The sequence below is a fragment of the Bubalus bubalis genome, chromosome 23 (assembly GCF_019923935.1).
Source record: "Bubalus bubalis isolate 160015118507 breed Murrah chromosome 23, NDDB_SH_1, whole genome shotgun sequence".
Lineage (NCBI taxonomy): Eukaryota > Metazoa > Chordata > Mammalia > Artiodactyla > Bovidae > Bubalus > Bubalus bubalis.
Window position 1 is genome coordinate 9791673 of NC_059179.1, and position 114105 is coordinate 9905777.

Genomic DNA, 114105 nt, shown 5'->3' on the forward strand with positions numbered 1-114105 from the left:
CTTTTTCATCTTTGGAAACCAAATGGAGGCCTTTGTCTTGTTCTTCCTAGGTTGCTCTCCATTTCTTTTTTCACTTGTGGCGCCTCCTTCCCCCAAGCTGACCAGGACCATGCACAAAACCAGGCTTAAATAAATATCAACACTGCAGATTTAGCAGGTAGCTATCCCAGGGACGGCGGAACCTGGTGGGCTGCCGTTTATGGGGTCGCACAGAGTAGGACATGACTGAAGCGACTTAGCAGCAGTAGCAGCAACTCCTGAAGGGCTATCTTAAAAGGATGTTGCATATAAATTCAAAGTTTCATGAAGCCTCAGAGATCTCTTAAAAGCAGTGTAAATATCCCTGGTTTAATTAGTAGTGCTGGAGTTAGGTAATGGTCTGTGGCGTCTAAGCAAGCTCTCTTGAGGTTTCTAGTCTTCAGGGGCTGTCTGCAACTATGATGTGCTCATGTATCACTTTCTTTCTCAAACACTGAGTAAATTCTCTTTAGACCTTCCCTAGCCACATATTCACAATTACTGCAATACACATGCAAACTGATCCGTCTCAAGATCTAAAAAACGACCAGTGCCTCAACCTGGGTATCCGCTTAAATTCTTTTGGACTCAAATTCTCCTTGAGTTTTGCTTCCCAGGGGAAAGAAAGAATTCCTAGATTGGTATTGATGCCCTCGTTCTCTCCAAGCAGACGGTGGACAACTCACTTTACAGGCCGATCAATGTTGGGGTAAATGCACTCTAGTTCTCTGCATTTCTGAACCAGCTCTTTCGCGGTTTAGGTCAACCAATCCAAACTGTAAGCAGACTTGACAAGTTTGTTCTGGGCTGAAGGCCATGGACTAGGTTCTCCGACCAGATAAGTCACTTGGCTGAGTCTACAGTAGGTGGGGCGCGCTCATCAGCTCGAAAGTATTGACTGAAAGCTTGTCGCAACGTCGTTGAATTCACGCAGCGGGCTGCTGCAGGAGATACCCTTTTGCCCCGCGAGTACAGCACCAGAAAAGTTACGCCCTAAGGGGCAGGGCGCTAGCGAGAAAGATGCGACAGACCCCTGAAATCTAGTCCCTTCTCCCACGGTTGGGAAGGCAGAGCTAGTGATTCCAGAGCTTGGAGTCTCAGGTTTCGGTCCTTTAGCTTGCTCTGTGGGTAGCGGGCAAAAGGTGCGACCAGCTTGGGAACCCTCGCTCCGAGATCTGTAAGAATCAGCGGCAGCAGCCAAGGTGAGGGAAGGCGGGGGCACGTGCTTGGATGTGGGTGCTTGTGTAACCAGCTCCTCCGGCGCCAGCCCGGACAGCGCTCCAGTAGGAAGCTCGTCTGAGCCTGTTCTTCCATCGAGACCCGGGAGGCTCTGTGGTCCCGCTGCCCGTACAAGGCGGGAGCACTCTGGGAAAAAGAAGCGAAGCATTTGCCTCTACAGCTATCATATGGGAGTGGGAATTTGGAAAGTTCCCCAACTAGAAGTACACGTGACCTCCTCCTGAAAGTAGTTCCGACTGTGGCCCGCGTATCCCTCCACCTCCTTTTGAACCCTGCTCGGCTCCGCCCACTCACAGGGGCTGCAGCTTCCTACAATCACGTACTTCGCCCTCCCGCGCTGCAACAGGGGTCTGCGGCGCGCACTCCCCAGCTAGGGCGAACGCAGAACCTGGCTCCGGGGCGATTCACCCAGCGAGGTTTTCACAGCGGTCCAAAAGGGGCAGGCCGAGGAACCTCTAAGGATCGAGCTTGAATTGGAAGCGGTGACCCCAGCTGGAAATCCGAGGGGAGAGATTCTCGGCTCTCCAGGGGGAATGCAGGGGCTGCAGGGTGCATTCCATCTTTGGGAATCCGCTTTCAGTCCACCTGGACAGTTGCCTTTGGGGATCTAGAAATTCAGGGGCGATGTGCTCACACTCAACGCGCTCTGCTAGGAGCTTTCATTTTTAGGGCAAATGAATCGAGTAGCCGGGGGAGCGGGAGGTGGGGCGGTGAAAGGGAGCCGGGTGAGGTGATACACACTGGAAACACAATAGGGGGTTGTTCTTTGTACTAAGACTGACACCTTGAGGACACGGGCGGGGATGGGTGGAGAGGTGGGATTTCTCGGCGAAGGCTCCTGCAGTCAAATACCCGCGAACGCTTATGATCCGACATCGCTACAAAAGCAGAGGAAGGCTGCAGGCCGTGCCGGGGAAGTCTGGGGATGGGGGGAGGGGTGTCCTCGCTGCACGGACCGTCCCTGCGTTTCCCTGAACATTGACCAGCGCGGTCACCTGGTCTTTTCCACCTGTGCGCAGGTAGTCTCACACTCAAGTCAGTGACATAGATGAACAAACCTGCTTCAATCTTCACCGCGCCCCTTCCCTCCCCCCGCTCCCCGCCCCCGCCTGCCCACCTTCGCAATAGTTTACCCTGCCTCCGGCTGGGCACCGGCCGTGGCTCAGCTCGTTCCCCCCACCCTGCGTTGCTGCAGAAGAAGCCGCGGCAAGTGCAGTTACAGGCGGGCGCCTTGCAACAAGCCCGATCTAGCACTGGGCAGTCATACTGGGCATGCTCAGTGCGCCTGCAGGTTGGGGACTCGGCGCTTGCACCCGGAGCTGCACCTTCTGCCGCCTCCCTATAGTCTCGGCCCTGCCCTTCCCTCCCCTCCCCTGGCGCGGTCGGGTACGCCTCCCTCCTCCCCTCGGGCTCCCGAGGCGCCCGGACTCCCGGCGCGGCGGCGGCGGAGGGGGCGGGCAGGCCGGCGGGCGGTGATGTGGCGGGACTCTTTGTGCACTGCGGCAGGATACGCGCTCGGGGGCCGGGACGCGGCTGCGCTCAGATCTCTCCTCTCGGAAGCTGCAGCCATGATGGAAGTTTGAGAGTTGAGCCGCTGCGAGGCGAGGCCGGGCTCAGGCGAGGGAGATGAGAGACGGCGGCGGCCGCAGCCCAGAGCCCCTCTCAGCGCCTGTGAGCAGCCGCGGGGGCAGCGCCCTCGGGGAGCCGGCCGGCCGGCGGCGGCGGCAGCGGCGGCGTTTCTCGCCCCCTCTTCGTCTTTTCTAACCGTGCAGCCTCTTTCTCGGCTTCTCCTGAAAGGGAAGGTGGAAGCCGTGGGCTCGGGCGGGAGCCGGCTGAGGCGCGGCGGCGGCACCTCCCGCTCCTGGAGCGGGGGGGAGAAGCGGCGGCGGCGGCGGCGGCCGCAGCTCCGGGGAGGGGGTCGGAGTCGCCTGTCACCATTTCCAGGGCTGGGAACGCCGGAGAGTTGGTCTCTCCCCTTCTACTGCCTCCAACACGGCGGCGGCGGCGGCGGCACATCCAGGGACCCGGGCCGGTTTTAAACCTCCCCTCCGCCGCCGCCGCACTCCCCCTGGCCCGGGCTCCGGAGGCCGCCGGAGGAGGCAGCCGTTCCGAGGATTATTCTTCTCCCCATTCCGCTGCCGCCGCTGCCAGACCCCTGGCTGCTGAGGAGAAGCAGGCCCAGTCGCTGCAACCATCCAGCAGCCGCCGCAGCAGCCATTACCCGGCTGCGGTCCAGAGCCAAGCGGCAGCAGAGCGAGGGGCATCAGCCACCGCCAAGTCCAGAGCCATTTCCATCCTGCAGAAGAAGCCCCGCCACCAGCAGCTTCTGCCATCTCTCTCCTCCTTTTTCTTCAGCCACAGGCTCCCAGACATGACAGCCATCATCAAAGAGATCGTTAGCAGAAACAAAAGGAGATATCAAGAGGATGGATTCGACTTAGACTTGACCTGTATCCATTTCTGTGGCCGCTGCTCCTCTTTGCCTTTCTGTCACTCTCTCTGATAACGTGGGAATAGACAGATGCGAAAAAATGTCCATAGTGTGGGTGACATTTAACCCCGGTCGGATTTCTAGATGTATATTTTGTGTCTCTTTTGAATGCATTCAGCCTAGGGTGTGTTCGGCTAGACGGAACTCTTGCCTGGTTGCAAGTGTCAAGGCACCGATGGGTCTCTTTCTAAGGGCTATTGTCCGGAGAATCCAGTACACTGTTAGTGGATTAGTGAGCTCGGTAATCCGGTCTACTAAATGAACAGAAAAGTAGATGCTTTGAGCTTGAGCATATTTCGATTAAATCTTGGCTTTAGGCCCTAGATCAAGGGTATAGATCAGATTAAAAGGAAAATTAGTGTTGCACGTACGGCTTATTGCATCAGAATCTTGCAGTGATTGTTTTTAGTTTCCTGGGTTGCATTGATAGATTCTTTTAAAATGTGAGTTGTGAACTGATTTGCATAACTTTAGAGAGAATCATTTTAGCATATATGGTGCTCATTTGAAGGCAAAAGTAGGTTTATGTGTTAAAACTAAGTTAATTACAACTTTGAACCGCGTTTAGAAGTTTTGCAGCTTGAAATCAATAGTACCATGATACTTTTCAAAGACGCTCTTACTAGATTTTGTTAAATTTGCTTTTTTTTTTGTCTCTTTGAGATGATGAAGGATAGGACATGAAATTTACAGTTCAGTAGCATTATAGATTCAGTGCTCTTCTGACACGTAATAGAATGGAGATTGAGTGGTTTTTGATCTCAGATGATAATGTTATGTAGGTTCACGGGTATTGTGTGTAGCAAATGGTGATTGCAGAGATTAAACTTCAGTTTCACTTGAAATTTAAGTATTGATTGTGATACTTGAATTGATACTCAACTTGATTTAGGTTTCAGGTCCTGTGACACCTTTGGGTATCCGTTAATTTTACTCTGACTTGTGTAGAACATCACATATAATTTACCAGCTGATAACCAGAAATGCTGGCAAGAGTGGATTACTCCATCTTTGGATTGTAGGTGTGTTCGCTTTTTTCATATGGTGTATTAAATTTACTGAGTCAGCTTGTTGAATAAGACAGAAACCCAAGAATTTCACTGGGGTACAGTTGGCTGTCTGAAAGTTAGGTTTTTGTATTTCAGAAGATAGTGGTTATTGAAAGGCATGAATCTTCGCAGTTTCAGGAATAATGAACAAATTTTGATCAAGGATGGGGGATAGAGCCCTCCTTTTTTGCAGAATGGGAAATATGTTAGGAATTGAGAGTCACTGGTAGGCCAGTGTATAATGCATGAAAAATAGGATTAAGTTATTGATCTAAGGTGACTGAAGCATTTTATTAAGGTTTCTATTAAGATAAAAAAATTTGGTGATGTGAATTGTAGCAGTGGACAATACTTAGTTAAAACTAAGCAGTTGTGTAGGTGTTAATAAGAGTATACTCAAAAAAAAAAATGGTTTCTTAGCAAGTATCATTAAACATTTTGCCTAATAGTAGACTGACACTGAAGTGCCTGTATCTCTAGCTAAAAACTGTGAGGAAGATCTTTTTGAAGAAAAATGTTACATACTTGAAGAGGTTTTATTCCTTTGGATTATGTATCTGCACATACATAGTATTTGCAGCTGATTTTGCCCAAGTTTTTGATACTAAGTGAAGGTAAAAGTTACTGAAGAAGTAGCTTTACCATGCACATAACTTTTCTGTTAAGTTTAAAAATACTATTTTAAAAGAATATTTGGACATTTTGGAGTTGCATTAATTGAAAAAGTACTAAAGCTGAACTTGACCTGTTTGCCCAGAAGATAATCATGAAAAATACTTAATTCGTTCTTCTCATTTGTAACCTATTTCAGAAGTAGTCTTTTGGTGTGACCTGACAGTCATCTAGATGTATAGGACCAAATTAATTAAATGTTGAACTTCTTAAAGTAAACCCCCATTCAAAAACTTTTCTAGAATGCTGTTTGTTAGGCAGATTGCTTTTAGTATTCAGAGTATGTTTGTGCTATTTTGGCATAAAAATGGTATTTTTGCTATTTTTGATTTAAAATTATCAGAGTTATAAGAATATCATTATTCTACCAGATTTTTATATGTGAGCAGTGCGGTGATTAGCCATTTCTACTTTGATTTCAGGGTGCGTGCTTCTGTGTGTGAAATTTATGTGACTTACAACTTTCTCTCAAACTGTCCTTTTAGTTATGGTATGCATAGAAAGCATTATCATATATTGCATCAAATGACTAATAACACTTAATTTCTAGAGTTGTGGTTTTATTGAGCCAAATATTGATATAAAAAAAAATCATGTTAGGAAAGGCAGTAAAGGGTTTGCCTTTCTGATAGTTGCACTTCCAATAATTTTGATACACCAAGGCGCTTTGGTTTGCTTGGTTTCACTTCAGTGTTTTGTGTTTATTGTGGTGGGGGAAAAATTAAAATGGCCATTGAAAGCTTTTTCTCTGACAAGTTGTAGTATCTATTTCAGCAGTTAGCCTTCTCAAAGTTAAATTCTTTAATGAAAGTAGTGATTGGAGTATTCTTATAAAAGTCAGTAATGAAGTGACTTCCTTAAAGGAAAATTGAGGACTATGGTTTTTTGTTTTTTTTTTGCAAAATTGAATTATTCTAAAAATAATTTGTTGGTGGGGGTTTATCCTTAATATTAGTCTGGAAAGTAGTACTGAACATGAGACTATAAAAAATTCATTGTTTTTAGATTTCATGGACACTTTAGGCTTCTATTGAATTTTAATTGTTTGATAAGTTTGCATCTTTTCAAATAATTAACGTTCATAGGGGAAGCTTTTTAATTCATAGAGAGTATAGTGACTGTTGAAGTTAGCTGTTATCTTTTAAGATGAGTGATTACTGAAATGACTGCATAGTGAAGATTTTTTTTTAGAAAAGATTCTACTCAAAAGTTTTTATTTTACACTTTTTATATCAGTTAAGTTGTATTTCTTTCCTGTGCAAAATGACTGGGCCACCTAATTGTTACAGGGTAATCTACAAACTTCATTTTCATAAAGCGTATTAAAGAATAAAGCACATCTGAGAAATTTACGGTTTATGTAATTCTTAATATAAGGAAAAAGGAATTTATTGCTGTTCATTGTAAAAGTTTTCACTGTAGTATAGTAGTCATCAGTGCAGATTTAACATTGCTTATTATACACTAAAGAAATAGTAAATATAAAATATGGTGAGACATAACCACGTTAATTTTAAATATAGTTTTAGAGAGATAGAGAAAGATGCATTTTTATGTATTACCTTTTAGAATTTTAACAACATTGAAGGTAACTGGTGATATTTTAATTCTTGTGTGGTACAGTATAGTATCTGCTTTATTCCATAAACCACGAAAAAAACAATACAGACCTCTTAACATCACAAAATACTTTTTGGAAGTCTGATTTTCAGATGTCCTCATTTTGAGATTTGCCCCATTTGCTATCTGTTCATGTGGTGATAGCTTAATACTTTGTAATAATTTTTAAGCCACTTAAGTAATCACTTCAGTGACTTTTAATGTAAGAGTATTTATTATGGGAAAATCAGTTCACAAAATTTCGACATTAAATCACTCTCAGACATTCTATTTTAAAATTTTTACCTCAACCTTTCTAGTGAGACAGCAGCGTAGGAAATGTTTTTATATTGTATGTGAAATTGCAGTTTGTAAAAAGAAATTTAGAAGTTTGCACGTTTATGACAGTTTTTCACTTAACTTGAAATGTTAGGCCTTGGCTGTACTATAAGAAGTTAGCTTTCAGAAAAATGTTATTAATGAAAGAAATTTATTTGGTATACTTTTTTTTTCTGTAGACACTCTTTGTTCCGAAGTTCTATTTGTATTTCATAGAACTGTCACTCTTTTCTCTCTTTTTCTGTTAGATAAACATGATTTTAAGTAAAGTCAATATTCTTTTGTGGTTCGATTTCTGTTAGGATTTATTCTAAGGATAGTGACTTAAGATGTATCAGACTGTGAGATTCGGGTCAGAAATTATTTCAGTAAATATTCAGTTTTACTTAAAATACTTTTCATTTGTCAGGAAAGGTGAAATTAGTATATTGGATTTGACTATTCACCTACTATTCCCTACGTTTTGGAATTTTTTCATTGGCTACAAAAAAGCTATTAGCAGTTTGGTACTTTTAAAATCATTTGCATTGGAATTAAAAAGACTGTTGGAAAAATACTGATTTAAAAAGAATAAACATAACTTAGGGGTGAATTAATTTCGTATGGAAAGTTTCAATTTAGTTCAGTATAGTTAAGCCAGATTCACTTCATTTGCAACAGTTTGCATTCAGAGATGAGTAGACATCTTCAGGATATTAGGTGTGTACTTATTGGTCCTTTTGGCAGATTTGGATACTATGGCAATACCTTCCAGCAGAAAATTATTCTTAGCCTGTATGTAGTGTGGGAAAAAACGCTATTTATGTATCATATTTTAAGTTGCTACACAGTTATTATAGTAGTCATCACTTCAGCTATGGACAGTGAATCTAACTTACTTTTATGTATGTAAATACAGAGTTAGGCAATCGTAGTAATATTTCTAAAAATTGAATTTCTCATTAAAGAAGAGTTCACCTGGTGGGTATGGTTTTATAGGTTTTAAATAAGGTTAAATCTGTTTTAAATTACATGAATACATTGAGTATGAGTTTTTTCCACACATTGTACATTGTTTCATTTTAGATGTTAAGGTGGCAGTGTAGGCTCTGGAACCAACACTGCCTATGTTGGAATCCTGACTCTGACACTTACTAGCTGGATGACTTTGTGTAGGTTGCTTAACTTTTCTCAATCTGTATTATCTGTGAAATGGGGATAATGGTACCCATCCATATAATGTTTATTTTGAAAAATAAATAAGATAAATAATGGCATAGCACTTGCCACCTTGTAAATATTTAAATGGGCACTGTTGCTTGTTAAAAATTATAATTCCAGGTTACCCATGTATGAGGAATTATTTGTCTTTTCATGTATGGGAGGAGCCGTGATTTTAACTGAATTTCCTCAGTTTTGGATATGTTGCCATATTAATTGGTTCATGCTATGAGTATTTTTTAAAATAGGGATATTCCTTTAGGAGCTCTGAGTATAAAATGTCTGTGATTTTGCTGTTTCATCACAAGTAATTTGATGCTCTGCTCCCTCATACTAAAGAAGCGTTAATCATACTAATCAAAGACTATTTGCTTTAAATACTAAGGTATGATGAAAACTTCCTCAATATGAAGTAGAAAAATAAAATTTTGTTATAACATTAAAAATTTGTTAAAATATTAAATTTTCTTTAGAGTTAAAGACAGGTCAACAAAAATATCATATATTTTATTCACAGAGTAATCTCTGTCTCAAAACATTTATTATATGATATAGCAGTTACATAGACTATCAGTAAAGGTACTGTAGCATTTCTTTTTAAGTTCAGATTTTTGGAGGAGTCATGCAGCTTTGAACGCCAAGTTACATTTATTACATTATCATTTGTACTTAAAATATTCTGGCAGTGCATTAATATGGGAGTTTTATTTAGGTTAAACCTTTGTAGTATTTCCCATTTTCACTTTTGATCCAGTTTTAAGCCCTAGAAATGGGAAGAAGAACTAAAAGATTTTTTCTTAATTTATTCTTACCAGGTATGGGGAAAGATGGAATAAGCTTGAGACCTGCCTGTTAGAGGCTATTTCTTGTGTATGGGGATCAGTCTTTTTTTTTTCCTTTCCCTGTTCTGGTCTCCTTGCTGTGTCACAGTGCCCTCAGTAGTGAAGCACTTGATTTCCAGGGAGGTTTTTGTTTTTTTCTTATTTGTTTTGTATTACAGAATGAATTGTGCTGTCTAATTATGTATGCAACTATCTGATTACATGATTTCTACATGTTTTGTTATATGTTGGATAAACTAGCTGTATTTTTGGTGCAAGTCTGGGTTGCAGAATTGAACTGTGCATTTTGACAACTTCTAGGAAAACTTCATTGTCTAAAATTCCCTCACTTTCTCTATTTTATATTACATGCACCTAAATTTTGTTTTATATCACTACCCCAAACTTATAATTGATTTAGTGTTATTAAAGCCCTTCAGAATAGCTTTCAATTTTATTTCTTTTGCTTTTTGTAGGTTTTTAGGCCGAATATAATAAGGTTCTCTCTTCTTTAGTATTTATTACTAATCAACTAAATTATTAAATCATTAATAATTTAATAACAAAATAAACTAAATATTAACTAGTGTTAATTGCATTCTGCTAATTTTATATATTTAGTATTTTTGATCTTTTAAGGAAGATGTAATTAAGGTGTTATGAAATGGGTTGTGATTTGAAGCAGGTAGTCCTTACAGCAAATATATATAGTTTTTTTCCTAAATTAAAAAAAAAAAAATTTCTTGGCTGTTCTGGGTCTTTGTTGCAGTGATTGGGCTTTCTCTAGTTGTGGTCCACGGGCTTCCCTTGTTGTGGAGCCAAGGCTGTAAAGCACATGGGCTTAGTAATTGTGGTGCGTGGATTCTCTCGTTGTGGCGCACATGGGCTCTCTCGTTGTGGCACGCAGGCTTAGTTGCCCTGTGGCTTGTATGACCTTAATTTCCTGGCCAGGAATTGAGCCTTTGTCTCCTGCATTGGAAGATGAATTCTTAAGCATTGGATCACCAGGGAAGTCCGGAATCAGATATATTCTTAAAGTGATTTATAAGTACAGCATACATGTTGAATTGCAAACAAGTCCTTTTTTTAAATATATAGTTTTTTGTTTTTTTTTTAAATTCTTTTGCTGTCATGAATTTAGTGAGATACTTCTGTTTGAGTATTCTATTTATTTGGAACTTACTGGAGATTAAATAAATAGAATGGAAATCTTTATTCTACTTTTAAAATGAAGTTTGGGGAATGTTACCAAGCTTGATATTTTTTAGGTGTTATTTATCAGAGTTAAAGGGAAATGGGTAGACTTTTTTTCTTTTATTATGTGAAAATAGTACTTTGGCAGGCTTAACTTAGCTTTGTTGTAAAATTTACTTAACATTTTCACTTATTTATGAAATATGAAAGATGAAGAAATGAGGATATAAGCCAGAAGGGATTTTTTTTTGAAAAATGAAATAGAATTAGCATATACCCTGTGTCTTATATTTGTTTACCATTTTTCATTAACAAAGCCTTTAATAATTGTGAATGCATTTGATTTTGCAAGAAAAAAGAAGCAGCCTGAAAGATGGCATAAGCATTACTTTCGTCATTTTTTTATACAGGAATTGTAGCTCCAAAAAAAAAATGAGTAACTTGTTAAAGGCTTCTAGAAGATTGAGTCCACAGAGGGTGCTGGGTTTTTAGGCACCTGGTGGTATTTTTCCCGTTATGTACATCAGTGGTTCTCAAACTTTAGATGGGCATGTAAAAACTTGCAAGACTTAAGTCATAGATTACTTGCCCCACCTCCAGAGTTTCAGATTCGTTAACAGCTGAGTTGGGGCCTGAGAATTTGTATTTCATTAAGTTCCCAGACGGTACTAATGATGGTAGTCTGGGGATCACACTTTGTGAACCACCGTATTACATTATCTCCTGTCAGTTCAGTTCAGTTCAGTTGCTCAGTCGTGTCCGACTCTGCGACCCCATGGACTGCAGCACGCCAGGCCTCCCTGTGCTCCCGGAGTTTACTCAAACTCATGTCCATTGAGGCGGTGATGCCATCCAATCATCTCATCCTCTGTTCCCTTCTCCTCCGCCTTCAGTCTTTCCCAGCATCAGAGGAATCTCCTGTCAAGCAAATCCTTAATATGTAATCTCCTTTAGTTTAATAGAATTTACACATACATATCATTTTATTTGTAAATACGAAATAGCTCAGATGGCAATTGTTATCCTAATTTTTGCAGACGAAGACAATGTGTTTTACAAAAGCATAGTGGAATGGAAGGAGTATAGATTTGGGAGTTAGCTAGATTTAAAGTCTAGCTGAAGTCCTTGCTTGGCTATTTATCGGTTATGTAATAAAAGACAAAATACTTAACCTTGGTGAACCTTTTCACATCTCTAACATGGTGGTAAAAACACTTGTGTGTACTTTTTTAGGTTTGTTGGAAGAATATATTTTCAGAATATTGGTTGCCAACTGGGGGTGATCCCCTCCTGCCTTGTCTGGGTATTTGGCAATGTCAGAGACAGTTTTGGTGGTCACAGCTTCGGGAGGAGGGGCAAAGGGCGGAAGCTATTGTCATCTGTCTCGGCATAGAGGCAAGGAATGCTGCTAAACATCCTACAATGCACAGAGCAGTCTCATCCACAACAAATAATTGTCTAGCTCAAATTGCCAACACTGCTGAGGTCGAGAAACTCTGATTTAGAGGTTTAAGTGTTTGGTATATATAAGTATGATATTTTATACAAGTCAGTACCTTTGCCCTTAGGTTGTAGTATTTAAGAAGGTCAAATTGCTAATAAATGATAGAGCTAGGCTTTTAACATCTGTATTTTTTGACTGCTGCTAGGCTAGTATTCTTTATAAGAACTTCTTCCACAAAAGTTCCCTGGTAACAAAAAAAGGTTTATTTGAAGAAGGCTCATGTGTTACTTGGCTGATTGTGAAAGTGTTGCTTTGAACTTCTGTCAGAAAAGGCTGAAGATATTTTCAAGTTAAGTATATTGCACTATATGAGGTATTCAGAAGGATGTTACATAAAACTTCTCTAACAGGATGGATATGCTTTATTAAAGCATTTTTTTTTTTTCATTTTTATATTGCCAGTAGTTTTAAAAGTAGTCAGTTACGTAATTAGGAGATACTTTACTTACAGGATACTTGTTTTGTGGTGTTTAATGCATTCTTTACTCTCACACTTTTTTAATTCTAAAGCTGCTTTTGTTATAATCAGATGTGGTGAAGTTAAATATGCTGATGTAAAATGGCAAATTTCTGACAAGTTATAAAAATGTCTTGTTTCTTTCCAGATGAAGAAAGTAGGGCCAGCTAAGGTTCTCTGATGCATGTGTTACATTCTTTCTGAGACCCTGAATTTGCTGTCAGCCCATTGAATAAGTGCTTTACTTATCTACATTTAAAAACTTGCATTAATGTGTGAAGTTTTTAGAAAAAATTGGGACAGGGTTTTAGTTTAGTCCGGAGACGAGAAGATGCCAAGGGAGTAGCTTAGTGGATTCTGAGTTTTGTTTTGTTTTTAGGACAAACATAATTACGAAAGTGTTCTAGAAATAGATTGTTTGCTATGATATTTTTCTGTTCGCTTGATAATACAATTTGCTTTGCTTCTCAACTTTGCACAGGCAGATGTCAAGGCCTGTTTTAAAAATCCTTATGAAATTTAAGTTTTGACTATTTTGATTCTTTATGATTATAGGAGCTAGTCAGGGATACTGATAAATATTTTAAAACCAGGGCTGCTAATCATGTGATAACTTCACATTTTAAGAAAAATAAATAGCACTTGTTGCTATAATTTAATTGAATAAATATGGTGTTTATTTCAGTATATGAATAAAAAACCCCATTTTCTTTACTTAAGAAAAGTTTATAAAAACTACTTAAAGAATTTTGAAAAAAGGACTCATTGTTCTACTTCTCTGGAACTTAATGTTTCCATGTTAGCTTTTAGTTTTAGTTGATATCAATCTATTTTAAAATATTATTAATCATAGTGAACTTAAAGGTGTGTGTGTTTGAACTTAAAGGTGTGTGTGTGTTTGAACTGAAAGGTGTGTGTGCGTTTTAACAATTTCCAAAGCACCTCATAATTTCGTTAATTATTTTAAATGGCAGAGTCATCAGAAATATTTGTTTCTCTGTAGTTACATGTTAAACATTTTTCTAATATTTGGCAAATTTTTTTTCCTGTTCTTTTCTGATTTTCCTTACTGTGAATTTAAGATGACCTGAATATTTGAAAAGGCTGTCATTATTTTGATTCACAAGATCATAACCTGTTACACAAAAGTAGCTGAAGTTTGATGTTTAGCAGCTTTTTTTCCCCTTACTATATGATAGTTATTGCATATTTAAAATTTAAGTATATTTTAATAATATTGAAGTGAGGCAAAATAGAATTTAGCTACTTTTGATCTGTCAAATTTTCTTTTGCTGTGTTAGGAGTAGTACTTCTGTTGTGTTGAAAGTGGATACAGAAGTCATTTGATTAAACTATCACGTCATTTTGTGTTAAAGTTATTATAACCCTGTTGCTTTCCTCTCTTTAATTAGAAAGGGTTTGACTTGTCGAGATGTTACTGTTCCTAGAGTGGCGGTCCCCAACCTTTTTGGCACCAGGGACTGATTTCCATGAAAGACAATTTTTGTATGCACCAGATAGGGGAGATGGTTTGGGGATGATTGAAGCACATTACATGTATTGTGCAGTTTATTTCTGTTATTTATTACATCAGTTCCACCTCAGATCATCAGGCATTGTATCCCTGAGCTTAGGGACCCCTGCCCTAGAGCATATTTTGAATGATAGCAATTTATATTTACTTGGTTGCCTTGGTTGTAGTAATTGGTGATAGTAATTGATGCAGGTTTGTTGTGTATTTGCATTAATAATATTAATTTTTGTAATAGTCTATATCAAATTTTATTTTTAAGTATCAGTTACGAAAACATGAAAATGAGTTTAACCTTATTAGGTAAATGATAATTCTCAGTGAATTTATTAATTCCTGTAGTTAGAACAAAAATATTGCAAAAGAAACAGACTCTTTTTTAAACAAAATTACTTGTTAGTGTAACATTTTCCAAATGAGATACAATTGTTTCAATTCCTTTTTTGGGGGTGTGTATAGTTGTTGTACAGTGTTGTGTTTCTGCTCTACAGCAAAGTGAATCAGCTACATATATCCGTATGTCCGTTTCCTTGGATTTCCTTCCTGTGTAGGTCACCATGGTGCACTGAGTAGAGTTCTCTGTGCTATGCTCTACAGTCAGTTCTCATTAGTTATCAATGTTATGCATAGTAGTGTATATATGCCAATCCCAGTGTCCCAATCCACCCCACCTCCACTTCCCCTTTGGTATTCTTATGTTTGTCCTCTTTCTCTACCTCTGTGTCTATTTTTGCTTTGCAAATAAGTTCATCTATACCATTTTTCTAAATTCCACATATATGCATTAATATTCTGACTTATTTCACTCTATGACAGTCTCTGGGTCCATTCACTTATCTGCAAATAGCACAATTTCATTCCTTTTTATGACTGAGTAATACTCCCTTTGGAGAAGGCAGTGGCACCCCACTCCAGTACTCTTGCCTGGAGAATCCCATGGATGGAGGAGCCTGGTAGGCTACAGTCCATGGGGTCGCTAAGAGTCGGACATGACTGAATGATTTCACTTTCACTTTTCACTTTCATGCATTGGAGAAGGAAATGGCAACCCACTCCAGTGTTCTTGCCTGGAGAATCCCAGGGATGGGGGAGCCTGTTGGGCTGCCGTCTATGGGGTTGCACGGAGTCAGACATGACTGACGCGACTTAGCAGCAACAGCAGCAATATTCCCTTGTTTATATGTATCATATCTTCTTTATCCATTCATCTGTTGATGGACATATAGGTTGCTTCCATGTCCTGGTTATTGTGAATAGTGCTGCAGTGAACGCTGGGGCATGTGTGTCTTTTTGAATTACTATTTTCTCAGGTTATATGCCCAGTAGTGGGATTGCTGTGTAATATGGTGGTTTTATTTTTAGTTTTTGAAGGAACTTCCATACTGTTCTCCATAGTGGCTATACCAATTTACACTCCCACCAACAGAGTAGGAGGATTCCCTTTTCTCCACACCCTCTCCAGCATTTATTGTTTGTAGAATTTTTGATCATGGCTGTTTGACCAGGTGATACCTCACTGTAGTTTTGATTTGCATTACCAGTGTTGAACATCTTTTCATGTGTTTATTGGCCATCTTTATGTCTTGGAGAAATTCCTGTTTAGGTCTTCTTCCATTTTTTCTATTGGGTTGTGTATCTTTTTGATACTGAGTTGGCATGAGCTGTTTGTATATTTTGGAGACTAATCTGTTGTCAGTTGCTTTGTTGCAAATATTTTCTCCCATTCTGAGGACTGTCCTTTCATCTTATTTATGATTTCCTGTGCTCTGCAAAAGCTTTTAAGTTTCATTAGGTCCCATTTGTTTATTTTTGTTTTTATTTTCATTACTCTAGGGGTTGGTCAAAAAAGATCTTGCTGTGATTTATGTTAAAGAGTGTTCTGCCTATGTTTTCCTTTAAGAGCTCTGTAGTGTCAGGCCTTACATTTTGATCTTTAATCCATTTTGAGTTTACTTTTGTGTATGATGTTTGAGAGTGTTCTAATTTCATTGTTTTGCATGTAGCCATCCAGTTTTCCCAGCATCACCTATTGAGACTGTCTTTTCTTAGTTGTATATTCTTGTCGTTTTTAGTCATAGATTAATTAACCATAGGTGTATGGGTTTATTTCTGGGCTTTCTGTCCTTTTCCATTAATCTGTATTTCTGTTTTTGTGCCAGTGCCATACTGTCTTGATTTCTGTAGCTTTGTGGTATAGTCTGAAGTTAGGGAGCCTGATTCCTCCAGCTGTTTTTCTTTCTCAAGATTGCTTTGTCTGTTCGGAGTCTTTTGTGTTTCCATACAAACTGTAAGATTTTCTATTCTAGTTCTGTGGAAAATGCCATTGGTAATTTGATAGGGATTGCATTGAATATGTAGATTGCTTTGAATTATATAGTCATCTTCACAATATTGATTCTTCCAGTCCAAGAACATGGTATATCTCTTCATGTGTTTGTGTTGTCTTTGATTTCTTCAATCAGTATCTTACAGTTTTCTAAGTACAGTCTTTTGCCTCTTTAGGATTGGATTTTATTTCTTATTTTGTTGCAGTGGTAAATGGAATTGTTTCCTTAATTTCTCTTTCTGATCTTTCATTGTTACTGTATAGGAATGCAAGAGATTTCTCTTTGTTTTGTATCCTGCAACTTCACTAAACTTATTGATTAGCTCTAATAGTTTTCTGATAGAATCTTTAGGATTTTGTAAGTATAGTATCATGTCATCTGTAAACAGTGACAGTTTTACTTCTTTTCCAATTTGAATTCCTTTAATTTCTTCTTCTCTGATCGCTGTGGCTTGTACTTCCAAGACTATGTTGAGTAATAGTGATGAGAGTGGGCACCTTTGTCTTGTTCTTGATCTTAGATGAAATGCTTTCAGTTTTTCACCATTGAAAATGTTTGCTGTGGGTTTGCATATGTGACCTTTAATATGTTAAGATAGGTTCCATCTATGCCCACTTTCTAGAGAGCCTTTTTTTTCTTTTTAAATCATAAATGGATGTTGAATTTTGTCAAAAGTTTTTTGGCATCAGTAGGATGACCATTTTTAAAAAATATATTAAAAAAAATTTTTGCTGTGATGGGTCTTCATTGCTGCACATAAGCTTACTCTAGTTGTAGCAAGTGGGGGCTGCTCTTCATTGCTGTGTGTGGGCTTCTCTTTGCAGTGCCTTCTCTGGTTGTGGAGCACAGGCTCTAGGTGTGTAGCCTTCAGAATTGCCGTGCGTGGGCTTAGTAATTGCAGCTCATGGAGCATGGGCTCAGTAGATGGGTGCACAGGCCTGGATGCTCCACGGCATATGGTATTAAACTGGTGTCCCTTGCATTGCAAGGTGGATTCTTAACCACTGGACTGCCAGCAACTGCCCCATGTGGTTTTTATTATTAATTTGTTAATGTGGAATGTCGCATTGATTGATTTGCATATATTGAAGAATCCTTGCATCCTTGAGATAAATTCCACTTGATCATGGTATATGATCCTTTTAAAGTGGATCTGAATTCAGTTTGCTAGTTTTGGGTTGGCCAGAGTGTTCAGATTATTCTGTATCCTTTTATGGAGAAACACAAAGGAACCTTTTGGCCAGTCCAATGTTGTGTTGAGGATTTTTGCATCTTATGTTCATCAGTGATGTTGGGCTGTAATTTTCTTTTCATTATCTTTGTCTGGTTTTAGTATCAGGGTGATGGTGGCCTCATAGAAAGAGTTCCAACAGTGTTTTTCCCTCTTCAGTTTTTTGGAAGAGTTTGAGAAGGATAGGTATTAGCTCTTCTCTAAATGTTTGATAGAATTTTTTGTGTAGCCATATGGTCCTGGACTTTGGCAGATTTTTAATCACAGTTTCAATTTCATTACTTCTGATTGGTCTGTTAATATTTTCTGTTTCTTCCTGGTTCTTGGAAAGTTGTGCGTTTCTAAGAATTTGTTCATTTCTTCCAGGTTGTTCATTTTATTGGCATATGGGCTTGAAGTAATCTCTTCACATCCATTGTATTTCTGCAGTGTCAGTTGTTACTTCTCCTTTTTCATTTCTAGCTTTATTGATTTGAGTCCTCGTCCTCTTTTTTTCTTTTAAATTTTTAAAAGTTGTTATTTTATATTGGAATGTAGCTAGTTAACAATATTGTGATAGTTTCAGGTGGCAGCAGAGGGACTCAATACATATATATGTATCCATTTCCCCCCAAACTCCCCTCCCCTTCAGGCTCCACATAACATTGAACAGAGTTCCCTGTGCTATAGAATATGTTCATGTTGATTATCCATTTTAAACATAGCGATGTGTACATGGTGATCTGAAACTCCCTAACTACTATCCCTTTTCCTTGCTTTCCCGCCCCACCTGAGCCATAAGTTTGTTCTCTTTAGTCTGTGAGGCAGATTCTGGTTTGTAAATAGGTTCATCTGTATCATTTCTTTTTAGACTCTGAATATAAGGGATGGCGTATGAGATTTCTCTTTCTCTGGCTTTCCTCAGTGTGACAGTTTCTCAGTAAGTTCATGTTGCTGCAAATGGCAGTATTTCATTCTTTTTAATGGCTGAGTAATATTCCATTGTGTATATGTGCCGCATCTTCTTTATCCAGTCCTGTGTTGAAGGACGTTTAGGTTCCTCCCATGTCTCGGCTACTGTAAACAGTGCTGCAGTGAACTTTGATGTGCATGTATCCTTTTTGATCCTGTTTTTCTCCAGATATGTGACCAGGAATGGGATTGAATGATCATATGCTGCTGCTGCTGTTAAGTCGCTTCAGTCGTGTCCGACTCTGTGCGACCCCATAGAAGGCAGCCCACCAGGCTACCCCGTCCCTGGGATTCTCCAGGCAAGAACACTGGAGTGGGTTGCCATTTCCTTCTCCAATGCATTAAAGTGAAAACTGAAAGTGAAGTTGCTCAGTCGTGTCTGACTCTGAGCAACTCCATGGACTGCAGCCTACCAGGCTCCTCCGTCCATGGGATTTTCCAGGCAAGAGTACTGGAGTGGGATGCCATTGCCTTATCATATGGTAACTCTAGTTTTTAAGGAACCTCCATACTGTTAGTGGTTATTAGGCTATTTGGGTTCCTTTTGGTGCTGAAAAGGTCACGCAGATTGTGATTATTATATAATGTCCAAGAAGTAAGGCTTGCCATCTGTTACACAAATATAGGAAAAAGTTAAGATAATCTAGTGATGTAAGTGGTTTTGAGACTTCTCCTTTTGGAATCATCTATTATAAATTTTTAAAAGAAATATCAAATTTTAAGCTTTTGCAAAAATAATGGTTATGCCAGTGTTGATACTTTTCTACTAAAATTTGAAGATAGTGGTTGGGAACTAAATATTATGTAATGAAAGTCTGACTTTTATCATTTATTTTCTTAAGGTTGTTTGGATATATAAGTGGAAAAATAATGTTTTAACTTGAGATATTATGTTAGACAAGATTTTGGTACTGTAGTTGTATAAGGTTTTTAAGCTTTAGGTTCCCTAAGAGTTGATTTATAGAAATTCATTATTCTAGAACTCAACCAGGAATTGGATAGAATAACTCTTCCTTAAAAATTTGCTTAAATATTTTTCAAGTGCTTTGCTTTCTTCTGTAGCTCAGTTCTTATCTGTATGCTAGTAAATGAGTCTCCTCTAAATCTTGGTGTTACATTTTCAACCACAGCAGTAGTTGTTAATTTCTTATCATCCCTAAGAATTTAGTCGTTGTTTCTTAGACGTCTTTAAAATTGCATATTGGGCTTAATAGGATCTGATTAATTTTAATCTACTTTATTGACATTGTTTTTTACTGAGAAGTTTGTTACCATGCCAAGTGTGATTAATATGATCAGATGTAATATTTAGATATAATTTGAATTTATGTTCTTAAATGCAGCTTTGTGTCTGGGGTTTCTAGTTTGTGTAAGAAATGTCTTGCCAATTTAAAATTAATGTCTGATTAAATTGTTTTACTAGTATCAGTTTATAGAGTTTGTTCATTCTTGAATTGTAGCCCATGAAAAGAATGATGCCCTTTTTGGGGGGGGGGGTGCTGGATAGATAGTACATACCTAAATTATAGCTCTTACATGGAGTGTGGTGCATATGTAGGTGAGAGTTTCTGTCTAAATACTCGAGGTTTACAAGTCTTCACCTGTGCTGTTTACTTTATAGTATTTAAAGGGTGTGAGGTATTGATAAGAGCTTATCCCCCTCTTCACTTCTCTCCTTTCCATCTAACTGTTGGTATATTTGTCTTTCTCTATGTTAAATGTTGTGTTTTTAAAAGTTTATTTACTGGATGCAAAAGTTACTAAGTTTTTTTTTTAATGTTTCAGCTTAATTATTTTCCAAGATTTTTTACTGTGTTCTCCTTTGGATATGAAGATTCCATAACTAATCATGGTCAGTAATTGTGTCTCTTCCCCTAGTTCCAATAATTGGGTTCATACTAAAATGGAACACGTCGTCTAGAGTTAAGAGTGATAACAGTTCAAAACCAGCTATGTAGACTCATTCTTATAGCTGTTGCTGCTGCTGCTAAGTCGCGTCAGTCGTGTCCGACTGTGTGCGACCCTGTAGACGGCAGCCCACCAGGCTCCCCTGTCCCTGGGATTCTCCAGGCAAGAATACTGGAGTGGGTTGCCATTTCCTTCTCCAGTGCGTGAAAGTGAAAAGTCAAAGTGAAGTTGCTCAGTCATGTCCAACTCTTAGCTAGCCCATGGACTGCAGCCTACCAGGCTCCTCCATCCATGGGATTCTCCAGGCAAGAGTACTGGAGTGGGGTGCCATTGCACCCGCTTATAGCTGTTAGTATATTCTAAAACTGTATCTTATTAAATCTTAAGATGAATTTTTTTTAGTATTTTAGCAAATATGTAATTTAAGATCTTTTGGATAATACACTTATTCAATCAATTTTAAATTGGTATGGTTAAAATACCATCAGTGGGAATATGAATCATATAGTATTAGAACAAGGCACTTATCATAAGATCAGTAACATGATTCTTAGCAGTAGAGGAATGAATGCCAATATATTTGCCTTCATATTTTAAAATCTACCTGAATTTCTAGTTCATATTGTTCTTACCCAGATTAAAATACTGCACTGAGGCAACACTATTTTTGCTGGTTGAGGGAAAAAGTAAGTACTTTCTAAATGATTTTCTGACTTAAGCTATGAAATAAAGAGATTAGATTTTATAATATTAAAGCCAAATATAAAATGAAGCAGTAAGTACATACTTGTTTGGAGCTTTTTTTCCTTTAATATGGATCAAATTAATGACTTTCTTTAAAAGGTAGATTGGATTGTTAGAAGTTAATTTAAAAATTTTGCAGTTTTGGCTGAATTAATAGGAGAAGGAAAATGCACTTGTTGAAGACACATTTGTATTAGGACTTTTTTTTTCTTAGCTTGTGTGGTAGTTTTGAATGTTAGAAAATTTGTTCATGATTATATCTGAAAGGTCAATTCAGTTACAACTCTTGGAATCTTTTTTTCTTCCAGAATGCAATTTGCTAATATTGAGTGAATTGGCACTGAATGTTACTAGGCTTTTGTTGTCGTACTACTGACAAATCCCTTGCCATCTTCTGTACCTTAACTCTTTGGATGTCTTGTTTTCTGTAAAAGTTAATGACCTTTTATCTTTTTGCATAGCTATAAAGTAGCCAAAACTAATGTTTTCGGTAGTTACTTCTATTAAATGATAAAAGAATGACTTTTATCATAGAATGATATTACAGAAGTAATGCATAAATCTTAACATTGAGTATGAATATTAGAGCATAAAAGACACCCTCTTATGTTCTTTAGTGAAATAATGGATTGAAGTAATTTCAATTTTTATAGTCTTTAATATGTTTTATTAAGATTTTGTGGTAGAAAATTAGTATTTGGATTAGTTCAAGAAAGTGTCTAATGCATGTTGTTGAACTGATAATCTTTTTGAACGTTATTTGTCATTAGTCAATCTTAGATGTTTTTTAGTAGGAGCAGCGCTGAAGGGAGGGGTATGTGTGCGTGCGTGCGTGCGTGCGTGCGTGTGTGTGTGTGTGTGTATTTTAACAGCAGCAGAGTTCTGAAACAGGAAATCAGTCTTATCGTATTCATCCAGAGACCTAGGAAGAAGGTAATTGTTCAGTGTACTCGTTAAAACCAGTTAGTTGAGCAACTTAAATTTTTAGAGGTTCACAGATGCAGGCTTGAACAGTTCTTAGATATATTATTTCATAATTAACAACTACTCTGGAGAAAAACTGATTCAGTTAGTTGAGGGTACTAATACGCTAAACACCTCAGCTCAATGCACTAATAAATTATGCTTTGGATTTTAAGAGTATTGCTCATACTATCAGTGACTTGATAAGATATTTTTCTGTGTTATTAGTTCATGGGGTTGCAAAGACTTGGACACGACTGAGCGACTAAGCATACACACATCAGTGACTTGATAACATATTTTTCTGTGGTTCTAATTTGCTTAAATTTAAATAGTTAAAAGTTCACAGTGCCTTGATTATTCCTTTAAAAAGATTTTTTTTTAAAAGCTCAGTGGAATCTTAATGTATCTGGCTTGAAATATGTTCAGAATTATTCTTAAATTTGAATGGTTTAATAGAAAAAAGTTACTTCTGTTTTATATCAACTGGAATTTGTCTTTCCCTGTTAATGTACATATGAACATAATTAGATCTTATGAATCAGTGTTTCCATACTGTTCTGTGATCTCTTTTATAAACGTTTTTTATGTCATTGGGTACTTATTTTAAAAGCTATAATATTTCATCAGGCTAAATATTGTGATTTGCTGAACAGCACTACTGTACGTATCTTTGCATAGTTTACCTTCCCCTTTGGTTTGTGTTTTTAGAGTGTAGTGTTAGAGCAGGATTGCCAGAGTGAAAAGGCACAGCGGCTTCACAGCTCTGTGTTACAGCTTGCGAATTTCTTGCCAAGTGAACCAATTTATAGGGTTGCTTCTAAGTGGAAGAATTACTAGCAGTTCTTAATATTACCTTTGAAGAATGTGACGTTTTTCATTTACAAAGTGAGATATAAATTTATGTAGACTTTTCTGTCAAGAAGAGTTGGTATAGTATAAAAACATCAAAGAAAGTTGAGAGGTTTAAATTGCTTGGAGAAATAGAAAACTTGAGTAGTTCCTCAGTTATTTGGCTTTCTGGTTTGGTAGTACTAGCAGAAAATTTAAAAGTGTTCAATGAAACTTAAAATTTATGCTAAAGTGAATTTAAGTGACTATATTGAAATTCCTTTTATAATTTGTTTATGAAGACACTGTATTGAGTTGCCTTGTAATGAGACATTTAAACTAAAAAAAACAGGATGTTTCTAACTTATGCAACTTCAAATAGTTACAGCCCCTTATTTACAACTGTAGACCCCTTTGCAGTTTTATAATTTAGAGATAATTCTGCATATCTCATTTGGTATTTGAAACAACCAGTGAAGAAATTGCAGCAAGTCTTATTTTATAGAAAAACAAAAGTATTTGAGGTTCAGAGATTCAGTAACTTAATTGAAGTCTAGGCTTTTAAGTTGCAAAGCTAAGGATAGAATTCTGGTATTCTATATTAAAAAACAGTATATACATTAAGTGCTTAGAACAGGGCCTTTCACCTAGAAAATATTTCCAGTGTTCCTGTTCATATCTCCTTTATTCTTAAAATTCCCATCTTTTTGAGCAATTCTTTCTCATTATTTCTGTAGTTCATGCTTTTGTACCTATGTGCCCTTTTCACTTTAGAAAATGAAATTTTAGGCTGCATTAATTTGGTTTGTAGAGGGATGATTATATGACATGTATTAGGGCAGATGTTCTTGTAATAAATAACACTTTATCAACTGGGAAATTCAAGCACCTTCTATTTCTGCTTTCCTCTCAATGTGAATCATCAGTTTAGAAACGAGATCCAAACATTTAACACACTTTTTAAGGAAAAAAAAATCTAGTAAGAAATATAAAATCTTTTATTAAATGAGAAAGTCATAGAAGTCTATGAGCATGGCTGGTATTTAAAGCATAATTGATTATAAAAGTTGATAATGTGGATATAACTGTGACGTATTTGGAAAGTATTTGTTAAATTTAAACCTGTTAAAATTTGTTGAAAGGAATGTAAAGCTGATGTAATAACTAATGAATCAGTGGCTGAATTTTTCTTCTCACCTGAGCTTTAAGTGCCTGTGAGTTGAAAGACTCCCAGATAGTCTAGAAAAGCTCCAGATATTCCTAGAAAATGAAATTAAATGGTGAAGTTCTGGTATTTGCTAATTTGTTTTTGATTGTTGTCTTCTCTTGTCAGTCTGACTTGATTCCTTTACTCCTGCTGCCAGTTTAGCTCAATGTTCCTTTTGTGATCTGGACAACTTCAGATTTGCTCTGGATACTTTTTGATACTCGCTAAATCTGTATGTCACTTTTATTTGACCTGTCCATGTTCCATATTCTAGCTTCATATTGCACACCTTTCAGTTAACTAGAATTCTAAAAATAACTTTTATGTGACTTATGGAAATAATTTTCCTAGAAATATAGCAGGAAAAATAAGTAGTTAGTGATTTGTAATTTAAGACTGCATTTCAGTTTGTAAGTTGTAAAGGGATAAGCATATCTATATATATACTATATGGAGTACTACAGAGAAACTTTTCAGAACTGCTCTACTGTTAGTAATTATGCTTCAAATAAGATTCAGCTTTTGTGTCAGGAACACATTGTTGTAAAATAAGGCTCAGGGGGCCTGTTTTTCCCTCCCTTACCATTTTAATAAAATATGCAATAGAATGGAAAGTAGTAAAACAAAGTATCTTAGGGAGCTATATTTGGTTGTTAGCCTCTGTTTGAAAATTCAAGGTAAATTTATCATATGAACCCCATTAATTTAGGCTCAAACTTCTGAGGTAAGGTAGGCTCATGAGATCTCAACCCACATTTTTTTTAAGCTTTTTATAATTTCTCATTTATTTCTTATTTATTTTCGGCAGTGCTGGGTCTCCATTGCCGTGGGAGCCTCTCGTGGCGGTGGCTTCTCTCATTGTGGAGCACGGTCTCCAGGGCGCGCAGGCTCAGTAGTGGCGGCACACGGGCTTAGTTGCTCTACAGCATGTGGGATCTTCCCGGACCGGGGATCGAACCTGTGTCTCCTGCATCGGCAAGTGGATTCTTTACCACTGAGCCACCAGGGAAGCCCCCACAAGTTTTTTTTTTTGAAAGACGTTTTGTTAATTGGAGGTAACCTGGAACATAGTTTTTTCAGTTATGCTTGGATGCTTAGAACAGCCAATAAAAAATTGTTTAGCTTTTATCATAGCCACATTGTAAGAATAATAGGTCAGTTATGGGTTGAATCAACTTCTGTGGACGTATTTTTAAAATTATTGTATTTTAAAACTTAATTATTATTAAGTTTTTCTCTTTAGGACAGTATTCTGTGATGTGAGAAGGATTGTGGGAGCACTTGACTCAAATATGATATACTGTGTATAATTATCAGAACTCATAAACCAGCCACTTATGATCTGTGTATTTAATTGTATTAAGTTATACCTCTATTAAAGCGAAACAAAACAAATTTAGCATGTTTGTTTGAGGGACGGGGAGTGGGACTGTATATATACTGATATATGCACTGATATACCAGTGTATATCAGATCGCCTGTAGCTATGGTGGCGTTCATCCTGGGCAAGAGAGGACCATGTATGCATTTCTTACCTGTCTCCACTGATGTGGGGAATAAAGGCTTTCTCCACCCCCTTCCTTTTTTGGAGTTACATTTTGCATATGTTCTTAAGTTAAATAAAAAAGCAGTATACTAAAGATTTTAAAGAGTTAAAGTTTCTGTTAGGCTTTGATGTTCTTTAGAAGGTTATTCAGCAAGTCAGTGTCATTGAAAAATGACTGAACAGTTACAGTGGGCTCTTAAGATCTAGTATTATACCATTTGTTCAATTGATAGACCAACATCATTATGTTCTAGGCATTGTTCATATGTTAAATCATTTAATCCTTAAAACAGCCCTATATGATGGGTACTTTTATTAGCCCCTTCTACTTATTATTCAAAATAATATCCAGTAAGTGTTATTCAAAGTAATATCCAGTTAAGTCTATTCTAATATTTCCTCCCTTGGGTATTCCTGTTTGGTTGAAATTATCTAAAAAAAGTATGTCATAAAAATTTTAATGGGAAGCAAAAATGTTGTATGTAAGAAACATTTTATTTTATACAGTTCTTGGCTTGAGAAATGTTTGCCTCAAAATTGAGTACTCATTAGTTGCTGACATCAGTTTTGGAAATACCAGTAGGTTTTTCTGTTGTCTTTTAGAAGTTTTTTAATGTTTGATTAGTAAATTACTTCCATTTGAAGTTACATACATAGAGGGTTTGAATTGTAACTTAACTACTGATGGCTTTGGGACCATTCTTTTTGATCCACAGTTTCATCATCTTTGGACTTTCCTTGTGGCTCAGCTGGTAAAGAATCCTGCAATGTGGTAGATCGGGGTTTGATTCCTGGGTTGGGAAGATCCCCTGGAGAAGGGAAAGTTCTGGCCTGGAGAATTCCATGGACTGTATAGTCCTTGGGCTTGCAACGAGTGAGACACGACTGAGTAACTTTACCTTTCATCATCTGTGAAGTGGTAATGTTACTTCAAAGGATTGTTAGGATTAAATGAGAATGTATTTGGCATACTGTCTGGGACATGGTCTCTGCTTTTCTAATTTATGATGGATGCCAGAGTATTGGGTAGAATTTCAAACTGTATGAATAAGGAAGGTATAAGTCTGAGGAAAATGAAACTTTAAGAAGGCTAGATTGCTCAATTCTGTTTAAAGGAAGAATTGGATTGTTGCTCAGTAAGACATTGCAGAACCACAGGTTGTTGCTGTGCTAGAAACTCCCGTGTTGATCCTGACCTTTGACTCCTTATCTGTCTGATTGACTTGAACTTCTGTCACAGCATCCTTAAACCTAGATCTAATCTTCGTCAGTCCTGCCACCTTCTGCATAAAGCTTTGTGTGTGAGCTGTACTGGACTGCTCGCTTCTTCTGAATATTTTATGTGTTGAGTTGGCCAAAAAGTTCTTTTGAGTTTTTCCATGGATGGTATGGAAAAACCTGAATGAACTTTTTGACCAACTCAGTATTTCCATGTATTTGTTCTACCCTCTGTTTAGAATGTTGTAATTGCTTTTGTTTCTTCTTTTTTCTGATGTATGACTTATTTCTTAAGGATTTCTAACATATTACCTATCTACTTTGTGATTTCTAACATATTACCTACTTTATTTCTACCTCTGCGGAATTAATCCTTCTTTCTCTTGCTCTTAAAACATCTTGATCTGTATATGTAGTGGGGCCTTTGGCGTAGTTGTGGGTTTATGTGTCTGTCTTCCTTGATAGAATAGGAACTCCTAGAGTGTGGTAGTCTTTGCTTACTTAGACTTATGTTCTCAGTGTCCTGTGCACAATGTTCAGTATGCGAATGTTCAGTGTGTGTTTGGATAATTGAGTAAAGGAGGGAGCCGATGAGTATCCCCATTCATGTGTAGTTACTGACAAGTATTTTTCTTAAGTTAACCAAGCCCTTTGCAACCTTATTTACTTTATTTGTTGATATTCATAGTACAAGGATAAATCTAAATTTATTCTTTGTTAAAATGACTGCATTTCAAGGGGCTTTATATTTCTGTGCTTTTTAAAAAATTTATTGATGTGCAGTTGGTTTACAGTGTTTCAGGAGTACAGCAGAGTAATTCAATTATGTGTGTGTGTGTGTGTATATTCTTTTTCAGGTTCTTTTCCATTATAGGATATTCAAGATGAATATGATTCCCTGTGCTGTACAGTAGGTCCTTGTTGATTTTGTATATAGTAGTGTGTATGTATAAACCCCAAATCCCTAACTTATCCCTTCCCTCACTTATATGCTTTCCTGTAAGGCTGGAAGCTTACTAGCATTCCCACTGAAATTAATGGTTAAGTCAGATAAGTTTGTTAGTAGTAATAAAATTTTTTTACATGAAAAATTTCTGTTGCATTGCTCAGAAAACCTTGGCATAATTTCAGTTGATATTTTTTGGTAAAATGTGTTTATAATTATTTAGTTAGAAATTCCAGATTTGTGTTAGTTGCCACTGCTTGGGGTTCCCTACTGCTGCCTCATTTTTTTTTTCCTGTTAGTTTCCATTTTCTTATGTTTGTATTCTATAAGACAGTTAAAAAGTAAAGATTATTCATATTCAGGAATTGTAGTGCTTCAGGCTTGATTTGAGTCTCTTGTCTCTTCTTTTTTTTTTTTTTGGTGAGTGGATACCTAAAGCATTTTGGTAATTAGGAATTACATTTTTTAGGTGGGGCTGCTTTCTTATGTGAGAATAATAGATGATGGCTAATATTTGTGATGTTAAAAATGATGATCCTAATGGAACCTTTTGAGGTTGAGGGTGAATTTATGTATTCTTAAAGTGACAAAAATTATTCCTGGCCTATATACTTTTATTATTTTTTTTTTTAAAGAAATTCAGCTTTTTAAAAAATTACATACAAAGCTGATTGTAAGTCATACAGGGCAAGACAATATTTTGTTAAGACAAATAACTTAGGAAATAGATTTGGAGATAATTATAAAACAATTTTTTAAACCTGTTATAGAAACAGTATAGGTGATCATATTAAAACAAGCAAAAATGAGAAAAAATATATATTCCTACTACCTAGATATTATTACTTTTAGTACTTTAGTTTGTAACCTTTCTGTCTACATATTTTAATTATACTGGTATGTGTATATGTTTTCTTTTATTAAAATAGTATCCCATTGTACCTTCTCTTTTGAAACCCTTTTTTTTTTTCCCCAGTCAGTAATGTCTACTTTTCCATTTCTGTAAATTTTCATCTAGCCAATACTTAGATCATATTTAAAATTTCTCTAGTTGGTTCAAAAATATCCTTAATGGCTGGTTGGTCTGAAGCAGTAACCGGAACAGGATTATACCAGTGAATTTGACTTTTAGAACCCTAAGTCTCTCTAAATCAAGGACAGCTACCCATTTCTCCCTTCTTCAGCTTTGAAATGATACTTGATTTTTTTTTAAAAGATAATTTGAAAGATACTGGGTCATGACCTACAGACGTTTTGAATTGTCCAGTTTATACACATAATGTCATTTAGCTTGTTCTAGCTCATATCTGTAAGTTAAAATTTATATGTAAGTGCTTCATGGATTCTCAGATTGAAGATAATTTGGCTCTCATAGATGATGCTGTGTCCTTCGTTTTGTATCACATCAAAAGTTATGTGATCTCTACTTAACTTGCTTGGTAATGCTGAGATTGGCCACTGAAATTGGGTGATGACAGTCTTTTCTGTGCATTAATCAATTATGTTTGTCTTCTTACATTAGAAGATATATTATGTGGTGTTTTCTTACATTAGAAGATGTATTGTATGGTATTACTTTGGCTCTGTTAGAAAGTTCAGTTCCTTATTATCCACTCACCTATTGATTTAGTACCATTTGTTGATCCTTGCCTAAGTCAGTAATTTTATTAGGGCTTTCAAAGTTTGATTTTTCTGATTCTAATTGATTTTTCTAAAATTTTTATTTTTATTAACTGGTGTTTTCTGTTGTGTTTGCTTTATGAAATGGAGCTATTGAGTTGCCCTGAAATAGAGTTCCTACAGGAAAAGTAGGATAAATCCTTTATCTTCCCCTTTACCAATTTCAGAGTAAAGAAAATAACTATTCCAGTAGATGCTTATCAAAGCTTAAAAGTGAAAATAATTTTTTGTTGTAACTTTTTCTGTATTGAGTATCTTTATAGACTCGGGGATTTATTTCCATTTTATTCAGGATTCTTTGATTTACTACCATTTACATTTTTTCTCTGATGCTCAGTTTGTCACAAATTTAGCCATGTTTCATGCTAGCTCCTGTGTTTGATATAGGCCACTAATGTATGTACGCTTTCCTTGCTTTCTGTCACAGAAAGACATTACCTGTATCTTCCCTGCCCCAGATCTGACATCAACTGTTTTTTCAAGGAGTTGATACCTTTGGCAACCCACTCCAGTACTCTTGCCTGGCAAATCCCATGGACGGAGGAGCCTGGTAGGCTGCAGTCCATCGGGTCGCTAGGAGTCAGACACGACTTAGCGACTTCGCTTTCACTTTTCACTTTTATGCACTGGAGAAGGAAATGGCAACCCACTCCAGTGTTCTTGCCTGGAGAATCCCAGGGACAGGGGAGCCTGGTGGGCTGCCGTCGATGGGGTAGCACAGAGTCGGACACGACTGAAGCGACTTAGCAGCAGCAGCAGCAGCAGTATAGTATGATATTAAGGATGAAATCAGGGTTCTGGAAGTGTTTACTACTGCTCAGGTGACATACTTTTAGGCTGTTTCTTTGGAAAGACCTAAACAATATAAATGTCTGCAAGGATGAGTTCATGTGAATATTTTCAGTTATTACTTGATTTCTTGATTTTATAATGTTATCTCTTTTCTCTTACAGTAATCACAAACCTTCAAGTCATTAACATAACTTCATTGATTTTTCCTATAATGTAAAGAAAAAGTTTGAAGATTTTAATACTGATGTCATTAGAAATTACTGGAAAAGTTTAAAATTTCTTTGTAGCTCTTTTTTCTTAGAAAACTTCCTGCCCAGAAGTACAGTAAAATTACAGTGTCTAGATAACCCTTGAAATAAATCCTTTCTCCTGGTTACCAATTTGATATTTAATCAGATTTGTTTCAGTGTGTGCTTGCCTCCTCCCCTCCTCTTCTCTATGAAGCAACCATTTTTATTAGTCTCTCAGTTATCTGTATGTGTGTTGGAGCATTCCAATTCAGGCAAATATACATGTAAAAAATTAGTTTATAAAGTATTTCTTTTATACAAAGGTAGCATACTATATAGTCTGTTATGCACATTTTTTTCCTTAAAATATTTTGTAGATCTGTCCAAGAAGTACTAATAATTATATAGAACATATAGTCAATAGGTAATCTTTTCTTAAATTACAATGTCAAAATGAAAGGTTTTAGTAATTTAAGTAGTTATTTTGGATTGAAAATAATACTGAAATAAGCTCACTAATGTTAATGCAGCAGAAATTAAAAAGATCTCTAAAAAGGCACTGGATTTGATGAATTTTGTATTATATTTGGAAGATAAAATGGGTCCAATAGGTGAGCATAGAGCTTTGGAGATAGTCTTGAGTGGTTTAGAGCAGTTAAGATTGGCTGGTTTGAAACATCTGTGTCAGAAAATCATGAGATTAGAGAGAATTGATGGAGCTCAAGAATGAGAGCCAGTCTGATGGACAAAATCCACAGATATGTGGATAATCTGTGCTGCTTTATAGTTTTATATAAATTTTTCTTGAGTATGGAAGTTTGTTTTATGCACCTGTTGTATATAAGTTAATAGAATGGGCACGCTAAGTTTTGATTACCTTGTTTGGATATGAGATTAAGTTTCTACCTCAGTTCAGTATTATCATCATAAATACCAAGGGTTAAGATAGATCATTGTGGTTTTCTCAACCTACTCACCATGTAGAATAGGAAATTGAAGTCTAAAAAGGGTGAGTTGTCCAATGTATGCATCTGATTAGAGCAATAACCTGGTCTTAAATCAATTTTCTAACTCTTAACTGTTTCTACTTTTCTCTGAAAAAGGAGAAATTATGCAGCTGTTTCTTATTTCGTTTTTATTTTGATTTTTGGATTTTGTCTGAATATTTTAGTATGTAAATATGCAAGTTACCTTTTACCTTAGATGCATTCTGAACATACTGGGTAGGATTTAATAATCACTGTCGTATGATTGTTTGTGTGTTAGTTGTTCAGTCATGTCAGACTCTTTGGGACCCCATGGACCGTAGCCCACCAGCCTCCTCCATCCATGGGATTTTCCAGGCCAGAATACTGGATGGGTTGCCATTGATATTTTTTGGGATCAGTGTATTTACCTGTATTTCTTAATTACACATGATGGCTTATAAATAAATACATTTGACAGCCTTATTATTAACATGGTTTGTAGTGGGGAAAGCTTTTTATAATCAGCTAATGTTTTAAAACATTTACATGTAGTTTGCATTGTATATTTCAGTAAGCTAATGTTTTAAAATGTGTACATGTGGTTTGCATTGTTGCATATTTCCTTAACTTAAGCACTCAGATATTTATCCAAACATTATTGCTATGGGGTTTCCTGCAGAAAGACTTGAAGGTGTATACAGGAACAATATAGATGATGTAGTAAGGTAAGAACTTTTTAATTTTCTGTTTCAAATATTGATGTATATTCATGTTGTATTTTCATTTAGGAAAATTTTTAAACCACAGAAAAAGATGTACTTTTTGATGTTGTTTATTTTTATTATGTTGATGATCTATAACTGCTTTGTTTATTTTGCTCCATGTACCTACTGGGCGTCAGTGGGATAAAACTCATTAGATAAGAACTGACCTTTTACATAATCAGGTATATGTGTTATGATTTCATGGACTCCATAAAATGCCCCTCACCAGTTTAATATCTGGGTTCCATTGCACTATGGTTTTTGTCTTTTATTTCACAATTGGGTATTAGCCTTAAAATCCTTGAGTGGATTTATTCATAAATTTATTTATGCTAAGGTATACATAAATGATGTAATTTTACATAGAACAGTTTATAATGGGGCATAAATGCACAAAGGACCTGGAGAAGTATTTAGCACAGGGGATCTGGAAAGGAATTTGTTAGACACCAAAGCCTAGGTGTCTGCTTTTCAATTTTGCATCATTTTTAAGAGGAATTATCATTCATATCTTAATAATAGTTCTCAAGGCTCATTTAAATAACCTTAAATACATTTATGACCTAAGCTTACATAGTATATTTTATGAGAGAAGGAATTTGTGTCTGCTTTGTAAATAGTCAACATGTTTTCTAATTTCAGAACACAAAATTTGTGTATAAATAAATTGTAAAATGTCAGTAGAAAGTGTAATTGGCTTTTAAAAGTTTAAATTTTCTATCATTCCTTGTATTCTCTTTCAGAAGTATTCTTTTTGGAGACTTCCAGTTTAAATATGTGGTGGTTATGAGAACTAAATGTTATAATGGGCAGGAAAGCACTTTGTAAAGCATTATGCAGATATAGGATTCTTTTTAAATAGTTGTCTTAATATTTAAAACTATCTATATACTCTTATATGAACCAACCATAGTTGTTTTTTTCAGTGGTTAATTTTTAGCAATTTGCTTTGAACCAAAGTCTGTTTACATTTTTGCAGTATTGAGTTGTACCCAGTTGGGTTTTTGTAGTGCTTATATTGTGCTCAGAATTAAACTTCAGTATTGACAGAAAAACTCCCAGACTACTTTGCGGTTGGTACATGAGCTGTCAGAGGAATGATTTAAGAGCTTGCGATTAAGAAATGAGTTTGCCTTCTAGTAGTTGGGCAGGACACAATGGAAGAATGGGAGCAACAGCTTGATACGGCTTAGTCAGTGTTAATACCAATCTACAGAAATACAGTGAATGATAGAAAAAAGATTAAAAGAAGTAAATTTTGACTCGAGAGATGGAGAATCTTGGAAACGAGCAGTGCTGCCATGAAACATGTTTGCTGCTACGGTGAAGGAGTGTTTATCAGGCCTCTTTGTGGCCTAGAAGAAACATCTCTAAAGTCGATCTACTTAACATTACTGTAATTCTGCATTCAACCAACTACTAATTCAAACAAGTCAGATTGATACTCATACATAAAAAGAGTATGAATACTCTTGAGTAGAGGATACATTTTCCAGTCACTGTAAGAATATCCTTTTGGTGAATTAATTTGATGTGCTAATTTCTACATTGTTCTCTTCTGAATGTGAATTTGTTTCTTCTGATGCGGATTAATACTGAGGCTGATTGATCATCTTTCCGGTTACTGATAAGTCCAGTTTCTGGTTCTGTATATATGATTTACATATGATCATCAGATCTTTGATGGTGGTGTCGTATTGTTTTGTCACTACGACATGTTTGACCCATGGACTGCAGCATACCAGGCTTCCCTGTCCTTCACCATCTCGCAGAGTTTGTTCAAATTCATGTCCTTTGAGTCAGTGATACTACTTAACCATATCTCATCCTCTGCCCACTTCTCCTCCTGCCTTCAGTCTTTCCCAGTAACAGGGTCTTTCCCAGTGAGCCAACTCTTCACGTCAGGTAGCCAAGTACTGGAGCTTCAGCTTCAGCATCAGTACTTCCAGTGAATATTCAGGGTTGATTTCCTTTAGGATTGACTGGTTTGATCTCCTTGAAGTCCAAGGGAGTCTCAAGAGTCTTCTCCAGCACCACAGTTCAAAAGCATCAGTTCTTTGGCACTCAACCTTCTTTATGGTCCAACTCTCACATCCATACATGACTACTGGAAAAACCACAGCTTTGACTACACAGACCTTTCTCAGCAAAATGGTGTCTTTGCTTTTGAATATACTGTTAGGTTTCTCATGCTTTCCTTCCAAAGAGCTCTAAGCATCTTTTAATTTCATGGCTGCAGTCACCGTCCATAGTGATTTTGGAGCCCAAGACAGTACAATCTGTCACTGCTTCCACATTTTCCCTTTCTATTTGCCATGAAGTGATGGGACTAGATGCAATGATCTTAGTTTTTTTTTTTTCCCCCTCGTTTCTTTATTATTTCTAAAACAAAAATTTAATAGAGAAGTTATAAATCTTCAAATAATCTTTTAGTTTTTTGAATGTTGAGTTTTCAGCCAGCTCTTTCACTCTCATCAAGAGTCTCTTTAGTTCCTCTTTGTTTTCAGCCATTAGGGTGGTACCATCTGCATATCTGAGGTTGTTAATATTTCTCCCTGCAAGCTTGATTTTAGTTTGTGATCGATCCAGTCCAGCGTTTTGCATGATATACTCTGCATATAAGTTAAATTAACAATATACAACCTTGTCATACTCCTTTCCCAATTTTGAACCAGCCTGTTGTTCCATATAACGTTCTAATGGTTGTTTCTTGACAACAGGTTTACCTTCTTTACAACAGGTAAACCTGTCAGGAGACAGGTAAGGTGTTTTGGTATTCCCATCTCTTTAAGAACTTTCTGCAGTTTGTTGTGATCCAAACAAAGGCTTTAATGTAGTCAGTGAATCAGAAGTATATGTTTTTCTGGAATTCTCTTGCTTTTTCTATGATCCAGCGAATGTTGGCAATTTGATCTCGGGTTCCTCTGCCTTTTCTAAACCCAGCTTATACATCTGGAACTTCTTGGCTCACATACCACTGAAGCCTAGCTTGAATGATTTTGAGCATAACCTCACTAGCATGTGAAATGAGCAAAATTTTATGATGGTTTGAACATTCTTTGGCATTGCCTTTGATTGGAATTGGAATGAAAACTGTTCTTTTCCAGTCCTGTGGCCATGCTGAGTTTTCCACATTTGCTGTCATATTTAGTGCAGCACTTTAACAGCATCATCTTTTAGGATTTGAAATAGTTCTGCTGGAATTTGTGTGTAGTAATGCTTCCTAGGCCCACTTAACTTCACATTCCAGGATATCTGACTCTGGGTGAGTGTCCATACCATCATGGTTATCCAGATCAGTAAGACATTTTTGGTATAGTTCTGTGTATTCTTTCCACCTCTTCTTAATCTCTTCTGCTTCTGTTGTCCTTGCCATTTCTGTCCTTTATTGTACTCATCTTTGTTTGAAATGTTTCCTTGATCTCTCCATTTTCTTGAAGAAATCTCTAGTCTTTCCTATTCTATTGTTTTTCTCTACTTCTTTGCAGTGTTCATTTAAGAAACCCTCCTTATCTTTCTTTGCTATTCTGTGAAACTCTGTTCAGTTGGATATAACTTTCCCTTTGTACCTTGCTTTACACTTCTCCTCTTTCCTTAGCTATTTGTAAAACCTTCTCAGACAACCTTCTTGCATTTCTTTTCATTTGGGATGGTTTTAGTCACTGCCTCCTATACAATGTTAAGTTATAATAACTCCATCAAGAAAATACTGTGCTGGGAAGTATTTTGATCTGTCATCTTCTGACTTCAGAAACCTTTGCCTTTATGCCTCTGAATTAAGATTCATATACATTTGGCTTGTAATCAGGAACAGCGGTTGAGGTTTATTCTGTCTCCTTTAATGTATCTAGTTTATTTTATCTAGCTTTAGAATTTTTCAGATGTCACTCTTAGAAAAAGGTTAGCCAGTGGTTACTTTACCCAACTGATCTTGTCACCAACTGGTCTTGTCACCCTAGTGAATAATGGTTATAGCACATGAACATGAAGAATCATCAACTGAAGATAATAACTATGCTGTACTTGTTTGTTTTTTTTTTCTTTTTTTTCCTTTTTTTTTTTTTGTTCAGTGGATAAATGGCCAGTAATGCTTTGCTGTTATCAGTGTACCCCTCCCCCCTTAGTTTATGAGAAAGGGTGAACAGTGATCATGAAGGAAGATGTATCTTTTCCTATGAGCTAAAATGAAAATGAATAATTCTTAAATAGTTTGTGTGTTACGATTAACCTCTCCATGAAAATGACCTTCTCTAGTACCTAGATAATTGATTTCCTTGAATGGCTTGCACGATATTGGAGTTCAGTTCAATCGCTCAGTCATGTCCGACTCTTTGTGACCCCATGAACTGCAGCATGCCAGGCCTCCCTGTCCATCACCAACTCCCGGAGTTCACTCAAGCCCATGTCCATTGAGTTGCTGATACCATCCAACCATCTCGTCCTCTGTCGTCCCCTTCTCCTGCCCTCAATCTTTCCCAGCATCAGGGTCTTTTCCAAGGAGTCAGCTCTTCATATCAGGTGCCCAAAGTATTGGAGTTTCAGCTTCAACATCAGTCCTTCCAATGAACACCCAGGACGGATCTCCTTTAGGATGGGCTGGTTAGATCTTCTTGCAGTCCGAGGGACTCTTAAGAGTCTTCTCCAACACCACAGTTCAAAAGCATCAATTCTTTGGTGCTCAGCTTGCTTTATAGTCCAACTCTCACATCCATACATGACTACTGGAAAAACCACAGCTTTGACTGGGTGGAACTTTGTTGGCAAAGTAATGTCTCTACTTTTTAATATGCTGTCTAGGTTGGTCATAACTTTTCTTCCAAGAAGCAAGCATCTTTTAATTTCATGGCTGCAGTCACCATCTGCAGTGATTTTGGAACCCCCCCAAAATAGTATTTCACTGTTTCCATTGTTTTCCCATCTGTTTGCCATGAAGTGATGGGACCAGATGCCATGATCTTAGTTTTCTGAAAGTTGAGTTTTAAGCCAACTTTTTCACACTCCTCTTTCATTTTCATCAAGAGGCTCTTTAGTTTTTCTTTGCTTTCTGCCATAAGGGTGGTGTCATCTGCGTATCTGAGGTTATTGATATTTCTCCTGGCAATCTTGACTCCAGCTTGTGCTTCATCCAGTCCAGCATTTCTCATGATGTTGGAGACACTAGTACTAATCGGTAGTGATTTTTTTTTTTTAGTGCAAAGATGGTAACACCTCAGTGAAAACATGTCTTTATTTTCTTATATCTTTTCTGTTAACAGTAAACTTTGGGATTTAGAAACTGGGATATCTTAAGAGTATTTAAAATTACCTTTTCCTCTTTAATCCCATGTGTTTCCTATGATTTTTCCCCCCCAAACAAGAAATATTGTGCAGAATTCAGACTTTGTTGTTGCTGTACATCATTGCTTTGAGTAAAACTCATATTCCAGATACCTTCATGCTTAAAGTGTTAACTGTTTATGGATATAATTCATTACAGCAATGTAAGATTTTATACTTGAGGTATTCAAATATTTAACTTCTCCTTTTGAGGTTACCTCCTGGGATCAGGAATTAATGTAAAGAATAAGAGCGGAGGAAAAGTGAACTAAGTTGAAATTTTTTTTACTATCTTTACTGCAGGTGTTTTCTTAATAAGCAGTTAGAATTGACAGGGCAAGACAGGGTCATTTCATAGAATGGAAATGGAAAAACTAGCTCTTCGCAGATCGTTTTTTCTTCATCGTAATACTGCCTTCTCTCTCCTTTCTTTCTTGCCTCTAAAATTCTTGCTCTAGCCAGCTGGTAATATGAAGCAATGTTTTATTCAGGTGATTTATTGTTCTTTGATATGTATATTAATCTTATTTCTCAGGTTAATATTGAAGTTATCTGTTAATAATTTATATGTTATCTGTATAAATCTAGGCAATCTTTAACAAACTGATGCTTCATAGGTTTAGCAGACATAGTTTGAGAATTGTTCTGTATGTAATAAATCATAGAAGTGTAAGTTTAATAGAGGTGAACTGGCTTTCTTACCGAAGAACCTTTAATGTGCTATTATGCATTGTAATTCTCCTAGGAATGAAATTCTAATATGTTCCTTTCCTTTTTTTTTTTTCATTTCTTTCCCTTTCTCTTCTCCTCCTTCCTTTCCCCTTTATCTCTTTCTTTTCTTTTGTAGTATAGTAAATAAGATTTCTCTCAACAGTGTTCCATGGAGCACAATTTTGGAAATTTTGAAATGAAAAAGTTGTATGTAACAATATTTTCCTCTTGTCTGTCATTAGGAAATACAGTACTTCCTCCTCTTTTATTGGAAAGATCAACTTTTTCACCCGTGTATAAGCAGCCATATTGCAGATTCAAAAGTCCATCTTCCCTTTTCGTGTTTTATACATTTTCTTCCAGAAGAAACTATTCAGATATTTTTCTCTTAATCATATAATGATCTCTCAATCAACCTTATGTTGATTTTCAATTAAAAAAAAAGGACATGTTTATTTTCTCAACATTACCATTATTGGTTATTCAGTTTAAAAAGGTTGAAAAGAGATTATTTATAGGAAAGCTTCAAAAATAATTTAGGAGGATATCAATTCCCTTCTCCCTTTCCAACAACTTTTGACTTCTTCCCTCATTGCCTCTGTTTCTTGCTTCCTTTTTTTATTTATTCAGATGTAAATCATATAACATGAAATTGCCCACTTCAGAGTGTACAGTTCAGGGACATTTAGTGTTTTCACAATATTTTATAACCACCACCTCTGTCAAGTTCCAAAACATTTTTTCACCCCAGAAGAAAACCCTGTCCCCAGAGACTCCTCCTACTTCTTTCGTTAGTCTTTATTCTTTACAAATTGCAGAGCCATGATGGATTTGACAATGATTAAATTATCTGTACCAATCCAATTTTTGATATTTTAGTATGATGTTTATTTGCATTTATATATATGTGTTACTGTTGTATAAGCAGTTTGCATGTGTTCTCTTACTAAATTGCTACAGTAAACCTATCTCCATTTCATAGATGGTTTAAAAGAAGCTAACTTCCCCAAGTGCCACAGCTGGTAAGAACAGGCTGAGGATTGAGTCCAGGTCTGTCAGATTCCAAAGCTGATTTGCTTAATAACCATAAAATCTTGTATATCAGAGGACAAAAACTAGAAACTCGTGCTCATTTAGCCTGTTGATGTCCTTGTTTGGCCTAACACAGTGTTGTTCCCCACTCAGTGTGGGAAATCATCTAGGAAAGTCTTTTCTAGTATCATACTAGAACATTTCTCAAGGATTTGAGTATCTAGATTGAAAAGACCTACATAGTGCCAAGCATAGTAAGTGAAAACAGGTCAATACCAGGCAAATTATTAAGAAGTTAAAAAAAATATATGAAGAAGAATGAGAATTTCTCAAAAGCTTTCAGGGTCATTTAGAAAGGATTAGGAATGTGGCTTTTCCAGTGGTCATGTATGGATGTGACAGTTGGACTATAAAGAAAGCTGAGCACAGAAGAATTGATGCTTTTGATCTGTGGTGTTGGAGAAGAGTCTTGAGAGTCCCTTGGACTGCAAGGAGATCCAACCAGTCCACCCTAAAGGAGATCAGTCCTGGGTGTTCATTGGAAGGACTGATGTTGAAGCTAAAACTGCAGTATTTTGGCCACCTGATACGAAGAGCTGACTCCTTGGAAAAGACCCTGCTGCTGGGAAAGATAGAGGGCAGGAGGAGAAGGGGACGGCAGAGGACGAGATGGTTGGATGGCATCACCGACTCAATGGACATGGGTTTGGGTGGACTCCGGGAGTTGGTGATGGACAGGGAGGCCTGGCGTGCTGCAGTTCATGGGGTCGCAAAGAGTCGGACATGACTGAGCCATTGAACTGAACTGAACTGAGAAATGTCAGTAGCATCTAACTTCTCAGTAGTAGAATTAAAGATAGAAGATTGAGGAACAGCACTTCAGATGTTCTGCAGTCAACCTGGAATTCTATATCCAGCCAAACCATCAATCAAGTGCAAGAGTAGGAAAAAAAGACACTCAATGGACTGAACAAAAAAAAAATTTGTCCTTGTAACATTTCTTAGATGATTACTAGAAGATGTACCCTAGGAAAACAGGGAGAGAAACCGTGAAAGAAAAGAAAAAGGCTTTGAATCCAAACGGAGAATCCAGCGGAGAATCCAACTCGGAAACCACAGTCAAGTCCCAGGGTGGCAGCAGCGCCACAAAGCTAAAGAGCAGCCAGTTCTGATTAGAGCAGTAGGACGGAAGGCTTTCAGGGGAGAACGCTATAGGTGGGTAATGAAAGAGCGTTATCTGGGAGAAAATAGAATAAGATTCTTAGGGAATTCGGTGAATTAGAATCAAGAAGCAATTTTAACATCTGTTGATTTAACCCAGAGTTGTGATGTTACCATTTAAAGGAGATTAAGAGAAGTGAAGCGTGTGTTGGGGATACTGCTGGTTTTGTTAGTCTTCTCTACCAAGGCAGAAAATAGGTAGGTAGTTGATAAATCTACAAGAAGCATTGTTATTTGTCTTATATAGAAATGCTGACTTAAATACCAGGAAAAAGAATTCTAATACTTGAGGGTAGTTACTTTTGGGGAAAAAACATGCGTTTGAAGATGAAGAGTGATGGGAGATGAGTATTTTTTTTTTTTTATTATGGTATAATATATACATATAGGGTAATAATCATTTAAACTTTTTTTAACTGTCCAGTTTAGTAGCATGAAGTATATTCACATTCTTGTATACTTATCACCACTGTCCATCTCTAAAACTGTTTTATCCATACTGAAACGTTGTACTGTTTAAACAGTAACTTCCCATTCCCCCCGACTTCCAGCCCCTGAACCACTGTTATATTTTCTGTTTCTGTGTATTTGACCATTCTAGGTACCTTATATAAGTGGAAACATATAATATTTATCTTTTTGTGACTTATTTTACTTTGTTTCACCCATGTTGTGGCATATGTCCTTCTATTATATGTATATACCACATTCTGTTTATCTATTCCTCTGTCAGTTGACACTTGGGTTACTTCCACCTATTGACTATTGTAGATAACGTTAATATGAACATGGGTGTACCAGTATCTATTTGAGTCTCTACTTCTAACTTAAGTGTACACTCAGAAGTGGGATTGCTGGGTCAGATGATCATTCTATGCTTGCTTTTTCTGAGGAGCTATCATACTGTTTTCTACGGTTTCTGTCTCATTTTACATTCCTACCAGCAACGCACAAGTGTTCCAACTTCTCCAAACCCTCACTGCCAACACTTGATATTTTCCGGGGTTTTTTATTTTGTTTGTTTGGGTTTTTTTGGATAACAGCTGTCCTAATGGGTATAAAGTGATATCCCATTGTGGTTTTGATTTGCATTTCTCTAATGATAAATGATGCTGAGCATCTTTTCATGTGCTTAGTCACCATTTGTATATCTTCTTTGGCGATATGTCTGTTTGAGCCCTTTGCTAGTTTTTGAATTGGATTTTTTGTTTTTGAGTTCTATATATGATGGATGTTAATCATTTACTAGATAATGTGATTTGCAAATATTTTTTTCCATCCTATCGATTGCCTTCTTACTATGTTGATATTGTTCTTTGATACATAAAAGTTTCAAATTTTGATGCAGTTCAGTATTATCTTTTTTTGTTGCCTGTATCTTTGGTGTTGAATCCAAGAAATCATTGCTAAATTCAATGTCATCAATTTTTCCTGTCTTTCCCTTTAAGAATTTTATAGTTTTAGGTCTTTGGTGTAGTCTTTGATCCATTTTGAGTTAATTTTTGTATATGATAAAAGATAAAGGTCCAACTTAGTGCTTTGGCAAGTGGATATCCAGCTTTCCTTTCCCATCACCATTTGTTGAAAAGACTCTCCTTTCCCTATTGAGTGGTTTTAGCACACTAGTCAAAATCATTTGACCATGTATGCACAGTTTTATTTTTGAGCCCTCTAGTCTATTCCATTGGTATATGTCTGTCTTTATGCCAGTACCATACATTGTTGCGTGTGTGCTCAGTTGTGTCCCACTCTTTTGCAACCCCATGGACTGTAGCTCACCAGGCTCCTCTGTCCATGGACTTCTCCAGCCAAGAATACTGGAGTGGATTGCCAATTGTAGCATTGTACAAAGCACATTTTGAAATCGGGAAGTGAGTCCTACAACATTGTTCTTCTATTTCAAGGTTAATTTGGCTACTTAGGGTCCTGTGAGAGTCCCTGAGTTTTAGGATGGAAGTTTTTATTCATGCAAAAAGTTGTTGCAATTTTGATAGGAATTGCATAATATGGTATTGAAACCTTAATAATATAAAGTCTTCTAATCCAGGAATATGGGATATCTTTCTATTTATTTAGGTCTTTGATTTTCTTCAGCAGTATGTTTTAGCTTTCTATGTATAAGTATTTCACCTCCTTGGTTAAGATAATTCCTAGGTATTTTATCCTTTTTGATGCTATCGTAAATAGCATTGTTTTCTTAATTTCCCTTTTTGGATTGTTTATTATTATATAAAAATGCATCTGATTTTTGCATGTTAATTTTGTATGCTGCTACTTTGCTGAATTTATTCTAACAGGTTTTTTTGTATGTGTGTGTGGCATCTTAAGAATTTTCTTTGTATAAGATCATGTCATCTGGAAACAGGTAATTGTACTTCTTTCTGATTTGAATGCGTTTTTCTTTCTTGCTTAATTACTCTGGGAACATTCAATACTTTGTTTGAATAGAAGTGGCAAAAGTAGGCCTCCTGCTTTGTCATTTACTTCAGAAGAAAAAACTTTGTCTTTTATCTTAGCATATCATTAGCTGTGGAGTGGATTTTTTTTTTTTAAGAGCCATGTTATGTTCACAGCTGTATTGAGCAGAAAGCACAGAGATTTCTTGTATACCCCCTACTCTATGTGCATAGCTTCCTCATTATCAGTGTCCTCAACCAGAGTGGTGCATTTGTTAAGTTGATGAACCAACACTGACTCATCATTATGCAGAGATTATAGTTTATGTTACGGCTCACTCTTGGTGTTGTGCAGTCTGTGGATTTGTGCGGATTGTGTAAGTATACATCCACTACTGTAGTAACATACAGAGCAGTTTCACTGCCCTAAAAGTGGTCTGTGTTTTGCCTGTTCATCCGTCTCTGTCCCCAGCCTCTGGCAACCACTGATGTTTTTATGGTCTCCACAATTTCAGCTTTTCCAGAATGTTACATAGGTAGAATTATCCAGCATGTAGCACACAGAAACTCTGTTCCTATTCAGCATGGCAGTATATGAAAAGTCCACAGCACACGGTATAATATAGCTACTTTGGGAAGATTGTGGTTTCTTACAAAGCTGCACATAATTTCTATAATCAAGCAGTACACCTCTTTGGCTATTTACCCAAAGGAGTTGAAGACTAATGTTCACACTGAAAGACTTAATTCATCCTATGCATGGATGTCATACTTCTTAAATGCCTGGCTCCTGGACAAAGAAAAGGGAAAAGAAAATAGGCTGTGGATCTTTAAATCCCCTGGAAGCCATTTCTGTTGTTGGGGGTTGCAGCAATGGCAGCCTGCTTGTGTGTGCACATCCATAATCATAATCAGAAGCAGCCGTCAAGGATCAAGACACAGATCTCTAATATTTGGAGGATGGAGTCCCACAAGCTGCATCAGACTGCTCTAGGAATACATGTGTGGCTGCCTGTTGGGAGGGGACAATGGGTGGCTAACTACTACCACACCAGGAGTTGAAATTGAAATTAATTGTGATTTACTGTCCAGGCCGTCTCTCCTGAAAACTGCAAACTTTTGAATAGACTCCAGAGTTCTAAAATAGTTACACCAGACAGATTATGCCAGTAAAATGAAAAATTTTTGTATGTTGGAAGCTTATTTAGGACTATTCCATGGAATGAGGAAAGTAAAGACTTACTTAATAAGACCGTGTTATTCTCACAACTAATTCAGATTTGTATATATATCTGAAATTATTTGAAATAAGGTAAAAAATTAGAAGATTTGAATTCTAGTATTTTTAAGTTTTGAGAGTATTACTCTCTGCTCTCGTTCAAGTTCTCAGTCTCAACTTTCCAAGTATCCACAGTTAAATTTTCCCATTTCCCTTTGGAAAGTGCTGTTTTCTTGCTTTTTTCCGCCTTTCCATTGTATCAAACTTAGAAGGCAGTGAGCCAATTGTGGGCATGAAATCCTTGGGAGGAGAGAGGAGGAAGTGGGAGGGGCAGTCATGCTGAATGTTTCCCTAAGTAATATTCAAGTTCTTTGAGAGAACTTAGCCCTGCTCCTTGAAAAAAATGCTGTGATATTTTCTTTTAAATAGATTGTTTATTCTCCTACCTGTCTCAATGTTGCCCACAGTGCTAGATAAGAAATTACAGTAAAGTTCACATATTAAAGGGAACACACACAAAAAGTATGATTTCACCAACCCTCACTTATAAACAAAACCATAGGAAAATAAAAGAAGTCAGGGTTCTTGATTGCACATGACAAAAAGTAACTCTTATTAACTTAATTAGAAGAGAATTCTAAAAAAAAAAAAAAAATTAGCTCACAGAGAACCAGGCTTTGAAGAAGGTCAGAAGCTAAGAGAAGCAAATCATAGTCAAGAGGTTATAAAGAAGAGCACCCCCAGCTGAGGACATTGCTGCTTAGATATTTGCTGTCCCAGGTAGTACCACCATGACTAAATATTGTTGACTGGATTCATAAACTTTAAGCTCCGCTGGAGATCTCTCTGAATAATTCCTTGACTCATCTGTACCTTGTTCTTACTACCTGGGATTCAGTAGTCCAGAACATGAGGACCTAATTGATCTTAGACCTTGCACATGTAATGTGAGAAAGATGGGGAAGGAAGTATTTGTTTATTTCTTGAAATTCTCTCCAGATTGAAATAGTTTTGGATGCTAAACAGCCTAGAGATGGCAAATATCCCTTATAAATTTCTCCTGTTTTTCATGTCACACACATCCTCAGACTCTCTTACCTACAATTAAAAATTTCATATATTCTTTAAAAAATTGTTTTCATGTTATACTCACCCTTTAAAAAATACAAATGAGAACATACTTCATATTATTCTTTTTTCATTTAACATAACTTTGGAATTTTCCATATTGGTGTGGAGATGAAATTGATTCTCTTATTGGTTGTCTTCCATGTTATGATCATACCATAATAAACAGGCCACTCAGATACATGTTTTAGGGTGCTTCCAGTTATTGCTACTGAAAACAGTGCTCTAAACAAATATCACACATTTGTCTTGGTGTCCTTTCGCAAGTACTTATATCCTTAAGGTAAATTTCTTTGCAGTGAGTCCATGGTTTAAACTCAAAAATGGTATCATTTTATATTCTCACCAACATGTATGCATCTTCCCCCCCAAGATGTCTTCACAATCTTGGTGAAATAAATATTACCAAGCTTAAAACTTTTTGCAGTTTGTTGTAATGTGATTTTTGATTGTATTTCTTTGTGAGTTTAAGCAATTTGGTGATCTTTATTGGTTTACATGTTTTTCCTTGGTTTGTTTGTGTGTGCTGACCTTGCTGTGATTATTAGTGATTTTTACAAACACTTTGGAAATTAGTGGTACTATTTTTTCAGACAATTTTTATAATGCTATGCCACTCTTCCCATTTGAATTTTATAAGATTCAGATAAAGCAGTGATAAGAAGCTTGGTGGTTTATCTCTGTTTTGAATCATTGATTGCTCTCTGCTTTACTAATATGTATAGTCATGGAATATGAAAAGATTTTTGTTTGTAGCTGTTTGTTAAAAAATGTTCTTTAAGAAATAGCCTTGTTTAAATTGCAAATAAAACTTTTAATCCGGAAAATATCATGCATCTATCACTCTTGAGTTATTCATTCAGAGCAATATTTTCTTGGACAGAGAAAATAGAAGTGAAAAGGAAATTTAGGAGTCCTGCTTTTTTTCCTGCCTCTAGCATTATATAGCTAGCTAACTTGTGGGATTCTGTCTTATTTATTGTTCTTTTTGGTTTAAAGATTGCTTTGCACTCCAAGCCTTTTCTTTTGTCTTTACCATTTTTATTTTCCTTTATATATGCTACTGTTTTATATTCATCTGTAAATATTTCCCCCCTTTTTTCTGGAGAGGTGTATATATATATATATATTTTAAATCTAATCTGAGTAAATTCTCTGTAGCTGTATTTACTGGTCTTAAATAATTTTTGTTTTTCCTCTTTCGTCTTTTTTAAACTACGGTCATTTGTAATTGTTTATACAAAAGTTTAGTTTTTAAAACCTCTCTGTGGTCTTTCCTTTTAGATATTGAGTTATGAATTCATAGCCTGTTATTTAAATGAAGCTTTTGAAATCCGTTTTACTGATCTGTATCATATCTAACTATGCCAGTATTTCCTTCCTTGTCTGACGTGAATTCTAAAATTATATGAATACTTTCTCCCTGTTTCCTGGCATTTCCACTCAAACTTGTTCCTCATTCTTGGTTAGAAATACATCCAAAATTATAGTTCCTTTCTTTATTAGTCTACTGATAAAAGAAAATCAAGCATATCAAAAATTTGTTAGAAAATTGCATGTACTTGAAAATATTTTTCAGTAGGTATTTTAACAGTTGTGAAGTCCCTAGTTATTAATGTGTCATTCTTCTGTTTCAATTTTATGCTCTCTCCCAAGAATATACTTTCTAAGAAGCACGCATAGTATGTTCCATTGGATTTTTTTCACCGATACATCTTTTAGACTTGTGCTAACCAGTATGGTAGCCACTAGCTACATGTAGCTATTTATTAAGTTTGCAGTAATTAAAAATAAATTTACTTATTCATTTTCATTTGCAACAGTCACATTTCAAGTGTTCGGTAGCCACATGTGGCTAGTGTCTACTGTGTTGGATAGCCCAGATATAGAACATTTCCATCATTGTGGAAAGTTCTGTTGTAGATGGTGCCATTTTGCATTTCATTCTAAAAAGTTCTAATTCCTGAATATGATGTGCTCCTTCTGTTGCTGTTTCTGCTGTTAATCAAAGTAAATTTGAGACTTTTTTGAGGTGAGTTGCATTTTACAAGTTGATAATTAAAATCATATACTCTTAAAAACCAACTTTTTAAAGGTATAATTTGCATGCAACAACATTTACCTATTTTAAGTGTACAGTTGACTGAGTTTTGACGTATATACACCCATGTAAAAACATTACCACAATCAAGATTTAGAACATTTCTATCACCATAAAAAGTTTCTTAATGCCCCTTTGCAGTCAGTCCCCAGCCCTGCTTCTGGGGCTGCCCTGCAGGCAGTCTGTAAGTTTATCACTCTGTAGGTAAGTTTTGCCTGTTCTAGAATTTTACATAAATGCAGTCATGTAATATGTACTCTTTTAGGTCTGGCTTCTTTGTTTTAGCATAGTATTTTTGAAATTCATCCCTGTTGCTTTTATTAGTAATTTGGTTCTTTTTATTGCTGAGTGATATTCCATTTTATAGATATGATATAATTTATCCATTTACCTGTGGTGGATATTTGTTTTCAGTTTGGGTCTATTATGAACAAAGCTGCTGTGAGTATTCATGTACAAGATTTTTGTGGATGTATGTTTTCGTTTCTCTTGGCTATCTGTGAGTGGAATGGCTGGCTCGTGTATTTATAGATCAGTAGAGCAGACTAGAGATTGCAGAAAAACACACATATCGTTTATTGACAAAGGTACAGAGATAATTCACTGGGGAAAGAATACTCTTGTTAACAGAATGATACAGAAGCAACTGTAAGTCAGTATAAAAGTAAAATGAACCTTTCTTATACCACCGGCATACCTCATTTTATGGTGCTTCACTTTATTGCACTTCACAGATACTGCATTTTTTTTTTTAACAAATTGAAGGTTTATGGAAGCTACTCATTGTCAAGTGATGGTTAGCATTTTTTGGCAATAAGGTATTTTTAAGATATGTACATTATTTCTTTAGACATATAATGCCTTGGCACACTTAATAGACTATAGTATAGTGTAAACATAACTTTTATATTCACTGGGAAGCCAGAATGCTATAGCCATTTTATTGCCATATTCTAGTGTGTGTGTTAGTTGCTCAGTTGTGTCCAACTCCTTGCAACCCCGTGGACTGTAGCCCACCACCTCCTCTGTACATGGAATTCTCCAGGCAAGAACACTGGAGTGGGTTGTCATTCCCTTCTTCAGGGGATCTTCTTGAGCCAGGGATCGAACCCGGGTCTCCTGCATTCCAAGCAGATTCTTTACCATCTAAGCCACCAGGGAGCCGAACTCAAAACACCTCTGAGGTATGCCTGTGGACAAAAATTAACTTCAAATGGATTATAGATAGAACCCTAAAGTGTTGTCACGCAGTCGTGTACAACTCTTTGTGGTCTGTAGCCTGTCAGGCTCTTCTGTCCTTGGAATTTTCTAGACAAGAATACTGGAGTGGGTTGCCATTCCCTTCTCCAGGGGATCTTCCCAACCCAGGGATTGAACCTGGATCTCCTGCATCACAGGCAGATTCCTTACTGTCTGAACTACCCGGTAAGCCCCCAAAACCTCTTTTCCTTTGAATCTTACACCTCTTTAGATAAAATAGATTTCCTTTAGTTCTGGAGATTACTATTTTTCACCTGAATTTAATACAAAGCTCTTATTTTTGCCTTTCTGTTTAACTTGAGATAATGTAGGAGAGAGTACTACTGTTCAGGCAAGAGTTAAAAAGTACATTTTCAACAAGATACTTTTCTTTTATCAGATATATAACTAATTTTGATTGTGACAACCTGAAGATGACTAGGAGAAAATAGTTAAGGACTATTAGGTTGGTGTAAAAGCATTTGTGACTTTACATTGTTGAACTTGGCCATTGATATTAGAAATACATTCTTAAATAAATGTAGTTACATTATACATCATTTTAATGCACATTTCTTGCTTTGTGTTTTTTTGCTAATGACTTATATGTTGTAGTTTAGTCATTAAGTCTGAAGAAACTGAACAGTTCTATGAAGACCTACAAGACCTTCTAAAACTAACACCCAAAAAAGATGTCCTTTTCATTATAGGGGACTGGAATGCAAAAGTAGGAAGTCAAGAAACACCTGGGGTAACAGGCAAATTTGGCCTTGGAGTACAGAATGAAACAGGACAAAGGCTAATAGAGTTCTGCAAAGAGAACGCACTGGTCATAGCAAACACCCTCTTCCAACAACACAAGAGAAGACTCTACACATGGACATCACCGATGGTCAACACCGAAATCAGATTGATTATATTCTTTGCAGCCAAAGATGGAGAAGCTCTATACAGTAGCAAAAATAAGATTGGGAGCTGACTGTGGCTCAGATCATAAACTCCTTATTGCCAAATTCAGACTGAAATTGAAGAAGTGGAGAAAACCACTAAAACATTCGGCTATGACCTAAATCAAATCCCTTATGACTATACAGTGGAAGTGAGAAATAGATTTAAGGGACTAGATCTGATAGATAGAGTGCCTGATTAACTATGGACAGAGGTCTGTGACATTGTACAGGAGATAGGAATCAAGACCATTCCCCAAGAAAAAGAAATGCAAAAAAGCAAAATGGCTGTCTGAGGAGGCCTTACAAATAGCTGTGAAAAGAAGGGAAGCGAAAGGCAAAGGAGAAAAGGAAAGATATAAACATCTGAATGCAGCGTTCCAAAGAATAGATAAGAAAGCCTTCCTGAGCGGTCAGTGCAAAGAAATAGAGGAAAACAATAGAATGGGAGAGACTAGAGATCTCTTCAAGAAAATTAGAGATACCAAGGGAACACTTCATGCAAAGATGGGCTCAATAAAGGACAGAAATGGTAGGGATCTAATAGAAGCAGAAGATATTAAGAAAAGGTGGCAAGAATACACAGAAGAACTGTACACAAAAGATCTTCATGACCCAGATAATCACAATGGTGTGATCACTCACCTAGAGCCAGACATCCTGGAATGTGAAGTCAAGTGGGCTTTAGGAATCATCACTATGAACAAAGCTAGTGGAGGTGATAGAATTCCAGTTGAGCTATTTCAAATCCTGAAAGACGATGCTGTGAAAGTGCTGTACTCAATGTGCCAGCAAATTTGGAAAACTCAGCAGTTGCCACAGGACTGGAAAAGGTCAGTTTTCATTCCATTCCCAAGGAAAGGCAATGCCAAAGAATGCTCAAACTACCGCACAATTGCACTCATCTCACACGCTAGTAAAGTAATGCTTAAAATTCTCCAAGCCAGGCTTCAGCAATACATGAACTGTGAACTTCCTGATGTTCAAGCTGGTTTTAGAAAAGGCAGAGGAACCAGAGATCAAGTTGCCAACATCCACTGGATCATTGAAAAAGAGTTCCAGAAAAACATCTTTTTCTGCTTTATTGGCTATGCCAAAGCCTTTGACTGTGTGGATCACAATAAACTGTGGAAAATTCTGAAAGAGATGGGAATACCAGACCCCCTGACCTGCCTCTTGAGAAATCTGTATGCAGGTCAGGAAGCAACAGTTAGAACTGGACATGGAACAACAGACTGGTTCCAAATAGGAAAAGGAGTGTGTCAAGGCTGTATATTGTCACCCTACTTATTTAACTTATATGCAGAGTACATCATGAGAAATGCTAGGTTGGAGGAAGCACAAGCTGGAATCAAGATTGCCAGGAGAAATATTAATAACCTCAGATATGCAGATGACACCACCCTTATGGCAGAAAGTGGAGAAGAACTAAAGAGCCTCTTGATGAAAGTGAAAGAGGAGAGTGAAAAAGTTGGCTTCAAGCTCAACATTCAGAAAACGAAGATCATGGCATCTGGTCCCATCATTTCATGGCAAATAGATGGGGAAACGGTGGAAACGATGGCTGACTTTATTTTTCTGGGTTGCAAAATCACTGCAGATGGTGACTGCAGCTATGAAATTAAAAGATGCTTACTCCTTGGAAGGAAAGTTATGACCAACCTAGACAGCATATTAAATAGCAGAGACATTACTTTGCCAACAAAGTCCCGTCTAGTCAAGGCTATGGTTTTTCCTGTGGTCATGTATGGATGTGACAGTTGGACTATAAAGAAAGCTGAGCTCCCAAGAATTGATGCTTTTGAACTGTGGTTGGAGAACACTCTTGAGAGTCCCTTGGACTGCAAGGAGATCCAACCTGTCCATCCTAAAGGATATCAGTTTTGGGTGTTCATTGGTGGAACTGATGTTGAAGCTGAAACTCCAGTACTTTGGCCACCTGATACAAAGAGCTGACTCCTTGGAAAAGACCCTGATGCAGGGAAAGATTGAGGGCAGGAGAAAGGGACGACAGAGGATGAGATGGTTGGATGGCGTCACTGACTCAATGGACATGGGTTTGGGTGGACTCCAGGAGTTGGTGATAGACAAGGGAGGCCTGGCATGCTGCAGTTCATGGGGTCGCATGGAGTCGGACATGACTGAGCCATTGAACTAAACTGAGTCATTAAGTCATGTCTGACTCTCTGCAAGCCCATGTACTACAGCAATGCAGGCTTCCCTATTTTTCACTATCTCCCACAGTTTGCTCAAACTCATGTCCATTGAATCAGTGATACAATCCAAATAGCTCATCCTCTGTTACCCCCTTCTCCTCCTGCCTTCCATCTTTCCAAGCAATTGGGTCTTTTCCAGTGAATTGGCTCTTTGCACCAGGTGGCCAAAGTATTGGAGCTTCAGCTTCAGCATCAGGCCTTCCAATGAATATTCAGGGTTTTCCTTTAGATTTGACTGGTTTGGTCTCCTTGCTGTCTGAGGGACTCTCAAGAGTCTTCTCCAGCACCACAATTCGAAAGCATCAGTTCTTTGGTGCTCAGCCTTTTCCATGATCCAGCTCTCACATCTGTAAAGGACTGCTGGAAAAACCATAGCTTTGACTAGATGGACCTTTGTTAGTAAAGTGATGTCTCTGCTTTTTAATTTGCTGTCTAGGTTTGTTAATAGCTTTTCTCTAACAAGTGGATTTTATATGACGGGCAACAACAGCTAGCTCAGTGGTTGAACTATAAAGAAGCTCCAAAGCACTTCCCCAAAGACTGATTTCCACCAAATAAAGGTCATGGTCACTGCTAGTGGTCTGTTGCCAGTCTGATCCACTATCGCTTTCTGAAGCCTGGCAAAACCATTTCATCTAACAAGTATGCTCAGCAAATCAATGAGATGCAGTGAATACTGCATTGCCTGCAGCTGCCGTCGGTCAACAGAAAGGGCCCGGTTTTCCTCCACTTCATCACCCAGCCACACATCAGACAGCCAGCACTTCAAAAGTTGAATAACCTGTACCACAAAGTTTTGCCTCATCTACCGTATTCACCTGACCTCTCACCAGCCAACTACCGTTTCTTCAAGCATCTCAGCTTTTTGCAGGCAAAACTTCTACAACCAGCAGAAGGCAGAAAATATTCTCCAAGAGTTCATGGAATCCTGAAGCTCGGATTTTTATGCTACAGGAATAAACAAACTTACTTCTTATTGACACAAATGTATTTATTATAATGGTTCCTATTTTGATTAATAAAGATGTGTTTGAGCCTAGTTACAGTAATTTAAAATTCACAGTCTGAAACAGCAGTTACATTTCCACCAACCTAATGGAGTATTTGAAGTTTACCTTTGTTTAATGGGATTAAGCATGATATGATTTATGTGTTAAAAAGAAAAACAGCAATCCAATTTCACGTTTCAGTAGAAGCAGTAGCAGTTGTAGGTATGTTAGGGTTGTAAGGGCAAATATTGATTCAACATGGATACAGCAGATGACTTAAATATGGTTACCAAATAGTTAGCTGTAGAAAAATGTAGCATATAAAGTAATTATTTTTCTTTTTAGCCTACGCTGGATTGGTAAGAATTGTCTAGTGTCCTTAGACTGTTTTATGAATGGGACACCTTTTTAAAAACAGGCTTGCTGGGTTTCTGTCACGCTGCTGGGAGCAGTTGTTATTAATGATTGTGGTTGTTCATACTTGGAGTTTTGTTACCAGTGTATCTACAGTAGTGTTTGTCACTTTGCAAGTTTTCAAGAAATATTTTTTGGATTATATTTATTTTATCAGTTGCCCAAGCACTTGCAAATGATAGAATGCTCTAATCTATAAATACTGGCATAGAGCAGAAATATACTAGTTCACCTTTAAGAAACAGAAGGACTCTTAGAACTTTAAGTAAGACTTCAGATTAATCCAATGGAATATGTTTACTTCATCTACATAAAGCCTTTCAGTGTAAAGAAAGATCAGTTGGCTATTGAAATACTGGAAGAATACTGCCAAGAGAAAGGAAGCCTTAGCCAATGAACTTCAGTTATTTTTGGCAAAACTATTCCTTTTGTGGAGATGGAAACATCTGAATATCTTAGTCTATTAAAAATTGCTTCATTTAACTAACTTCTCTTCTTTGAGTTCACACTTATTCAGCAACATTCTGATTATACTTCTCAGATCTCCTTACGGTGAGATATGATCTTAAATGAATAATTTAGTTCTTATGGCAATTGGATTTTTCAATAAATTAACATATTGCTGTTATGATCGCTATAATAATTATACATCAGTCATACGATACAGGTTCTAATTTCCTGGGGGGAAAACACTGCTCAATATGTTGACATCATCAAGTTTAATTCTGAAAGATAGAAGATCAGACACTGGACCACCAGTAACTTCACCAAAATAATAACTGAATTTCTGATCCCGTCTAAGTCAGTAAAAGCTTATCTTGCTACCTAGATTCTTTCTCCTCTCTTGGAATGAATTCAGTAGCATGGTGTTCATGTATAGAGCCTCTAGAGTTAGTTGCATCTAGATTTAGTTTTGGATTTGATTTATGTAATCTGGCTTCTTTCAGTTTTTAACATTGCATAGTGTATTCATTGCTTGTAGAGTGTGCCAACTTATATAGCAAGTATTTGTAATTTTGAACTTGCCTTATAATCACTGGCTTTCTTAATTGGAGTGTTTAGTCCATTTATATTTAATATGATGATTAATATGTTTTCTTTTAGTCTAACACCTTCCTATTTGTGTTTAGTTGTTCATTCATTCCTATTTCAGTCTCATTCTCCCTCATTCCTTTTTTTCTGTCCTCTTTGGGGTTAATAGAATATTTTAAAGTATTCCATTTAAATTCTTATATTTTTTAGCTGTGTGTGTGTGTATCTGTATATATTTAGAGTTTGTTCTAGGAATTATAGAACACAGCTTGTCACAGTTCTCTTAGAGTTGTTATTGTAAGCATGAAAATATAAGAGCCCTACAACAGTAAAATTCTGTTTTCCTCCATTTCTTTTGTATTATTTTGTCATGTATTTTATGTCTACATATGTAGTAAACCCCAGAATACAATGTTATTTTATTTGCTTTAAGCAGTTATCTTCCAGTGAAATCAAGAAAAAAGATGTCCTTTTATACTCCTGTATTTACTATTTTTGATGCTTTTTGTTTCTTTAGAGTCAAAAGTTTTCATCTGGAATTAGTTCCTTTCAGCCTAGAAACAAGTTTGCTGGTGACTGATCCTCTGTATTTGTTGACTGTTTTTGAAAGGCATTTTGCTGGATATAGACTTCTGTGATGGCTTTGTTTTTGTTTTTGAATGCTTCGTTAGATCTGATGAGAAGTCTGCCATTATTCATGCTTGTGTTCTCCTAGATATATAATGTATCTTTTTCCTGACTCCTTTTGTTTTTTCCCTTTGGTTTTCAGTGGTTTTGATTATGATAGGCATAGTTTGTTTCTTTTTATATTTGTCTTATTTGAAGTTTATTGAGCTTTAGAGTCTCTAAGTTGTTTTATATACCATGGGTGGGAAATTTTTAGCCATGATGTCTTTAAATTTTTGTTTTTCAATTTCTTTCTTCTGTTCTCTAGGTTAAATAAGTAACTACTATGTGTTATCAAACTCATATCTTTATTTTCCAGCTGATATCTATGCATAACAAACCTCCCTCCAAACATAAATAGCATAGAACATTTATTTATTTTGTACTCACAGATTAAGTGAGTCAGAAATCTGGACAAGGCATGGTGAAAATGACTTGTTTCTGCTCCAGAATATTTGGGGCCTTAGTTGGGAAAACTCAGTGACAGGAGATGAGTTTTGGCAGACTCCACCCAGACTGAGGGCTGAACCATCTATTTGTGTTTTCACTCATGTGTCTGGTATAGGCTGTCTGTTATCTGGGTCTTTAGTTGGGCTGTTGGCCAGAGCCCCTACACTTGGCCTTTCTATGTAGGCTGTTTTGAGCTTCCTCATAGCATGGCATATTCTTGAAAGTGAAGATCCAGAGTCCAGGGTAGAAGTATATGGCATTTTTTATGACCTAGTGTTAGAAATCAGAGAAGGCAATGGCACCCCACTCCAGTACTCTTGCCTGGAAAACCCCATGGACAAAGGAGCCTGGTGGGCTGCAGTCCATGGGGTCACTGAGGGTCAGACACGACTGAGCGACTTCACTTTCACTTTTCACTTTGATGCATTGGAGAAGGAAATGGCAACCCACTCCAGTGTTCTTGCCTGGAGAATCCCAGGGACGGGGGAGCCTGGTGGGCTTCCGTCTATGGGGTCACACAGAGTCGGACACGACTGAAGTGACTTAGCAGCAGCAGTGTTAGAAATAGCTTTATCTCACTTCTGCCAGTACTCAGTTGGTGGAGGTAATCACAGAAGTGTGCCCAAATTCAAGGGGGATGGACTGTAGACTCCACCACTTAAAAGAGACCATTGTTAAGGTTATGTTTATGAGGAGCATGTGGAATGGGGAATATGTCATTCTTAGAAAACTCAATCTCCCACATCTTCTGCAATCCTCAGTATTGCAAGTAGATTTTTCTTTTCAGATACTGTACTTTTGAGACCTAGAATTTCTGTCTCTTATAGTCTCTATGCCTTTGCTAAGATTTTTCATCTTCTCACTTAAGCTGTAATCATTTTCTTTTACATTCTTGTATATTTTTATAATAGCTGCTTCAAAGTCCATGTCTGCTAATTCCAACATCTGGTTCATCTTGGAATTGGTTTCTGTTGACTGCTTTTTTTTTTTTCCTTCTTGGTCATAGATCATGTTTTCCTGCTTTGCATGTCTAATAAGTTTTAATTGCATGATGAATTTTTTTTGGATGATATGTTGTAGGAAGTCTGAATTGTTACTTTAAGTGTGCTGAGTTTCATTTTGGCAGGCATTTAAATTAATAGCTAATCTCCTTATATTATCAGGCTTGATTTTCTTTGTTAAGGTAGGCCTGTTTCAGTTTTGTCTTTTGCTTCATGTCATGGTCCTTATTCCTCAGGTGTGGCTTTCTAGGGTCTCAGCTGAATACCTGAGGTCTCTCCATTCTGGCTGGACAGAACTTTCTCCCAGTACTGTGCTTTCTCTGATGTTATCTCCATTATGCTTCCAGAACCTGCAGATATGCAGCCTAACCCATGCCAAGGCCCTGAGGTTAATTTCCACACAGACTTCGAAGTCCCTCCATCTGTTCATCCTCCTTTTTCTGCTATTCTGTTCCACAAACTCTAGCTGCTTTACCATCCAGAACTCCAATTTCTTTCTGCCTCAGTGAAACCTTTGTTCCATTTCCTTCTGCTCTGTCAAAAAAGAGTCTTCAAGCTGCAAACAAGGCAGGCTTGGGTGGTTGTTCAGTCGCTTAGTTGGTCTGACTATTTGCGACCCAATGGACTGCAAGACACCAGGCTTCCCTGTCCTTCACCATCTCCTGGTGCTTGCTCAAACTCATGTCCATTGAGTCAGTGATGCGATCCCGACCATCTCATCCTCTGTCGTCCCCTTTTCCTCCTGCCTTCCATGTTTCCCAGCATCTAGGTCTTTTCCACGGAGAAGGCAATGGCACCCCACTCCAGCACTCTTGCCTGGAAAATCCCATGGACAGAGGAGCCTGGAAGGCTGCAGTCCATGGGGTCGCTGAGGGTCAGACACGACTGAGCGACTTCACTTTCACTTTTCACTTTGATGCATTGGAGAAGGAAATGGCAACCCACTCCAGTGTTTTTGCCTGGAGAATCCCAGGGACGGGGGAACCTGGTGGGCTGCCGTCTATGGGGTCGCTGAGGGTCAGACATGACTGAGCGACTTCACTTTCACTTTTCACTTTTGTGCATTGGAGAAGGAAATGGAAACCCACTCCAGTGTTCTTGCCTGGAGAATCCCAGGGACGGGGAAGCCTGGTGGGCTGCCGTCTATGGGGTCGCACAGAGTCGGACATGACTGAAGCAACTTAGCAGCAGCAGCAGCAGGTCTTTTCCAATGAGTTGGCTCTTCGCATCAGGTAGCCAAAGTATTGGAGCTTTAGTTTCAGCATCAGTCCTTCCAATGAATATTCAGGGTTGATTTCCATTAGGATTGACTGATACGATCTCCTTGCCGTCCAAGGGACTCGCAAGAGTCTTTTCCAACACTGTAGTTCAAAAGCATCAATTCTTTGGCACTCAACCTTCTTTATGGTCCAACTCTCACATCCATGCATGACTGCTGGAAAAACTGTGGCTTTGACTATACGGACCTTTGTCGGCAAAGTAATGTCTCTGATTTTTGATATGCTGTCTAGGTTTGTAATAGTTTTTCTTCCAAGGAGCAAGCATCTTTTAATTTCATGGCTGCAGTCACCATCCTCAGTGATTTTGGAGCCCAAGAAAACAGTCTGTCAGTGTTTCCATTTTTTCCCCATCTATTTGCCATGAAGTGATGGGACCAGATGCCATGATCTTAGTTTTTTGAATGTTGAGTTTTAAGCCAGCTTTTTCACTCTTTTCTTTCAACTTCATCAAGAGCTCTTTAGTTCCTCTTCACTTTCTGCCATTGGTGGTGTCATCTGCATATCTGAAGTTATTGATATTTCTCCCGGCAATCTTGATTCCAGCTTGTGCCTGCATCTACCCTGGCATTTCGCATGATGTACTCTGCATAGAAGTTAAATAAGCAGCGTGACAAAATACAGCCTTGATGTACTCCTTTCCCAGTTTTGAACCAGTCCATTGTTCCAAGTCTGAGTCTAACTGTTGCTTCTTGACTACTTTGTTTATAATGTATATTCAAAGATAATTGTTATCCTTTTTTAATGTTCAAGGATTATTTATTATGAGCACAACCGCTACGAATTTCTGCTTCCCATTCTTCTATTTTTCTACATTCCATTCAGGAATGACAAAAGCTTACTACATAAATAATCTCATTTGATTCCTTATAACACACACTTAAAAATAAAATCACTTCAGTTCTAAAAAAGAAAAGTATCTATAAGGGTAAACGTATAGAAAAACCTGCGTACAGGTTTTGCACGAGGCAGGTAAGGTTTTTTTCCCTTGAAGATCATAGGCCTCTGCTGCCTTTTGTTTAGTTCCTCATATGTTTTTCCCCAATTTTGCAGTTATTTACAAAGGAAAAATGCCTATACCAGTACTCTATAATGGTTAAAGTATATACATGCTCCTGTAAGAGAAATTTTAAGAGATGGCCCCTTTATATTGAATGCCAGTGTAAAAAAACATTTTTAGAACAAAGCTTTTTAAGGCTTATTCATAATAGACTTTTATCTGGTTACAGTAACTTTGCCTACTCTAGAATAATTTATAATGTTCAAATTTTCTTTTTTTAAATTGATAGTGAAAGACAGGGAAGCCTGGCATGCTGCATTCTGTGAGGTTGCAAAGTTGGACACAACTTAGTGACTGAATAACAACAACCCATAAGTTTGTATTGATGTCCTCTAGAGATGGCAGAGTGAACATTTTTATTTTATTCTCTCTCCCTCCCTAATGGCAGACATTGGTAATCAAAAATCATATTCTTTCTCAGTCTCCCACCTGGATATTGTTCTAATAGCCTTAACATTGCACCTCATTAAGCCACCACCAGTTTGGCACCTATTTGCCATCTCAAATCCATTTTCATTTTACTAGCTTAATCATTATTTGTGGAATATATAATTTAATGAAAGTTTCAGTTCAGTTCAGTTCAGCGCTCAGTCGTGTCCGACTCTTTGAGACCCCATGAATCGCAGCACGCCAGGCCTCCCTGTCCATCACCATCTCCTGGAATTCACTCAGACTCAGGTCCACCGAGTCAGTGATGCCATCCAGCCATCTCATCCTCTATTATCCCCTTTTCCTCTTGCCCCCAATCCCTCCCAGCATCAGAGTCTTTTCCAATTAGTCAGCTCTTCGCATGAGGTGGCCAGAGTACTGGAGTTTCAGTTTTAGCATCATTCCTTCCAAAGAACACCTAGGGCTGATCTCCTTCAGAATGGACTGGTTGGATCTCCTTGCAGTCCAAGGGACTCTCAAGAGTCTTCTCCAACAGCACAGTTCAAAAGCATCAATTCTTCGGCGCTCAGCCTTCTTCCCAGTCCAACTCTCACATCCATACATGACCACTGGAAAAACCATAGCCTTGACTAGACGGACCTTTGTTGGCAAAGTAATGTCTCTGCTTTTCAATATGCTACCTAGGTTGGTCATAACTTTTCTTCCAAGGAGTTAGCGTCTTTTAATTTCATGGCTGCAGTCACCATCTACCCTTATAGATACTTTTCTTTTTTAGAACTGAAGTGATTTTATTTTTAAGTATGTGTTAGGAGGAATCAAATGAGACTATTTAGTAAGACTTTGTCCTTGCTGAAAGGAATGTAGAAAAAAGAATGGGAAGCAGAAATTCTTAGCAATTGTGCCCATAATAAATAATCCTTGAACATTAAAAAAAGATAACAGTTATCTTTGAATATACATTATAAACAAAGTAGTTACTAGCTAAAGTAACATAAAAAGTGTGTTGATGAAATTGAAGAAAAAGCTTTTCATGGCTGGAACGTCTAGGAGAGGGGTTTAAAGGAATAACACATTACCAGCATTTTAATGAATCGTTCATTCTGTTTTGCTGACATCATTTCTCACTGATGTCAGATTTGTGATTTGGCACCAAGTGTGTGCTAGTAAATTTTTTTTTTAATATCCTCAGGACAGGCTCAGTATGAATGAAAATACAATTAAGAAAAACCTCCCGAGTCTTTATAAATAAGGATTGCATGAATCTCATTAAAACTAATTATTTCTCAAAGAGGACTGTTGTCACATAAAAAAACTTTCTTGTTTTTTGTACTTCAAAACAGTATATAAAAATAATAATTTTATGTAAACTCTAAAAATACTGTTTAAAAGAACCTAGACTTTCATGAAGCCCACTCTTTGGAGGTAAAACAGTGTGATATAACTTCATCAATTCTTACTTACTTGGGGAAATACATTAGAACAGAAAACTTTTTTCTTTTGAAAGTAGTATGTGATTATATTTTAACAACAAAATTGTAGAAGTGTTGAAAGTACATCATGAAAGGCTCTTCTTTCCCTGTAAACCCAGGATAACCACTGTGACCATTTTGGTATGTGTTCTGGCACTCCTTTGGGCTCCAGTTGAAGTGTACAGGACTATCGCATTTGAATAGTATTCCCTGGAGCTGGGCAATGGGATGTGTACATTCCTATTAATATAGTGTAGGTTTATGTATTTGGATTCAAATCATAAAGTTACCAAACTCAGAATAAACTAAAAATGCAATGTTAATCCTCCATAATACCTACTCTCCCCTCCTCTGCTCACATTTACATTGTAGGCTTTCTGAGGGAAAATTGTATTTTGTAGAGTATTTTTTGCTTATGCATTTTCTCTCATAAGCAACCCATGGTGGAAGATGCTGCAGGTAGCAATGAGTTGTTGTTTATTAAATTTTATGATCACTGTCCTTGAAATCATTTGTCCATGTTTTAGATATTCTAATTATCCTTGCTGCTGCTGCTGCTAAGTCGCTTCAGTCGTGTCTGACTCTGTGCGACCCCATAGACGGCAGCCCACCAGGCTCTCCTGTCTCTGGGATTCTTCAGGCAAGAACACTGGAGTGGGTTGCCATTTCCTTCTCCAATGCTAATTATCCTTAGTATTATCTATATTTCTAACCAAATTAAAATAGAAACTGGGAAAAGTCTAAAAGTATGTATACAGCTTCTAGAACAAAAGAAAGAGAATATCTTTATGAACTGTTTTTGTGTATGGAAAGATTTCTCAGAGAAACTACAAGGTTCTAAACTAAAGAAAAATATGATATATTGGATTTTATAAAAATTTAAAGTTGTTGATTATCAAAGCACGTTATTAAGGAAATGGAAAGGCAAGTTGTACACAGGGAGCAAATATCAGACAAAGGACTTATACCCAGAATATATAGAAGACTCCTTTAGATCAGTAATAAAAAAGACAATCCAGTTGGGGGATAAAATGAGCCAGTAACTTAGATATTTCACAAAAGGAAGTAGAAAACTGACTAATAAACAAATGAAGGACTAGAATTTTTAAAAAAAAACCAATAGTGCCAAATGTTGATAAGACTGTGGAGCACCTGAAACTCTTGAAATGTGGTAGATCTGTGGAATAGAACAGCCACTCTGGAAAGGTGTTCAGTAGTTTCTCACAGGGGTAAGTATGCACCCACCCCTATCTACTCTGTGACCCAGCAGTTCTGCTCCTAGCTATTATTTACTCAAGGGAGTGAAAGCATATGTCCCCATAAAAGACTTGCTCAAGAATGTTTATGCACTTTGTTCATAATAACCCCAAACTGTAAAATCCAAGATTTCCATCAAAGAAGAATGGATCAGTGCTGGTATGTTCATACAACAGAATAATAATTGGAATAAAAAGAATGAACTAGTGATACATGTTACACCATGGATAAATTTAAAAAGTAAGTGAAGGAAGTCAGTTAAAAAAGAATGCATACTTCATGAAATAGTAGTAGCTACCTAAGAGCTTGGTGGGGCTTCGCTGCAAATGGGCATGAGGGAATTTTCTGGGATGGAAGAAGTGTCCTATATTTTGATTGGAGTGGTTGTTACAGAATTCATAGAATTGTATACCTGAGATCTATATATTTCACTATATGTAAATTTTACCTGATTTTAAAGAAAAATCCAAAAGTACAAATTGAGAAATATCCAAGAATATAGAAGATAAAGAGGGTACAAGAGATAGGAGTGGAAGAGTCTGTAACATACCACTTTTTCCTGTAATATCATTTATAGTTCAATAGAAGTCTTCATAGCAAAATCAGTGCTTCCTGGGTTGGTTGAAGTAGTGGGTTAAAAAAAAGAAATAGGAAAAGTTACACATACCTTAAATATTTACATATGAATTACTAAAATCAGATAGATTTATAGGGTTTATTAACAACCACTGCCCCATGGCAAGAGTTCATAACCTTATGCCGTGTATCTTGTAGACAGTCTGTTGAAGCTTATGAACTGTTTCTTAGAATGATTTAAATTGATAAAATAAAATTCATAGGATTACAAATATGCCTATTATATTAGTTTTGATTATAGTGGTTATAAAATATTTTTAAATATCTATATAATAATAGTTATAAACACATTTAAATCTATTGGCAGGTCTAATGTTAATTCTGCAGTGTTGATTGTAAATAATATTTTGGTATCTTCAAAAACCGTAATGTGACATCAGTTAGTGATAAAGTTTTAAGTACTGCTTGATTGACTGCGTAACATACTTTTTCACATTCAAGTTTATGGACTTCTTTTTCCCCCCTTAATCCAGCCACATGTTTTCATTCTCCCATACTTCCAGAAGTTATATCGTAATTTTGATTTTATCAATATTGAGTTTTTATGTCATAACTAGATAAATGTCGTTTATAGTTAAACCCATTTGCCTGCAGTGTTCCAAAGAATAGGAAGGAGAGATAAGAAAGCCTTCCTCAGTAAGCAGTGCAAAGAAATAGAGGAAAACAATAAATTGAAAAGACTAGAGATCTCAAGAAAATTAGAGATACCAAGGGAACATTTCATGCAAAGATGGGCTCAATAAAGGACAGAAATGGTAAGGACCCAACAGAAGCAGAAGATATTAAGAAGAGGTGGCAAGAATACACAGAAGAACTGTACAAAAAAGATCCTCACGACCCAGATAATCACGATGGTGTGATCACTCACCTAGAGCCAGACATCCTGAAATGTGAAGACCAGTGGGCTTTAGGAATCATCACTATGAACAAAGCTAGTGGAGGTGATGGAATTCCAGTTGAGCTATTTCAGATCCTAAAAGATGACACTTTGAAAGTGCTGCACTCAATATGCTGGCAAATTTGGAAAACAGTGGCCACAGGACTGGAAAAGGTCAGTTTTCATTCCAATCTCAAAGAAAATCAATCGCAAAGAATGCTCAAACTACCACACAATTGCTCTCATCTCACACAGTAACAAAGTAATGCTCAAAATTCTCCAAGCCAGGCTTCAACAATATGTGAACTGTAAACTTCAGATGTTCAAGCTGATTTTAGAAAAGGCAGAGGAACCAAAGACCAAATTACCAACATTCGTTGCGTCATCAAAAAAGCAAGAGAGTTTCAGAAAGCATCTACTTCTGCTTTACTGACTATGCCAAAGCCTTTGACTATGTGGATCACAAAAAACTGTTGAAAATTCTGAAAGAGATGTAAATATCAGACCACCTGACCTGTCTCTTGAGAAACCTATATGCAGGTCAGGAAGCAACAGTTAGAACTGGACATGGAACAACAGACTGGTTCCAAATAGGAAAAGGAATACGTCAAGGCTGTATATTGTCACCCTGTTTATTTAACTTATATGCAGAGTACATCATGAGAAACGCTGGGCTGGATGAAGCACAAGCTGGAATCAAGATTGCTGGGAGAAGTATCAATAACCTCAGATATGCAGATGACACCACCCTTATGGCAGAAAGTGAAGAGGAACTAAAAAGCCTCTTGATGAAAGTGAAAGAGGAGAGTGAAAAAGTTGGCTTAAAACTCAACATTCAGAAAACTAAGATCATGGCATCCAGTCCCATCATATCATGGCAAATAGATGGGGAAACAGTGCCTGACTTTATTTTTTGGAGCTCCAAAATCACTGCAGATGGTGATTGCAGTCATGAAATTAAAAGATGCTTAACTCCTTGGAAGAAAAGCTGTGACCAACCTAGATAGCATATTAAAAAGCAGAGACATTACGTTGCCGACAAAGATCCATCTAGTCAAGCCTATGGTTTTTTCAGTGGTCATGTATGGATGTGAGAGTTGGACTATAAAGAAAGCTGAGCACTGAAGAATTGATGCTTTTGAACTGTGGTGTTGGAGAAGACTCTTGAGAGTCCCTTGGACTGCAAGGAGATCCAACTAGTCCATCCTAAAGGAGACCAGTCCTGGGTGTTCATTGGAAGGACTGATGTTGAAGCTGAAACTCCAATACTTATGGCCACCTGATGCAAAGAACGGACTCATTGGAAAAGACCTTGATGCTGGGAAAAGTTGAAGGCAGAAGGAGAAGGGGACGACAGAGGATGAGATGGTTGGATTGCATCACCGCCTCAATGGACATGAGTTTGGACATGAGTTTGGAGTTTGTTGCCCATCAGCAACTCTGGGAGTTGTTGATGGACAGGGAAGCCTGCCATGCTGCAGTCCATGGGTTCTCAAAGAGTCAGAGACGACTGAGCCACTGAACTCAATATAAACAATATAGTATATTATAACTGGTTTTTCTACACATTTTGTTTTCCCTTCTTTCTCCCTTTCTCCTCCTTTCTCGCTCTCTTATTTAGTCTCTGCCTTCTTAACTGTAATTTGTCTCTAAACTTGCCTCTAAATTTGAGTCTCTGGAAATGTTTGAGCACATTTGGCATTGTATGAATTTCATCTTCTTCAGGAACCTTTTGTTCATCCCTAAACTGGCTTAGTTTTTCTCTGAGCTTGCTGTATGACTTTCTTCTTGAGATGTCCCTTCACTATTCATTCAGGGGTTCTCTATTTTCTGTTTTCTTCTCATGAGTTGAGTTCTTCAGTTTCTGGAACTTGTCATCTTTTTCCATAGGTTTCCCACCCTTGTCTTGGTGGAACACATTTTCTCATAATTTTCTCATAATTTCCTGAGCGAGAGAATATGTGGAAATCAAAATTATTTGAGACTTTGCTTATTTAAAAATGTCTTTATTATAAATTCACACTTGTTTTATAGTGTATCTTGCTGTGGAATTCTGGAGAAGGAAATGGCAACCCACTCCAGTGTTCTTGCCTGGGGAATCCCAGGGACTGGGGAGCCTGGTGGGCTGCTGTCTGTGCGGTTACTCAGAGTCGGACACAACTGAAGCGACTTAGCAGCAGCAGCAGCTGTGGAATTCTAGACTGGGAATAATGTAAAGTCAGAAGGTTTTGTCTAATTGTTTTCTAGCTGCTGGTGTTGCCATTAAAAAGGATGAAGTTATTCTGATTCCAGATTTTTTTTATGAAACCTGATTCAGGCAGTTTCTAAGATCTTAGGTTTATCTCTTCAATATTCTGAAACTTCACTAAAATATGTATGCCTTTATTTGGATCTCTCTCTCTCTTTTTTTTTTTTAATATTCATTATACTCTTTCAGTTTGGAAATTCATGATCTTCAGTTTGGGGTCTTTTTCTTGAATTATATCATGGATTTCTTCTCCTGTATTTTCCATCCTTTTCTCTGGGATACCTATTCATATGTTGCATCTCCTAGATTTTAGGTCTTTTAAAATCGTCTCTTCTGTTTTCCATTTGTTCTTCTATTTATTCTATTTCCTCAGGCTTACACATTTCTAATCCCTCTGTTACTGACCTCCCAGGATTTGATAAGCTTACATGTGTAAAGTATCTAAGCCATGCCCAGCATAGCCTGGCATATAAAGTGTTGGCTGTGAGTGTTGTTTAGCTTCTTCACTAGTTGTTGAGAGCGAGGTCTTTGGTGTGGATTTTTGACATAGCAGCTGTGTGACCTCGGGCAAGCCCTGTAATTTCTTTTACCTACTTCCCTCATCTGTAAAATGCGAATAAGCTCTACCTCTCAGATGTTTGTGAGCATCAAATAAGAATATGTATGTGAAAACGTTTAATACACTGTATAAAACTAGTAGTTATTACTTGCAGCTTTCAAATATCAAATGTTTTTAGTTTGAAAGAAATGATGACTGAGTTACTAGGATTATTTTTAAGATTATTTGATTGCATGTGACTCAGAAAAATGTATAAGCTAGGTAACTTGAGCTAAATGCTAATAATGCTTTTTAAAGAAGTTATTTCTTAATGCTCAACTTCATTATGTTAGGCTGAAGAGAGATTATGAAAATATTCATTTTATGAAAAGCTATGGCTTTACTTCAGATTGTATAAATCTGTGTAATATAATTATTATATAAGAAGGAACTGCTTACTAGCTTAAACCAATGGAGGGAATATTTATTGGAGTTTATTTTTCTTAAATTACATTTGAGATTAGGAAAAATAGAATCTGTCTTTTGGGTTTTCTCAGTAGTATTAATGTAATTTCAAATGTTAGCTCATTTTTGTTAATGGTGGCTTTTTGTTTGTTTGTTTTGTTTTAAGGTTTTTGGATTCAAAGCATAAAAACCATTACAAGATATACAATCTGTAAGTATGTTTTCTTGTTTGTATGCTTGCAAATATCTTCTAAAACAACTATTGAGTGAAAGTTGTTTCCTTGTTAGAGTGAAGTAGAGTTAAAGTTAAAATTTAACAGAATTGTATTCCTAAAACAATTAGTTCAAGAATTCTGATTGAGAGCATTGTTAGGAAGTGTAGTGATGAGGTAAAACAGTGTCAGCACAGATTCATGTTGCTTGATCTGCTTCAAATGACTTGGCATCTAGCCCATCTTTGCACCCATAACCATGTGGAAACTGGAAGTGTAATTCACACAGAGCTTCTATTAAAGCATCAATGCCATCTTCTATGGAGGGAAGCTTCTGATATAATTTTATTCTGTGTCTCTAGGTCAATTGATTGAAAAAGTTATTAGTATATTCTCTAACTGTATATAAGATAAATAAGTTACCTAAATTGTTAAAATGGGTGGTTCTTCTTGTTTGAGGCAGGGGTGTAAGGATTGCCTCTTGATTCAGCTAGCTGACCTTATCTTTAACTTTTCCTTTTTTCTTTTGACTTTGTGAGTAGAGATGTGGAAAAAAAAAGAAAGGAAAGAAAAATGTGAGGAAAATATTAATATCTTACCATTTTGCCCTTGACCATTTTTTCTTCCCCAAATATTGACCATTTTCTACTTCTAAAAAATGATATATAAAATGTGTTATGTTTCTACATGGCTTTTATTTTTTCCTGTGTGATATGTATAAATTCTGCGTTGAAACAATTTTTAATCCCAAGTTATGTTTACTATCTACTATTTAATTTCTGTAGAGTTTATCAGATATAAGAAGATTCTTTTCTAGAGTGAGCGTCAAATATTCACCAAAAATTTAAAGCGTCTCTGTGCCTTATTGGGAGAAGGCAGTAGCACCCCACTCCAGTACTCTTGCCTGGAAAATCCCATGGACGGAGGAGCCTAGTAGGCTGCAGTCCATGGGGTCACAAAGAGTCGGACACGACTGAGCGACTTCACTTTCACTTTTCACTTTCACGCATTGGAGAAGGAAATGGCAACCCACTCCAGTGTTTTTGCCTGGAGAATCCCAGGGACGGGGGAGCCTGGTGGGCTGCCGTCTGTGGGGTCGCACAGAGTCGGACACGACTGAAGCGACTTAGCAGCAGCAGCAGTCCCTTATTGGTTTATGGGATGTTGCTTTTTTATCTTTAATTTAGTGATCTTTGTGCTCTGTTAAGACTTCAGAAGATCTGAGAGTGACATAGGCGCAGGTGTTGTTTCTTAGTTGTAAAATGATTTCCTCAGATCCACAAAGAAGCAGACATTTACTGAGTGCCTGTTATATGTTGGATATTCTAAAACGTTAGCTAGTGCAGAGGTGAATAAGATGTCATTCCAGCCCTCAAGTAATTAGTCTAATGTAAAAAGTAGACAAAGTATTATAGAAGAGGTAACTCTTGTATAGAAGAGAGCTATATGGACAGCAGTCAAAATAATGATTGCCTGTTATAGGGAAGATTTCATAAAGAACAGAATGCTTGAGCTGAGGTGAAAAGAATCATGAAGGTTGACCTACAGGCTTAGGAGGAGGGAAAATGGTGTTGTAGACCTAGAGAATGGCATGTGAGAAGCTTGGTGGCCAGATTTGGTCCATTATGGTCAGATTATGGTGTGTGGAGGGAGCAGTGGTATAATCAAATGAAGGAAAGTAACAGGTGCTGCAGAAACTTAGTTTAGGTGGCACCCGACTCCAGTACTCTTGCCTGGAAAACCCCATGGACAGAAGAGCCTGGTGGGCTGCAGTCCATGGGGTCACCAAGAGTCGGACACGACTGAGCGAATTCACTTTCACTTTTCACTTTCATGCATTGGAGAAGGAAATGGCAACCCACTCCAGTGTTCTTGCCTGGAGAATCCCAGGGACGGGGTAGCCTGGTGGGCTGCGGTCTATGGGGTCGCACAGATTCGGACACGACTGAAGTGACTTCGCAGCAGCAGCAGCAGCTGTTTACAAATGATCTGTGCATGTATCTTTCTCTTTTCTGGACTAACCTCTTCTGCAACAACTTTTGTTGCAGGTGCCACAGGTTTATGTGGAGGAAAATAAGTCACAGAGTTTTGTAGTTTTTGAACAAATGGATTCAGAATTTAAGTTTAAAAAAAAAAAAAGAGGTCATGAACTAACTGCAAAAGCTGGAGTCCACTAAATGAGTCACTTTGGATTTAGACGCTGAGGATTGAGCATGTAGAGCCCCAGAAGGAAGGCTTTAACATTATATCCAAAGAAAAGAAAGGAAATACTTTTCATTCCTGTATGCAGTGGCTTCCTGCTTCCAGAATTTAAAACTTAGGTTTGTACTGTCGGTATTGTGGGTCACTTGTGTTATTTGGTTAAAATCAGCATTGGGATCTAGCCTGGAAACTTGATTGCCTGTTTGTATATCCAAACATTGGACTCTCAAGTTAATGAATTGTCTCATTATTAGTTGAGAGTAGCTTTTGGTGCACATATTTTAACTCGCTTATTCCCCCATCCATTTAATGGAATCATAGAACTGGAAAGTATCTGAAAGAGATCATTTAGTCCAACCTTCTCATTTTACAGATGGGGAATCTGAGGCCTAGAGAAGTTAAGTGAGTTGAACAAGGTCACACAGGTACATATGTTAGCAGACCGTCCACTGTTGATACCAATATTCCCTTTCTGGTTTTTTTGTTTGTTTGTTTTAATCTCCCCCAATTTTACTTACTTCAGAAATTCCTAGAACTACCAAGTTGTAGAATGTTTTGATTTCTGACATCATTTTTCAATCTTCTTTACCTATCCCTGTTTATATTTTTGGCTCTGGGTAAGTGAGTCTGATAAGTAGCAGATGTTTCTATTTTGTTTCTTTTATTTTTAGGATATTAATAACATGTGATATATGTCTTTGAAGCCATATGTAAATGGAAAGACCTTAAAATACTTGCACTTAACATACCTATATTCAATAGTATATTAAAATTTTTATGGCAGCTATGACATATGTGGATGAAGAGTTCTTAACATAGACTTTCTAATTGACTGTTTATATCTCTATATTATTGGGCATTCAGTAAGGTTATTTTAAGAAAGGACAGAATTAGCTTCAAATCATTAACCAAATTCAGATATACTTGGTGGATTAGTACATTAATCAATTTGTTTTGTGCAAGTGTGTGTATTTCATCTTTGTATGTTCCTCTATAATCTATCTTCTGAGGAGGGTAAGGTGAGGAGGGGGAAGATAGTGTATAAAGATATAATATAGTTCTTGCCTTTGAGGAAGTTAAATGTTCCTTAGATACTAATTTTTAAAAGATTGACTATTTCATCATATATTCTCCTTAACATACAACTCTCCATCCTTTTGTGGTAAACCTTTAGCTGTTATTAATTTTTATCTATTAAGTTTTCTTTTGTAAGATAGGGATAGTTCCATTGAAGAAAGTAAAGAAGACACCTACATGCCTAGCTGAATCTATGGCAAGTCTCACTTCTCTGGAAGCTTTTCCAATTAATCTTATCCCTTTCTTCATTTTCTGCTGCTTCATAAAAACTCTTTCAGTGTATCTTCATTTTTCTTATCTCTTGAAAGCCAAAGGAGATGATGATTTTAAAAAGATGTCTTTTGAGTTCTCTTTATAAGGAAGCATAAATGGTTAAATCTGCCTAACACTTGTCTTGGTCAAATCCCATTTCCCATTCATGTATATTCAATTTTGGTTTGTTTTTAAAAACTTGTCCTATCACTAATATACCACAAAAAATTTATAAGGAATAGTGTGTGTGTGTGTATTTGTGCAGTTATCAGAGAAGGTTTTAATTGAGGATCTTCTTTTTTACCCTACTAACCTCTCCCCAGATCACTTTTATCCCTACCAGACCCAGTATATATTTTCACATACTCCCTATCCATACTTGTAGAGATTTTTGCAATTTTTTGGTCATGTTTTCATTATCACTGTTTGTTGGTTCTGTTATGCCAAATAATGCTGTTGTAGGAATGCTGACTTTGACTAAAATTTGTTATTGTTTTCTAAACTGTTTTATATTCTTTATGTGAAAGTGTGAAACAGTACTGAAAAAAGTTCAGCTTTTGTAATCAGAAGTGCTGGGCTCTTTCATTTATATATTGTGGTTTGGGGCAAGTTTTGTAATGCTCTTGTAAATCTTAGCATTCTCATATATAAAATGGAGATAATGTTAACTATTATATGATTGTGAGGATGAATTTGAAAACAAGGAATCTTGGTTGTAAGGTATGCACATCTAGTAGACATTTAGTAGCTCATTGTTTTCACTTTCCCTCTGTTTTTTTCCTGTTATCGATATTTCTTGAGAGTCAAAGTATGAAGGTAGTCATAGTGTTTGAGCTGCTGAAAAAGTATGGGAATTTTATAGATAACTGAAGCTGCATAAAATTCAAAATGTTTATTTTTGTTTTGCTGTCATGAGACCACTTTCTTAGAATTGTTTCCTGGCATATAGTGCTCCCCTTGTCTCCTAAGCTCTAGCTTTACATGATTCCTTATAAAATATTCCATTATGGACTCTTTGGCTTCGCTGGTAGCTCAGATGGTAAAGGACTGCCTACAATGTAGGAGACCTGGATTTAACCCCTGGGTCAGGAAGATCCCCTGGAAAAAGAAATGGCAACCCACTCTAGTATTCTTGCCTGGAGGAGTCCATGGACAGAGGAGCCTGGCAGGCTGCAGTCCATGGGTTCACAGAGTCAGACACAACTGAGCGACTAACACTAACTTTCATTTTTCACGGATTCTTCACTATTGACCATACTCCTCTTTAATCTGTACCAAAGACAGTGTAAAATGGTACTATTTTCATGGTTAGTTCTCTTCTTTATGTCATTTTTTAAAAATTTAAGTGAATATGAAATTATTTAGCAAGGATGTGTATATATGCATCTCATTATTAAATAAATTTTCTTTCTAGCAAACTCAATATACTGAATTATAATATCCTAAAAGGGGAAAACTTGGTTTTCAGTGGTAGTATAAAAGCCGATTTGTTTCAGATCTGACCAGTTAAAAATTAGTGGATTGCCATTTACTTAAGAGTTATTTCAACTTTGTTGTGGAACTTTTTTTTTTTTTTTGGCCACAACCACAAGGCTTGTGGGATATTAGTTCCCCGACAAGGGATTGAACCTGGGCTCTCGGCAGTGAGAGCACCATCCTAACCATTTGACTGCCAGGGGATTCCCTATCTTCATGTGGATTTCAGTTTAAAAGCTGTTTAAAGTAAAAGAACTTTACAGATATTCTCAGGATTTTTAAATGTAAAACACTGGTCCATAACTGCTTATTTGAAACTCTTTGAACTAGTTTTGTTTCAGCATTCAGAATTTTTCAGTTTTTTTAGAACGTTAACATGGAAACATATATTCTGTATTACATAACACCCCAGCAGGATTTGGAACAGTACCCAGAATAGATTGTTTCACTCTTCGTTCTAAATGTATTTCTATTAATTAAAGACTACACATTTTTATAAACTCAGATCTAGTTCACCTGCAGTTGAGTTTACCATACAGTTAAGAGAAAATTTCAGATGTTTAAAAATTTGGGGATTTTGCAGTGGTGGATTAAGAGTCTTTATTTGTTTTAAAGTGCTAAATTTTTGAAAATACCTGGTTTGGCTAGTAGTTGGAGTTACCAGGATGCTGCTGACCACAAACTAATGTATGGAATCCCTTTCTGAGCCTATAAATGTGGCCTGTTAATCATGAGTCAGCCAGTGCATGATAGCAAATGTGTGACTACTGGTAAAAAGACAGATTTTAGCATGCTGTAAATAATATGCTAAGTCAATGTTTTTCTGTATTGATTTTACATACTACTCTTTCATTACTCTCAGACTTGAATTAAAACTTACAACCTGAGAGATTATTGAAAAAGATGACCTTTGGCTTATCTACGGAGGGAAAGATCAGGTTTAAAATAACTGAGTTAATGTTGTGTTTGAGTAGATTAGCATCATTCACTTTCATTCTTTGCTTTAAATTTTCCCCTACTTTTTTTTTAACTGTTTTAACATACATCTTTTATAATAATAGTTTGAGAAAACTATGTATGCTCAATTAAAAGGCAAAGATAAAATTGAAACTAGTTAGTTATTTACACGTACTTGTGAAATAAAAAACAAGTCCTTTAGCGTGTGTAATTTTCATAAAGGAAATGGTGAAGGTGTGGATGCAGGTGAATTTGCCCTGTTTTATATTAGTGACATTACAAGTTTTGCAACCAAATGTATAAGCTCTGATTGTGTACACTTAGCATTTTAAACCTAGATTTCCTTAATTGTAAAATGTGGATTGAAGAATGGGACCTACTTCATAGGATTCTTAGGATTAAAAGAAGTAGTTAATGTAAGATATTTAACATAATGCCTGGTATATTATAAAGGTTCAGAAAATGTTTGTTACTGTTGCACTTTTTTTCCTCAAGTGCACAAGATAATTTTATATCAAATTAAAATTTTTCTTTTAGATGTGCTGAAAGACATTATGATACCGCCAAATTTAATTGCAGAGGTAAGTATAGGTACACTTAGATAACTTGAAGCCAGCAGTCTAAATTTTACTGTCATACCAATAATGAATAATCTCAAGTATTAAGTGATATATTTATCTTAAAGATGGTCTGAGAAAATTTGAAATTAATTTTGCTGTTGTGTTTTTGGAAATAAGTATCATGTAAATGAGGAAGACTAAATTGAATTAACTGAAAACTAGGAGAAATTTATAGACTAACAGAATAAAGAGAGGGTTATATCGGTGATTTGAGGCATTTGGCATGATAGTAAGAGATTACAGGGAGAAAGGAGAATGACTTAATTCTGTAATGGAACATGACCTGTACAGTGGAAAAGGGTATAATGAAATATGGATAAAAGGAGCCTGATAGATGAGAGCAAAAACTGCTTTAAGTGAGTTATTCTCCAGGTGTAGCATATTTTATCTCCGAGTCCACAAAAACTTTCATTTGTGTTTGTGGAACTCTTTGAACCACGAGAGACCTGGGACGTTGAGAAGCTTGGCAAGATGCTGCTGTGATAGTCACAAAGAGAAAATTGATGCCGTGAGCTACCGATTTGCCATTGTTCCTTCCTAAATACTTATAGGGACAGACTTTCAAACTTGGTTTAAGAATTCAGAAGTGCTGAAATAACTGAGAGCTAGGGTAGATTTATTACTAAGAATGTTTCATTTTTAGTGGATTTTTGCTGTTTACTGGTCAAAGAGTGTCTTAATTGAGCTTTATCCACCTTCGAATAGACATTTAACAGGTTTTCCTGGATATTTTTGTATGCCACTGGGGAAATGAAGATGAAATGATGGTTCAGCTAGCAGATGACTAAATCAAAGCTGTCCTGATGACTGCCTGTAGTAGCAGTCATTGTCTGAAGAGCTGTTCTCTCAGACCAAAGGCTTAACTGAGTCTATCTTGTGTCACATTATGAATGATTTGGTTGAAGATATAAAAGACACACTTTTCACATATTTAAGTGACACAGAGGATAATTAGTTGAATGTTAGTCAGGATTTTTATAGAGTGGAACCTAGGCAGAGACCAATAAGATAAAATTTAAGTGACATATTTAAAGTGTTATTTCTAGAAAAAAAATTTTTTAAAACCTCAACCCCAACTATGGGAACAGAGAAGTTTTGAGTTCTTACAACTTATGTGAAAAGTCCTGAAACTTTGCATGATAAACTTTGCTGCAGTTGTATACATTATAAACAAAAAATTTTTAAGTGTCTTTTGTAAATGTCTTTAGAGTTGTGTGTATGCAACAGTTACATTTTCGAGACCATCTTTAAAATAATATGCTAGGCCTTTCTGTTATATAAAGCATAAAATGCAGTCTTTTGCATTATTGATTTATTAGTGATCTTTGCTTTCTTTGGAATACATATTTTGTGATAATGCAATATTATAGATATTATAGTTCCTTTTGCTAGAAAATGTATTGAGAGCCCTGATAAGAGGCTCACGTGATGTTTCATTTTGAGTTTACCTCTCCCTCTCTTATGTTGTGACCTCTGATATGTTGCTATCCATTGCCTCCATCATAAAGTGAGGAAAATAATACTTGACTTACCTGTCTAATGGATAAATTTGAGTTAATGAGAGATTATTTTCTGTTCAAAAATTAGAAAATTATCAGACAATAAATTTTTTCTCTATAGTTCAGATATTTTTAAACTATTTGTATGCAACATTTCTAAAGTTAACCTACTTGTAATAAGCAATTCAAGTGAGATTATTTTCTTATTCTGAGGTTATCTTTTTATCACAGTTGCACAGTATCCCTTTGAAGACCATAATCCACCACAGTTAGAACTTATCAAACCCTTTTGTGAAGATCTTGACCAATGGCTAAGTGAAGATGACAATCATGTTGCAGCAATTCACTGTAAAGCTGGAAAGGGACGAACTGGTGTAATGATTTGTGCATATTTGTTACATCGGGGCAAATTTTTAAAGGCACAAGAGGCCCTAGATTTCTATGGGGAAGTAAGGACCAGAGACAAAAAGGTAAGTTATGTTTGATTTTTTTTTTTTTCTGTCTACTTAGATCTGAGAATTTATTGGAAAATAAATTTTTACAAAGATAATTGGTAACCCTTATTTTCCTTCCTCTAAACATTTAAGTCAGTATGCTACCTTAACTTTCATATGAGCAAATGGCAGATTCACTGAAGTTTTTCTCTTCATGCCTGCATTTTCATATCATGCTGGCAGATCTTACCTATGAACAGGATTGCAAAGTTTGGTCTCATGAAATCTTTACAAAGCATTTTAAAAAGTAACACACTGATCAAAAGTAAGATTTATATTCCTGAAGCTTGCTTGAAAATAAAATGTCTGTGGATAATAACTTGGATGCCATTACTTAGTAAAGTGTGATCTTTACTTTTATAATACATAAAGATTGTTTTTTGATTTGAATATTTATAAGTGAAATTATAATTAAGATTAGTCAAAGGTTCTTCTCTTATTCAGAAAACTAAAGACTGCTAAAAATCATTGACAAATTTGTGTAATACATGTGAAAGCAAAAAGTGAACTCTTGCGAGAATTTTTACAGTGATTTTCAAGGAATTTATTTCTTTGGATAGTAAGTATGACAAAACATGTTTACATTTCTTACAAAGGGAGTTTGTACATTTCTGTCTCCAAGAAAGAAAAAAAACAAACCAAACTACCTCAGTTAGGGGAAAGAGAGTTCTATTGGAAGACATCTGAACTTTATGTGAAAATTTATTATAGTTTTAATAATTTTTGCAATGAGGAGGGCTTTCTTTGAGTTTAATTTCTTTTTAATTTAACTTCAAAACAGAAACATAGGTGATCGTAACTATCATTTTCAGCTGTATAGTTGCACTGATTTTTGTTCCTTTACTTCTTCCTCACTTGTTTTATTTGTTGTTACTTTTTTGAATTATATCTAAAGATACCAAAGCATGGTTTGTTGATGATAGTTTACAAAATTGAATCTTAACTGTTGATGCATGATTTGGTGAATATTGATTATAATAACTTGCTCTACACTTCTGTATACTATGTGTACCGTGGAACTGTAGCGCTAAAATGAATTCCAGAGCAGAGGACCTGAGACATTTATTTTGGTTCATTCTTTCTTAATGTAGAGGGAAACAGCTGCTTTTACTGACTGAAAATATAGAAGGTAAATTTTTCTGTACTTAAGTGAATAAATGTAGGACAGCACAAGGAAAAGTGACTCAATGAGAAGAAAAGCTAGAGAGATGGATCAAATTAAAGTACAGTCACCGAAGCAGTGGTAGAAATTTAAAACAGGGTTGATGAGTACCACACAGTTCAGTTATTGAAAAGAAAGAAGGTAAAAAGAATTTAAAATAAAAATAGAAAACTTGTGTAACGTGAAGCCAGAACTAGCTTTCAGTTCAGTCATTCAGTCGTGTCTGACTCTTTGTGACCCCATGGACCGCAGCACGTGAGGCTTCCCTGTCCATCACCATCTCCCGGAGTTTACCCAAACTCATGTCCATTGAGTCGGTGATGCCATCCAACCATCTCATCCTCTGTTGTCCCCTTCTATTCCCGCCTTCAGTCTTCCCCAGCACCAGGGTCTTTTCAGATGAGTCACTCTTCGCATCAGGTGGCCAAAGTATTGGAGTTTCAGCTTCAACATCAGTCCTTCCAGTGAACACCCAGGACTGATCTCCTTGGAGTCCAAGGGACTCTCAAGAGTCTTCTCCGAACACCACAGTTCAAAAGTGTCCATTCTTCGGTGCTCAACTTTCTTTATAGTCCAGCTCTCACATCCATACATGACTACTGGAAAAACCATAGCCTTGACTAGATGGACCTTTGTTGGCAAAGTAATATCTCTGCTTTTGAATATGCTATCTAGGTTGGTCATAACTTTCCTTCCAAGGAGTAAGCGTCTTTTAATTTCATGGCTGCAGTCACCATCTGCAGTGATTTTGGAGCCCAGAAAAATAAAGTCAGCCACTCTTTCCACTGTTTTCCCATCTATTTGCCATGAAGTGATGGGACTGGATGCCATGATCTTAGTTTTCTGAATGTTGAGCTTTAAACCAACTTTTTCACTCTCCTCTTTCACTTTCATCAAGAGGCTGTTTAGTTCTTCTTCACTTTCTGCCATAAGGGTAGTGTCATCTGCATATCTGAGGTTACTGATACTTTTCCTGGCAGTCTTGATTCCAGCTTGTTCTTCATAGAACTAGCTTTAAGTTAGGGACTTTTAAACTATTTATGTTATATACCTTTTAAAAAATATGAAAAAAACTATAAATATTCCCCAAATTTTGTTTCACTTTTTTATGCCAGAATCAGTGGCCTCTGCTTGAGAGTAATGAATAAATCCAAGTGGTTACAGATTAACCAAAATTAAACTTTGGTGTTCTCCTCAGTAGTAAATTTTGTGAAAGAGTCCTACTATTTAGCCTTTAACACATTGAAACTATGCCATTGTCTTTGACTTGGCAATTTTTATGTCATATTTGATATCCAATCAGCTTTGACTTTGTTCTTGGTGAAAACAAATGCCCAGAACCCTATCACGTAAGAATGAAAGAGCAAACGGGAATCTTTTTTCTTGTTTTTTTTTTTGGCCAGATGAAAGTAGGCTTGTGTTAGCAAATAAGAATTTTCTAAGACTCTTCAGATAAATTCATATTGTGTCATTTTCTTTGCCTTCTAGTTATTGAGATCATTTTTGGCAAGATCCTGCATGTGTTAGGAAGGAAAGGATTATAACTCCACAGTTTTGTTTCAACATTGAAGAGTTAAACTGTGTTAATGAATTTGTATATTATGCTATAGTATTTGTTTTCCTAAAGCCAGTGAACTTAATATGTAGCAAAGAATTGCATAGATGCTACCACTTCTTGACAAAAACCTGCTGCTGCTGCTGCTAAGTCGCTTCAGTTGTGTCCGACTCTGTGCGACCCCACAGATGGCAGCCCACCAGGCTCCCACATCTCTGGGATTCTCCAGGCAAGAACACTGGAGTGGGTTGCCATTTCCTTCTCCAATGCATGAAAGTGAAAAGTGAAAGTGAAGTCGCTCAGTCGTGTCCGACTCTTTGCGACCCCATGGACTGTAGCCCACCAGGCTCCTCCGTTCATGGGATTTTCCAGGCAAGAGTACTGGAGTGGGTGCCATTGCCTTCTCTGCAAAAACCTGCTAAGAATCCTTTATTTAAAGTCCTGACTTTACTGAATTTGGCACCTCTCTCAACAGTAGATTTTTTTTGTGACAGATCCTCTTGCACAGTCTGTGATTCAAAACTTGGCTCTTGTGAAGCAGTAGGATACTTTCACAACAGTAGATAAGCTTTCTCTTGGGATTAATGGTAGAGTCTTATACACTAGTGCATTCTGGTGAACACAGGATGGAGTCACAGTGACAGGTAGAACTTCTGATTTTACCAGAGCCATAAAACCAAATTTTGCTAGTCATTAAGGTGTACTCTCTGTCTACAGAATAATGATATTGCTTCAGAAGCCTTTTTCTGGGCCAAGAAACGTCACTGTTTTGAAAATGTTAATGTCCTCTGAAGTTTCCATAAAGGACTCCAAATCAGGAGTTACTGTTTGTGTCACCAGGCATGTATTTGATGAAAACTAGTAGCTGGCTAAGCGGAGACGTCATATGCTGAAGGGAAGTGGCACCTCCAGTCCTTTCATGACCTGCTTCATAGTTTTCAGGGTTTTTTTGGAATGGAAAAAATTGGTTGATAGAGGTACTACAACAGTCTTACTTTTTCTGTTGCAAACTACAAGTATGACTTCATCTAATGGTTAGAAATAACAATATATATAATAATATATTTTTAACTTTTAAAAATATGTCTTTCTCTTGTCATAAGAAAACTTAATAGAAAATAAAAATAAGAAAGCTTAGAAAAATAAACTTTCTCTTATCATAAGAAAACTTAGTGGAGCATATTAAAGCTGATGTTATATAACTGTGGAATTTTTCCAGAGAAATAAGTATCTTATAATAAGTATAATTGATTATCCAAAGTAGTTTTATTCTTGAAACATCTGCTAAGAGATTTATCCTCTTAGCAGTATTTTAGGTTGAGTCTATGAATTTGCATTTTTGAAATTGTGAACCACAATTATAGAAGATACATGCATTTTATCAGTTTTGTAGTGTAGGATTAATTTTATTAGAACTGTCTTTAATGTTCTTTTGCTTGTATCCTTCACCGTCTGAGCCATCAGGGAAGCCCAACTTTACAGAGAAACACTAAGATACTGAAGAAAGTTATGTCCTTGTGACATTTTTATAGGAGCAAAATGTTTCTTCTCCTCCTCTTCCCCCTTCCCCTCCCTCTCCCCTACCCTCTCTACCATCTTGCTCCTCCCCAGTCCTCCCCCTTGATTTGAAGAAAGAGGAACTGGTTGTCCTGTTTTCGTTTTAGGATTTATAGACTTTGCAGAGACTCTCCTCAGATTAATCTAGTGCAGTCTTGCCATTTTTCTCGATATACTTGGTACAAAATAGATGGCAGAGCGGTGGGTGCCTCTTCACCATAAAATGTGCAGTTCAGTTCAGTTCAGTCGCTCAGTCGTGTCTGACTCTTTGCGACCCCGTGAATTGCAGCATGCCAGGCTTCCCTGTCCATCACCAACTCCTGGAGTTCACTCAAAATCACGTCCATCAAGTCGGTGATGCCATCCAGCCATCTCATCCTCTGTCATCCCCTTCTCCTCCTGCCCTCAATCCCTCCCAACATCAGAGTCTTTTCCAATGAGTCAACTCTTCGCATGAGGTGGCCAAAGTCCTGGAGTTTCAGCTTCAGCATCATTCCTTCCAAAGAACACTCAGGACTGATCTCCTTTAGAATGGACTGGTTGGATCTCCTTGCAGTCCAAGGGACTCTCAATAGTCTTCTCCAACACCACAGTTCAAAAGCATCAATTCTTCGGCGCTCAGCCTTCTTCACAGTCCAACTCTCACCTCCATACATGACCACTTGAAAACAATGTGCAGTTAGTAATACCCAAATAAGACTTCAGGGTTTGATTGTTGCAGAGAAGTCAAAGTACAACTGATAACCTCTTACTTAAAAAAAGTTTTCTGAGAGTAGGATAACTACTTGAGGGAAGACTCTTTTATTCAGTAATTTATAAGAAAGCAATCATGTTATTACTTTTCTAGGAATCATTTCTTTGCATATTTGGTCTTTACCTTATGAGCACATGGCAAAAAGTCTAAAATGAACTGTTGATGGTTCCCACTCAAATAAAGCTTCTAGGGTTGCTTCCCATCTAGTCTATGACTTACCCTATCTGCATTTGTATTTACATGTACATTTCAGAACTAAAATAGATAACCATATTATTACCAACTATGAATTGAATTAAAATGCCCTACCAATACTGGTATTGGTATATACTGGAAAGATGTATATTGGAATATATTGGAAAGTGTATATTTTGGAAAGATGCCCCACATTTCTGAATTCAGAGAGAAACTTCTATTCCTGACAAACATGCACAAAATCTCTGCTATTTCTCTCTTTCGTCTTCTCCCTTCTAGAATGGTGGCAGATTAAGTATGAATTAATACTTACTTTCTTTAAATTTTAGGAAAAAATTTTGAGATTTTTATTTTCTTTTTGAGAAGATTTGTTTTCAAAGCAGTTATTAAAGTTCTTGTGTGTTATGATCTCTATACATGAATTCATTAGCTTATCTTTAATGAAGACTTCTGTCTTCTAGAAGTAGTAGACACTTTATTCTGAGTGACCCCAAGAAGAGGAAATTTTCTAGTTTCTTTGAGGGATGAATTTATGTGCTAGTATAATCAGGTTATTTTTTTCTGGTCTATTTATTAAGTTTCCCCATATGGTAACCTAATGAAAATTTCTCATCTTTTCATTTCAAGCAAAGTAAGCTATAATTATCCTCTTTTTTGGCTTAATAAAGCTCTGACTATAAGGTTTTTATTTTTTCTAACACAGTAATTCTCCTGGGTTAAACTGTGTTTTGCTAATACATGGTATTTAAACCTGTTATCCAATCTATATATGCATAAAGTTGTTATTATACCTTGAAGAATCTTTTGTTGTTTAGTCACTAAGTCATGTCTGACTCTTTTGCAACCTCATGGACCAGGGGACCAGAGGACCCCTAGGCTCCTCTGTCTGTGGGATTTCCCAGGCAAGAATACCGGAGTGGGTTGCCATTTCCTTCTCCAGAGGAGCTTACTGACCAGGGATCAAACCCTTGTCTCATGCATTGGCAGGTGGTTTCTTTACCACTGAGCTGTGAAGAATCTTAGCAGTTATTTAATTCAGAACCCATTTAATATAAATGGTAAAACAGATTTGCAAAGATCATTTTCCCCTGGTCATTTAATCTATGTAATAACTGAAAACCTTGTCTCCTATCCTCAAATCCAGTATTTTTTCTACTGTACTATGTTCTCCTATCCAAATTGGTTTTATTATTTTAATCCCCAAAGCCAAAGTAAAAATAGAAATTTTTAAAAAGGAAAAAAGAAGTGTATTTTAATGTATTAGAACTCTTTCAGTTTCAAGTCACAGAAACCCAACTCAAAATAGCTTAAACATAAGGAGACATTTATTGGCTTGTATAAACTTAAAAACTCTGACCTGGATCTGGATGTTTAACATATGTCAGAAATCTGTCTCTCAACTCTGTATTTTCATCTTTCTGTACTTTATTTTAGGCAGACTTTTCACAAGTAATGGCAAGGTAGTAGCTCTGGGTTTATGTGCTACTTTAGCAACTCCAATGGGATGAGAGCTACAATTCAAGCAAAAATTTCTAGATTAGGTTCTAGTTTACCTGAATTAGGGTATGTTCTGATCCTTAACCAAACATTCTAGCCAGAGGCTTGGGGCATATATCCGAAGCTGAAGACTAGGCCCTACCTCTTTCTCCCTGCAAGTCACAGGGAGAGAGAGAGCATCCTAAAGGGATAAGGATGCTACATAGCATTGTTGCTCTCTTCCCATTGCAGTTGCCAAAGTAGACAGCATATAAACCTGTAGCTACACAAAGAGAAAAACAGCAGTCTTCTGTTTCATATCATTCTCAAGGATTCTGTGGGTAATGTACCACTCTTCAGCACACTGTTTATAGTTAGTTTCATAGAACTGAAGCACAGTAATACTCTAAACTTTGGAGGTCTGTTGTCAGTAGGAAAAACAAGAGTTCTGAGAGGTTGTGAAGTCTTTCATTTTACATAGTTAGTATGCATACTGTTAGAAAACCCAGGACATAGGAGTAAAAAAAAATTAGAGTCTTATTTAAGTTCAGATCTTGTTTTTGAACAAAGTGATTATGTACATTAGGACTGTTTTCTTATCCTTAGAAAAGATCTGTCTTGTAAAGTGGTTGTAGTTTTAGGAATATATGTAAAATGTCTGGCATGTAGCTTAATATACAATAACTTGTGTCCATGGGGTTGCACAGAGTCGGACACGACTGAGCATCTGAGCATACACTGTTATATGATGTCATTGTAATACTCACCGTTCTTAAGAACCATATTTCTTCCTTTGTTGAATTACTTTCTTGTAATAATCTTATTGTAATCACTCTGAAACATGGGTTTCCAAATTTTCAAGCAAACAGTGTCATGTTAAAACATTTACATTGTTTCTGAGTTTAGATGTGCCAGTGAGTAGTTTACTGAGGAAGAAAATTACTTTTTAAACTGAGGAATCTAGATTATAAGTTGATCTTGAAGAAGATGATATAAGAGGGTTGATGCACAGCAAAATGCGTAAAACTGGACCAAGAATACCATTTTATATTAACACAGGGCACACTCCACAATGCAGACTTAGCAATAATAGAGTGTTAAACATAACATCACAATATATTAAGCAAAAACTGGAAGAAATTGGAAAAATTGATAGCAGTGCTAGTAGAAATCTTTTAACGTACTTTAAGGTTGTACGCGCGTGCTCCTTTGCTCAGTTGTGTCCGAGTCTTTGTAACCCCGTGTACTGCAGGCCACCAGGCTTCTCTATCCATGGGATACACCAGGTGAGAATACTGGAGTGCATTGCTGTTTCCTCCTCCAGGGGATCCTCTGGACCCAGGGATCAAACCCGTGTCTCCTGCATTGGCAAGCAGATTCTTTACCACTAAGCAACCTGGGAAGCCCTCACTTGAAGATCAGAAAGATACAAAATAAGAAGATATGTAGATTCCTTGAATAATATAATAAAATCCCATAAAATATATTTGTTTTCTCATTTTAAAAAGTTATAAATATTAATAATTCATTAGGCCAACCATAAAAATCTCACCTCCAAGTAGAAATATCTAAGCCCCATCCCTTTGTTATAATTCAGTAGAATGAGAAAATTTGTTAAAATATTTAATCAAACTAAATCAACTATTTGGAAACTTAAAAATTCTTTAAATTTTGGGTCATTGAAGAAATAGAAATTCATATTAGGTATTATTAAAATAATAGCAAATTGGAGAGAGATGGATTAATAAAGATGAAAATATAAATTTATGAGTTAGCAAACAGTAAGCCATTTGAACTAATAAATCCAAACACTGATTGTATAAGAATGCCATTAAAATCAATACATCTTTTTGGAAGCCAATCAAAGGAAAAAGAGAAAACAGAAAAATCAGATGTTAGGTTTGAGAAAGGAGATAGAACTACAGTGTGAAAGTGATATTAAAAATTATATTCAAATCTATGCTAATGAATTTGAAAATGTCAATGGAAAATGGACAGTGTTTTAAAAATTATTTTAATTGGAGGCTAATTACTTTACAGTCTTGTGGGTTTTGCCATACATTGACATGAATCAGCCATGGGCGTACGTGTGTCCCCCATCCCGAAGCCCCCTCCCATCTCCCTCCCCATCCCACCCCTCAGGGTTGTCCCAGTGCACCGGCTTTGAGTGCCCTGTTCCATGCACTGAACTTGCACTGGTCATCTGTTTCACATGTGGTAATATACATGCTTCAGTGCTATTCTCTCCAATCATCCCACCCTCGCCTTCTCCACAGAGTCCAAAAGCCTGTTCTTTATATCTGTGTCTCTTTCACTGTCTCACCTATAGGGTTGTCATTACCATCTTTCTAAATTCCATATATATGCATTAATATACTGTATTGATGTTTTTCTTTCTGACTTCCTCTGTATAATAGGCTCCAGTTTCATCCATGTCATTAGAACTGATTCAGATGTGTTCTTTTTCATAGCTGAGTAATATTCCATTGTGTATATGTACCACGACTTTCTTAATAAGTATGTTATCATAAATGTTTCAAGGTGAAATACAAAGTCTGAATAGACTATCTAAGAGTGAAAATGTGTAGGAGCCTTCAAGAAGTAAGTAACAGATTTGTATTTCAGCCCGCTATAATACCTTGAAGCATCAAATGATTATGTTATTTAAATTGGTCCAGGTGTTGGAAGGGATGTAACTTCCCAGAGGATTGCTCACATTGCCCTCCTACCTCAGTGTGATAAGGATAACATTTTTAAAACCAGAAAGCATAATACAGGGGAAGTTAAATAGTTTGGCCAAAAGTAAGAGTAAGTGGAAGGGAGTTGGGAGAGATAAGAGTAGAAAATGAAGTTGGACTGTATTTTTATGTTTGTTAAAAAATTATGGGCTTCTCTGGTGTCGCTCAGTGGTTAAGAATCTGCCTGCCAAGCAGAAGACACAGGTTTGATCCCTGGGTTAGGAAGATTCCCTGGACAAGGAAATGGCAACTCACTCCAGTATCCTTGCCTGGGAAATCCCATGGACAGAGGAGCCTGGGGTTGTGAAAGAATTGGACAAGACTTAGCAACTAAACAACAAACATGAGGGATTATAGTATTTAATAAACTTGTTCTTATTTGGGTAGACACTGGGAAGCCATTTAACATTTTGAATTATGTGATTAATCTTATATTTTTGTCAAATTAAAAGTGTGTTTCCTTTGCTCTATGATAGTGATGGTATTAGAAGAGATTTGGCTCTCAGATGCTGGAGAAAATAGTAAGTGAGTAATTAAAAGAGGTTGGTCCATGCAAAAATATGAAAGCTTCAGCTCTGATATATTGTTTTTTATGCACTTGTGAGATTTCCAGCTCAAAATGTCCAGCCATGTAAATTCTGGACTGGGAGTGAGGAGTGAAGTCATATTGAGAGACACAGTTTTGGGAGTTAATGTGTAAGATTTATAATTAAACTACTGAAGTAGACGGGGAAACAGTAGCTGACTTTATTTTTCTGGACTCCAAAATCACTGCAGATGGTGACTGCAGCCATGAAATTAAAAGACCCTTACTCCTTGGAAGGAAAGTTATGACCAACCTAGACAGCATATTAAAAAGCAGAGACATGACTTTGCCAACAAAGGTCCGTCTAGTCAAGGCTATGGTTTTTCCAGTGGTCATGTATGGATGTGAGAATTGGACTATAAAGAAAGCTGAGCACCGAAGAATTGATGGTTTTGAACTGTGCTGTTGGAGAAGACTCTTGAGAGTCCCTTGGACTGCAAGGAGATCCAACCAGTCTATCCTAAAGGAGATCAGTCCTGGGTGTTCATTGGAAGGACTGATGTTGAAGCTGAAACTCCAATACTTTGGCCACCTGATTTGGAGAACTGACTCATTTGAAAAGACCCCGATGCTGGGAAAGATTGAGGGCAGGAGGAGAAGGGGACGACAGAGGATGATATTGTTGGATGGCATCACTGACTCAATGGACGTGGGTTTGGGTGAACTCCGGGAGTTGGTGATGGACAGGGAGGCCTGGTGTGCTGCAGTTCATGGCATTGCAAAGAGTCGGACATGACTGAGTGAACTGAGACTGAAGTAGATAGGATTGATACAAAGAGGGGATACCTGAGATCGATTTTGGGGGGACAAGAAGAGAAGAATGGCCATAAAGATAAGAGAATACCTTTAGAGAGTGTATCCTGTGAAAGAAGCAGGGAGTTTTCAGAATGGCAGCCAAAAAAATGAGCCACAATGATAGGAGGAAAACAGTAGAAAATGACCATTAATGCCCATTAGAACTAAAGACTTTTAAGAAATCAGCCTTATGCTAACAGACTTCCAAGAGTTAAGGAGACTTCTCTTCAAGAGTTTGTAAGAGAGAGAAGATGGAAGTTTGAGAGGGATATAAGATTTTGGGAGAGAATAGGTTTTTGGTCTTAGAGTTGTTTGCTTGTTTTGGATAAAGAATGAGTTACCTGAGCTTTTTATTAGGATGGACAGGTGGAGAGAATAAAGGCCGATGTCAGAGAGGCGATAATTAATAGAACACTTGCAAAAATGGAACCAGTGTGAACATGAAGAGACACTTCTATAAAATATCAGCACTAAAAAGATTTTAAGGTGAGAGAAAATAATTCTGAGGGTGCTCACATTGGGTTACCTTAGGGTTCCCAGTAAAATGAGAACTTAGTTCTTAGACGGCGATGTTTGCAACTGGGCAGAAAGAGAGGTGGATAAACAAAATGCTGAAAACATTGCAGTCAGGTGTTAATAAGTGTATACCAGAGGAAAGAGTTATTGAATGATACAGATTTGGAATTGGTGAGGCTAAGTAAAGACAGTAGAAATGTAAGCTAGAAGGAATAGTGGAAGGAACACTAAACAACCTCCTGGCTGGTGAATAAAAGGGAATTGAAGAAGCAGTGGCTGCCTTTTGAGATGATGGCCAGAAATGTGATGCTAAGTCAACCTGCTAAGTTTAGCTAAAATTAAAGTGGTTTTAATGTTTTACTTGAGGGAAAAAAGTTAAGAATATAAGTAATTTTCTAGGAGAATATTTAGTGGTAGAGAGTAGAACTATATTTTAGGGATGTAATTATAGACCAGTTTAGCTTAAAATTATTAATTCAAGAATAGAATTGATTTTTATTAGTCTTAATTTAATGAAAAATGGAAATTTTTGAACATGTAATTTTTAATCTTCTACAGCTTTTAAAGGTCAGCCCTCTTTTTGAAGATCAGTAAGTTCATTTCTTAGATTTTTAAAAAAAGATATATATTTAAATTTAATCTTAATATTCAAGATGCTGTAGGTAAAACATGCACATGAATCATTGTTTTCAGTGAATGCATTCAGGATATATGATGTTTAAAGTGTTATAAATCACATTGTCAACTTAGTGTGGAAGTTTTAGTCATTTTACTTCAAATCCTAGATTACATTGTGATTCATTGTATTGTTATTTAAATTTTAGTTAGGTGCATCACAGCTGTGAGAGACAAGAATAGGGTGAGAACAACATTTCAAGGGCTTATAGTACACATTTGGACCTTCCAACTTTTTTTTTTTTTTAAACAAAGCTAGAGCTTATTTGTGATCAAATATAGAGATCTAACATAAAACTAAAACTGATTTGGTAGTGCTGAACTCGTAGCATTTGCTTGTCTGTATCTGTAAAGCTTTTGATTTCTCCACAAGTTTTAAATTTCTTTTAATTTGGGCACATTGAATTTGAGATGCTGGTTAGCTAACAGATAAGGATTGCAAAGTTAAGATACAGAAGACTAATTTCACATAATTTGATAGTAAAATAATACATTTAAAGTTACATTTTCCAGCATTTTTCTTTGAATTGTGTCAATAATTTTGATTCTTGTAATTACACATTAATTACTCACTCATTGCTAGCAGCTATTAGATTCATAGTATTTTTTCTCTATGCATTTGCCTTTTTGTTAAGGATTAACTGGGTTTCTAAAACCTGTACTACGGATAAACTACCAATCACTTGCTACTTGAATAAAATTAAAACTTTGAAAATCTTCTAGTTATTTCATGCACACTTATACCAAGAATGAAGATAAGGACAAAAAAGATCATCTTTCATTCCACTAAACCCCAATAAATAACTTGACAACTTGGTCGTCTTAAAGGTTTCCATTGATTTAATTTTAAAATTTTAATTTGATTTTAATTTTAGACTAGATTATAAATATACATGGTTCAAAAAAGACTCCCCCCCCGCCATTCATCTTGTGTGTGCTGTTTCCCCCAACATGCTTTGCAATTCTGTATTTTATCTTGATAAACATGAAAAGGGTTTTTTGGGGGGACAGGGTTAAGTGGCATTAAGTAATGTGATTTAGAGAATAATTTTAAGCTTAACAGTTTTTAAAATTTAATGATAATTTTTACATTGGTATTTGTAGCAGCTCTTAAAATAACACAGCTTTAGATCTGTTTGTTTAAGAAAATATGTAGAACTAAAAATACTGCAGTTCCAAAAATTATACCTTAAATATTTGGTGGAATTTCTAAAATCACTGATTTGGATTTCTGTAACATTTTGTTGTTTTAGCATGGTTTTGTGTTAACTTCATTTAGTGTTTAATCCCCATGAGAATCTTGTGAAGGTAGTATTATTGTCTTCATTTTCCTGAAGAAACAAAATTTGTGTTTTGACTATCAGCAGTCACATCCAAGTCTCCTGATTGAATGATCTTTGTACTATAGCCGTTATCGTAGATTTTGAAGTGACTTCTGATTGAATGATCTTTGTACTATAGCCTTAATCTTAGATTTTGAAGTGACTTTTATCCATTATTTGGCACTTTATATATTTTTTTAATTGTAATAAAATCATACTAACCTTTGTGAAAGTACTGAAATGAATACCTATATACCTGCCATTCAACATACTTATCTTTAAACTTATATAAATGTACTTTCTACTATTCATTAGGGAAGGAAAGCATAAAAGTCCAGAGATTTTAATACATAGGGCAATTTAGATGCTGTTATAACATCTAAAAGAGAAATACTGCAAATTCTAGGTTGAATGTTTAAATTTTCCTAAAGTAATATTGTGTAACAGGAAAAGAAACCTTCAGTAAGTTCCCTAATACCTCATTTATTCAGCCCATTAGTGAATGCATTGCTGCACACATTAGATTTTTTCTTCTTGAGGTAAGTCAGGGTCTCCATTTAAACACCACATGAATTGTATATATCTTTAGCATTTGTATATTTGAGAGTCCCTTGGACAGCAAGGAGATCAAACCAGTCAATCCTAAAGGAAATCAACCCTGAATATTCATTAGAAGGACAGATGCTAAAGCTGCAGGTCCAATACTTTGGCCACTTGATGCGAAGAGCTAACTCATTGGAAAAGACCCTGATGCTGGGAAAGTTTGAGGGCAAGAGGAGAAGGGGACGACAGAGGATGAGATGGTTGGATGGCCTCACCAACTCGGTGGACATGAGTTTGAACAAGCTCCAGGAGATAGTGAAAGACAGAGAAGCCTGGCATGCTGCAGTTTCATGGGATCGCAAAGAGTCAGACATGACTTCGCAATTGAACAACAGCAAGAACATACATAACTTTTCTAAAACATTATGTATTTCCAAGGTAACACGGTAGCTCAGGGACACCTCTAAGTACCTTTGTTTTCAGGTTATAGCATACAAGTGTATGTGTCAGCCACATACTCTTGTTTTTGTTGGGTTCTAAAGCCAACATCTTTTTTGCTGCTGCTGTTTATGTCTCATAAAGGCAATATGCCTTTATTTAGTGTGCTGATTCTTTTGCCTAGAAAATAAGTATCCAGGTTTGTGAGGAATTTTGTTCTATAAATCCTTGTGGGGAACCCTATGTGTGAAGGCTTTTGACAGTTATTTTGGATATGCACTGGCCTTTGCCTATTGGGTGCATGGTTCAAAGATTGTTGTGATCATTGAATAGATGGGAGTGTTATGATAATTGTATTTTAAGGGAGAAGAGTTTATTATGATATTTCCTTCATATTGATGTTGCTTTGATTTACTCTATTACCGAGCTAGATTTAAATGTTAGATCATTTAAGGTCAAATTTTTAATGTATAAATGTTCTTGAGCAGATACAATGAAACTTTTCTTTTGACTTTGCCTTTTTGTCTTTTTTTGTCTGTTCACCAGGGAGTAACTATTCCCAGTCAGAGGCGCTATGTGTATTATTATAGCTACCTGTTAAAGAATCATCTGGATTATAGACCAGTGGCACTGTTGTTTCACAAGATGATGTTTGAAACTATTCCAATGTTCAGTGGTGGAACTTGCAGTAAGTGCTCTAAATTCCCATCCTTTCATTTACTGTAACCCTTTTCTTAACATATGTAGAAGTTTATAAAAAATCTAGAAAGAAATTTACCACACTTAAACTTTATGCAAGTTTGTATATTTCTGAGGTGTCCAAACTGATTACTTAAACTCAGCTGTTCAGCACACATTGGCCTAAGGAAGGCAAGACCATTGGGTCTGAAAGTCTTGAGGTCATATTACATTTATGAAAGAAGTATTCTGTGCCACAGCCACGAAATGCAGCCTATATTCTGACTTGGTGACTAAAACCCTGTCCTGTCAGTGATTCAGTATGAGTGATTCAGCATTGAGATTCACCACTTCAGTGGTGTTAGGGTAGGAACCAATTCCTCAGTATCTTAGGAAGACCAGATATTAATAGAAATGGTGATAAGAACGTTAAAAAGAAAACAGTTACAAGACATGGCAACATGCTGAAGTATATTGATTGAGTGTGGAGTATTAGAGAAAACCTAGATTTAGATCTGAGTTCCAGTGCTAAAGAGGCTTCCCAAATGGCTCAGTAGTAAAGAATCACCTACCAGTACAGGAGACATGGATTTGATCCATGGGTGCCCTCTCGGGTGATTCCTTTGGAGGAGGAAATGGCAACCCTTTCCAGTATTCTTGCCCAGCAAATCCCATAGACAGAGGAGCCTGGCGGGCTGCAGTCCATGGGGTCACAAAGAGTTGGACACGACTAAGTGACTGAGGCCCCTCTGTCCGCCCCCAGTGCTAGAGTCGTCATTAATGTGCTATGTAACCAAGGGCACATCATCTACCTCACCTCTCTTTGTTTATCAATAATACGAGGATATTTTGAAGTCTGAAAGTTCCTAGAAAAGTGCTAAGTGAAGATCATGTCATTGATGTCTGCCTTTAATTTATCTCTCCCATCCTAACCTCTGTAAGCCTACCTCAGTCCTCCTGGTCCTTTTCTGCTTTTCTCCTATTCTTTGCCAGAGTTCTTAAGCTAGACTGATAGGAACCTTAAAACCTTGACCCTGAGCAGGTGGTCATGAGAGAACACGTGGAAGTGTTAATGCAGACCTATAAAAGAACAGACTGTGCTGCTTTTTTCTGTTAGAGTTTCTTGTATTAGTTTCTGTCTTGGAAGTGGTTAGTTGTATTTTCACGTTTGTGTCTGTGTGTGCTCAGTTGTGTCTGACTCTTTGTGATGCCATGGACTGTAGCCCACCAGGCTCCTCTGTCTATGGGATTTTCCTGGCAAGAATACTGGAGTGGGTTGCCATTTCCTATTCCATTTCATGTTTAAGAACTGTGTTTTGTTTATTTAGAATACAATTTTGTAGTTTCTAGATAAGATGTAACTGTATTATTTTTCTAATACCTCTAACGGTATTTCAGTGATACTTTGCAATTTGTTGGTGGTTTTATTTTTTAGCTTAAAGTTGTCTTCTTGACAGTATTTATGTAATTTAAAAGCTTTCTGACCCTGAATTAATTTATACCTAGGGAATTAATTTCTTCATGTTGTTTGTCAGGTGTGATCACCTTCATTAGATCTTTCCTGTATTCTTAGGGCAAGTTAACTTTATTTATCAAAGACCTTAACATAGCACGTGGAAGACTTCAAAGAGACCCCAGTGATGTTTTTGTCATCTCAGTACAATTTTAAAAACTGCTGAGTACAAGATACTATGCTGTCAAGAGGTGATTGACATAGGAATTTAGATTTATAGCTGAGAAGGGAAAGGAAAAAAAAAAAAACACGCCAAAAACTCATGCTCTTCCTATAGTGTTAGAGATCAGTGTAAGAGCCAAATGGCAAGATATAAAATATTACAGAAATAAACATTTAGTTCAGTAATTTTATCTACTCTAATTTTTTTTTTCCCCGTATTGGTCTCTCTAGCAAACATCTATTGATTCTTCTCTGCAGTTGTGCTCTACCTTTAAACCATGTGTGTTGCGTGTGTCTGTGTATATTGGACCTCTCAGTATTATGTTTAAACTTGGCAAGTTACTACTGAGATCTGTTTAATCTTTACTAATTTTCTAGTTCTTTGTTTACATACTATGATTCAATACTGTCTAGTAAAGCTGTAATATATAACTAAATGTGTGGTTGTACGTGTAAATTACAAATAGTATATTCAGAAAAATCAAGTTGGGGGGAGTTGTCAAATAGTTTCGTGAAGGAAGTCCAGCTCTTTATTGAACATTGGAGAAAGCATACAATTTAGATTGGCCTTTAAACCAAAGAAAATTACAGGCAGTAGGAAATAGCTTGAATTGAAGCACAGCAGAAGGAAATGAGCTGGACAAGAAATAGAGAGATGGAGAATAGAATAGGAATAAAATGTGTGGCTGACTGTTAGAAGACTCCGGATAGGCATATCAGACTTGATTTGATAAATACTATGTTGTCAGTGATCATACTAGAGGCTTAAGCTGTAGTTGGATACAGTTTTGTAGAAAGTAGTGATTGCACGAGGGAAGGAAAAACAGTGGAAAATTAAACAGTTGAATTAACATGACTTTCTTTAAGCCAGGTATGCTTTGCTAGGGCAGTCAAATGATTAGTTTTTCTTTTGCCATTTATATCTAAATATTTTACTCTGGTCAGGTGAATAAGTCACAGAAAAGGGAAGAAAGAAAAGGGAATCTGAGACTTGGAGACATGAATGTTGATAGTTTGGTTTTAAACATATGTTTTAAATCAAGTAAAGGTGAGCTGTTTACATGAATATATTCACTTGGTACTTGAAAGTATGGATTTGAACTTATGTGAAAGATATGTCATATTTTGAGAAGCATCAGGAACAAGACATGGTAGTTAAGCCTTTCATATAAATTTGGTATAGGGCTAGAATATGAGATCAGTCCTGAGTGTTCTTTGGAAGGAATGATGCTGAAGCTGAAACTCCAGTACTTTGGCCACCTCATGAAAGAGTTGACTCATTGGAAAAGACTCTGATGCTGGGAGGGATTGGGGGCAGGAGGAGAAGGGGACGACAGAGGATGAGATGGCTGGATGGCATCACTGACTCGATGGGCGTGAGTTTGAGTGAACTCCGGGAGTTAGTGATGAACAGGGAGGCCTGGTGTGCTGCGATTCATGGGGCCGCAAAGAGTCGGACACGACTGAGCAACTGAACTGAACTGAGAATATGGGAAGGCTCAGACGGAAATAGTGTGAGGGCTGAGACAAATAGGATTCGTAATGGTTTCGGTTTAGGAGGAGGAAGAGGAATCAGTGAAGAAAACGAAATGTGAAAATAAAGTATCTTCTGCAAAGTTGTCAGGGGTTAACGACCTTTTTCTTATTTGATTATTGTCTTAATATTTCTAAATAAAGAAAAAGTTACTATCTTCTGTATATCTAAAAGGGTTAAAAAAGTTAATAAAAGATGATCACTGTGATTTTTCTCATAATATATCAATATATGTCCATCCAAAAAAAATATTCTAAGTTTTATTTCATTTCTGTTCTATTAGAGCACCATTTATCCTATCAAAGACATATATATATATATATATATATCAGTTGTGTCATAGTCAAAAGAACCATACTAATGTTTGACTTCTGTTAAGTTTGGTCTTATCTATCTAAAATGTGAAATTCATACTTTAAAGAAAATTGTCTTCTTTAGGGATTTGAGGGAATATTTTTCACTTATTAAAACTTTAGCTTAGTTTTTTGAGGAAACATCTAAGTAACACTAATTTCTAATAAGATTATTTATTTATATAATTCTAAAATTCTTGAAGGTGCACATTTTAGCTGTAGTTTAATTAAAATCTGTTAATTCAGATTTCACAGTTAATTTGCTTTTTAAACTCCTGAGATTAAGATGATCAGATTCTGAATTAGTGGAGTTTGAATTAATATGATTACAAGGCATTTTCATCCTGATTGGTTTTTATCATAGTTTTAAAATCATACTTTGTTCACTTCTTCAAGCTGGACTTCTCAGTGAAATTTTCAGTGTCAAATTAAGTCTTGTAAAATAACTCATTGTACTTTGAATCTTTAGTCAAGGAAGTGAGGATTATTGATAGGTTGTTAGTGTAACATTTCTCTTTTTAGAGTGCCTTTTTCTCATCGATGTCTCACAAATCCATATTGCAGTAAACACTCATGCTTTTTATCAAGCTTACTGTTTATTTATTATGTGATTGATGATATTGCATTAAGTATTGTATAGATGAGCCAGTAGGTGTTTATTATACTGGAAAATTTATTTAGCTTGAATAAGCTTTTTGCCTTGTCCAGAGTTGTGGTCACATTGATAAAGAATGTAATACATTTTTCCCCCCATATTTAAGGATGATGTCTTTTGGTGCTGAGAACTTTATGTCTATATATTTATGTATTTCTCATTTACTTTATGCAAGCTTATGTTTTTATTTCTTAATTATCTTGGTATGTTTTGAAACTTTAAAAACCCACTTCTTCCCTCCTCAGTTTAATTACTTTCTTTCTTAACTGCTAGGATCTTAATGTTCGTAACTTGAAGCCAAATTCTGTCATCAGTGTCATTAGTATAAATGTATTTATGAGCAGATTTTAAAAATAAAACACATAAGCCTTTCTTTTCACACTTAGCTGCCTTTTAATTGCATTGCTAATATAAACACAATATATTTTGAGATTATTTTATTTTTATTATTATTATTTTTTTTTTACCATTTATTTTAAAACAGACATGGACCAAAGTCAAAATACTTGTTAATGAAACTGGAATGTGCTTTGAAGAGAGGGAGATTGTGCTATAATTTGTACTTGATGTCTGTTGCATTTCTTTGCAGACACTTCAAATCTCTTTCTTCCTGTTTCTTGTGGTGGTAGCTTTATATACCTTTAAAAATAAAATATGAATTATAGGTAAAATGAAATATGGTTCATATTTTTTTAATTATTGAAACTTGTGTTTATGAAATGTATTATAACTTTGTTATAGGTTATATTTTCTTCTTCTAAATGTGTAAGGATTGGTATTTTGTGGTTTTTATTCTGTGTTACAGACTTTAAAATACTGCAGCAAATACCTGTTTTAAAAGTTCCTTTTAATGTTACCTCATATTGACGGTACAAATTAGGGAAAATATGGTATTGATTATATTTTGCTGTAGTTTATTTCCACTGATTTATTTCTATCTATGTATCTGTCTGTTATTCTGTATCTATTGATTTGTTTTAGTTGGGGCATTAAAGATGCAAAATTACTACTTTGTGTCTGTTGCTAATACTAATCATCAAAATAGCTTTTGACAGTTAAAGACATTTCCTGTGAAGTGATACTAGTATGTGTTTGACCATGCAGATCCTCAGTTTGTGGTCTGCCAGCTAAAGGTGAAGATATATTCCTCCAATTCAGGACCCACACGACGGGAAGACAAGTTCATGTACTTTGAGTTCCCTCAGCCATTGCCTGTGTGTGGTGACATCAAAGTAGAGTTCTTCCACAAACAGAACAAGATGCTAAAAAAGGTTTGCTCTTTACTTTTGTTGGGAAAAATATCCAAAATAGCCATACCTTGAATAGTAACCTCAGATCTTTTGCTTAAAGCATTTAGTTGGGCAGAAATCATTCTGAAAGGAGAGACTAAAAGATGTGTTTTCTGTCTGACATCTAATAAATCATGAATAGTTTTCTACTAAATCTGCACACGCTTTGCTTACTATGGCATCAGTGAACCATTATAGTGGTACATAGTCCTAGGAGAAGGAAAAGGCCATCTGACTTTGTAATTTGAGATGAATTTTTCTTAACTTGGGTTATGCAGATAAATTCTGTAAAAGTATTAAAGATTACATATGTACCCCCATTCAATCAGTTACAGTCCTTTTAGAAGAGATGATTGATGAAACCGAGAAGTAAGCATGGGGCACAAGTTTGAAAAAAATTTTGGTCTGTTTGTATAAATAAAATCTGTTTCCCCCATTTTGGTTAATGTTTGTTGAGACTGGGTCATTTTATATTTAGCTTCTTCAGATTTACTGAGTATTTCAATTTTTAGCTAGGCGAGGAATAAATATGAAGAGGAAGTAATAAAGAATGAAAAAATGTGGTATTTAAATATACACGTTTAGAAAGTCAGTGAGGTTTGCATCTCACTGAGCTATGTTTAGAGAATATAGGAGCTCATTTTAAAACAGTCTTGGTTTAAAATACTAAGTGTGAACATTTAAGGTGAGCCTAAGGTGCAAAATATTTAGATAGTAATGAGCAGAAACAGTAGTTGTGTGTATTGTTACTGCCTCCTAAACATACCAGGTAGTAGTGTATCACTAGTCTTTAGACAGTCTCCATAGTCAGATTGATTTCATTTTCCTGAATTTTAGCTTTTTATTGTTATTGTTGAGAGAAAATAAGGAAGCTTCATTTACTATAAAAATTTTGACTTGTATTTTGCTTATCAGAAGAAATATATTTTCCTTTATCCAGAATCCAAGTAGCTAGAAAATCACAAAATGTAAAACTGATTTTTTTTCACCAGAAACCCATTTCCTATGTGTACTATATAAATAAAAGTTAAGTATATCTCCATAACTTTGAAAATATATTTTTCAATAATCCAAGAGGTATTAATAAATGTTTTGCAGTTAAGGTAAACTTTTTCTTTTATTCATTGTAAGACTAGCACACATAAAAATTTTATATTTTGCTTTTAAAAATAAGCACCTGTATCACATTTTCGATACTTTTAGGAGTGCACTAATTCTTATTCTTCCAATTTACATTAACACATGTAAAATTGAAGGTTAAGTTAAATATTTATAATAATCTGTATATCTTGAATTACCTTACATTTATTTCCATTTTATGTGATTTTCCTTGCATGTTGTAAGAGTTTGGTGTGTTTTAAACAAAGCAGTTTTTCTATAACTAGTGCATTAGCACAATCCACAGTTTTTGAAGTTTTAAATTTTACTAGTTTATTTTCTTCTGACTCTTAAGTGAAGTATGTGTGTAGTTACTAACTCAGTGACTTTGCTAAAATAATTGAAATTAATAAAACATTTTAAAAAGACTTCTACCACATTATAAAATTGCTGTGCTAGGTGCTGTTAAAAGATACAAAAACATTTAAGACATAAGTTCCTTAAGGTTCTTACCATCTTCCCAGGAAAATAAACTTGAAGATAAATTAGAATAAAAGGTTTAAATGGCAGGTTAAGGTACCAGATAAGATGTCACAGGGTTGTACATCATTAATTGTCAAATGATGCATACAGGCCAGTTCCACTAATCAAGAGAGACAACAGTTTCTATGTTGATCAGGAAAGGTTTGAAGTAGTGAATTTCTGATGTGATTTTTTTTTTTTTAATTTACAAGACCTCGTTATTAGAAGTTATTTTTTTTTTAAAGTGGGCATTTTGTAACAATGAAAAGTTGAAGTTCGTAACACCCTTCAGTGCTTCATTGGAAAGTTGTACTGACATTTCAGGAGCTTTTGTTAAAGTAAATTTTGTAATAGCTTGTTGAAACACAGAGGAAATTAAATCCATTTCTGAATTTTTTTAGTATATAATATAAACTCAACACTTTAAAAAACTAACATTAGACTAGAAAAGATATTTTACTTAAGGTATTAAAGTAAGTTTATTTTAGCACTTGGGGAACTACATTTTTGGTCTAGATTTGAGTTAAAGGAAACTTCCTATGGGAGTTAGATGCTATAGACAGATAACCCATAGATTGCCCAGTATTAGTTTTTGTGTTTACCTTTGTTCGGAATATTAAATAGCACATGGCATGATGTGTTAAATTCCTAGGACAAATGTTGAATAAATTAGCATTGTCTGTAAAAAAAAAAATTCAAATATGCTTTTTTTTTTTTTTTTAAAGGACAAAATGTTTCACTTTTGGGTAAACACATTCTTCATACCAGGACCAGAGGAAACCTCAGAAAAAGTAGAAAATGGAAGTCTATGTGATCAAGAAATTGATAGTATTTGCAGTATAGAGCGTGCAGATAATGACAAGGAATATCTAGTACTCACTTTAACAAAAAATGATCTCGACAAAGCAAATAAAGACAAGGCCAACCGATACTTTTCTCCAAATTTTAAGGTCAGTTAAAAACATATTGAGAAGTTGGTGAGTGGCTCTGTGTGTTTGTTTTATTCTAGGTATATAGCTGATGAAAGACTTGGGTGGTTAATTTTTAAATTAAGTATATTCATAAGCATTGTTCACGTAGCAGTAACCTAAAACATTCTAATGAAATCCAGGATGCACAGAGAGTCAAAAGGCTACCTTTTCCTCCCTGTTCTTTGCAATTTGGTGAAATACGGGGCATAGGTTGGGGAGGGGATTTAAGTTGAATATGAAGTAGGAATAGGTGAAGAAGGAAGTGGGAAGGAACTCAGCCCTTTAGGAATGATTCATATGGAATGTTTTCACTGCTTCTACCCTTCTCCCTCTCCATTTTATTCTCAACTCCTTAGAGCGATCTTAAAAATGACCTGATTGTATCAGTCTTGTTTATACTTTTTAAAGATCTGTGGTTTTTTGATGGGACCTGCAGGAAACTATAATTTAGCATGGGACTACTTTCTACATCTAGTCTAGCCACATTCTCTTCCTGCAGTTCACTCAGGATGGTCTCTTGTCAGTTCTTCAGTTGCTTCAGGTCTTTCCAATTCGTTTCCTTCTCCCCATAGCTCTCCAGCCCCTTGGCCTTTCCCTGCCCTTCACTTGGCTGTCCTCCTTACATCCTAACCTTCGCTTCAATCTCATGTGCTCCGAAAGGCCTTCTCTGATCATCCTCTCCTCTTCTTCCTTTTTTTAAACTCTGCCTACCTCCTCTTGTTAGGGAATTATTTGATTCATTTTACTTCTATCTGTATGTCACATGTATTTGTGTACTTTTGTTTATATTTATAGATGAGAATTCAAATCAGGTTAAAAATCTGACTTGTGAACATTCCCTAATGGTTGTTTGCCATTTTTCTCTTCTTCTCATTTCTTCTCTATTGTACCTGATTTTTCTCTCTCCCTTTTGCCACACCCTCTTCCTTTCTTTTTTAAAATTCTCTCTTCATTCCATTTTTATAACATGTAGCAAACTTAATCATATCTTATAAGTTTAAGGATATTGCTAGTAGTAATAACAATAAAGAGGGGCTACCTGTTTCAAGTGAAAATGGAGCTAATAAGTGCCTTCAGATCTTATATTTAAAGTGTTTTGAAGTGTCTTTTAGAATTTGTAAGTTTGTTTACTTTCTTTTCTCTGTCTACATTTTCCTCAGTTACTAGCTTTTAAAGTGTGACTTACTCTAATTTTATATTTTTTGTTTTAATGTTACAAGAGGTTTTATATTTGTTATTACAAATAAAGCTATTGCAGTTATCAGTAAACACATATAATATCATATAATGGTAAGTGCTTTGGAAAAATAAAGCAGAGATAGGAGAGCGAGTGGCCTTGGTGTATTTTTTAGTGGGATGGTTAGAGAAGGCCTCTCCAAGAAATTGACCTTAATTAGAGGCCTAAGTGAAATGAGGGAGCTATAAAATATCTGGGAAAAGAGGAAAGAGCAGGTGTAGAAACCCTGAGACAAGAGTGAGCTTAGTGTATTTGAAGAGCAATAGATAAGAAATCATTTTGACTAACACACATCAGTCCAAGTGTGAATACATTGAGTGTGTTCTCCATAGGAAAGATGTAACCTGATTTTTGTCTTTAAAAGTTTACTCTGTCCTCTCCTTTAAAATAAAGGCTAGAGGAGGGCAAGAGTGAAAGCTAGGACACTAGCTGAAGGTGGAACCAGAAGGCTTTCCTGATGGAGTGGTTATTGAATGCAAGAAAAAGAAGAATGGATAATGACTCTTGGATCATGTGCGCAGGGCTGTAGATACAATAGACTGATCAAAGAATTGGATGTCAGATCTAATTGAAATCCCACATCCACTGCCTACTAGATATGTGGCCTTTAGCAAGTGTCCTAGCCTTTCTGAACTACAGCTTTCTCTCTTTTAAAAGAGAAAGACTTATCTTGTAGAGTTGTTTTGACAGTTATTTCAGCTCTGCTTGTAAAGGTCGTTGGTTCACTATTTAGAGCGCTATATGATATTAACTTTTTTACTACTCCCTTTCAGTGAAGTTTTTAGGGCGAATGGAATCCTAAACATCATTGTTAATGTTATCTGTATTAGAAAATACGTTGAATTTCAGACAGGCTGTAAGTGAAATATTCTTTTGAAACTCAACTCTTTGTGAGTTGAATTTTGTGATTGAAAAAATATTATGTGGACTATTGAAATCAGTACATTTCTTTTGTAGAATTATTTCATTAATGCCTGTAGTTTATGCTTATTTAAAAAAACACATAGTATATTAACATCCCAGTTTCTTTTCAGTGTATACCAAGAAAGAAAATGTAGGAAATCTTGAGAATGTCATTTAAAAGGCTCTTTAAAGATTATATATGTCATAGTACTTGAAAATGAATCTGATAAAGATATGTATCTTTGAGAGTGGTCAGATTTATTGATTTTTCATTTATACTTTCTCTTCTTTCTCTAGGTGAAGCTATACTTCACAAAAACAGTAGAGGAGTCATCAAATCCAGAGGCTAGCAGTTCAACTTCTGTAACACCAGATGTTAGTGACAATGAACCTGATCATTATAGATATTCTGACACCACTGACTCTGATCCAGAGAATGAACCTTTTGATGAAGATCAGCATACACAAATTACAAAAGTCTGATTTTTTTTTTTTTATCAAGAGGGATAAAACACCATGAAAACAAACTTGAATAAACTGAAAATGGACCTTTTTTTTTTTTTTAATGGCAATAGGACATTGTGTCAGATTACCAGTTATAGGAACAATTCTCTTTTCCTGACCAATCTTGTTTTACCCTATACATCCACAGGGTTTTGACACTTGTTGTCCAGTTGAAAAAAGATTGTGTAGTGTCATGTATATACCTTTTTGTGTCAAAAGGACATTTAAAATTCAATTAGGATGAATAAAGATGGCACTTTCCCATTTTATTCCAGTTTTATAAAAAGTGGAGACAGACTGATGTGTATACGTAGGAATTTCTCATTTTGTGTTCTGTCACCAACTGAAGTGGCTAAAGAGCTTTGTGATACACAGGTTCACATCCTACCCCTTTGCACTTGTGGCAACAGATAAGTTTGCAGTTGGCTAAGAGGAGTTTCTAAAAGGTTTTGCTACATTCTAATGCATGTATTCGGGTTAGGGGAATGGAGGGAATGCTCAGAAAGGCATTTGTTGTGTGCTGGATTCTGGACCATATACCATCTCCAGCTATTTACACGCACCTTTCTTTAGCATGCTACAGTTATTAATCTGGACGTTTGAGGAATTGGCCGCTGTCACTGCTTGTTATTTGTGCATTTTATTTTTTTTAAGCATATTGGTGCTAGAAAAGGCAGCTAGAGGGAGTGAATCTGTATTGGGGTACAGGAATGAACCTTCCACAACATCTTCAGAATCCACAAATGAAGGGATTTAAAAGTAATGTGGTCATAGGTAAGAAACACAGCAACAATGACTTAACCATACAAATGTGGAGGCTATCAACAAAGAATGGGCTTGAAACATTATAAAAATTGACAATGATTTATTAAATATGTTTTCTCAGTTGTAATGACTGCTCCATCTCCTGTGTAATCAAGGCCAGTGCTAAAAGTCAGATGCTATTAGTACCTACATCAGTCAACAACTTACACTTATGTTATTAGTTTTCAATCATGTACCTGCTGTGGATGCTTCATGTGCTGCCTACAAGCTTCTTTTTTCTCATTAAATATACAATATTTTGTAATGCTGCACAGGAAATTTCAATTTGAGATTCTACAGTAAGCGGTTTTTTTTCTTTAAAAATTTATGATGCACTTATTCAATCCAATAGATGTCAGCCGTTCCACCCTTTTGACCTTACACATTCTATTACAATGAGTTTTGCAGTTTTGCACATTTTTTAAATGTCATTAACTGTTAGGGAATTTTACTTGAATATTGAATACATATAATGTTTATATTTAAAAGGACGTTATTTGTGTTAAAAAGGAAATTAGAGTTGCAGTAAATTTTCAACACTGCACAAATAATAAGTCATTTACTTTTTCAGTAGAAATTGTCCCACATAATGCTTTTATCAATTTGCTATTGAAAGAATAGATTTTTTTAAATGTGCAGTGTTGAATCATTTTTCATAGTGCTAGAGTTAGGATTAGGGCTTCAATTTCACTTCTTAAATATCATATATTTGATATGCCCAGACTGCATATGATTTTAAGCAGAGTACAACTACTATTGTAAAGTTAATGTGAAGATATGATTAAAAATAATTTTTTTCCCAGAAATTTGATATCTTTCAAATTACACCTTGACCTTGAAACATTTGACTATCCAGCCAATTTATTTCTTATTGGTGTAAAATCTCATTTTCAATAACTTATTGGTGCTGAAATTGTTCACTAGCTGTGGTCTGACCTAGTTAATTTACAAATACAGATTGCATAGGACCTACTAGAGCAGCATTTGTAGAGTTTGATGGTAAATAGATTAGGCAGAACTTCATCTAAAATATTCTTTACTAAATAATCTTGACATGTTTTCCATACCTTGTCAGTTTCATTCAAAAAATAAGGTTTTAAAATTTTTTTAACAAAGCGGTTAGTATTTACACATTTATATTTAAACATTGATATGTAGAGAATTGATTGACTGCTCATAAGTTAAATTGGTAAAGTTAGAGACACCTATTTCTCAGCCCTTATCATTGAAATTTATCTCACCTTGTCTTTCATAAAAGCTGAAAACTGTTGACTAAAATGAAAATCAACTATTTGTGTTTTGAAGATAGTTATTAATACTGTTGTTTGTTACAGTTTTGGGCACAGTATATTAAAGCATAACTTGTATTGTTCCAATATGTAACATGGAGGGCCAGGTCATAAATAATGACATTATTATGGGCTTTTGCACTGTTATTATTTTTCCTTTGGAATGTGAAGGTCTGAATGAGGGTTTTGATTTTGAATGTTTCGATGTTTTTGAGAAGCCTTGCTTACATTTTATGGTGTAGTCATTGGAAATGGAAAAATGGCATTATATATATTATATATATATAAATATATATTATACATACTACTCTCCTTTATTTCAGTTACCATGCCCATAGAATTTGACAAGAATTGCTATGACTGAAAGGTTTCCGAGTCCTAATTAAAACTTTATTTATGACAGTATTCATGATTAGCCTGAAATGCATTCTGTAGGTAAATCTCTTTGAGTTTCTGGAATGTTTTCTTAGACTTTTTGGATGTGCAGCCGCTTACTTGTCTGAAGTTACTTGAAGGCATCACTTTTAAGAAAGCTTACAACTGGGGCCCTGTACCATCCCAAGTCCTCTGTAGCTCCTCTTGAACATTTTTCTGCCATAATTATTAAAGGGTAGTTGAGTAAATAGCATCACCATTCTTCACTGTGGCACAGGTTATAAACTTGAGTGGAGTTTACCGGCAGCATCAAATGTTTCAGCTTTAAAAAATAAAAGTAGGGTACAAGTTAATGTTTAGTTCTAGAAAATTTGTGCAATATGTTCATAACGATGGCTGTGGTTGCCACAAAGTGCCTCGTTTACCTTTAAATACTGTTAATGTGTCATGCATGCAGATGGAAGGGGTGGAACTGTGCACTGAAGTGGGGGCTTTCACTGCAGTGTTTGGCAGAGTTGCCTTCTACCCTGCCAGTTCAAAAGTTCAATCTGTTTTCATATAGAATATATATACTAAACAATTTCAGTCTGTTCAACAGCCTTACTCTGATTCAGCCTCTTCAGATACTCGTGTGCTGCGCAGCAGTGGCTCTGTGTGTAAATGCTATGCACTGAGGATACACAAGAAATACCATGTGTACAGGATAATGCCTCCTGCCAATCAGATGTCCACTTGTTACTGTGTTTGTTAACAACCCTTTATCTCTTAGTGTTATAAACTCCACTTAAAACTGATTAAAGTCTCATTCTTGTCATTGTGTGGGTGTTTTATTAAATGAGAATATTTATAATTTAAATTGCTTAGGTTCATTGACATTTTAATGATGGGCAGCCAAATGTAATTAATAAGTTTTTTGTAAGGTTTTTTTTTTAACCCCCTGCTGTCCTTCAACGCCTACAGTTACATAAAAACATGGGCCCTTACAAGTTTGGGAGTAGAGTACCAATCTACTCATGTTTGAGAGGCATTTAGCTTTTTTAGGATCTTAGTCTAATACTTAGTAAATTGTTTCGAGCACAATTTAAATTGCACATAGTAAATAATATGCTAATCCCAAAATGTTCACGATTTTTGAAAAATCATGCATATATCTATATATATATATATTCTACTAAGTGGGGTGTCTGAAGATAATTGCCCAGAATGGATTTGATATCTCAGATTTCAATTTTGTGGCTTTTCCATTCTTTGATTCTGTAATACGCCATCAACATGGGAAGCTTCATCTGTTCATTGTGACTTATGCTCTTTAAAAATTGATATTCCACAATAGTCTCAAGACTTGATGTTCCTGAACTTAATCTTGTTATTTCTCATATTTTTAAGAGCGCAAAAACTAAGTAAGGCATATCCTTTCACAAAGCATAGTAAGGTAATAAGTGAAAGTGTAGCTTATACGAATGTTAAAGCAGATCATTTATGTAAGAATTTAATGTTATTTCAAGTTTACATTTTCTCTAACTTTGAAAAAGTGAATAATATATAAAGTATGAAAAGTGTATGTGTGTGAGTACACACTTTTTTTTTCTTTTTAGATATCTTAAGTATGGATGAAAACCATCCTGGAGTCTAAGATCATTCTGATTTATAAGATGATCTTGGTGATGTCTGGAAAATAGGAATTTACTGTTTTTTGTTTTTTTGTTTTTTTTTTTTAATTGCATGTTCTCACTACCCTTAATTTGAGCTAGCTTGGTTAAGTGAATGCCATCACCATTTCCATTGAGAATTTAAAAATCACCGGTGTTTAATATGCAGGCTTCCAAAGGCTCACAACAAATCAAGACCCTTAAATCTAGTTAATTTGCTGCTAATGTGAAACTTTTCTTATTCTTTTATTCTTGCCAGATAATTAGCCACAGATCTAAAACTTAGTCTTAAATGGCTTGAGTGTAAGTTTTGATAAGCAGGAATGTTTGTGAATGGAAATAGTGTAAATATTCAGTCCAAACTGGTATAAATACTTAAAAAACTAGCAAAAAAGATAATAGAGAAAAACATTTAAAAACTTCTAAAGATGAGATGAAAGAGACTGATTTTCCTATGGAATTATGTATCTGTAGGAAACCTAATGATTATCAGTGGTTTTTAATTTTAGAGTAAATATATTCTTTTATGATCTTGCTATTTTTCCATCTTTTAAGAGATCTTCCAAGTGTATCAGAATATATGTAGCCACTCTGACAAATACATATGTTGGTAGCTTTAAAAGTTTGTAATGTGAAGTCAGTAAAGGACAGTAGTTTCATTGGTTGGTAATACCCTTTGGTTTTTAAGTTAGCTATGTTGAGAACAGTTTTCCATAAAAAAATCTTCACTCATAATCCCACCACCCGGAAATAGCCATTAATACTTTAGTGACTATACAATCATGTTTTTTTTCTTGTATATTCATGTATATATTTTCTTTAAATAGTGAAATTTGTACTGTGCATACTGTCAAAGCCGTTAAGCTTAGTATTTCTCTCATGGATTTGTAGAATGTTAAATTGCATCAGAAAATGGACATTGATTGGATTCTTTCTAGTGCTGCAGATGCAGATTATGTGTGTACTGGAGAGCCCTTTCCAATTCAGTGGGTCAGTCATAGACGTTTAAATATTGTTGGCATCAGAATAATACATGTCTAGGTAAATAAGACAGTTACATTTATTTAGAATAGACAGGCTTAAGATTGTAGATATTTCTCTTCAAAAACTATTTCAAACATTTGCATTTTGGAATTATGTGTTAAACAGAATGTATGAAACACTATTAGTTAATTTCATCATCACCTTTCTATTTCCCTTATAAGTTGGAAAAGAAGGATGAGCTTTTCACTCTTTATAATTCCTGAACAGTTGCTCAATTTAGAGTGAATTAAACACGTGCAAAAAAGAAAGTTACTGCTGGTTTATCACTTAGCTGTCTCTATATCTGTGCTCATGAGACTTCTGTCACATCAAAACCTATTTCTTGAATGGTTCGCATTTAGCTCTGGATCTTAACCATGTTTAATAATGGTGGGCTTAGGACATAAGACTTTTCCTGACAGTTAAGAATTTTGGTGGAAAAAATTTAGCTGGAGGGCAATACATAACTTACAAACCAATGTATTGATATTTTACCAACATTTTTACATATATGAGTGAAGTCAACTGCCATTTTTGAGCATTACCACATTTTAAAATAAAGCTGCGTATTTTTAAATGAAATGTTTAACAAGGATTTATATTTTTCATTTTTTCAATTAAAAATAATATTTATATCTCCTTTGTTGCATGTGGATTCTCATCTGTTCTTAAAGTGGTTAGAGATTTTGTTTATTCTGGAGTGGAGCAAAGCTCATAGTCATGGCTCTAGTGTTTCAGTTAGTCACATCTGTTCACTGTTGTGAAATTCTTAAAATGGTTAAATGTGGCTTTCTGTAGCTTATCATTTATCAGCTTTCATGTACACTTTCAGGATTTTTCTGCCTACTCTGTTGTCTAAGTGATATCCCATGTTTACAAATGCCCTTTCATTTTCTATTTTCTTTTTCCATTATGATGCCCTAATGGGCAGTTTTTAAAAGAGAGTGTGAGAGGGTGTGTGTGTGTGTGTGTGTGTGTGTGTGTAGTGAGGTCTGGGTGGCTGGGTGAACTTCGTGTTTGAGAGTGCTAGATTCCAGTTTTAGAGATTAAATAGTTTAATTCAGGCAACCAGTTTTCACTGGAATTTTACAGTTCATCATAATGAAAATAATCTTAACCTTGGTTGACTTTGACATTCAGTAATGAATCTTGGATATTAATGAATTTGTTGGTAGTATCTTGATACATGCATTATTGAATTATTTTCTAAGTTGTGCATTTATCCAAAGTTGGTATGTTGGAAATGTTTATATCAAAATTCCATTTGGCTACTGATGGACATAAAAACAGAAATGCTTTCTTATGGACAGTATTTGTTTTCTTTAAAAAATTAAAAAGGTTAATTATTTTTAATACTTGGTTTTAAACTTTTTATTCAATAAGTGTTTGTCAAGTCCGTAGATGTTTGGATTATATTAGAGATCCAATGAACATCCTCTGGCCCTTCAGGAGTTTCCATTCTAATAGAGAAAATAGACTTTATTAAAATAGTTATAATATTGATATGTGACACCATGATGATTACCACACCTTCCATATGCTCCTCTAAATTTCCACCCCCGTTAAGTTAGAAGGGGTCGTTCTAATTTATTCCAGTGAGTTAGCAGTGAAAAGTGGTATGACACTTCCAAGGAAAAGCAGTGAAAATAAAATCCCTTGTACAATCCTGAGGCTTCTCTACTACAGTGACCAAGGACATGATGTGTTCCAGATGGTGCAGCTCTGTCCGCCTGGCTCTTGAGTGACTGTATGGAGCAAAACTTCCTCAAATCCTCCCCCTGTGTTCAGTGTGTTAGGTATTAGCATGAGCAAGTGGTTAAGATTAGCTTACACTGAGATTTGGGGACAGTTTGTTACATTGCATCATTAATTGTATTCTAGCTTATGCTTTGGAAGGACAAGACCCTGATGCTGGGAAAGATTGAAGTCAAAAAGAGAAGCGGGCAGCAGAGGATGAGATGGTTAGATAGCATCACTGACGTCATGGACGTGAATTTGAGCAAAATGGGAGACAGTGAATGAAGGGCGTGAGAGCCTCGCGTGCTGTAGTCCATGGGGTTGCAAGGAGTCGGATTCGACATAGCAACTGAACAACAACAAAACCGGGAAGGCTTTGTTGAGCAAAGGAGGGAGTTATGAACAAAGCAAACGGGGGAAGAAAGCGAAACAGCGATAAAAGAACATGATGCAATAAAGAAACTAAATTGTAAGTCACTCAGTTGTTATTGAGGACTTGATATGTATCAGGTACTGATCTAGATATGTGAGATACAAATGAGTGAACAATAGATCCCTGTCCTCATAGGTCTTACATTCTAATAAGGGGTAATATCAATAGATAAGGAATGATCACACCATTTATAAGTTAATAAATGCTGTGTGGGAGAGGGGTGGGGAATGTGAACAGGGTAAGGAAGAACCAAGTACACAGAAGCAGAGATTGCACTGTTGAATAGGGTAAGTCCAGATAGGCCTCCCCTGAAACAGTAGTTAGAATTTTTCATCCTTTTAATTAGCAAGATGCACTCATCCTGTATAAAATTTTGTTCTCGGCTTTTACAACTATATTGATTCCTGAGTTTTCAGGGTTACTGTTGGTATATCTGAGCCTTGGCCCAAGCAGTAAAGAATTCACTTGCGATGCAGGAGACATAGGAGACACGGGTTCCATCCCTGGGTTGGGAAGATCCCCTGGAGAAGCAAATGGCGACCCACTCCAGTATTTTTGCCTGGAAAATCCCATGGACAGAGAAGCGTGATGGGCTACAGTCCATGGGGTCATGAAGAGCCGGACATTACTGAGGATGCAGGTGCTCACCTTGGTATATCTAGGGAGAATTTTTAAGACGACTACTCAAAATAGTTACAATGTTCTAAGTTACGTTATTTTCTAAACTGGTTTGGCAAAATCTGTATAAATAATCTGTTTCTCTTCATTGTCAGAGTTGTGTTCATTTTTAAATTTGCAGTCTTACTAAATGTGTGTGTTTGTATTTTGGCAATATTTGATACCACTTTTCAGTAGATGTTAAAGTTCTGTTATGGCCTTAAACACTTCTGTAAAGCTGAAAGGAAATGTCAGTTACAATTTATTGATAGGAAACAAGTTGTAAATTTTGAGTTACTCAAGAAAAGTGAAATTTATGGCCTAGTGCTTTATATTCTTAACTCATAAGCAAAAGCCTGTGGAACTGTATAATAGTGAAAGAAACGTCTTTTCACAAAGAGGGACCCCCCCTGCCCCCCCAACACATACACACTCTTCTCTTACTCCATTCAAAAAACAAGAAGTTTAACTTTGTGATCAAAGGGAAATAGTATATTTAAGTCGATACAATAGAAATTTGCAACTATTTATCAGGACATTGTTTAACTAGTATTTGCTAGTGACCAGTTTCTTTTCCTAGCAAGGCAGTTATGTATAACTGGACATAAAATTTTAAAAGAAAATATTATCTATTAGCTTTTTTAAAAATAGGATTTTAAGTGGTTTAAAAGATTTCCTGGACAGTCTTGCTTTTTGTTTTTATTCTGAGTCCACGGCTATTTTTTCCTACTGCATTTTACTTTAGAAAGAATTTAAGGTATCTGAATGGGCTTCCCTAACATGCAAAGTGCCAAGTCAGTTTAGAAAACCATATTGCATATATCCATTGGTCTTGGCTGAAGGGTTAAACTTACTGGGAATACCTCCTGAACCTCTCACTGGAATATTTTTGTGACTTGCTCCTTTAAGCTTTGATAAATAAGTCTCCAACCTAATTTTCAAGGAAATAAGCTACGCTTTTACCATAGTGTTTATTCTTGAAATAACTGAGACTTGGGAAAAATATAGCTAGTCATATTTTTCTATTTGCTATTTTCCAGGTAAATACGCTCTATCAGTTCAGTCGCTCTGTTGTGTCCGACTCTTTGTGACTGTAGCACGCCAGGCTCCCCAGTCCATCCCGAGCTCCCGGAGCTTGCTCTAACTCATGTCCGTTGCGTCAGTGATGCCGTCCAACCATCTCATCCTCTGTTGTCCCCTTCTCCTCGTGCCTTCAATCTTTCCCAGCATCAGGGTCTTTTCCACTGAGTCAGTTCTTTGCATCAGATGGCCAAAGTATTAGAGCTTCAGCTTCAGCATCAGTCCTTCCAGTGAATATTTAGGACTGATTTCCTTTAGGATTGACTGGTTGGATCTCCTTGCAGTCCAACGGACTCTCAAGAGTCTTCTCCAACACCACAATTCAAAAGCATCAATTCTTCGGTGCTCAACTTTATGGTCCAACTCTCACATCCATACAGGACTATGGGAAAAACCATAGTTTTGACTAGGCAAACCTTTGTCGGCATTCCCTGCTTTTTAATATACTGTCTAGGTTTGTCATGACTTTTCTTCCAAGGAGCAAGTGTCTTTTAATTTCATGGCTGCAGTGGTTTTGGAGCCCAAGAAAATAAAGTCTGTCACTGTTTCCCCATCTATTTGCCATGAAGTGATGGGACCAGATGCCATGATCTTAGTTTTTTGAATGTTGAGTTTTAAGCTAAGCCTTTTCACTCTCTTTCACTTTCATCAAGAGGCTCTCTAGTTCCTCTTCGCTTTCTGCCTTAAGGGTGGTGTCATCTGCATATCTGAGGTTATTGATATTTCTTCCAGCAGTCTTGATCCCAGCTTGTGCTTCATCCAGCCTGGCGTTTCACATGATGTGCTCTGCATATAAGTTAGATAACCAAGGTGACAGTATATAGAGCCTTGATGTACTCCTGTCCCAATTTGGAATCAGTCTGTTGTTCATGTCCGATTCTAACTGTTGCTCCATGACCTGCATACAGATTTCTCAGAAGGCAGGTAAGGTGATCTGGTATTTTCATCTCTTGAAGAATTTTCCACAGTTTGTTGCGATCCACACAGTCAAAGGCTTTAGCATAGTCAGTGAGCAGTATGCAAAGGCAAAAATATGACCTATAGATACTGTGAAACTCATGCTTTCCTTTTTTATTATTATTTTTTGAAATTAAAGATTTCCTAGTTTTCTAATTCTTATTATCTGTAAGGAAGATAAATGTATTTAAATTTTATGAATATGAAAATTATCAAACTTTCCAGTTTTATTCAATATTTCCATGAAAGTATATTTGGTGGGAAAACATTTTGCATGGTTATATTCAACAAGGGAACCACAAGTGTTCTTTAAGTAATTAGTTGGCTAATTGTTTACTGTGTACAGCTATCACAATTCATATGAATAATGCATGGATTTGTTATGATTATTAGTACTGTATAGTAATGAGTATCTGAAGGAGAAAATAAATCTTAGTCTTTTTATAATATAGTAGGTGCATATAAGGTAAAATTTCCCTTTTGCCAGACCCAGCAGATACTTAATGTGTTTTAGCTGTCCTTGGAGAAGACTGAAGCCATTGTTTCTATAAAAAATCCAATAAGATTAAAACAAAAATATCACTATGAACACGATTTATTGAGGTAAATTCTTGACTAGGAGGTCCTTGAAAATCTCAAGCAACTTGAATCTTTTTCAGGAAAATCAAACACAGTTCTACATCAGAAAACTGAAGGCACATATTTAAAATTCATGGGAATTCTGTGATGATAGGTCTGGTACCTAGAGACCGAAATAAAAGAAACACAGAGAGGAAGCTGAAGTAAGAAAAGAAGGGAAAGCAGGAAGTAACGCATGGGAGAGCGCAAACTGACTCTTAGTACCGGGGGCTGGTGGAGGGATGGGAAAAGAAAAACTGTTCTTTTGAGTCTGCAGTATGTGCCAGACGCTGTGGCAGGTATTTCACGTACTTGACCTACCCTTCAGGATAGATAGTTGTGTATCATTTTCTGCACAAAAACTGAAGTTCGGCATCCTTAAATTTCCCATCTGACAACTAGTAAGTAGATCTAGATTTTAACAGGGTTGTCTCCTACCTGTTACACAGAATCGAATTTACAAAGCAAACAAAACAGCCTCAACAACTAGTGGGTAATGAAGTCATGCCTATATTGTTTATTACTGACAGGAGAAAAGCAAGCTTCAGCTCAGGGTATGTCATGCAAAATGACTTGCAAAGAGAAATACTTAATTGTTTGAGCCAAAGAAGAGGAAAATATTATCTTGCAAACTTCTTGACAGGTATGATAGTAAGCTGTTGACACACATTTTCATATCAAGAAGCAGAATGAGAGCTCTTTCTATTTACTCGTTTATTATTAAATTGATCAACTACACTCACATTTTATTTTTGCTTGGACCAGAATACCTGGACTGTTCAAAGTAACTGGTTATCAGTTTAGCAGACCAGCTAGCCATCCCACAAGGACATGTTGCATGCTTTCCATGTCCAGTTGGCATTATGGTAGTGTAGAAGTCAGAAAGCTTCCCTGGTGGCACAGACAGTAAAGAATCCGCCTGCAGACCTGGGTTTGATCCCTGGGTTGGGAAGATCCCCGGGAGGAGGGCATGGCAATCCACTGCAGTATTCTTGCCTAGAGAATCCCCATGGACAGAGGAACCTGGCAGGGTACAGCCCGTGGGTCGCTAAGAGTTGGGCACAACTTAGCAACTAAGCACGCACAGAAGTCAGAAAAGGTCATAGAGTGTTTATTTAAGAGCGGGGAAACAGATTTTAGGTAGAGGGAAGAGCAAGCTCCATGGCTTGTAGGTGCAAACTTAGTCATTTAGGAACCTGTAAGAAGAAAAAGGCTGGTGTAGAGTAAGTGACAGTGGAGAGTGGTGGAAGATAGCATTTGGAGAAGCAGGCAGGGAACTTACGGATCCAGTCAAGGTTTACCAAAACCACTCAATTCTTGCTAATGACAACCTCTGAAGCAAATGTGAAAATCAAGTATAGTACCTAAGAACCCTGCAAAGTAAACAAAAGCAAGCAGACTGTGAAGGAGTGTCAAAACTTGGAAAAGCAACTTGTATGAGGATTTCCCATGATTTCTCTTTTCTATTACAGCTCAGCCTTAAGGGTGGGCCTCATGTGGAGCTGTACCTGGTTGGAGACATCCAGCTTTCTGGCCAGAGGAACCAGAAAAAAGAGTTTCATTTGAGTCAGAGAGCATGGGGTTGGGGAGAGTGGGGAAATCTTGAAGATATCCTGAGGAAAATCCAGAGTTGGAAAGCCTTCGAATTCTTTGGGTGACATTCCACGTGTCCCGGGCTCACTGCTGAGCTGGCATGCATAGGACAGACCTGAGGCCCCATAGAGGCCTTCACAAATGGAGCTGAGGCCGGAGCCCCCACTCACAAAGAGTGAGACAGAATTCGCAGTCTGAGCCTTATTGGGTTGATGGCTTAACTAAACAGTCAAACAAAATGTTTCCCCATCCCCCCAAGTCCCAACAAGATCAGAGGTGCTATAAACCAATACCCAAACTTACATAACCAGGAAGACCCAAGAATACTTTTTCTAAAGAAAAACATGTCGAGAAGCCAGCCTCCAGATAACCCAGGTGTTAGAATTATCAGATGTAAATGCAACTATTATACTTCAAGAGATAAACACACTTAAACTGAATGGAAAAAGTTCTCAGCAGAGAAATTATGAAGAGAATCACATAGAAATCTTACAACAAAAAGTATACCATCTGATATTAAAAATAAAAACCACTACATGGACAACAGAAAAATGGAAGTGATAGGAGTCAGCAAACTTGAAGGTAAATTAATAAATGTCTGATTTTCATGCTGACTTTAAAGCCTTAAAGGTGGATGAGGGCTTGAAAAGCAAA

General features: G+C 36.4%; 1 protein-coding gene across 2 annotated transcripts; it reads left to right on the plus strand.

Annotated features, from left to right (window-relative positions):
* Positions 1-2992: 2992 nt before the first annotated feature.
* PTEN (phosphatase and tensin homolog) lies at positions 2993-104518 on the plus strand. Of its 2 annotated transcripts, NM_001290977.1 has the most exons (9): positions 3629-3707; positions 32298-32382; positions 66883-66927; positions 73430-73473; positions 75243-75481; positions 90364-90505; positions 95817-95983; positions 98347-98571; positions 101030-101215. In NM_001290977.1, exons 1-9 carry the CDS (start codon positions 3629-3631, stop codon positions 101213-101215), a joined length of 1212 nt encoding a protein of 403 aa, NP_001277906.1. The 2 variants fall into 2 exon arrangements, with proteins under 2 accessions (XP_006073063.1, NP_001277906.1); XM_006073001.4 differs by lacking the exon at positions 66883-66927 and having other exon boundaries at positions 2993-3707; positions 101030-104518.
* The last annotated feature ends 9587 nt before the right edge of the window (positions 104519-114105 follow it).

What these genes read in the sequence shown, in the direction of transcription:
- PTEN (NM_001290977.1), top strand. Translation starts at nt 3,629, where the DNA reads ATGACAGCCATCATCAAAGAGATCGTTAGCAGAAACAAAAGGAGATAT. An exon ending in AGAACAAGATGCTAAAAAAG is followed by an intron (nt 95,984 to 98,346) that starts GTTTGCTCTTTA and finishes TTTTTTTTAAAG; the next exon opens with GACAAAATGTTTCACTTTTG. An exon ending in ACTTTTCTCCAAATTTTAAG is followed by an intron (nt 98,572 to 101,029) that starts GTCAGTTAAAAA and finishes TTCTTTCTCTAG; the next exon opens with GTGAAGCTATACTTCACAAA.